Here is a 144,179-nt window from a genome sequence, read left to right as displayed (position 1 = left end):
AGATGGTTAAAGAAAAGGTCATATTCAGAATATTGCAAGGCTGCCAATTCACAGATGCACCTGGCGCATCTTGCTCAGTGTTAGATGCCACTTGGTTCTAATCCTGGTTTTGTTACCAACTCATGGTGTAAAACCCTGGGGGATCTACTTAACCTCTCTATCAGTTACCTGATCCGTGAAACAAAGATGGTATTACAGTTGTTGGCTGCATCCTTGATGGAAGGCCTGCAGAATGGTTCATGCTGGTATATTCTTGGTGGGTTAATCTACCTCTAGAGCTGAACGGTCTCAGGAAGCCTTAAAAATATGAGAGTTTAAGAAATTGGCACGTTACTAACTTTTTCTGTCCTTGGCATTCTGGTTTTCTCTTCTATTGTTGATTTATAACCCACGGACTCTTGAATCTGCCATAACAACTTCATATTATATATCATATGTTGTAATATATATAATAATAAATATTATATTATATACCATGTGTGGATGCACAGCATTTATTACAAAATTGTAAGACAGATTTTATTCAGAGTATGGTTGAATAAATTTATTGTTAACAATTTGGCAATACCAGCACTATTTGGTGACAACCAAGAAACATAAAGTCACTGCCACGTTACCCAACCAAACTCTTCTTGACTTTTTTTTTTTTTAAGATTTTATTTTTAAGTAATCTCTACATCCCCTGTGGGGCTCGAACTCACGACCCCGAGGTCAAGAGTCACATGCTCCACTGAAGGAGGCTGCCAGATGCCCCGACCTCTTTTAATCCTAAAGTGATTTGTATAGTGTAACTAGTTCAATGAATTACTCTCAGGAAAGATGAACCATTCTAATTTTATCCTGAATTCAGTAAAAAAATCTTGAACTATCGTCCTAAAAATTTTGACTTCATCTTGACCAAAGAGTTTGGGACCAAATGTTTTCCCCACCAGAAAGATTTCAAAGGATTTATGTGGGGAAAGAGAACCACATGGGAAATGTTACTGAATAAGTCACCTTGCCACCTGCTCTCAGGCTGCAGTTTCCCAGAGATCCCTAAACCTGACTGTCAGAACTTGACCTAGGGAAACAGGGGCGGCAGGGGATGTTAGAAGACGGCATCACGTACACAGTGCTTAGAGCACGGTGGTGAAAGGCAAAGGGAGGGAAAGATTGCGAGGTTAACTGCCCTAAAGCTTTCAAGGGAAGCTCCAGAAAACTTGGGAATTAGAGAATTGCACTCACTTACGTGGTAAAAGCTTCAAGAGTGGTTGAAACCTTCCTACGGTTATGACCCCCAGTCAGATGATATTTGCCTGGAACCAACTCACTACATTAGAACAGGAAATGTGCACACTAATACAGCACCTGCAAATTTGGGGGGTGCAGGCAGCTAGTGTACACAGGCTGGGACATAGCTGTCTTTCGTGAAAACGGAGGGGTCTTTTTGGCTTTGCCCACTGTATGTGGTAGGGGTCCTTTTGATGATCCACCCCACCGAGGGGAGCAGATAAATCAGAATGTAAGTGTTCACTAAAGAACCCACGTCATTCAAAGGTTAGCCTAAAACAGAACACCCCTGTAATGTGATCAGCATGGAAAAAAGCATGCATCAGCGGAGGAGGGCAGAATGAATAAGATACCCCTGGCTGGCAACCCCGCACAGACTTCCAGGAATAAGCAGGCAGCAGGCTCAGAGATGTCTCCAATATCTGGCACTCCAGCTCTCCCCCCATAGCCCCAGAGATTCTGTGCTTCTCTTTCTTTTTTTCTGTCACTAAAAACTGACTCTTAAAATAACACAAGTTTCTGAAGAGAAAATGAAGATAATCCCTTTCATTAATAGGGACATGAACCTACAGAATGTGAACTCAGCGAAGGATTGGCAAACAAGGGGAAAGAAGAGGGTGTAAGGCCAGCCTGAGCACCCACGGTGGCTTGTCTGTTAGGCTGCTCACCTGGTATTTTTTTTTTTAATTTTATTTTATTATCTTATGTTAGTCACCATACATTACATCATTAGTTTTTGACGTAGTGATCCATGATTCACTGTTTGCATGTAACACCCAGTGCTCCATGCAGTACGTGCCCTCCTTAATACCCATCACTGGGCTCACCCATCCCCCCACCCTCCTCCCCTCCAAAACCCTCCGTTTGTTTCTCAGGGTCCATCATCTCTCATGGTTCGTCTCCCGCTCCGATTTCCCCCCCCTTCATTTTTCCCTTCCTACTATTTTCTTTTTTTTTTTTTAAACATATAATGTATTATTTGTTTCAGAGGTACAGGTCTGTGATTCAACAGTCTTGCACAATTCACAGCACTCACCGTAGCACATACCCTCCCCAATGTCTATCACCCAGTCACCCCATCCCTCCCACCCACCACCACTCCAGCAACACTCCGTTTGTTTCCTGAGATTAAGAATTCTTCATACCAGTGAGATCATACGATACTTGTCTTTCTCTGATTGACTTATTTCGCCTGTAGTTCCATCCATGTCATTGCAAATGGCAAGATTTCGTGTTTTTTCATGGACGCATAATATTCCATTGTGTATATATATATATATACCATATCTTCTTTATCCATTCATCTGTCGATGGACATCTTGGCTCTTTCCACAGTTTGCCTATTGTGGACATTGCTGCTATAAACACTGGGGTGCACATACCCCTTCAGATCCCTACATTTGTATCTTTGTGCTTATATGGTATTTTATCCTTTTATTTATCATTGGTGATTGTGAATGGGTCTATCATTTATTCTGATCTCCTGTTTCATTTTTTAGAACCTCTTTTTTTTTAAAGATTTTATTTATTTATTTGAGAGAGAGAATGAGAGAGAGAGAGCACGAGAGGGAAGAGGGTCAGAGGGAGAAGCAGACTCCCCGCCGATGCGGGACTTGATCCCGAGACTCCAGGATCATGACCTGAGCCGAAGGCAGTCGCTCAACCAACTGAGCCACCCAGGCGCCCTTTTTAGAACCTCTTATGTGTCTTTTGTCCCCTATATTCCTAATAATGGATGTTAAAGTTGACAAGAGTATATATAACAAGTCTGTATCAGTGACAGGGCCCTCACTTTTGGAAGAATGTTTAATCAAAGCAAACTGGATTTGCCCACTAAATTTTAGGTATTACACCTTTACAGCTATAAAAACACTTTTACTTAAAAAAAAAAAAAGAACTTGGGGTGCCTGGCTGGTTCGATCAGTAATGAACACAACTCTTGATCTTGGGGTCATGAGTTCAAGTTCCACACTGGGAATAGAGATTATTTATTTATTTATAAAAACACTTCTTAAGAGTTTCTTTTCTTTTTTTCTTAAGGATTTTATTTATTTATTTGACAGAGAGAGAGAGCGTGAGCACAAGTTGGGGGGGAGGGGCAGAGGGAGAAGCAAGCTCCCTGCACAGCAGGGAGCCCGATGGGAGACTTGAACCCAGGACCCTGGAATCATGACCTGAGCTGAAGGCAGATGCTTAACCAACTGAGCCACCCAGGTGCCCCGGGAATAGAGATTACTTAAAAAAAAAATAAGAAGGAGCTCCTGGGTGGCTCAGTCATTAAGCGTCTGCCTTCGGCTCAGGTCATGATCCCAGGGTCCTGGGATCGAGCCCCGCATCGGGCTCCCGGCTCAGCGGGAAACCTGCTTCTCCCTCTCCCACTCCCCCTGCTTGTGTTCCCTCTCTTGCTGTCTCTCTCTCTGTCAAATAAATAAATAAAATCTTAAAAAAAAAAGATCTTTAGAAAAAATAGAAAATAAATAAAACCAAACTTGAATTTATTTTTTTTAAAGATTTTATTTATTTATTTGAGAGAGAGAGAGAGCACAAGCAGAGGGGAAAGTCAGAGGGAGACGGAGAAGCAAGTTCCCAGCTAAGCAGGGAGCCTGACACGATGCAGGGCTCCATCCCAGGACCCTGAGATCATGACCTGAGCTGAAGGCAGGTGCTTAACTGACTAAGCCACCCAGGCACCCCCAAACTTGAATTTAAAATAGCTTTACTTTGTTATTGCAAACCTGAAATCCTTGAACATCAAATCCCCATCATCCCATTGAAGCTCTTGTTTCTCTTTATATTTTAATTCTCTCTATATTTTTTAGAGATTCTATTTATTTACTTGTCAGAGAGAGAGAGAGCACAAGCAGGGGGAATGCCAGGTAGAGGGAGAACCACTGAGCAAGGAGCCCAATGTGGGACTCAATCCCAGGACCCTGGGATCGTGATGACCTGAGCCGAAGGCAGATGCCTAACCAAGTGACCCACTAATTCTGTATTTTTAAGACCTCCCATGACATTATTATTTTTGTTTTGCATGTTGAAAGTTTATTTAGACTTACATCGCTCTTCTTTCCTTAGGCAGCCTCCGAGCTTTGACATTTGTCCTTACCCCTTGGCACCGTCAAAATCACAGCTCAGTCCTATAGCTGTTACTTTTATTTATTTATTCATGAGAGACAGAGAGAGAGAGAGAGAAGCAGAAGGAGAAGCAGGCTCCCGAGGAGCAGGGAGCCCGATGTGGAACTCGATCCCAGGACCCCGGGATCATGACCTGAGCCGAAGGCAGACTCTTAACCGTCTGAGCCACCCAGGCGCCCCCAGCTGTTACTTTTAAATCAACAAATGCTCTAGGGGCAAAAACAGTTTTGAGCACCGTGCTTACCTTTCTAGATTATTGCCTTACCTTAGATTTTGGCTCAGTAATTCTTTATTATTAACTCATCAATGATTTCAATCTATATTTATCTATCAACCTGCTTTTAAATTGTAGGCAATACAAGAGTTAGCTTGAATTATCTGGCCACCCCTACCAGAAGCAAAGTCAAATAATTTCTTAGCACAGACCTTTACCAATGTGAGATTTTTGGAAATTAAATTTATGTAAGGGAGTTCTCACTCTACAGCTCTGTCTATATACAACTCTCTGTCTATAGGTCCTGTATCTCCCAAATTTTCCTACTGCTAAATCCCCTGCCACCTTCCTCATGATCTCTCCAGCATTCCACACTGCCATCCCACTTCGGATTTGCCTATAGGAATAGTGGAGGTGACAACAAATCATGGTTTTCAGCTGCTTGAAGGTTATGGTCCTTTTTTCTTCTAGAAGGATATAGTGTTTTTGATGAAGACTGGCCAAATAACCATGGACTCAGCACAGAGATAAAAATACAGGCACACAGTAACAGCACATAGGGCTCTTCTCTGTCTCTGATCTCATCTCTTCTGGCAGTGGGCAGGGGAAACTTAGGCTAGCTCACAAACATAGCTACCGGGCAGTGTGTACTATCACTCCTCAACCCCGTCCTCAACGCACTGTGGTTTCCTGGGCTTTAATCTGCACCAAGGCCTTTGAGGCTTTGAAACTACTTCTGCTGATTTTGGTGCTGTTGCCACTGTTACCATGGCTACCGCCAAGATCAAGTGATACCTGGACCAGATTATACTTAAGGAGATTTCCTTCCTGTGCCAACCGGACCAAAGACACCATAACCTTTGAGGCCTATCCATGCCCTTGGTGAAGAATTGATATAGGAGCCAAGGTTGCCCAAGAAGCAGGAAAGCGTCCTTCACCTGCATGTGTCTCACACTCTACGGCACAGATTCCAAAGAAGTTTAGAAATGAAAATCACAATGAGACACTGTGTTCTCCCTACAAGGCTGGCAAGATCAAAATATCTGATAAAATGTCAGAAAGGTGTTACAGACACAGACATCGCAGGTGGAATAGAAATTGATATAAATCTTTGGGGAGAGTAATGTGGTCATATCAGTCACAATTTACAATGCCCATGCCATTTGCACAAATTTATCCCCAGTTTATTCTTTAATTCTTGCAAAATGACGTATGCGCAAGGATAGGCAATGCAGCAGTGTTTCTCAAAGATTGGAAACAGTGGTAGGAGCCTGTACTACATGGCCTTTCCATATTCCCTTGGCTAACCTCTGAGTTCACTGGCAGCCAGAGTGGAAAGTTCTGCTTATACTAACAAAACTTCCCAACTTCCCACCTCGCGCCACCTGCAATGCCCTCAGGAGCAACCTTTAATCACAGAGAATGAAAGATAGTGCACGTCTCAGTTTGCTTGGGCTGTCCTAACAAAATACCACAAACTGTGTGGCTTAAAAAACAGACATTTTAGAGACAGGGGAGTCTATTTAAAAACAAACAAAAAAATTCAACCCCTCCCCCCCCAAAAAAACAAATGGATTTTCCCACAGTTGTGGACACTGGAAGTTCAAGATCAATTTAGTTTCTGGTGAGCGAGCGCTCTCTTTCTGACTTGCAGACGGCTGTCTTGTCACTATTCCTCAGCAAGTACACATAGAGGGAGAGGGAGAAGGAGAGAGAGAGAGACAGAGACAGAGACGGGGGGAGGGGTCTCCTCTTAGAAGGACACTAATCCTATCAGAGCAGGGCCCCGCCCTTATGACTTCATTTAACCTTAATTATTTCCATAAGAGCCCCATATCCAGATAGAGCCACACTTGGGGTTGGGGCTTCAACATGTGAATTTGCGGGGGATATGGGCAATAGGAACATTTAGTCCATAACAGTGCATAAAACCCCCAGGTCCCTCGGAGTGCTGTTTTTGAGGCATGTTTTACACAGTTCCTTAGCAGGTCCCCAGTGGAACTGAACCCAGTTTTGCCCGAAGTTATGACTTGCTTATTAATTTCCTCTTTCACTGAGAAAAAAGCCATCTTTTTTCTCTCCCCTTTCACTGAGCTTCCTGGAGTCACCCCCTAAATAAATGACCTACATTCAAGACTGTGTCTTGTTACCAGACAGAGAACCGGTTCCAAACGCAGGTTGAGCTGCTTGCCGCTCAAAATCAATACTTGAGAAACAAGTCATAGTGGGAAAGGAAAGGAGGCTCTATTCGTGAAGCCAGCAACTTGGGAAGGTGGTAGACTAATATCTAGAAGACCATCTTCCTCATCCAGGTGGAGCCGGAGGGTTTTATAGGGGAAGGCACGGGGAGAGGAGGGGAGCTGCATGCAGGAGAAGCAGGTGTCTGGGCAATTAGTCCTATGTTGACATGGCCCTGAGCAGACTTGCTGGCCTCCGGGGCAGCCGTTTTCAAATGTGGTCAGGCCTTATCTTCTGGGAAAGTCTGTTCCTTCACTCCTCACGGCCAGTGGTTTGCCAATCTCTAAGTTAAGTTAGTTCTGCTACAGATCAAGGGACTTAGGTCAGCAAGCAAGGAGAGCATACGCTTGAGGCAAGTTAACCCTTAGGTTAGGTTGGAGTGCTGTCAGTCTCAGGATCTGTGTTTGGGAGAACTCAAACTCAGACAATGTTTCAGATAACCAGTGATTTGAACCTAGTTATGCCCAGAGCCACTCAGGGCCGCAGATGGTCCTGCATTCCCAGTACTGTGATGAGAGTTCTTATTTTTGTTCCTAGCTGTGCCAGTTCATACCGTAGACTGGAGTGGAGAGACTCTAGAAATAAGTCAGCCCTGGAAAGGAAGTGAGGCAGGGATGAGGAGGACAGTCGGATCTGCGGGAACCAGGAGCCCATTCTGGAAGAGGAAATACCATATCCACCAGGCATATCAGAGACAATAGGCAGGACGCCAGTCTCCCTGAAATAGGGAACGTTCCCAAAGACAAGTTGAACCCAATTACTAAGAAGCTTCTGAAGCCAGGCAGGGTTTGGAATTTCAAAATATGTTCTCCCTGGCAAATTGTTGTTGGAAAACTAGTGTTAGAGAATTGCAACCTAGGGCGTTCTAATTTTTATCATCATATTTTGTTTGTTTTTTGTTTTTGTTTTGTTTTGTTTTGTTTTGTTTTAAGTTGGCTCCATGTCCAGCGTGGAGCCAACGCAGGGTCTGAACTCATGACCCTGAGATCAAAACCTGAGCTGAGAGCAAAAGTCGGATGCTTAATCAACTGAGCCACCCAGGTGCCCCATGATTTTTATCATCATTGATGAATTGTGCCTATTCTTCAATTTTATATGAATGAAATAACTTGGTGTGTCACCATTTTGTGTGTGGCTTCTTTTGCTCAGTATGGTGCTTGTAAGTTTCATCCACGTAGTTGAGTGTATACTGACCATATGTTATGTAGCCTACTAAAAGCGATACAAAATTGATGACAGAGGCAAACCTGGCAAATTTTGTTCCTTTCATCTTTCATACCAAAAAAAAGAAATATAAGTAATCCAAGTAGGATATGCCATATGAGGAAATATTATGATTTTCCACATCATTTTTTAATTATTTTAACATTTTCAGAAATTCACATTTCTATGGGAAAGGAGTACAGTCAGGGATCCCCAAATCCCCCCAAATCCCTCACCAGTTGATCTGATCTCTCACTCAGGGAAAGAGAGAATTCCTGTGCCGGTAACTCCACAAAGACTTTTAAAAAAAAATCTGTTTCTTTATATGTTACCTCCAAGTTTCAATTTCTCAGATTCTTCTCACCTCTTATAATCATGGATAACTGTCTATATTTATACTATCACCTTTGAAAAATTCTCATGGTGTGTACGTATCTGGCCCCCTGGGATGAGAGGTCATTCAGTATTACCTATTGGTTAAATCTGCTTCTGGCTTCTATCCTGTCAATCAACCTTGCCATTTAGATATTTCTGTCATTCAGATATAAAGAAACACCACAGAAATTAAAAACCTTCTGTACAGTAAAAGAAACCATCAACAAAATGAAAAGGCAACCTACCCGATGGGAGAAAATATTTGCAAATCAAAATAGATAAAGAACTCATACAGCTCAATAACAAAAAACCCAAACAATCTGATTAACAAATGGACAGAGGATCTGAATAGACATTTTTCCAAAGAAAACAGACAGATTGCTAACAGGTACATGAAAAGGAAGCCAGGGGAAACATGGAAATCTAAATCTTTAAGACTATATTTAAGCTAGGGAAAGGCCTACACATGATTTCAGTATTATATAAGTGCTTCTGCTTTACAGGAGACATCCTAGTTTAAACACACATTCATAAGTTTTATATATATTTTGTATATTTCTGTACATTTATGTATTATTCATAAATATATAATATATACCTTATATATATACACACATACATATTATGGTTTATTTTTCAAGGTGGGCTTTAGAATTTAAAGATCAGCCTCGATTCCTGTCTGCTACTTTCTCTTTGGGCAAGTTCCTCACCCTCTTCGCCTTCGTTTTCTCGTCTGTAAAATGGGAGAACCACCACTTGTCTTTCAGAGTTGCTGGATTAAAAGAAGTAATTACTCTTAAGGTTCCTGGGGCAGATGGCACTTTTCAAAGATGGCACTGTCTTACTTACTTCTCTGCAGTGGGACCTCACCCCTCCCTCATCAAGAGGTTCAGTCCAGTTAACTTCCCTGGGAATGGGGGGGTGGGGGTGGGGATTGCGGCAGCTTCAGCCAATGGCACCTAAGAGTGGGGATGCTCTTTGGCTTCTGAGGCTGGTTCATAAAAGGCTAAGCAGTTTCTGCGTTGTTCATTGGAAAAAACACTCTTGGAGCCTTGGGCTACCATGTCAGAATTCTGACAATGCCACGGCTGCCATGGGTAGCACATAGCGAGGCCACACGTAAGCCCTCGGGCTGGCAATCCCCGTCTTTGAGTCAGCCTGGCCCAGAAGTCAGCCAGGTGAGTGAATGAACTCCAGATGATTCCGAACCAGCTGTCCAGTCACACCGGCCTTCAATTTTCCCAGCTGAGACTCCAGACGTCAGAGAGCAGAGACAAATCCCTCCCATTCTACCTGAAATCCTGATCCATAGTACCTGCAAGCAGAATAAAATGCTTGTTTTAAACGGCTAAAATTGGAGATATTTTTTATGTAGCAATAGTAATTGCTAAAGCAAGATATGACACATAACTATAGAAATTCATTCTTTTCTTCTTTCCTTTCTCAGATAACTTATTAGGATGCAAGAGAAAGCATCTGATAATGTTGGGAATCTATAAGGACAACAAATTGGAAAGTAACCATCGTAAATATTACATCATATATATGCTGCAGACAGAAGCAGAGGTGCAGGGGCCAGACGGAGAGTTATTCCTGACAAAGCTGCAGCACATTTCACGTCAGCAGGCAGTGGCCCAGAATTCAGAGCTGGACAAAGCTGACCCAGGAAAATGTGGGTCAATATGTCACAATTCAGCAGGGAACTGGTCTCTGGTACTTGCCGGCCTCAGTAGCGTGACACACTTGGGTAAAGGGAAAGACTTCGTTTTGGTTAATCCTGGGACATAGAGTGTTGAGATGCAAGGGTGGGTAGTAAGGAAAGGGAGGATGGGCTATAAGATTCAACTCAAGATGAAGTGACACCATGGACTATTCACTATCCAAAGGAGCATGGCACACTCAGCTTGCTTAGGGTGGTTGTTGGTGTTCAAGATGATCAAAACCAAGGGGTGAGACCAGGCACATGTCTTTATAGATGGTGAGTCTTCCCTGAAATAAAGCATATGGCTGCCTTGCAACTCCCAGTGTATTTCCCAGAAGGAAACTGATGTCACGTGCAAATGGGGTAATTGAGGAGAGTTTCACAGACTATTCAGGAAGATGTGGATGGTTAAGGGAAACCAAAGTGGATGGTGCAGTGCAGTGAGACTAGGCAGAGTGGGGAGCCACCCCTAGGCCTAAAGGGTCAGCAGGCAGTTGCAGTTATAGTTAAAGAGTGTGGCAACCTCTTGGCAGAAGCTCTGGCTTTCAGCAGAAGAATGTAGCCAATCCACAGCAACCAGCATGGAGGCTCCAGGACAGTGAGTTTTCCAGCCTTACTCTCCCTCTACCATTACTCTGCTTGGCTGAATCCAAAGGGAAACCAGAGGAAGGCGCCCACTGAAGCAGTCCACAAGGACTTCTAGCAGCCTTCTAGGGCACAGGACAGAAAGGAGAAAGGTAGAGATTGGACTCGGAGGGGCAAAATGTAAGATACCCAGTATATCATGTGGTCTGCACATCCACTTCAGAGTAACACTCCTAGGCTGGAACAGAAGGAGGACAGTGAGGACCCCGGAGAAGAGGTGGCTGGTAAGGGCTAAGCATGGGCTTCCAGTCCTGGCTCTGAACCCTCTCCCCACTTCCCTTCCCCCACCAGGAACCACGTCATCAGATGGAAACCAGGGTTAATCAACTGGGACCATGCAGACAAGACTGGGACATCCACAGCCCAGTAGATTCCCAATATACTAGGCAATGGCAACACAGTTTCACACCCTAACCATTCATGCAAGGTCTCTTAAACTCAGCACTATTGACATTTGGGGCCAGATAATTATTTGTAGGGGGCTATCATGTGCACAGTAGGATATTTAGCAGCACCTCTGGCCTCACCCCTCAAGATGCTAGCAGCAACACTCTATCCAGTTGTGACAACCAAAAGTGTCTCCAGACCTTTCCAATTGTCCTCTAGGGACAGAATCATCTTTGGGTAAGAACCACTGCTTTCATCCATTCAAGAAATATTGAAGGAGATATTCATCATGTGGCAGACATCATGCCTCTCTTCCCGGGGCAGGGGAGACACTGCGTGCCAGTGAGATGTGGTCCTTGCTTTCTCAAACTTCATAGTCTAGTGAGGGAGGCCAACATTAAATGCACAGTTACACAAATAACTCACTTTTGGGGGAAAGTTATATTTAATAGAAAATCTGAATGACCTTTTCAAGCCGGTGCCAGTTCTAGAATAAAACCCATAGACATGGAAATACTAGACTGGAGGGGGAGTTATTTTTATTGACCTTTAAGTTTTTTTAAAGTTTAGTTTTTCTTATCCCTTGAATCTTCGAATACCACACACCTTGAAGCTGAAATTTAAATAACATCTGTTAAAATCCAAAAGTTGTTGTGGTAGGTTAAAATGGCTACAATTTCTTTGCCACTCTTTTCTCTTTTTTAAGATTTTATTTTTAAGCCATCGCTACACCCAATGTGGGACTCAAACTTATAACCCCGAGACCAAGAGTTGCATGCTCTACTGATCAAGAGTCACCCCTCTTCACCTCTCTTATCACCAAGAAGTCAGAATCTAATTTCCTCTCCTGGAAACTGGAATGACTTTTGCCTGGCTTGACCAATAGAATACAGTGGAAGTGATGCTGTGTAGCTTCCAAAGCCTTGGTCACAAGGAAATTTAATCTCTGAGAACATGCATGCTCAGGGAGCCCTGGGCCACCATGCAAGTAGTCCAGCTATCCTGTTAGAAAGGGAGAAACTGTGGCCAAGCTGTGGACAGGGTGGAGATAAGGCCAGGTAGAGATGTCTGAGATGCCTGTCGTGTAAGGTAGAAGCCATTTTGGATGTTCTAACTAACAGAACCTTTAGCCTTCAAGTGACTATAGCCATCTGACTATAGCCACGTGAGACTCCTCAAATGAAATCAACAGAAGAACCACCCAGCTGATCACAGTTAACCAACAGATCCATGAGAGGTGATAAAATCATTGTTGTTTTCAGCTGCTAATTTGGGGACGGTTTGTTACATAGTAGTAGATAACCAGGACAGTCCTTAAGGTGCTACTGAACATATGACGGAAATAATCATCAAGGGGCATCTGGTTGGCTCAGTTGGTAGAGCATGCAACACTTGATCTAGGGATTGTGAGTTTCAAGGCCCACATTGGGCGTAGAGCCTATTAAAATAGTAGAAATAATCATTGATCGGTTTATTGCATAAATAACAGTTGTGTATGCAAATGGATAGGGTATATCAATTAGGATTCTTTTGGGAGTTAGTAATAGAAACCCAAGTCTAACTGCTTAGGGAAAAGGTGGAAAGTTTTGGCTCATGAAACTCAAGGAAAAGTTAACTCATCCAAATGCAGGAGTATCAGGAACGATGTTTAAGTACTTAAAGCCACCAAGGAATCTTCTTACCATCCCTCATTTCTACTTCTTCTTTACGCTGGCTTTATTCCCACCCACTGTGGACTAGCATTGACTTCCTAGTAAGAAACACAGCTATGAACAAATTCCCAGTTTCACATCTCATAAATGCTACTATTGGAAAGAGACTACTTTTCTCATATGTGCTCTTTGAAAAATCCCAGGGATGAAATCCAATTGGCCAGACTTGGGTCAGTCATCATTTCTGAGCTAATCAACCGTGGCTGAGTGAGGAAAGGGAAGGAGGAAGGGAGAACCACGTAAGAAAGAGCAGGTTCACACATAGCCGTGTGGGTAGGTAAGGATGGGTGTCAGTTAACTTTTGTTATACTATAAACCACCTCCAAACAGCAATCATTTTAGTTGCTCACAATTTTGCTGGTCAAATTGGCATTTTGTTTGCTTGGGTCTGCTGAGCTAGGGCCGGATGGTCTAAGATGGCCTCACTCGATTGTCTGGAGGTTGGTGAGGCTATTTGCTTTGGGGGTGGTGGTATGAACAATGTTGGGCACTTGGTTTGAGATCAGCTGGGGTGACAGGATGAACTGGCCATATGTCATTCATCATTTAACAGGCTAAGCTGGGCTTGTTCACATGATGGCATAAGAGCCCCCAGCAACAAGTTAAGCCCCAACACAATGTATTTTTCAAGCCTCTGTTTGCATCCCATTTGCAAACATCTTAACGGACAAAGCATGTTACATAGCCAAGCCCAGATTCAAGTCACCCAAAAACCTCCATCTCTCTCTCTCTTTTTAAAGATTTTATTTTTAAGCAATCTCTACACCCAACATGGGGCTTAAACTTGTAACCATGAGATCAAGAGTTGCATGCTCTACTTACTGAGCCAGACAGTGCCCCCAAGCCCCCCAAAACCCTCTATCCCTTGATGGGAGAAATTGCAATATATTGAGGCCTTTTCTTCCCTGAATCTATGTGTGTGTGTGTGTGTGTGTGTGTGTGTGTGTGTGTGTGTGTGTAGAGGGAGGAGGGTGGTGAGAATGAGGTGAAGGTGGAGTTTTTCAGTGGAAGTCCTGTAGACGAGGCAATTAATGTTGATAATATACATCAACTGAATTTGCCCTATAATTACCTTGAACCTCCCACTTGGCCTTCACAATGGATGCACAACCACAAAGTTGGTGACATGTAAACTTATGAATAGAGATATGATGGAATGATATAAGTGACCAATTAAGCCCTCCCAGTTTGCCTCAGATGTTTGTGAGAAGTTAGCCATTTCCTGCCCTCTGCATATTTCTGGTATGAACATTGTCCCCGGTTTTGTTTCAGAAGCCTTGGCAGCTTCTGAAAACAGACTGTGTCACTGGAAAATGTTGTGCAAACCAGATCCTGCTGTCTGCTAGTCATAAACATGTCCTTTCCAAGAATGGACTCTCCAGAACAATATGTCCTAATGCTCTTTGGGTCAAAATTAACTACCAAAGATTAGAATTTTGGCTTCTGACTATCAATTAGTGCATAGGTGAGTCTAGAACAAAAACCAATGCATCAACAATTTGGCCTCTTAGAATTTTTGTTGTGGAGGGGATTTTTTGGTTTTGTTTTTATTAATATTATTATTATTATTATTATGTTATGTTAATCATCATCATTAGTTTTTGATGTAGTGTTCCATGATTCACTGTTTGTGCATAACACCCGGTGCTCCACGCAGAACGTGCCCTCTTTAATACCCATCACCAGGCTAACCCATCCCCCCACCCCCCTCCCCTCTAGAACCCTCAGTTTGTTTCTCAGAGTCCATCGTCTCTCATGGTTCGTCTCCCCCTCCGATTTCCTCCCCTTCATTTTTCCCTTCCTACTATCTTCTTCTTCTTCTTTTTTTAACATGTAATGTATTATTTGTTTCAGAGGTACAGGTCTGTGATTCATCAGTCTTACACAATTCACAGTGCTCACCATAGCACATACCCTCTCCAATGTCTAGCACCCAGCCCCCCCATCCCTCCCACCCCTCACCACTCCAGCAACCCTCAGTTTTGTTTTGTTTTATATAAAGATTTTATTTATTTATTTGAGAGAGCAAGCACAAGCAGGCGGAGGGGCAGAGGAAGAGGGAGAAACAGACTTACTGCTGAGCAGGGAGCCTGACGTGGGCCTCCATCCCAGGACCCCGGGATCATGACCTGAGCCGAAGCAGACACCTACCAACTGAGCCACCTAAGACCCCCTTGTTTTTTTTTTTTTTTTTTTTTTCTTTTTAAATAAAGAGGGATACAAACTCTCAGTAGCATCATTGTGTGATGGCTAAGAGTGTGGACTCTGGAGCCAGAAATCAGAATTCAAATCCTGACTTTCCCACTCACTGTGACCTTGGGCAAGTTACTCAGCCTATGTGTGCCTCAGTTTCCTTGTCTTTAAAATGGGGTATAATACTATTATCTACCCCTAATAATTGTTACAAGGGCTGAATGGGTGGATAATTCTGAAGATCTGATCCCTGCTTGGAGTAGAACCAATGAGACACAATCTGAGACATTCTTAGAGAAGTCAGTGTGTTATGAGGATGCTTATTCGTGTCCCTGGTCATCATCAAAAATGCCATAACCTTTTTTCTTGTTGAAAAACAACAGCAGCAGCAGCTCAGGGAGGGGAGGACAGTCGAATAGTACTGAGACTACTTGCAAATTGCATTTGCAGTATAAAGCTCAGGGAAGGAGTCGGTCAGTGTCAATACTGAGGTTGAGAGAATGTCAGAGGGTTTCCATCAGCCATGCTTTCTTGGTCGCCTCTTTCCATAAGTTGTGTTTTTAAGTGAAGTCAAGTGTTAACAAACTCTTAGGAAAATCACTGTCTCTATTCATCAATCCACATATGCAAGCCAGTCTTGGCATTCTTGAGCTATCCATCAAAAAAAGCAGTGACATTCAGAAGAATAGCTGATGTTAAAAAGAATAAGTACCTGGTGTAATTATTCAAGAGGCATTACATAAGCCAATTCTCTACTTCCCATTCTTTAGAAGAATTTCAAAGAACACAAGATAAGTTTAAATAACTATACAGAGGAATAAGCAAATTCTTTGTTGTCAGCGCTGGAGCACTTAATTAAATAACATGGGTTTTATTTTTAGGTTGATTAAAATAAAACATGTGTATGCCCCACCCCAAATGCCCATCTCAACCATCATTTCATCTTATCATCCCTCCTGTCCACAGAGCCAACACAAATATTTGCTGAATGAAATAATGAATAGCTTCCTCCTTATAGCTGATCTCATAAAACACTAGGAAACAATTACTCTCTGAACTCTGAGTCGACAGATATTTTTGAAGGGTGGGCAGATATTTGAGGGGGATTTAACCTAGCAAAATAGAACCGAGAAAGGCTCCATATGAATAGATCTAGGATCGTTAATACTCTTTTTTATTATTATTATGTTATGTTAATCACCATACATTACATCATTAGTTTTTGATGTAGTGTTCCATGATTCATTGTTTGCGTATAAAACCCAGTGTCCTATGCAGAATGAGCCCTCTTTAATACCCATCACCAGGCTAACCCATCTCCCATCCCCCTCCCCTCTAGAACCCTCAGTTTGTTTCTCAGAGTCCATAGTCTCTCATGGTTCGTCTCCCCCTCCGATTTGCCCCCCTTCATTCTTCTTCTTCTTCTTTTTTTTAACATATAGTGTATTATTTGTTTCAGAGGTACAGGTCTGTGATTCATCAGTCTTACCCAATTCACAGCGCTCACCATAGCACATACCTTTCCCGATGTCCATCACCCAGCCACCCCATCCCTCCCACCCCCACCACTCCAGCAACCCTCAGTTTGTTTCCTGAGATTAAGAATTCCCCATATCAGTGAGATCATATGAAACTTGTCTTTCTCTGATTGACTTATTTCACTCAGCATAATACCCTCCAGTTCCATCCATGTCATTGCAAATGGCAAGATCTCATTCCTTTTGATGGCTGCATAATATTCCATTTTATATATATATAATATATATATATCACATCTTATATATATATACATCACGTCTTCTTATATATATATCATATATATATCCATCTTATATATATATCCATCATATATAAATATATATATATCACATCTTCTTTAGCCATTCATCTGTCGATGGACATCTTGGCTCTTTCCACAGTTTGGCTATTGTGGACATTGCTGCTATAAACATCGGGGTACACATACCCCTTCAGATCCCTACATTTGTATTTTTGGGGTAAATACCCAGTAGAGCAATTGCTGGATCATATGGTAGCTCTATTTTCAACTTTTGGGGGAACCTCCATACTGTTTTCCAGAGTGACTGCACCAGCTTGCATTCCCACCAACAGTGTAGGAGGGTTCCCCTTTCTCTGCATCCCCGCCAACATCTGTTGTTTCCTGACTTGTTAATTTTAGCCATTCTGACTGGTGTGAGGTGGTATCTCATTGAGGTTTTGATTTGGATTTCCCTGATGCCGAGCGATGTTGAGCACTTTTTCATGTGTCTGTTGGCCATTTGGATGTCTTCTTTGGAAAAATGTCTGTTCATGTCTTCTGCCCATTTCTTGATTGGATTATTTGTTCTTTGGGTGTTGAGTTTGATAAGTTCTTTATAGATTTTGGATACGAGCCCTTTATCTGATATGTCATTTGCAAATACCTTCTCCCATTCTGTCGGTTGTCTTTTGGTTTTGTGGACTGTTTCTTTTGCTGTGCAAAAGCTTTTTATCTTGAGGTCCCAATAGTTCATTTTTGCCCTTGCTTCCCTTGCCTTTGGTGATGTTTCTAGGAAGAAGTTTCTGCAGCTGAGGTTGAAGAGTTTGCTGCCTGTGTTCTCCTTTAGGATTTGGATGGACTCCTGTCTCACATTTAGGTCTTTCAACCATTTTGAGTCTCTTTTTGTGTGTGGTGTAAGGAAATGGTCCAGTTTCATTCTTCTGCATGTGGATGAAGGATCGTTAATATTCTAAGAATGGGGAAACCACAAAGAACTGAAAAATTGTGGGTTTTTTTCTTTTCTTTCTTTCTTTCTTTCTTCTTCTTTCTTTCTCTTTTTTTAAATTTACTTCAGAGAGGGAGAGAAGAGAGCAAGCATGAGTGGGGGAAGGGGGAAAGGGAGAAGCAGACTCTTCGTTGAGCCAAGAGCCTGATGTGGGGCTCGATCCAAGGATGCTGAACCGACTGAGCCACCCAGGTGGATTTTTTTTTTCTTGATTGGGTATCATCGTTTGCAACTTCACACTCAACCTTTGTCACCTGGTTCTGCCCCTCTCCCCTTAATCTTGTGCTACCCCCACCCCTCAAAAAAGGGGTTTCCTTTTTGCTTTGTTGCCCCATTGACCATATTTTATAAAAATGAATTTTAAGGAAAAGATGCAGTCTATCCTTTTCAGTGGGATTTGTTTCTGGCTTCTGTGAGGTTTCATGAAATCTCTAGAGCACTGAGCTTTGACCACACAAATAGTTTGGAAAAGATGAATTGCATCAGAGGAAGAAGGAAAGGCCAGCTCTGGATTAGATTAATGGGGTTGACACATTTGTTATTCTTAAGAAACAAGTTGAGGAAAAATGGTAAGATTCAAGCATCTTGTCAAGTTTATAGTGTTTGCTGGCAAGAATGCCTGTGTCCTTCAATGTTTATATCAACCCAAATATTCTAGTTACTCTCACTGTGACATAGGCCGTGCCAAGCTTAGCGTAAAACAACTACTATTTTATTATGATTATGGATCCCATGGGTCAAAAGGGCACAGTGAAGATATCTTGTCTCTGCTCCTTGACATGTGGAACCTCATTTGGGAAAACTCAAACAGCAGGGAGTGACTTGAGAGCTTGAGGCTGACATCATCTGAGGGTCTGCTCGCTCACCCGTCTGGCAGTCCTTGCTGGCTGTTAGCTGAGAATTCAGCTGGGCTGTTGGCTGGAATGCCAACACTTGGCCTCTCCATGTCTCTGCTTGAGCTGGGTTCTTTTTTTTTTAAGATTTTATTTATTTATTTGAGAGAGAATGAGAGTGAGAGAGAGCATAAGTGAGGGGAAGGGCAGAGGGGGAAGCGGACTCCCTGCCAAGCAGGGAGCCTGATGTGGGGCTCAATACCGGGACTCTGGGATCATGACTTGAGCCGAAAGCAGACACTTAACCCGACTGAGCCACCCAAGTGCCTCCTTGAGCTGGGTTCTAAGAGTGAGCATCCCAAGACAACGTGAGTGAAGCTGTGCTATCTTTTATGATCAAGCCTTGGAAGTTACACATAGTTTCAATTCCACCATAGTCATAAACCCACCCAGATGTAAGGGGAGGGAATATAGGCTATGTCTTTCCATGTCGGTTCCATTGAGTGTCAGTTGAGAAGAGAGGGAAGGGAGATACTGTGGCCATCTTTAGAAAATACAAGGTGCCACACTGGGCGTAAAATATATTTTAATTTTTCTTATATGGTAGTGTGGCGGATAAAAGTATCTCTAGCCCTTGAATCCATTTGCTTAGTTTGAACAAAGTTAATTAGTATCTTTTTCTCTGTAGACTGGTAAGGGGGAAAAAATAACACAGACCAAGATAGAGAAAGTGGGAATAATTGGTAAGTATACATACTTTGATAATAATGAGGCCTCCTTGAGACCTGAGAATATACTAAAACTAAACAAGGAGGGTTAGAATGAGTGGGAGAAGATGCTTGATCAGATCAACAGCAGCCTCTGGGAGAAGCTGGGAAAAAACCAAACTTGGTAAAGTCAAGTATCAGTGAAGCAAGAAATCTCTCTGGAGAATCAGCTCCAAACTAACAAATGAATCCTTGGGTTTATTGCAGTGCTTATGCCTAACATCCTTTCTTCCCTCCCAGAACCAAATGTTGTGTTTAGAAGACTCAAAGCAAACTCTTTGCAGCTAGACCAAAGAGGTTTCTCTGCCACAATTCTCCATCTTTTTCTTCTCTTGCTTTCTCTGGCACCCAACATTTACCCCAAGTTCAGTCTCAACTCCAAAAAGGCACATACTTCGGTGAATTGCTGGGAGAGAGTACTCTTCCACTCCATTGCAGTTCCATATTATACATTTCTGCTGGTAGACTTGAGATTCTCCCTTGAGCACTAGGAGGTTCTTGCCATCACCTAAAAATGTGTAGAGTGATAGAGGTCATCCTTCTTAATTAGGTTGGGGTATTTATAAATTGTGGTACCAAGGGAATGACCCTGTTAGCGGTAGTAGGCAGAATTATGGCCCCCCAAAGATAGCTATGTCCTTATCCCTGAGACCTCTGAGTATGTTACCTCACATGGCAAAAGGGACTTTGCAGAGGTGATTAAGTGAAAGATCTAGAGATGGAGAGATTATCCTGGATTATCTGGGTGGACTGATGTAATCACAAGGGTCCTTTATAAGAGTGAGGCAGGAGGTTCAGAATCTGAGATGTGATGATGGATGAAGAGGTCAGAGAGAGAGAGAGAGAGAGACAAAGAAAGTCAAAGATGCTAAACTGCCTGCTTTGAAGTTGTAGGAAGGGGCCACAAACCAAGGAATGCAGGCAGCCTCTTGAAGCTAAAAAAGGCAAGGAAATGTATTCTTCCCTAGAGCCTCCAGAAGGAATCCAATTCTGTTGATCCATGTTGGACTTCTGACATCCAAAACTTTAAGATAATAAATATGTTTGTTTTAAACTACCAAGTTTTTGGTAATTTCTTATAGCAGTAGGAGGAAACTAATACAAACCACTTATTTTTCTAGTGGTTTGTTTCAGAAACGACATGAGGCTTTTGGTGAAAGCTGCTTGGGATAGAAATGTTTCTATAAATCTGTATGGATTGACTTTGAATCAGTATGAAAGGAGTTTAAATGAAGCCTTTTACAGTAACTTCCGGAAGCTACACATGATGATATAGAGAAGAGCAAAATCTGATATCACCGTTCTAAAAACAACTAACTTTCATCTTGCTTAGGATATAACTACTCATATGGAGCATAACATAAACATATTGTATTTGATACTTGCACTGGTTAAGTTTGTTAAAACAGGACTGGATCCTATTTATGTAAATGAAAATATGCTTAAAATTTGTCCAGAAAATTATTGACACTCCTGGCTCTAGGTTGTATGAAACAGTGATAAATGTCAAGTGTCAACAGATATCCAAATCTGACAAGTAATACTATGAAATTAGACATGGCTAAATGCTACAATTACCTATGGCTAAAGAATGGAATCATTTATTTCTTCATATTTGTGGTGGGGTATATAAATAAAACGATTCTCTGGAGAACTGTCCAAATCATGTCTCCATTTGCCCCTCCAGATTTACTTGGTTCCCTTCTCTACCCTGCTCTGTGCCCCAGAAGGCTGGCCTAATATGGGCCAATTCAATAGGCTCCCTGGGCTTCTTTGACTTCTGGCTTGAGACTTTGGCAGAGATTTCCAGCAGGTGGCCAAAAGGATTAAGAAGGCGAAGGTGGGAGTATATCTTTTTCCAACATCCTCCTAAATAAACTAGTACTCAAATTCTTGATTCAGGGTCTGCTTCTGGGGGATCTGATCTAAGACAGCATGATATCTGGGGACTAGTCCCTTCTTCAGGATGGACCCCTGCAATCTTGCTTATACTTCCCACAGCTGGCTGGACCCAAGCTGCACCCATCAGATTCTTTTTCCCTGGAATCTTGTACTAGAACAGAGAAGATATTGGTCGGTGTCTGCAGGAGGCTGGGGCTCTCATATGTAAACTCAGGAGCTTTGCAAGGGTACCAAAGAGTAAGAGAAGCACAGAAAAGCCAGTCTGCAGGACAGGGCCGGGGGGTGGGGGTGCAAGGAGGCAGGGTAGACAGAAAGAGAGAGAGAGAGAGAGAAGAGGAGAATGGCTCAGAGAATCAGAGAAGATTTGGTTCCAGGTTCCCTCCTTGTTCCAGGTTCCCTCCTTTCCTGATGTCCTCCTACACCCAGCTCCTGCTCCACGAAGTATGCCAATATTGGTGCAATATAGGCATAAATTCTCCATTGCCTCTCAAAGTAGCTCAAAGTAACTTCTATAACGTATCATCAAAGAACCAATTAACCCAGCAAATCTTCTTAAAATTACACTCACACTCTCAGTGAGTCAGAAAGTTCTGCTCCACTACATTCCCTGTGAGAATTTCCTTCTGGAAGGCTTGAGAGCACAACGATTGTTAACCTCCCCACAGGTGAATGAACAAGTCTTCAACTACCCTCCAGCATTCACAAAAGCTGGCCTAAAGACCTGGTTGGCACATACAGCCAAGTGTTTGTGGTCCAAGACAACCCAGAATGGAGCAATTTATTCCCTAATTACCTAACTGGACCAGTGTGAGCTCACCAAGCCGCCCAGATTTAGAGATAGGTGGTAGTAGGAGGAAATCAGAGAAAGTCAAATATGCTGGAGCAAGAACAGACTGTGACACCAGATTTGCAAGCTCCCCAGCTCCTACTTGCTGCCTGCCAGGGTTCTGAATCCTCAGCCTCCTGAGGCTCACTCAAATGTGTGCATCTCATAGGCAGTTGCCCATATGATGCTATTGCTGGGGAGCAGCAGTGCCCTGACCAAAAGTATCCTCTTTCTACCAGCCTGCCGAAATTAATAAATTCTCACTATTGAGTTGTTCTTTGGGTTAAGATATTGCTTCCAGAATGTCACTGCTAATGCACAGATGTACTATAAAAGTACAGAAAAAAGACGGGAAACATTGTCATTACCTGGCTGTTCAGGGTAGGGTGACAGCAGAAAGATTTTCTTTTTTTAATGCTTTTTGGTGATCAGAGAGAGATACCAGAAAGGGATTGGAGAAGGCAGCATTAAAAGACCCTAAACTCTGTTGGAATTAGATTCATTTGTTGAGCAAATATCTATTGAGTGGCTATGCTAGGCATTGGGGATACAAAAAGCAGACTCTTGTTTTTATGAAACATAGAGATTAAGGGAAAAGATGGATGGGGATCAAATCATCCCTCCAAGGTGGTGGTTCTCAAGTAGGGGGCAGCTGAGAATTTCTGGAGACATTTTTTATCACCACTGGAGGAGTAGCTCTAGGCATCTATTGAGTAGAGGCCAGGGATGCTGCCAAACATCCTATAATGCACAGAACAACTTCTCCACAGTAAAGAATTATGTGGCCCAAGATGTCAATAGAGCCCTGATTGATAAACCCTGTACCAAGACAGTGATTCTCAGAGTATGGTCCCTGACAGACAGAATTAGTGGCATCTGGGAACTCATTGGGGATGCAAATTCTTAAGCCCTACCCTAATCCTGATGAATCAGAAACTCTGGTGGGAGAAGCCAGTGTTCTGTGTTTTAACAAGTCCTCCAGGGGACTTTGATGCACACTAGTGTTTGAGAACCACTGAATGAATTAAGGAATGAAGGAATCTCTCATTACACGTCAAGGCAAATACTCTGAAGGAAAAGAACTCTGTACCAATGCTACTCAAAAAGTGGTTTATCCACTATTGGTAGCATCATCATAGGAGAGCTTGTTAGGAATACAAATTCCTGGGTCCCACCCTAGACCTGCTGAATCATGGAGACATGTGTAGGGGCTTGATCGAGAAAATCACTGGGGACCATTCTAAGTAATTAAGACTACATGAGGGGAAATTGGAAATCTCTTGACTCTCAGTGAGTCAAGTTGTGGCAATAAGCAGGATTAGGCTGGAGAAATGACCAGAGGGAAACCAGATGGAAGGTTGTTGAGGTAGCTCCACAGGTGTGTGAACTAAGACAGAGGCAGCAGAGATAGAATAAAGGAAGTACATGTGGGAAAACCTCAGAAGGAAGAGCATACAGGATGTGATGACTGACTGGATTAGCGGATGAAGGTGTGCCACGGATTCTTTTGATTGGAAGTAACAACAAAATCCCAGGGGTGCCTGGGTGGCTCAGTCGGTTAAACATCTGCCTTCAGCTCAGGTCATGATCCCAGGGTCCTGGGACAAACAAATAAATAAAATCTTTTAAAACAAATCCCAATTTAAAGAGGCTTGAACAAAGAGGACTTTATTTTTCCCCATAGCAAGAAGTCTTAGATGGAGGCAACTGCTGTTTTTGTTTCATGATTCAATAATAGCAAGGCTGGTGTCTCTGATTCTCTTGGCCTCTTCTTAATACTTGTCACCTCATGGTCACACGGTAGCTGCTGCAGCTCCAGATGTCTTGTTTGTGTTCAGGGACAGAAGGAGCAAATAAGAAAGACGGGGTCTGTTCCTTTCTTACTTGTTTATTTATTTATTATTTATTTTTTAAGACTTTATTTGTGAGAGAGAGAGAGCACAAGCAGGGGAAGGTGCACGCAGAAGGAGAAGCAGAGCAGAGAGCCCGATTCGGGACTTGATCCCAGGACCCTGGGATCATGACCTTAGCTGAAGGCAGACGCCTAACCGACTAAGCCAGACAGGCATCCCTACTTATTATTTTTAAAAGTAGGCTCCATGCCCAACATAGAGCCTAACATGGGGCTTGAACTCACAACCCTGAGATCAAGACCTGAGCTGAGATCAAAAGTTGGATGTTTAACCCACTGAACCACCGAGGCGCCATGGGGTCTGTTTCTTTCAATAAAAAAAGCAAAAGTTTTTGTAAAATCACTCACAGACTTCTACATATAGGCCAGAACTGCATCACATGACCACCTATTGCTACAAAGTAGTGTGACAAAGTGTTTATCATTGGTATCTCCATGGTAGAGAAAGAGGTTGGGAATTGGTGTTAAGCCCTCCAATCTACAGCATCTGCAAGGAAGGAAGGAGTAAACTAGATTTACTCCAGCTTGAGTGAATACGGGAACACTGGCACTATTCCCTAGGATAGGAAAGCCATGGGAAAAAACAAGTTTGAAATGGGAAGAACATTATGGTAGATTGTCTACTGCAATAATTTCATCCACTGTTGTATATATAACCCTTTGCTATGAGACGCTGCTTCTATCATCAAGAAGTAGAATTTATTTCCCTGCTCTTTGGACTATTGCTTGGCTGTGTGACTGGCTTTGGCGAACAGGGCATTAGTGAAGGTAACACGAGCAGAGCCCTAAAAAGCACTTGCACAGGGAGGCTTGCTCTCTTTCAGCCAGAATTGGAACACTGAGGCAACTATGTGGTTGCATAAGCCTGCTGAACTCTATACAGGAGAACTGAAGTGCTCCAGCCAGGAACCAGCACCAATCACCAGATGAGTGAGTGAGCTCATTTTAGACCATTGAGGCTCAGATGAATTACCAGATGATCGCAGCTGCATGAGTGAACTCTGGTGAGATCAGTAGAACTGCCCAGCTGAGTCCGGCCCAAAATGCTCCTCACAGAAATATAAGCAAATCAGTATTCTGGGGGAAACGTCCCAGGAGCTACCTGAACTTTTTGATCTGAAGCTGGAGATAGAGACGTGGGAGTTATCAAGCCCATCGGGAGCACGTATTCAAAGTGGTAAAAAGGGATGAGGTCGCCTTGGGGCAATCTCAGGAGCACCAGCGAGAGGTGGAGAGTAAAATGGAAAAGAAATGGGCATAGAACTCATAGAGGCCATAAGAGGAATTTCCAGAAGAAGAAAAGTATCAACAGTGCCATGTGCCAAGGAAGTGTTGGGAAAGATGAAAACTGAATAGAGAACATTGGATTTGGCAATGAGTAGGTCATCAGAGATCTTGACCAGAGCAGTTTCAGGAGACTGTAGGGGCCAGGGGTCATGTTGCAAGAGGATTAGAATGGGTTGAAGAATAAGTGGCAGGTGGGAAGTAGACTGTTTTTCCTGGGAGTTTGGGCTGTGTAGGCAAATAGAGAAAAGGGAGATAGCTTGATGAAAACACACAGGCAAGGGAGGCCTGAACCTTCCTTTTGTCTTTCAAGATAGGGGAGGCTTGAAAATGTTTAGAAAAGGCTGGGACAGGGAAGATATTAAGAAAAGCCATAATATCCACTGGGGCTTGTTTCCTGAGAGGCAAGATTTATCTTAATCAGGAGAAAGGTGCCACAAAACAAAGAATGAAAGAAAACAAACACAAAACTAGAGGGAAGGTAGGCATTGTGGGGGTGAATGAGAGAGATAAGGTTGTAGGTTTGGGGATGGGAAAATGAGTTACCCATGCTTGATAGCATGCATTTCCTCTGGGTGGTCAGAGATCCAAGAGCCAGGAAGACAGTGGCTGTAGAAGAGTGGAGAAGCTTTGGAGCAGCCTCTATGGGTGTGGAGGAGGGAGCTGCCCAGGCACCAGTGCAGGATTCACTGGGATGCTGAGATCCACCTGAGGCTTGATGATCACTCATCTGGCCACTCCCTGTGCAAACTGAGTAGCACTTGGCAGTCTGTGTGTAGGAACTAGAAATGTGAATACTGGCTCAATCCATGGATTTCCTCCTAACTTTGTTCCCTGCAACACAAACTCTTCTTTTAGTTCTTCTGATTATTAAGTTTTACTGGGCACGTGGCTTTCTTGATCAAAGATTACATTTCTGGGCCACCTGGCTGGCTCAGTCAGGAGTGCAACTCATGATCTTGGGACTGTGAGTTTGACCCACATTGGGTGTGGAGATTATTTAAAAATAAAATCTTAAAAAAAAAAAAAAGATTGTATTTCCAAGCTTCCCTTGCAGTTAGATGTGGCCATGTGACTAAATACTGGCCAATGGGATAAGAGTGTCAGTAAGGGTCTTTAAAGTACTGGGCATGGCCATCTTTCTCTCTTCCTGTTTCTCCCCAGCTGGAATGCAGAACAGTCACTTGAACCTGAGCAACTATTTTGGGTTATGAGGGAGAAGCCACATATTTAAATGACAAAGCGACAAGGTAGAAGGGAACTTGGTCCCAAAATATCATGGAGCCCATATATCAGTGCTGGACCAGCTACCGTTGAATATCATTTACATGAAGAAAAATATTCTACTATGTTTAAATTAATTTTCTGTTTTATATAAGTGAAGCTAATTCTAAACGTCCATATTCACTGCTCTCTTGGAGACCCTCATCTACACTGATAGTCTGTCAATTCCGGATGCCTATGTATTCCTCAACTCCCGGTTTAAGCTTCCTCTAAAGTCTTCCTAAACACCTACCTCATGGTTTGACCTGACATCAGCCCCGCTTATTCAAAACTCTGGCCAAAGGCTTATCATATTTGGGGCATTTCAGCTTATATTTTACTTCTGATTAAGTGGAAATACCCTCAATTGTTCCTCAACTATTTTTTAGTATTGCATTATTTTCACTGTGCTATTAAAAATCATGCCATCAATTAAGGAGGGCACGTGATGTAATGAGCTCTGGGTGTAACATGCAACTGATGAATAACTGAACTCTACATCTGAAACTAATGATACACTATTTGTTAATTAACTGAATTTAAATAATATAAGATAATAAAAGAGGTTCAGGCCTCCCTTGCTGTGTGTTTTCATCAAGCTCTCTCCCTCTTCTCTCTCTATTTGCCTACACAGCCAAAAAAAAAAAAAAGGATAATAAAAAAGAGAAAAAAATCATGCCATCATATGTTACACATTTATTAATTCATTTATTCAACTGTGATCACTTTCTGAAGTGATGGACACCATGGAGAAACAAAAATCAGTAAGACATAGGGTATCCCATCAAGAATTTGACAATCTAGGGGAAGAGAAGAATATGAGAGCAACTAACATAATGAAAATAGAAGTGAGGCAACCATATTTAGCATGTTTTGGGGAAGTATGAAATATTTAAACTCTTTTCCTGAATTTGCCACTGCAGTTTATAAGACTGGCATTAGAACTAGAGTTTCCTGATCCTCAGTATTCTGGTCATAATATCAGACTCCACCCTAAGCCATCAACCCACGTTTCATAAAAACATCTTGAAAAACAAAATCTTACTTATCTAAAAGTTTCAAAAAAGAAAACAAGGACTGTGAAAGAAGTAGGAGCTGATTTAAGTTTATTCATTTGTTTACCATTGTCAGGATGAGAGGTAGACGTTGGGGTAATAATGAAACAAATGGCTGATAGGGTCTTGTCCTCATAGATATTAAAAATACACCTCCCATGTAAACATCAAACGCTAACTGTGATGAAAACATTTCCAAGGGGAGATACATGGTACCCAGAGAGGAAATAATGGCAGCGTTGGTCCTTGTTAGGAAGACTATGGCAGGGGCTGGGCTGAAGAGGTGAGGTGGAGATGAAGCCTAGCAAAGGGAAGGAGGAGATGGGAGACGTAAGCAGGTGCCAGACCACAGAGGCTCCTGTAGACCGCATTACAACTTTGGCTTATTAGAAGAGCAACAGGAAGCAAGTGAAGTGATTTGATTTCAAACAGTTCTTTCTGGCTGCCAAGGGAAGAGTGACACGTAGGGGTGAGGAAAGAGTAGGAAGCAGGGAGACCAGTTTGGTGGCCACAGCAGGAATGCAGCTGTGAGTTGAGAATAGCGTGGATGAGGGTGTGTTGTGGGGAAAAATAGACTGATAGGAGGAGTCTTCTGGAGGACTTAGCAATGGTTTGGGTCCGGGATGTAGGGAAGAGATGGCAAGGAGGACAGTTGGGTTTTTGGGTTTTGTCACCGTGAATGATGATCTTATTCAGTGAGATGGGAAGAAGACAAACCAGATTTGGGGAAGAGGGTAACATGAAATGGGTCTTTCTTGAGTCCGGTTTTGAACATGCGGATTTTATGATGCCTTTGAAATACCCAAGTGTAAATGTCATCTAGAATCACTTAGAAGCAGGAACTGGGTGGGAGAGAGGGGTGAGTTACCTTGGCTTGGTTCGAACTGAAACTGCAGGCTGGGAGGCAGGGATGAGACCGCCTGGTGGTGTGTGTGGGGGGGCGGGGGGAGTGAGCGGGAGAACCACCAGGGCTGGGTGGCCAGGTAGAACTGCAGGAACCCACACAGGAAGTGGGGCCAGACTGGCTAAGGAAGAAGGAGGAAAAGCAGGAGATGGTGGAGACTTGCAGGCCGATCAGGACAGCATTTCGAGGAGTGTTCGACAATGTCAAAAGCTGCTGAGGTCCAAAATCTGCCAGTGGAATCCAGTGCCATGGTGATGACTCAAGCTCAAAATGTTTTGATGGAATGACAAGGGTAAAAACCAGATTGGAGGGACGCCTGAGTGGCTCAGTCAGTTAAGTGTCTGCCTTCGGCTCAGGTCATGATCCCGGGATCTTGGGATCCAGCCCCCCATCAGTCTCCTTGCTCAGCGGAGAATCTGCTTCTCCCTCTGCCTGCCGCTCCCTGCTTGTGTGCTCTCTCTCCCTCTCTCTCTGACAAATAAATAAATAAAATCTTAAAAAAAAGAAAAAACCAGACTAGAAGGAATTAAGGAGTGAATGGAGGTAAGGAAATGGAGGCAGAGTATAGATAACCTTTTTGAAAAGTTGTGAAGGGGAGGAGAGAACTAGGGCAAAAGCTAGAGAAGGATGTAGGAGTGAGGGATTTTTTTTTTTCTCTTTTTGGTAGATTCATAAATAGAAAGAGCAAATAGAAAATCCGTAAGTTGACTTAAATACAGAAATTTGGACCATAATAAGGTGACCTCACAAATCAATAGAGCTAAGACTTTTTTACTAAGTGGTGTTGGGATGCCTAAACAGCCATTTGGTAATTATAAAATTGGATCCATACCTCACATCATATACAAGAGTAAATTCCAAATGGTTTGGATATAAATGTAAAAACGAAACCATACAATTCTAGAAGAAAACATGCATGAATTCCTTGATATCTTAAGGGTGGGGCAAGGTTTTGTTTTTGGTGTGTTTTTTTGGTAATCTCTATACCCAATGTGGGGCATGAACTACAACCCCGAGATCCAGAATTCCATGTTCCTCTGACTGAGCCAGCCAGATGCCCCTTTGTATGTCTGTATGTCTGTATTTATGTAGTTAGTAAGGGAAAAGTATTTTTAACGCAAAATCCAGATGCAATAAAAGAAAAAATTGATAAATATTATCATTTAGAAACCTTTGCATGCCAAAAAAACACAATAAGGAAGCAAACAAAACAAAACAAAACAAAAAAACCACATCAGAAACAAAGTTAAAAGACAAAGGACAACCTCGGAGGAAACATTCGCAGCATGCATTATATATATTATGTGTGTTACAGGTAAAGGAATGGCCATATAGATATCAATACAGATACAAAGAACCAGTGGAGAGGGAGCAATTGGTTAGAGAAGGGAGGGGGAGGGACGAGGAGGGAAGGGAAGGAGCTGAGAAGATCAATAGTTTGAGTGTCGAGCGAACAGGCCAGGACAGAAGACAAAAAGGGACCATCAGCAACTTCTGTGTCAAATGGACAGAAAGAGGGTCTGGATGGGGTCGGATGTTTAATAGCATTAGGAAGCAAGTGAGCAGCCTGGAGGGAAAGGAAAGAAATTGAAAATAATCATGGTGGAGGGAAGGAACCTGCACTGACCAGAGAAATACCCAGAAAGACCAGAGCCTGCTGAGTGAGTGCAGTTGGTGAGGGTGAACTTACAAAGGAGCCCTTGTGCCCCATGAGGGACTTTTCCCTGGCAGTCCTTGAGAGCGGAGTTATTTGACTCTTTATTGTCTTCTGGGGGAAAAGAGTTCCTCCTAACTCGACTTTATCATCCTGGGAACTTTTTTCCTCCAGATCCAGGAGGAGGGAGGAAATGAAGGCATGGTCAGCAAGAAGCAATTGAATTTATATGAAAAATATTATGAACCAACTCATTCAGTTTGTCAAGTAACACAGGTGAGCAATGTCAGACATGCAGAGAGGCAGAGAATTTCCAAAGGTTCGGAGAGAAACATTACGGACAGCTGCTAGGAGAGGGCTAGCGGTTAAGTTTATCTTATCACCTTCATTCAGAGCTTGTTCTCATGGCATTTTGTTCCGCGGTTGAATGAATAAGCCCTTGCTCAGAGCTCAAAGTCCAAACGCTTCCTAATGGTGTTAATCTTTGAGATGGTTCTCTGAAGGTGTTGGTACAGGGGGTGTGTCTGTCTCTTGACAGATTGTAGAGGCAGCAGACTTGTCAACATTTGCAATTTGCTAGTTCCTTCTTCCTTGCCTGCTGCTTCCCCCCTCCCCCCAGTTCCATTCAGTCTTCAGATTAAATACACAATAATAGTTTTCTGTTCTGAAAACCTCTTCACAGTCAGGGCTGGTAGGAATGACCCTTAGTTTTGTGTTGCTGGTGCTCAGGGGATGGTAGATTCTGTGCTAAGAGAAAGAATGTGAATGGAGTAGTTCCTTTTGCAGAGGGGACAAGGTATTCCTGTTTAGGACCTTGAGAGCCTTAATCAGAGCAGAATATGGACTCATTCTCCATGGAAAGAATTAGAAAATCTATGATGACAGTATCATTTAAAAGCAAAAACAAAAATAAAAAAAGCCAATCTTCTGGGGTTCAGGGGTCCAACTTGGAAAGATACGTTCGCATCTAGGCACTGCCAGAACCCAGCTCTGTGTGTCTATGGGGCCTCAAAGCAGGAGAGAGATAATGCCAGTGAGTCACCAAGTTTGGCTATTTGCTGGAAAACTGCTGTTCCCAGGTAGGGAGGGAGGTGACTTTGCAGGAAACCCAGCCAAAGTTTGAGGTATTTGTGTGGTTGGAAAGTACATGACCAGACTGACCTTATTTATGTGGGACATACTGACCTGGGAAAGACTAGAGCTCTTGGAGTCCTAGGGCTGGTTCAAAGCTGGGAACGGTAACTTTGATTCCTTTTAGAATAATCAAATTCCTTGCAGTTTATTTTAACATCTTTTTGTGTCTCTCTCCTGGGCAGGACCCTCCCACCTCCTGACGTGAGTACTGATGGACCTTCTAAGCATTACATCCAGTGACCCAACTTTGAACTTGGGCAGTGGAAAGCTGATGTGAAGATATTTTCATTCTGCAGGAGGACGCTAACCATTCAAAGGAATGAATTTCTAATGGTGGAACTTCAAGTACCTAGTGTGACCAAAGATGTTTTGGGACAGGATGTTCTAACCTGTGCTCTTCAAATGATTGACTAGGTAGCCTCTCCTACTTTGCCATCTTGAGAGGTTGGCTCTGCCCTTTGGAACTTCAGAAACATCTGGCTCATTGTCTTTCTCGAAGGTGAGTGGATTTCGGTTCACTCCAAGGACCTACTGATAATGGATATTTAGAACTTGATATTATCAGTAGAAAACAGTAAGTCAGTGCTTTTCTCATCACTTTGATAGCAAAGGGGAAGCATGTTTTCACACGCTGCCTTCAGGTACGGAGAGGAGGTGGATTTTATTACCTCCTCTTTATAGAAAAGGAACATGAGGAACCCCAGGAGCTGAAACTGCTGACTCTTGGAGTGTCCCCAGACATGATGTGAGCACTCTGCCTTTCTCACGAGTCTGTCTGGCTATCCACAACAAAGGATGTAGCCAATTTAAGATAATAAGCCCAAGGAAGGGGGATGTCTTCCTATTTTCATTTTCTACATCAATCAGTTTGGAGCATCTGAGCTTTGTAATTACACATTTCTCCTTGTCTCTGCTCGTTTGCTAGTGATGTTTCCCTCTCTTGGCCTTTAAATGAGCTGGTTTAGCAACAAGGCACACTGACATGGGGTTTTTATAGCACACAACAGGGATATTTCTAAAGCACACAAAGGGTTTAGGTCACAGATATCTGGCAGAAGGTCGTGTCTGCTCTATTTTAATAATGTTTTTAAAGAAAATAACTTATGAGTTCAGTGTGCTCTGGGTCATTTTTTTAAATTAAAATTTAAATCCTTTTTTAAATCATAAATTATTTTTAAATTATGTTCGGAAGCTAGGAACAGTACCACTGATTCCTTTAAGGATAATCATATTCTTTGCAGTTTATATATTTTAATAATACTTAGTCTTAGCCAGCCATTTACGAGCTCTGTCACAGGTTACTTGCATTCTCTGTGTCTCTGTTTCCTTTTTTTTTTTTTAAGATTTTATTTATTTATTTGACAGAGAGAGACAGCGAGAGAGGGAACACGAGCAGGGGGTGTGGGAGAGGGAGAAGCAGGCTTCCCACCGAGCAGGGAGCCCGATGCGGGGCTCGATCCCAGGACCCTGGGATAATGACCTGGGCAGAAGGCAGACGCTTAATGACTGAGTCACCCAGGTGCCCCTGTGTCTCTGTTTGCTCATCTGTGAAACAGACATAAAAATAGTACCTCACTCACAGCTTTGTTCTGAAGATTACATGAACACATTTGTGTCATTAATGCCCTTAGGACAGTCTAGAGCGCTCTATCAAACTTAGCTATCATTAGCATATTATAACTGTTTGAATTACAAAAGTAATATGTACTTGTTGTAAAAAAAAAAAAAATCCGAACAATGTAGAGGTTTATAAAGTAAAAAATGATAGTGTCTACTCTTCACCCAGTCCTACTTTTTAGAGATAGCCACTGTATATTGACTGCAATTTTTCTATGCACATTCATGCAACCACCTTAGAACTTTCCTTGCCCCATCTAACAACTGATCATGGACATCCTCCCCAAGCAGGTCCCCTGGAGCCCCCTCTTTACACAAGATGGGCATTAGCTCCTCGTCTGATTTGTCTGTGGCTCCAGAATGTGTTTAAGGCAGCTTTTCACGTTTCTGTGCAGTCAAATCCTTGCTCTTTTCCTTATGCCTCCTGGGGTATGTACAATGCTTAGGAAGACCTTCTCTGGGACCAGCACTTAGAAATACACTTCCCAGGACTGGAAAACAAAGACTTGCACAGTTTAAGAGAACTTTTGGAACATACATTAAACTTTGTGATTCATAGTGTGAGTGTATTTTACTTTTTACTGGAGAGGTTCAAAGACTGAAATGCTTTTAGGTGTTGAGGGGAAATGCTACCTTCAGCTAAAGACAAGAAATGCAGGAGCGAAGACACCCCACAATCTGCACAAGCCTCTTCATGGCACCCATAGGCTTTTTATAGGTCACGGTGTGGGGGGTAGAAGTCCATGATTTGGTGTTCGATGAAGTTGAACCTGCGCTTTAACCAGAACGAGTGTAAGAAGCTGGCTTTACCTTCAATGACCTCATTTCAGAAGGTCATTGTCAAAGATTATGAGAGCAAAATTGTGTGGAGACTCAAAATTACCAACAAAGCCAGCTGAAGCCAGTAGTTCTTGGCATGTTCCATCAAGTCCTCTGCATACTTGCTCACATCTGGGCATTGAGACACTATCTTTGAGAACATCACTCAAAGGTATTTGCCAAAAAGACAAGTGGATATTTAAAAAGAAAAAAATTGAGTGATTGCTATATCTTTGACAGTGAGGTATTTCTGTAAACATCTTACTACTCATGCTTTTTCCTACTCTTTCTTTTTTCTCAGTAGACGCATGCTGTGTCTATACAAAGTCAGCACAACTAGATAATTAAATAATCTTTTATATTTGACTTACAGAGTGCCAAATAATTGGATCAATTAAAAAAAGAAGGCCTATTTTGAGGCCTTATTGATACTAATATATATATTCAACAAACATGTATTTAATGTCCACTATGTCAAGATAATGTCGTTAGGAGTTGTAAGATTTTTGAAGATAAAATGATAGTCTCTACTCATAATCTAGTTATTTATATTCTTTAACATTTTCTAGATCTTTCAGGGAATAATTTAGAAGAACACCAAGCAATTAGGAGCAGAATGTTTTATATATTTTATATTTTATATTATATATGTATAAAATATTACATATTTTATATTTTATGGTAAGGACAATTCAATGCAAAGTCATGTTAATCAGTATGCTCCTCAGACATATTATTTTTAAAGGCACTGTGTAGCAGTCAGCCACCAGGGTGGCCTCTGATGATCCTTGCCTTTGGCATAGTCTTCAAACCCTTGTATAGTCTTCTCCCGCAATGAATCAAGCCCTAACTGACCGAAAGAAAACAACGGAGGGGATAGCGTGTGACTTGGCAGGCTAGGTCTTTAAAGATATGGCAGCTTCCATCTTGGTCTCATGGATTGCTTACTCTAGGGGAAGGACTGGAATTCGGGCTAATGGGCAAAACCCAGCCTGCTGATTGTTTTGTATGCCTGTGAACTAAGATTGGTTTTCCTATTTAAAAAAAAAAATTTTTTTTTAAAGAAGAATATGTGACAGAAACTGGAGGTGGCCCACAGGCTTAAAATATTGACTATCTGGTCCTTTACAGAAAGAGTTTGCTGTCCCTGCTCTGAGCAATGCAGCACCTTGCTGTAAGGACACGTATATGGAGTGTCCTGGGCCTCAGACGGTCCTATGGAAAGGCCAATATGGAGAGGAGCTGAGGCCTCCCACCCAGAGTCAACACAAGCTTGCTAGTCATGAGGGAACCTGCAGGAAAGTAGAGTCTTCAACTCCAGTTAAGCCTTCAGAAGATTGCAGCCTTACCTGCCATCAGCCTGTGTCCTCATGAGAGACGCTGAGCCAGAACCATCCAGCTAAAACAATAGCTGAAGCACAGCCATAGGAGATAATAAATGACAATTGTTTTTTGAAACCTCAAAGGTTTGGGGTAATTTATTATGCAGCCATCATAATTGGCAGGTTACATATTGTTTAAAGTCCCCAAGTAAAATGCTCATTCACTTCCTTCAATAATTCTTGGAGGTGGGCAGAACATAAACACATAAAAATCTTCATCACCATATTGTATCTGATGATTTCTAAGCTTCCAGTAACTACTAAGACCTCAGACATCACATCCCAATAAATGTATAAGAATCAAATCATTTTGGGGCACCTGGCTGGTTCAGTTGGCTGAGTGTCTGCCTCTTGATTTCGGCTCAGGTCGTGATCTCAGGGTCTTGGGATCAAGCCCCACATCAGGCTCTGTGCTCAGCGGGGAGTCTGCTCGAGGATTTTCTCTCTCTCCCTCTCCCTCTGCCCATCCCCCCATGTGCTCTCTTTCAAATAAATAAATCTTTAAAAAAAAAGAATTAAATTATTTCTTTAGTGTTCATAAGCATCATCAATCATCAATTTTTAAATCTAATTTTTAAGCCTCTGCAAGCTGCATTTGTTTTCTGCTGACATAATACTTTCATTATACCTGGCATTCTTCAAATCATTAATTTGGGAGGAAAGTGAATTTAGAATTGCTGGCCATCAGTCTGTCAATTACTCCATCAATCAGTTTTTTTTTTTTTAAGTAGTCCTGGAAGGCAATCATTGTTCCCTTTGTACAGATAAGAAAATTAAGGCTCACAGAGAGTAAGTGACTACAACCACACAATTGGTTAATGAGAGAGCTAAGACTGAAGCCCAGCCTCCTGACTCTAAGCTAAGGGCACATGTTTCTTCACCTCTGAATGTAGATAGTCCAGAGTGGCTCTGGATTATAGCTCAGATGTGTCTGTCCCTATCATGAAATGATATGTCATTTGTTCAGCCACATGCAGAAGAATGAAACTGGACCATTTCCTTACACCACACACAAAAATAGACTCAAAATGGTTGAAAGACCTAAATGTGAGACAGGAGTCCATCCAAATCCTAAAGGAGAACACAGGCAGCAAACTCTTTGACCTCAGCCGCAGCAACTTCTTCCTAGAAACATCACCAAAGGCAAGGGAAGCAAGGGCAAAAATGAACTATTGGGACCTCATCAAGATAAAAAGCTTTTGCACAGCAAAAGAAACAGTCCACAAAACCAAAAGACAACCGACAGAATGGGAGAAGATATTTGCAAATGACATATCAGATAAAGGGCTCATATCCAAAATCTATAAAGAACTTATCAAACTCAACACCCAAAGAACAAATAATCCAATCAAGAAATGGGCAGAAGACATGAACAGACATTTTTCCAAAGAAGACATCCAAATGGCCAACAGACACATGAAAAAGTGCTCAACATCGCTCGGCATCAGGGAAATCCAAATCAAAACCTCCATGAGATACCACCTCACAGCAGTCAGAATGGCTAAAATTAACAAGTCAGGAAACGACAGATGTTGGCAGGGATGTGGAGAAAGGGGAACCCTCCTACACTGTTGGTGGGAATGCAAGCTGGTGCAGCCACTCTGGAAAACAGTATGGAGGTTCCCCCAAAAATTGAAAATAGAATTACCATATGATCCAGCAATTGCTCTACTGGGTATTTACCCCAAAGATACAAATGTAGGGATCCGAAGGGGTATGTGCACCCCAATGTTTATAGCAGCAATGTCCACAATAGCCAAACTGTGGAAAGAGCCAAGATGTCCATCGACAGATGAATGGCTAAAGAAGATGTGGTATATATATACAATGGAATATTATGCAGCCATCAAAAAGAATGAGATCTTGCCATTTGCAATGATGTGGTTGGAACTGGAGGGTGTTATGTGGAGTGAAGTAAGTCAATCAGAGAAAGACAAGTATCATATGACCTCACTGATATGAGGAATTCTTTAATCTCAGGAAACAAACTGAAGGTTGCTGGAGTGGGGGTGGGGTGGGAGGGATGGGGTGGCTGGGTGATGGACATTGGGGAGGGTATGTGCTAGGGTGAGTGCTGTGAATTGTGCAAGACTGTTGAATCACAGATCTGTACCTCTGAAACAAATAATGCATATATGTTAAGAAAAAAAAAAAGAAGATAGCAGGAGGGGAAGAATGAAGGCGGGGAAATCGGAGGGGGAGACGAACCATGAGAGACGATGGACTCTGAAAAACAAACAGGGTTCTAGAGGGGAGGGGGGTGAGGGGATGGGTTAGCCTGGTGATGGGTATTAAAGAGGGCACATTCTGCATGGAGCACTGGGTGTTATGCACAAACAATGAATCATGGAACACTACATTACAAACATAACATAACATAACAATAAAAAATTTAAAGAAAAAAATAATTTGAGCAAAGTGTCAAGAACACTTGAGTCAGGGCGCCTGGGTGGCTCAGTTGGTTAAGCGACTGCCTTCGGCTCAGGTCATGATCCTGGAGTCCTGGGATCAAGTCCCGCATCGGACTCCCTGCTCAGCGGGGAGTCTGCTTCTCCCTCTGACCCTCTTCCCTCTCGTGCTTTCTATCTCTCATTCTCTCTCTCAAATAAATAAATAAAATCTTTAAAAAAAAAAAAAAGAACACTTGAGTCAGTCAGTGATGAATCCAGAGCTGGGGTGTGACCTGTAGGCTGGGCTCTATAGGTGACCATGTAGACATAAATGAGCTCGGAGGTCGAGGGTGAGGGTGGGAGGAGCAGGCAGATGCAGTGAGAATACGGAAGTGGAAGTGAGAGAGCTGGAAGGAGCCACCCCAAGGCCTGACAGTCTTCCAGTTTCTCCAAGAACATGCCTGACATCCTTGTAACCACATAATAAACCCCCGTTTACCTCAAAAAAAAAAAAAATGATATGTCATTTGTTAAGCCCTCACTGGTGTGGGGTGCCAAGAAATGGATGTTTTGTCCTAGTGTCATGGAATGTCCATCCACAACTACCACTGTGCTAGTACTGACCTTAGAAATTAAGGTCCAAGTTTATGTTCATTATAAATATACACTGTCCAAGTGCTGGGTATCCACTGGCAAATAAAATGCACACCTTCACTTTTGTGGATCTTCCAGCCTAGTCTGGGACCTTATAGTCTATCTGGTATTTTTTTTTTCTTGGTTACCAACTTATTGCTTAATTACGGTTTTTTAATATTGTATGAATGAAAAGCAGTAAGATGCCTTGAGACTCATCAGTTACTTAACCCTTGAACTTCGGTAAGGTTTTCTTTCTTTTTTTTTTAAAGCTAAATCCCCAGACGGGTGAGTAATTAGATCAAGGTTCAGAATGACAAAGACCGATAAAGTAACTGCAAACAACATCATCCCACTTTGAAAGCGCTATTTTGGTCTTTCACCTAAAGTGACTTCTTTCTGCTGAAAGAGATTTGGCAGCAGCTAGCCTAGCGGATGGCAGAAAAATCAACCATGAACTATAAAGGTTTCATAAGATTGTGACATGGCCCCATTTTTACAGCCATTACATAATCAATGGCAAAACAGCAGGGGAACAAAAGTAATTTATACCTGACTTTTGGAATGCAATAAAATTTCTATTTTGCTGTTTCTAGATTTAAAGTCCCTATTTTGTTTTGATGATGACTTCAATTAGTTTTCATCTCTTATGCACTAACCAATTGAAAGTGGTAAGAAAGGATGGTCAGAGGCATGCTATGTGGCAAAGAAAAGTCACTTGAGACTTCAGAAATTTGCTCCAGGAAGTCCATGAGAAAGATGAAACCTCTCATGGAAAGGCCACAGAAGAGTACATAAGTAGTTTATAAGCAAACAAACTTGTTTTTCAAGGAAAGGGTGACAATGACAAAAGTTTTCAAGGTTTGTTTCACTGATTAACAGGTCAGGAAGAAGTTATTTTTTTTTTTAAAGATTTTATTTATTTATTTATTTGAGAGAGAGAACACGTGTGAGGGCAAGCAGGAAGAGGGGCAGAGGGAGAGGGAGAGAGAGACTCTCAAGCAGACTCCCACACCCCCATAGCCCCCCCCAGCACAGAGTCTCATTCCAGCTCAATCCCATGACCCTGCGATCATGACCTGAGCTGAAATCAAGAGCCAGCCGCTTAACCTACTGAGCCACACAGGGGCCCAAAGAAGTTGTGCTTTTGAGACTTCTTGGATGGGTTGAGTTGGATGGCAGTGGGGGATGGGGGACACTGGGAAGAGACTTATCCATTCATGCATATAAAAATGCTGGCTCTGTCGGAAGAGCATGCAACTCCTGGTCTCTGGGTTGTGAGTACAAACCCCACATTGGGAGTAGAGATTACATAATTAAATAAACCTTTTAAAAACTAAAAAAAAAATTTTTTTTAAATGCTTTCTGAGCACTTACTTTTGTATGAGTAAATGGGCTGGGTTCTGGACTACAAATAAGTATGAGATAGACACGGTCCTTGTCCTCAAAGCAGTTACAGTTAGTGGGAGGAACACAAAGGGCAAAGGAAGTTAATCAGGGTAAATGGAGGAATGCAGGGATTCCTGGAAGGGACAACTACCTCGCATTTGAAAAGTCAGAGGTTTCCTGGAAGAATTCCTTAAAGCTGACATCTGAAGGATGAGAAAGACCAAAGAAGAGTGTCCCTAAGGAAGGGAATCGTATAGGTAATAAGCTCAGAGGCGAAAGAGAGCAAGCATGGTGTGTTTAAGGAAAAGAAAATAACATATAGGGGGAGGGTTGGGGACAGAGATGAGAAATAAGGCATAGGGGTCCTCTAAGTCTAGTTAAGAAGTTTGAGATTTAGCCTGAGGGTCAGGAGGGGTATATTCAATCTTCATTAAAAAACAAAACAAAACAAAACAACTGGCTGCCAGAGAGTTGAAAGCTGTTGTCACCCAGGTGGCAGCTAATGGTTAGCTGTACCTAGAAAGTTGCTGTGAGGATGGAGAGAATGAAGAAATAGTCAAGAGATCTTAAAGAGAATCAGCAGGGGAGGATTTGATTATGGATGGATACAGGACAAGCTGACAAAGGGGTAGAAAATGTCTCTGGCTTTGGCAACTAAATAGTCCAGCTCAACTGAGACAGGAGACACTGGGGTAGGAGTAGTTTGATCGAGAGGTGGGGGAAGGTTGAGTTAAAGGTGGCTGGAGGATACGTTGATTTGACTCACAGGAGACTAAGCTTAGCTGTTTGGGAATCATCTGCCTAAATGGGAGAAGAGAAGGTTCAAGACAGAATCCTGAGAAAGGCCCACAATGAAGAGAAAGAAATGCTTGTAAAGGAGATTTAGATGGAGTTTTTGAGAGAAGAAAGAAAAATCAGAAGAAGGTAGTATCGGGGAAACCCAGGGACAAGTTTTCCAGGGGGAGGGAGTGGTCAACAGTGTTCAATGCCATTGAAAACTAGGTAGAAGCTTCAGACAAACTCCAAATGAGGGACATTCTACAAAATAACTGACATTTAAAAATGTCAACACCAAGAAATACAAAGATTGAGAAATGGAGATTAAAGGAGACAAAAAGAAAAACAAACCATGAAAACTGAGAATGCGATGCATGATCTGGGATTGTCTTTTGCTGTATCTGCTATCATTTTTAATATTTACATAATAATCCAGATAATTAAGTTCATTCAATTATATTTGAGTTAGTCATTTTTTTTTAAAGATTTTTATTTATTTATTTGAGAGAGAGAGAATGAGAGAGAGCACGAGAGGGAAGAGGGTCAGAGGGAGCAGCAGACTCCCTGCGGAGCAGGGAGCCCGAGGTGGGACTCAATCCCGGGACTCCAGGATCATGACCTGAGCAGAAGGCAGTCGCTCAACCAACTGAGCCACCCAGGCGCCCTTTTTATGAAACAAACAGGAAAGTAATTTAGTATTATTCCAGGCTTTGTCACAATCTATGTTACTTTATTTTTTTTATTTTTTTAAGATTTTTAAAATTTATTTGACAGAGAGAGAGAGAGAGCACACAAGCAGGGGGAGCAGTAGAGGGAGAGGGTGAAGCAGGCTTCCCGCTGAGCAGGGAGCCCGATGAGGGACTCTATTTCAGGACCCTGGGATCACAACCCCAGCGGAAGGCACGTGCTTAACTATCTGAGCCACCCAGGTGCCCCTCTATGTTACTTTATTTTTTTTTCCTATGTTACTTTAGAAGAACGTTTTTGTGGGATTCGTTACACCAAAAAAAGGTGAAAAGTGAATCTATACACTTTGATTACCAACGCTGGAAGAGAAAATGAAATTTACAGTTGCTGTTTTAAGTTTGTCTGAATATGTTTTCACTTCTGATTTTATCTTTAAATTTGCCTTCAAATTTGGCATATGGTTGACCAAACCTCAGCTAGCACTATTTAAAATATTCATCGCAAGTGACGGACTCCCTAATTTATGGGGTTCTATCCTAAGATAGGCATCTGTAGGAGGATGTGAATGTAAAGGACTCTTTCAAGAAGATGGCGAAATGGGGCAATAACCTTCAGTCTCCTTTCTGTGGTCCTGCAATTCCGGTACTTGTATACGGCTAAGTTGCATGCAACACACTAAAATATTTTCATTGTCTTTGATAATTTCTCTCTACTCTTTATGTTTTTTAAAACGTAGACATTTAAATTTTTTTAATTTAAATGTTTTCTCCTGTTCCCTTTCGCGTCCACCAAGAGCATTTATCAATAAGCCTTTGGGAATTGCCCAAACTGTCAAGTGCGCAAAACTTCACGGGCTGGGAGAATGCCCTCAGTCAAGATGGCTGCTGCTACATTCCATTGCCCTTGCTTGCCCTCAGCAAAGGTGGCTCCAGTGACTTCCTTCAAACCGGCTTTTCCCAGAACAAATATGGCGCCTCCGCTTCCGGATTTCGGTGAGCGGCTCTTGCGGGTCGGTAAGTGTAATGGGGACCTTGCAATTTTTCTCAATTAGTTGTCTCCGTGGACTGAGGAGTGACCTGGAATTAGGAGTAGGTAGGGGGTCTGGGCAACGCATCAGATCATTCTCTCATAATTGGGAAATTATGGCGGCTTCTCCTGGCACACTTCCAGTTTCCCCCTGTCCCACCCCCTCCTTCTCCCCAACAACACATGGCCTCCGCAGCTACCCCGTTGGGGAAATCCCCTAAATTTGCAGGCAGTGTGACCGGATGCTCTTCCGTTCCTCTTCTCCTTTTTAAAAAAAACAGCTTTTTATTTTTATATAATTATTTAGTTTAACGACTGAGCCACCCAGGCGCCCCTAAAGATTTTACTTATTTATTTGACAGAGAGAGACACAGCGAGAGAGGGAACACAAGCAGGGGGAGTGGGAGAGGGAGAAGCAGGCTTCCCGCCGAGCAGGGAGCCCGATGTGGGGCTCCATCCCAGGATCCTGGGATCATGACCTGAGCTGAAGGCAGCCGCTTAACGACTGAGTATAATTATTTATTTTGAAAAACAGCTTTTTAAAGATATAATTCACAGTACATAAAATTCACCTGTTTAAAATGTAAAATTCACTGGCTTTTCATATATTCCCAGGATTGTGCTGCCATCGCCACAATCTAATTTTAGAACATTTTCATCACCCTAAAGAAATACCTTGTACCCATTAGCGGTCTCCATTCACCATGACCTTTCAGTCTTCGACTAATAGTAGTCTACTGTCTATAGATTCGCCAGTTTGGAATTCGATATAAACTGAGGCATATTTAAAATTCTAAGTTAATTCGGGCAAGAAGCGATTCGAATTGGGCAGTATCCAATGCCGCAGTTAGTAAGGAGTTCTGAGGAGCTGAACAAAATGAAAGACTTATAGGCAGAAGGGAGCAGGAACAAGGAAGTAATACTAGGCCAAGAAAGCAGGCTGGTTATTGCAACGTTATATCTCTTTAGGGGATGGCAAGGATCTACCTGGCAGATTATCTAACTAGTGCTGATCAGGCGATTCCTGATTGGTTGTGGAGTTTAGCACAAGTGACACCATTTTGGATCTGTTGTCTTGTGTTTTTAACACTAGCTTCTTATCACTAAGTATAATATTTTCAAAGTTTGTCCTTGTGGAATGTATTAGAATTTAATTTTTTTATAAAGCTGAAAAATATTCCATGTGTGCATAGACCACATTTTATTCATCCATTCATTAGTTGATGGACATTTGGATTGTTTCCACTTATTGTTTATTATGGATAAAACTACTGTGAACATCTGTGTAAAGTTTGTGTGGACATGTATTTTTATTTCTCTTGAGCATACGCCTAGGAGTGGAATTTCCAGGTTAAAGTGTAACCCTGTTTAACCTTTTGAATAACTACCGAACTGTTTCCCAAAGGGCCAGTGACTTTTTATGTGGATATCCAGTTGTCTCAGTGTTGAAAAGATTGTCCCTTCTCCCGTGAAGTTGTTTTGGCACCCTGTGGAAAATCAATTGACCATAACTGTAAGGTTTTACTTCTGGACTCTGAGTTCTATTCCATTGATGTGTATGTCCATTCTTATGCCAGTACTACACAGTCTGGATTATTGTGGCTTTTTAGTAAGTTTTGAAATAAAAAAGTATGAATCCTCCAACTTTGTTCTTTTTCAAGATTGTTTTGGCTATTCTGGGTCCCTTGCATTTCTGTATGAATTTTTTAAACACTTTTGTCAATGTCTGCAAAAAGAAAAAAAAAAAAGCCAACTGAGATGCAGCTAAGAATTACATTGCTCTGTAGATCGATTTGAGCCATATTGCTATCTCAAAATATTGTCTTCCAATCCATGAATATAGGATGTCTTTCCGTTTGTTTAGATTTTTAATTTCTTTCAACATTTTTTTAAAGATTTCATTTTTTAAGTAATCTCTATACCCAGTTTGGGACTCAAATTTATAACTGCAAGATCAAAAGTCATATGCTCTTCCGGCTGAACCAGCCAGGCACCCCTCTTTCAACATTTTTTTTTTTTTTTTTTTAGTTTTCATTGTACATGCTTACACATTTTTATTAATTATATTCCTAAGTATTGTATTCTTTTTGATGCTATTGTAAATGGAATTATATTCTTATTTTTAGGATTGTTTATTGCTAGTATATGTAAATATTTACACAATATTTGACACATCTTTATTGCTAGGGTAAAATCATTTGCATATACTTTTACTATATTGATCTTGTATCCAGCAATCTTGTTTAACTTGTTTAGTGGTTCTACTGGTTGTTTTTTTTTAAGATTTTATTTATTCATTTCAGACACAGAGATACAGAGAGGGAGAGGGAGCATGAGCAGGGGGAGAGAGGCAGAGGGAGAGGGAGAAGCGGGCTCCACGCTGAGCCAGGAGCCTGATGTGGGGCTCAATCCCAGGACCCTGGGATCATGACCTGAGCCGAAGGCAGGCGCTTAACCATGTGAGCCACCCAGGCACCCCGGTTCTGCTAGTTTTTAAAGAGGATTCCTTGGGATTTTCTATAGTTTCACTTCCCTCCTTTATGAAAATCTTTATGGAAGACTTTTATTCCATTTTCTTGCCTAATTGTGCAGCTAAAACGGAAGTGATCAGAACAGACATCATTACCTTGTTCCTGATGTTAGGGGGAAAACATTTAGTCTTTTACCATGAAGTATAATGCTAGCTTTGCATTTTTTTGAAAAAAATTTATCAGATTGAGGAAGTTCCTTTATATTTCTAGTTTGTTGAGTATTTTGATCATGAGTGTTTGACTTTGTCAAATGTTCTGTGTGTCTGTGTATGCTGTGGTTTTTGTCCTTTATTCTGCTATAGTATATTACATTGATTTTCAGATGTTAAAACAACTTGGAATTCCTAGAATAAGTTCCACTTATCATGGAGTATAATCCTTTTTATATTTTGCTGGGTTTGGTTTGCTTGTTTTCTGGCAAGGATTTTTGTGTTTGTATTCATAATATCAGTCTCTAGTTTTTTGTGATGTCTTTCTCTTGTTTTGGTGTCAGGCTAATACTGGACTTAGAGTAAATTGGGACATGTTCCCTCCTCTTCCATTTTTTAGGTGTTATCTAGGTGAGGGAAGGACAAGTGCAGTAGGAGGAGGTAGGGCTTATTGGAGAACCTGAAGGAAAGCCATTATGCTTGAAGCCTGGAAAGCAGTGAAGGTTGGAGGATTTGGCTAGAGAGAAAGTTCTAGGTGGTGATTAACGTCTCACAGGAGGAAAGAAGAGAGAGCCTTGGGCTAAGCATGGAGGAAGTCCAGTTGGGATTGGAAGATGAGCCACAGAGCAGGCAGGAAAGAACAAAGGCAAAGAGATGGGAGGGCAATCAGGAGAGTGGCTCCCTGAAAAGCAAACAAAGGATGGCAGAGTTTCCAGAAGTTATATGCTGAAGTGATTGAGTTGGTGGAGATGAGGAAATGAGCCAATTTAGACTCTTGAGAAGTTTGTGGAAGGGAGAAGAGACTGGCTGTGGGGAGGGCAGGTGTCAAAGATTTCCTTTTCACTTTTCTTTCTTTCTTGACAACTTTTAACGTTGATATGATTTTTAAAAAATAATGTATATATTTTTTATTTAAATTCGATTAATTACCATATAATGTATTATTAGTTTCGGAGGTAGAGTTCAGTGATACATCAGTCTTATATCAGTGCTCGTTACATCATGTGCCCTTCTCAATGTCTATCACCCAGTTACCCCATTCCCCAACTCCCTCCCCTCCAGCAGCCCTCAGTTTGTTTCCTATGATTAAGAGTCTCTTATGGTTTGTCTCTCTCTCTCTGATTTCTTTTTTTATTTTTTCCTCCCTTCCCTATGGGCCTGTTTTGTTTCTTAAATTCCACATATGAGTAGGATCATATGATAATTGTGTCTCTCTGATTGACTTATTTCACGTAGCATCCTACCCTTTAGTTCCATTCATGTCGTTGCAAATGGTAAGATTTCATTCCTTTTGATGGCTGAATAATATTCCATTGTATATATATACACCACATCTTCTTTATCCATTTATCTGTTGATGGACGTCTGGGCTCTTTCCATAGTTTGGCTATTGTGGACATTGCTGCTATGAACATTGGGGTGCAGGTGCCCCTTTGGATCACTGCATTTGTATCTTTGGGGTAAATCCCGAGTAGTGCAATTGCCGGGTCATAGGGTAGCTCTATTTTCAACTTTTTGAGGAACCTCCGTACTGTTTTCCAGAGTGGCTGTATGAGCTTGCATTCCCATCATAATGCTGATATGATTTTATACCTTCAAAAAATTGCAAGACTAGTACAAAGAACTACCAAATAACATTTTCCAGATTCACCAATTGTCTATTGTCTACACTTGCCCCATCCATTTACTTTATCATTCTCTCTCATACACACACACACACTTAGAACTATTTGAGAGTGTGTTGCACACATTATGTCCCCCTACCGATGAATATTTTTTTTAAAGATTTTTATTTATTTATTTGAGAGAGAATGAGAGATAGAGAGCATGAGAGGGAAGAGGGTCAGAGGGAGAAGCAGACTCCCTGCTGAGCAGGAAGCCCGATGTGGGACTCGATCCCGGGACTCCAGGATCATGACCTGAGCCGAAGGCAGTCGCTTAACCAACTGAGCCACCCAGGCGCCCCCCTACCGATGAATATTTGAGTGGCATTCCCAAAGAACAAGGACATTCTCTTACATACTAGGTTTTGTTGAAAATGGGTTTGGGCATATTGAAATATCCAAGTGAAGGTCCAGTGGAACAGAAGTGGGAGAAGGGGTTGTCATCACTGAAGGCTTGTTAAAGGGTCCAGAGCGTGGGATTTAAGGTGCAGGTGGAGGGGTTGGACTTTGCCACAGGAGGGACGGCTCTCTGTTGTGAAGAGAGGTGAAGCAGTGGACAGATGTGGGAATCTTTGTTCTGTTTGATAAGGGAGTGGAGGAAGTTCCTCTCTGCTGGATTCTGTTTCCTTTATCAATTAGGATGGGAACAGATCTACTGAAAAGAGCAGGAAGTTGTGTGAGAAATGGGAAGGGTCTGAGTTGAAGAAGATTGGAGAAAATGCGAGAGTCAAGGAGAGGGGAAGAGCGAGTTATGAGATAAACATCTCAAGCTTCCTGTGGCCAGACAGCCCATTTCAGGCTGATGCTCATTCATGTAGGGTGAGCCAGCTTGTCCTGGTTGGTGACTCGCGTTTAGCACTGGAGAGTGGGTAGATAAGTTGAGTTCATCTAGGCTGGAGTTTTGCCAAAGGAGTATGATAAAAGGACAGAATGGTTAGGGAAGGGAAGTTTAGGGTACTAAGAAGATAATGGACTGTAGAATATACTGGATAAGGGTGAAAGAAATAAGATGGCTACTGAATGGGAAATAGAAGGGTAAATGGATGGGAGGTAGGCTGGGAAGATAGGAGCCTGTAAATTGTTTTTTAATTATTACTATTTCACTTATTGGAGCTAGACATTATTGAACATGCATTCTGTACTGAGTGTTTTACGTGCATTAATTTCATGTAATTCCTATAACAACCCTATGACGTAAGCATAGTCGTCAAGCCATTTTTTGAAATAAATATTTCTTTCTTTCTCTCTGTCTTTCTCTCTCTCTTTCTTTCTTTCTCTCTCTCTCTTTCTTTCTTTCTTTCTTTCTTTCTTTCTTTCTTTCTTTCTTTCTTTCTTTCTTTCTTTCTGCTTTCGAGGGCACATGGGTGTGTATGAGTGGGGCGGGGGGACAGAGGAAAGGGAGAGAGAGAATCTTAAGCAGACTCCACACCCAGCACAGAGCCCCACACGGGGCTCGATCTCAACACCCTGAGATCACAACCTGAGCTGAAACCAAGAATCAGACATTTAACCGACTGAGCCACCCAGGCGCCCCAGGCCCGTTGTTATAGATGAGGAAACTGAGATGCTCAAGGTGACACAGCTAAAAAGTGACAGCAGGGGTTCAAACCCAAGTCTCTCACTCTAGAGACCCTGCGCCTCTCTGGACCTTTCGGCAGAGCTTCCCAGCTGTGTTCCCTGCTTCACTTGTACCCTCCTCCCACTCATGCTTCATTTGGCGAACGGGCGTGAGCATGTGGAAATGCCAATTGATCTTATACCCTAACTCAGAAGCTTTCATTACATTTAAATGGAAATATGTATACAAAGATGAACTGACAGATGAATAGAGAGTTGGATAGGTGGCCAGTTTTGTGATAAGGAAAATTGCAGTAAAATGTTGATTGTGAACTCTAGACAGTAGCTATAGGGGTATTCATTCGATAATTTATTCCACTTTTCTTCACTTTTGAAAATTTTCATGTAAAATGTTGGGAGGGAAGAGCCTTGATTGAAAAAAGAAGTGAAGTTAAACAGCCTTTTGTATGGGGACCCTGGCTGACTTGGATTCGTAGGTCTGTAAGAATCCGTAGTCGTAGAAGATGACTGTCTTTGCTCGGCAAGCAGGTTTCGATGTACAGAGAGACTTCCTGTGTCTCTGCCTCTCCAGTATTGGGAAAGAATGCTCAAATTGTGTAACTAAAGTACTTTTTAGAGAGGAAAATAAGCTCTTCTGGAGAAGGAAGTGGAACCACCTATTTAAAGTTTTAGGGCAAAGATAACCATTGCGGGGACTCCTGGGTGGCTCAGTCAGTTAAGCATCTGCCTTCAGCTCAGGTCATGGTCCCAGGGTCCTGGGTTCGAGCCCCGCATCGGGCTCCCTGCTCAGCGGGGAGTCTGCTTCTCCCTCTGCCCCTCCCCCCTGCTTTTGCGCTCTCTCTCTTTCTCTCTCAAATAGATAAATAAAATATTTTAAAAAAATATAATCATCACATTCTACTTGTGGTTGCAGACGATAGAAAGGGTCTCATCTGTCCCTCGTACGTGCTTTCTTCTGTGCAAACTCAGAGTTCCAGATGTTTTGCCGTCACAGGTTCTGACTTTGTAAGAAACAGGATTGTGCCTTTCAGTAGGCTTTCTTTTTTCTCTTTTTGTTCGAATGCCCAGTTTGGAATGTATTTGACATTTAATACAAGTGATTCTAAAAGAAAAGGTAGATGTCACATCAGTTGTGCTGTTTGTTTTCAAGAAGGAGTCCTTTAGTTTGTGTCACTGATGACACTCTTGCTTGCTGGGTGATTTCAAGGCTCCCTTTCAGGCAGGCGGGATATACAGCTGTCCTTCACTGGCCTGTTTTTTTTTTCCCTTCCAGGAGCTTCCAGAGCAGTGTTTGGTAACATGAGGGGCGAAGGAGGAGACACAGATGCCTGTGGCAGAGGTGTTTGCTAAAACTTCAGGCTTGGTTGGCTAATATAATGTGTGAAAGACAGAATGTTCTTGCTTCTTTGGGAACCTTGATCCCTTTGCTTCTTGCAGAAGCAGTCAGCTGCTATCTTGGCTCACTCTCTGCCTGAGCGGATGTCCACAACAGCATGTGACCAGGTGTCCTCAAACAAGAAGAGTCTTGCCAGGCCTCTCTGTTGATTTGTTTTTGTACACCCCTATCTTTGCCTGATCAGGTGGTACTTTGCGCTGTGCAGACGCAGGAGGCTGGGAGGCCTTGGAGCTGGGTTCATCCTAGATTGGTACTTTCTAGATGAGTTTCTTTGGGCAAATTACTCTGCTTCTCTCTGTGTCTGACTCTCTGGCTGTAAATGAGGGAAGTAGCAGGATTACCTGCCTCCTAGGGCTGTTGTCCATAAAGCTCTTAGCACAAGGCTTGGCATCCAACCAACACTGGATAAATGTCTCTTATTATTATGCTTATTCTGAAATTGCTTGTTTCATTCAAACATATATCTTTGAGATCTTTCAAGTTCCAACCGTCATTTTAACAGCTGCACCGTATTCCACAATTTGGAATATGGCCTCCTTCCAAAGCTATTCCTCCTTCAGTCTTCTCTAACGCAGTCCATAAAACCACCCCATGTTGACTCTCAGTTTCTCTTTAACGTCGTTATCCATTCAGTTATTAAGTTCTACTCTCATTTTAGTTCCTAAATATGTCACTTAATCTGTCCCCTGCTCTTGATTGCCCTGCCCTTGGTCACATGCTCCTCTTCTCTCACCACGACCATGACAGGTGAAGGAATTCCTGTTGCTTCTGAGATTGCCTGCCACTGGGCTGAAGCCCTGCAAGGGCATCTCCTATCCAGCTGCCACATCTGCGGATCTGACCGCCTAGCTCCTCTGCGTGGCATGTGGCGGCCCACGGCAGTCACAGTGTGTGGTGTTTGGCTACAATATGATTTGTTGATGACAGCAGTTATGAGTCAGAGACTTGCAGAGGGAGGATACCTTATTTTATTTTTTAAGTGTTGGTTTTTTTTAGAGATTTTATTTATTTTTGTGCACGAGCTTGTGAGAGAGACAGAAAGAGAGAGAGAGAGAGCAAGCACGAGCAGGTGTGGGAGGGGCAGAGGGAGAAGCAGACTCCCCGCTGAGCAGGGAGCCCGATGCAGGACTCGATCCCGGGACCCTGGGATCATGACCCAAGCCGAAGGCAGATGCTTAACTGACTGAGCCACCCAGGTGCCTTTATTTCATTTTTTTAGGAACACCGAATTTTTAACAAGGAATGTCCAAATGATGAACCCAGTAAGTCACCTTTGTGGTCTCTAGAGCTCAGCTGGAGAGTTTGTGTTTCCACGTTGCTGACAGCTGCCGGGCCTTGCTGTCCTTCCTAGCGCTGTTGTAGGAACAGGAGAGAGCCCCATGGTCATGCAGCTGAAACCACAGGGCTTGTCCCTCCCCAGTTACTCATGAGTGACTATTCTTTGAGTCTCACTTTAAACTCCCGACACCCATGCCATTGCGGTTGCCCAGGCTGGTTCTACTGGTGTTTATGCTGTCCGCTGGCCATAGTCTGGCCTGCCCCTTGCTTGGGGATAACCTCATCCAGAAAGCTTACTCTCCCTTTCTGGGTTCTTCTCTGTCTTGTCCTTGTGTTTACATGGTATCTCTCTGTGTTTGGATTGTCCCAAGCTGTGAGCAACTTGAAGGAAGGGTCTATTACATACACCTTTGTATACCCAGGGCCTGGCATGTGAAATAATTGAGTGAATGTGTCTTTGAGTAAGCCACAGATAAAAATACAAATCATCTATAATCTCACTGTTCAGAAACTAAACCACTGAATTAATTACCATTAAAGTTAATTTGGAATATACCCTTCCAGATACTTTTTTTTAACTATAGAACTGTAGATTCCTCACTCATACACACACACACACGCACACACACACACACACACACACACACACAGACACGGTGGCACGCTGACACCCCACACATGATATTGTATTTTATAGAAATCTTTTTTCACGTAATATATCATGAACAGTTTTTTTTTTTTAAGATTTTATTTATTTGAGAGAGAGAGAGCATGAGAGGAGGGAGGGTCAGAGGGAGAAGCAGACTCCCCGCTGAGCAGGGAGCCCGATGCGGGGCTCAATCATGGGACCCCAGGATCGTGACCTGAGCTAAAGGTAGTCACTTAACCAACTGAGCCACCCAGGTGCCCTCATGAACAGTTTCTTGTCTCATTAAATATTCTTGTAGCCCTTGGATTATGGTGCTACATGGTGTTTCATCCTTATCAGACACGCAGCTTATTCTCCAGCTGAAATTATTTTATTTTTTTAAAGATTTGTTATTTTGTTTTATTTTATTTTTTAAAAGATTTTTTAATTTATTTATTTGACAGAGAGAGACACAGAGAGAGAGGGAACACAAGCAGGTGGAGTGGGAGAGGGAGAAATAGGCTCTCTGCTGAGCAGGCAGCCCGATGTGGGGCTCGATCTCAGGATCCTGGGATCATGACCTGAGCCGCAGGCAGACGCTTAATGACTGAGCCACCCAGGCGCCCCTTATTTGTTATTTTAGAGAGAGAGAGCATGAGCAGGAAGGGCAGAGGGAGAGGGCGAGAGAGTCTCCAGCAGACGCCACACTGAACAAAGAGCCTGTCGTGGGGCTCAATCTCATGACCCTGAGATCACCCCCTGAGCTGAAACCAAGAGTCAGATGCTTAACCGACTGAGCCACACAGGTGCCCCTCCAGCTGAAATTATTAATGGTTTCTTTTTTTTTTAAGATTTTATTTATTTATTTATTTGAGAGTGAGAGAAACAGCATGGGGGGGGAGGGTCAGAGGGAGAAGCAGGGGGAGGGTCAGAGGGAGAAGCAGGCTCCCTGCTAAGCCAGGACACCGTTGCAGGACTCGATCCCAGGACTCCGCATCACTACCTGAGCTGAAGGCAGTCGCCCAACAAACTAGAGCCACCCAGGTGCCCTATTAATGGTTTCTTTGTGTGCTGAGAGTGTCTCTTTCTCCTGATGAAGAAACATGGTAAACAAATACTGGGTCTAAAGTAAGGACAAGGAAGACGGTTACTAACGGGAACATGAAGTATTCTGGGACTTTCGCCCTTCAAGCTGTGGCGGAAATGGAGACTCCTCTTCTGCAGTGCCTTTTGTATTGAATTGTTTTTCCCATGGCAGGACTATGGCGACCCAGGAAGCCGCTCCAGACGGCCAGTCAGAGGAGAGCAGTGCTTTGGACTTGCCACCAGTTGATGACATAAGAGATTATGTGCTGCAGAGACCCCACCAGGAGGCCGACAGCGAGGTGTTTAGTTCTGTGGAAACCCTTTCTCTTCCTTCCTCTTCTGATGTGGATTCAGGTAAGAAGCAGAGTTCAAAACAAGCTAACATTGACACACACACACACACACACACACACACACACACACACACACACACACACACACACACACACACACACACACTCTCACACACTCTACATACGGGTATGTGTTTGTTTCTTTCCCTTCCCGTAGCGCCTCTCTGAGGAATGGCCCATTGTCTGGAGTAGAAAACATCTTATCTAAGCACTGTGGGGAGAGACTTCAAAGGACAAGCTCCCTGGTGTAACCATGACAGGGAGCTGTTTCCTGGAGACCTTTTTTGTCTCAGTCCCTTTCTGATCTCCGTCCAGCTGCATTCAGAGGCTCAACGGGGAGAGGGTGGAAGTGTTTTTTGTTTTGTTCTTTGAAAACTTCATAAAGTGGCAATGTGGGCCTGTTTTATGTTATAGGTGATAGTAACAGGGATTTTAGTGTTCCTTGTATGAAGTATGCTCTGCATTTGGGGAACAACTTTTCTACGAGTTTCCCTGGCAGAATTGCCAAAAAGTCTGTTACTTAAGCTTACTGATGATTCCTTGACATAGTTAGTGACCATCTCTGGTTGCAAAGCCCTTGTCTTCCCCATTCGTTGCTCAGTCCAGACCCGGAGGTCCACGGACATGGACTCAGAGCTCTGCCACTTACTAGCTGTGGGACTTGGGGGGACATTTCTTAACAGTTTTGAGCTCTGTGTACTTGACATCATCACTTAGACTTCTGTTAGACTTCTTAAATTTGATACATCCTAAACCAGATTGCTAATTCCTCTCCCCCCTCCCCAGTTCCTTCCCCCTCATTTACAGACACCTGTTCTTTGAGGCTTTCTCATCCCAGAAAAGCACTTTTATCCATCTGTTCACTTAGGCCCAAACCTAGGAGTCCTTCTCAACCTCTCTCATGTTCGGTCCCTCACTGTCAGCTCCACCGAATAAATCTAGAATCTAAAGAGTTTTGCCATCTCCACGGCCACCACCCTGGTGTGAGCCACTGTTGTCTGCTTCTGGATTATTGTTAGGTCTCCTAACCACCTCTTTCCATACCTGCCCTTGTCCTCCTACAGTTTCTTCTCAACACAGCCACCAGAAGATCCTTTTAAAATACAAATCAGATCATGTTAGTCCTTGGCGCAAAGCTCCCATGGCTTCTCATCTGTCTCAGAGCAAAAGCCCACGTCCTTAGCTGGCGCCCATGCCCTCTGGGCCCTGGACCTGCCGCCTCTCTAACCATCTCCTTGCCCTCTCCGGGCTGGGCCTACGCCACACCAAGTGTGTGTCGCCCTTCACGGAGGCCCACCCTTGCCTCCCATATCTAAGAGCCAGCCCCCCTCCCTCCTGCTGAGGTTCTTCTGTCATCCCCTACCCCGGCTTTATTCTTCTCCATAGCAGCAGGGCCATTGGGCACCCTAGGTAGGACTGTTAATTTCTTTGTCTCCCTGCGTTGGAATATAAACTCCAGGATAGCACGTACTCAATAAGTACTTGTACGAGGAAGGAATGAGTAAATGTTAACTGCCATTATTATTTCATTAAGAGATATACCTGTATAGATTTGGGGCTGAACTTGATCCTAACATAAAACTCTGTTCTCCTCTCTACTCCCCACATGTGTAGCTTAAGGCTGGTTATGAGTGACTTTGGAACGTTCCATGTATAAGGAATGGGAGTCACAAGCGGCACTGAATTAGGTGAAGCCTGAATTTAGCCCCATAGCATGATCAGTGTTGGAGGGAGGAGATTGTCAGATTGCCTCTGGCTTCCAGAAGAAAAGTCAAATTGTATAACTGCTGGAGACATGGCCAAACTGTCAGCCATCAATGTATGCAAAGGAAGTTATCAACTCATGTGCAGTGGTATGAATCCTGTGCCATTTCTGTCAAGATAGAACACAAGAGGCTTATAATGGGCACCCCACACCCGGGTGAGTCACTCTGGGCCTGTGCCCTTTGGGGTCTCAACTCTCATTTCTCTCCTTCCTGCTTGGGCCTCCGCCCCATCCCTGGGTGCTGGAGGTCTTCACACGTCACCCATCAAAGCCTCCCAAAAAACAATTTGAAACTTAGACTGAAAGACGAATGACTAACCGTAGCTTCAAGTGTTGGCTTTTCCAGGAAGCTCTTTGTTTAAGAGGACCTAGCCCTAAAAGAATGGTTTAATTTCAGGAATCAAGGACAGGTAGAAGAGAGATTTGGAGGCTCTTTCTGATGTTCCTAAAATGCAGTCCTAAACTCTGGGGGAAGTCGCTGTCCTAACTGCCCAGCCTCATTTACTCTGGGCTGATCATCTTCCATCTCCAGTTTCTCAAAACTGTCCAGGGTCTTGAGTTTTGATCTTCTGTTTATAAGTAGGATCCACTCTCCTTCCTTTCACTGTGTTCATGAGTAGGTGTACTTACAGGTTCCCTCCCCCGTAGCCCTCCAGCAGATTTTGCCCACATTTTAATCTAGTTCTCATAACTCTGGATCTGTTGTTTACTCAGAGACACATTGGTCTCTCTTGGTGCTCTGATGGCTACTGTTCGTTCTATTTCAGATTCTTAACATATCCCACTCCCTGGCCAACCTGCATTCTTGGTTTGCTTGTATGCTGTTGTGTGTTGTTAGGAAGTTGATCTTCTAGAGGTTGTGAATACAGTCAGAGGTTTCCAGCTGACAGTCACCATTGGGCTGTGCCCACCCTCGTACTCGCTCACTGTTGGCTGCACTCAGGTAGCTTGTGTTTGGCTCACCATATGGTTGACTATCTCAAGAACTGGTTGAGTATGGTAGGTTGCTTATAGCGGAACAGAGGTCTGAGGGTGAAGCCAGGATCTGGCTTCTCTGGCTGCTGGGTGAAATAGGAGCCAGGAGCTGACCTTTAAGATTCAGTCATGGGCGGGCACCTGGTGGCTCAGTCGGTTATGCATCTGCCTTCGGCTCAGGTCATGATCCCGGAGTCCCAGAGTCGAGTGCTGTGTCAGGCTCTCTGCTCAGCGGGGAGTCTGCTTCTCCCTCTGCCCCTCCCCCTGCTCTCGCTCTTTCTCTCTCTCGCTCTCTCTCAAAAATAAATAAATAATCTTAAAAAAAAAAGATTCAGGGCGCCTGGGTGGCTCAGTTGGTTAAGCAACTGCCTTCGGCTCGGGTCATGATCCTCGAGTCCCGGGATCGAGTCCCGCATCGGTCTCCCTGCTCAGCAGGGAGTCTGCTTCTCCCTCTGACCCTCCCCCCTCTCATGTGCTCTCTCTCTCTCATTCTCTCTCTCAAATAAATAAATAAAATCTTAAAAAAAAAAAGATTCAGTCAAATTAGCCCAATTGTCAAAACCTACGGTCGAAATTCAGACACACAGTTAGCAAGGGGGTGGGACCCACCGTGGTGGTATAGAATAGCCCACTGGTAGCCCAGCACAGCCCTGCAAGGGGTAACACCGCGAGAGTACCCAGAAATCCCGGCAGGTGGCAGTCCGTGTGCAGATGGCCTATCAGTGAGTGGCGAGGTCCCAACTTCAAGGTTGGAGTCAGCATCACAGTTGTAAACCCTGGAAGAGTAGCAGGCAAGGGACGAGTGGGCTCACTTTTAGGAGATGGCAGGGACCACTGAAGAGGCCAGGTTGTAAGGAAAGGCACCCAAGCTGAAGCCTCACTTTTGTAGAGGATCCCCCATTTCACCGTGCAGCTGGCCTCTGGCTTTCACCATCACTCACCTGCTCTTCCCAGTGAGGCTTTTTGAAGGGCTTGCCTGTCTTCCATTCTACTTCTTCTTACAGTTGTTCCTCATTCCTGGGCACATGTCCTCCACCCCCGCTACGCGCTAGGACTAGGCCTGCCCTTGCTCCCGTGCCAGTGATCTTCCCCAGGAGCTAAACCTTATGGATTTTCTTTTTTTTAAAGATTTATTTATTTATTTGAGGGGCGCCTGGGTGGCTTAGTCATTGGGTGTCTGCCTTGGGCTCAGGTCGTGGTTCCAGGGTCCTGGGATCGAGCCCCGCATCGGGCTCCCTGCTCTGCAGGGAGCCTGCTTCTCCCTCTCCCACTCCCCCTGCTGTGTTCCCTCTCTCGCTGTCTCTCTGTCAAATAAATAAAAGATTTATTTATTTATTTGCGAGAGCGCATGTGCGTGCACATAAGCATGCATATGTGAGTGGGGGGAGGGGCAGAGGGAGAGAATCTCAAGCAGACTCGCCATTGAGCGTGGAGCCCAACGAGGGGCTCAGTCTGACGATCCTGAGATCACGACCTGAGCCGAAATCAAGAGTCGGATGCTTATCCTAGCGAGCTACCCAGGTGCCCCCCTAATGGATACTTCCCTGTCCTTATCTTGTATGCTCAACTACCATATCACTGTTCATGCCCTGGAGGAGGATATTAGTAGCAAGGGACATGAGACTTAAGAGCACTTTCTAGGAAACTCAATGAGTTGATAAGAATCTGAGAGTATTAGTCAGAAAAACCTGAAAGCCTTGGTCATTTCAGTCTGGGTACCCAAAGGCAGGCGAGACTGTCTGTCCACATGAACACAGCTCATCTGTCTTGAACTGGTGGTGGCTTGGGCGAGGGTTGTCTGACCACTCCTTATGAAGTGATGATAGAACAAACAACTTGTCCCCTAAGCCAGGCACAGGAGCATGAAACTCCCTCCCTCTGCCCTTCTTGGTGAGATCCGGCAAAAGACCACACTTGCCAAAAAGGTCTTCCTGAAACTGCACTTCTGTCACATTCCTCTGTTTAAATCCCTTGTAGATGTGTGTAATCTCATGTCCCGGGCGTTTGTTCAAAATATTTAACGACAATTCAGCAGGATTGCAATATTTTAATAACTAGCAAGGCCCCAGGCAACGTACAGGTGCGTGCCACAGGCCCCTGCCAGTGGGTGTCTAACTACCCATTAACATGGACCTGCCACTCCTGTTGGGCTGGTTTTTATGCAGAGTCAGGCCTTAATGCCTCAGCTGCATTGTTCTGGTCCTTGAAATGTGTTCCTTCCTCCCTGGTCAACTCCAGGCCGCTCCAGAGACTGCCGAACTGAGTCCAGTTGAGCCTGTCAGTTAATCTCCAATACACACTTATTGATGGGCTTGGACGCCCTGCCTCTTAAATAGTTGTTCTCTTTCTCTTTTGTTACTGGGCTTGAGAACAGCATAGAGTAGGCAGAATGGAAGTGCCAAGGGAGGTGGTCAGTGGTCTTGGATAAACCCCTCAAAAGCAGTCACCAAGGTTTCCTGGAGGTGAAGTCCTGTGTGTACTACTCTCACTTGAGAAAGTCTGCCTAGTTCATGTTTCTGATCTCATCAGGGCCCTCTGAAACCTTTGTTCTGGAGAGCGCCCCAGACACATTCTCATCAGGACAAAGAGCTCCTCTGAAGTTTTTGCTTACACATTGCAGTATGGAGGTGGGAAATCTTTCTTTTTGAGCCCTTTCCTCAAACTTTAACTTCGAAGAGCATCTGTTGAGAAATTGGCTGATATAGCAAACTGAACATTAAACACAGTAAGTCTTTGATGATTAAAAGCCCTAGCTGACAGCCCAAGCTCTGTGTCTAAAGTTAAATAGCGGTTTAATGTCCCCTTATTTTGCTTTTGGAATCTGTCAACATCCCAATCTTCAGAGGCCGTTTTGTAACCTGTATATTTAGGCATTTCATCCAAGGAATTTGCTATTTAAGAGTAGATAAATATAAGGGGTGCCTGCGTGGCCCATTCAGTTAAGTGTCTGCCTTCAGCTCAGGTCATGATCCCAGGGTCCTGGGATCAAGTCTCGCATCGGTCTCCTTGCTCAGGCGGGGAGCCTGACTCTCCCTCTGCCTGCCACTCCCCCTGCTTGTACTCTCTCGCTCTCTCTCTCTGACAAATACACAAATAAAATCTTAAAAAAAAAAAAAGAGTAGATAACTATATCTTTTTTCCTTTCAGTGAATCACCTGAGGTCACAGAGCAACCTGGCAACTCCTATTTCCTCGGTGACCTCTATATAGACTATTCTAACTGTGACTTTTCCACCCCTTTTCTAAAAATAGAAGAATATAGTTCTCTATTTTAGGCTACTAAATTGTAGATAATGTTAAATAGTCATTAGAAATACTAGTATAGGAGGAGAATTATTTTCAAAGGCCATTTGCTGACTGCGGCATCTCTCACTGCTCCTCTCTTTTGAGTTTCAAAGGCACCTGCTGTGGGAGAAGAGACTTGTTTACTTTTGTGTACTGTGCCTACACTTAGAGAGTTTTAAAAAGAAATCCCAACTGATTTGAAAGATGGGCTGTGTTCCTGTCGAGAGCCTCACCTACAGGCATTTATCTCTGAAGTTCAGGTGTACAGAGTCTGGCCTGATAGCTCTCTCTCAAGGCTACTGCAAGTGAGCATTCACTCATGACTTGTCATTCAGCTGTGTCTTTTTTTTTTTAAGATTTTATTTATTTGTTTGAGAGAGAGAGAGAGAGAGCATGAGCAGGGGTGGCGGGGGGGCGGGGCAGAGGGAGAGGAAGAAGCAGACTCCCCGCTGAGCAGGGAGCCTGATGCAGGGCTCGATCCCAGGACCCTGAGATCATGACCTGAGCCGAAGGCAGATGCTTAACCGACTGAGCCACCCAGGCGCCCCGTGTCTTCTTAAAGTATGAGAAAACCACTTGATTGAAAAAAATCAAATGTACCCCATCGTAAGTACCATTCACTGTGATGTGTTTGTAGGACAGAGGAGACTATATGCAGTTGAGAAGAGATTAATAGTTTATCATTTATTGTACACGTACCTTCCAGGCGCTGTGCTGTGCATTTTCTGTGCACCATTCCTTCTGATTCTTATATCCGCCCCTGAGAAATAAGTACTATTGTGATCTCCATGTTACCCAGGAGGAAATAGTCTTTGAGAGGTTACATATTGATATGTTACTCAAAGAGTAGTGGAAAGCCAAGACTCAAATCTGGGTCAGGCTGACTTCAAAGGCAGAACTTTAAAGAAATGCAAACATTCAGGCATGAGTAAGTGCTAAGTAGTAAGTCTTAAATATTTCTCCTCCTAAGTGTTTCTCCTTCAGTCTCTGCTGGCTTCTTTCTGCTAACCCTGCTAACCCTGAATATATCTCTAGTATCAGCACTGTCCCGGGGGTGACCAGGACTGTGGTTCATTTTGACCAGGGTCCTGTGCAGGGCTCCCTGAGCTCGCCTTTCAACGTCTCACCTTCCCATTGTTGAAGAAGCTCTAACCACCTGCAGACTAATTGGAGAGAAGGCATTGCCTTCTCAGTTAAATTTCTCAACACCAAGTAGGATCCAACTGCTTATGTTAAAACCAAGGGAAGAGGGGCGCCTACGTGGCTCAGTTGGTTAAATGTCTGCCTTTGGCTCAGGTCCTGATCCCAGGGTCCTGGGATCCTGCCCCACATCGGGCTCCCTGCTCAGCAGGGAGCCTGCTTCTCCCTCTCCCTCTGCCACTCCCCCTGCTACAGCTCGCACTCTCTCTCTCTCAAATAATTAAATAAAATCTTTAAAAACCAAGGGAAGAAAACGAGTCTTCTCAGTCTGTTTGCTGGAATGAATACAACCCTTGATAACTTTTCTGTCCAGAGGAAATTTTCTCATCTGGCCCAGGAACTATTCTTAAACTTGGCTCTCTGCCCTTTGAAGTTATAAATCATGCTGTTTGCTGAGTGGCTGCCCTTTATTTACCTCCAGGCTCCCTGGAGGTTTTCCTAGAGCTGGGTTTTGCTAACGTGCTTGAAGTGACAAAAACCCAGCTTATTGGAACATACTTTTTAAGGGTAAGTGCTTTATCCATTCCTGGGTCGCCCATGCTTCATCTTTCAGGATTCTCATTTTGTTCTCTGCCTGTCTCATCACACGGTGCCTGCAGTTGTTGCCTTTTAAACCCAGACCCTGACATGTGAGCAGAGAATAAGGGTATATAGTACCTGGCGCATAGTAGGTGCTCAGTAAAAGCTTGTTGAATGAATCAATGGAAAGCATAGATATGTGAAATTTGGTAAGGTATAAAAATAGATATAAAGTATTACAGTCCCTTGATCGCCAGATTAGAGCTTTGTCATCAAATTTAAGCTGTGAGTGATCGTATGTGTGTACTCTAGGATGAAAAAGCTTCTAAGTGAAATAGTGTATACTCTTACCTAATCCCTGCAGATTTGCTTAACGCTCATTTGGAAAGTCTTCGGACTAGCCCATCCCGGCCTCTCGAAAGCCCTCAGCTTTTTCTCTTGAGAACACAGCAGAGAAATGAACATCTGTGAGGAGATAGAATGCTTCTGAGAGCAGAAAATTATCACTCCCATTTCTCTACGGTGAAGAAAGTATGTTCCAAGCAGAATTGTTTCCTTAATTTATTTTTCCAGCAAATATTTCTCTAATTATAGTGCATGAGACTCTGGCTTTAAGGAATAGCCCTAATGACTGCTTTTTATTTATTTTAGTTTAATTTTTTTGAAGGTTTCACATGTACTTTATTTCTTCAGTCGTGCCTTACTTTAATGGGTGCACAGTGCTTTTACTTGAAATCAATTATGAGTTGGTTTTGAAACAATTCAGTATTACAACTGGCTGGGATAATTACTGATCTCTCCATTCCTTTGGGGTGACTCTGCCAACGGGGGACAGGTTCCATTCAATTCCATTCTATTCCAGTTTGTGTTGCTGTGTATGCTCACACAGCAACACAGAAAGCGGCCCCACTGGCTGATACAGCATTACCATATTTGTCACGGATATCAGGTGTCCGTTTCTGGTGGCTCTGCTTTGCCATTGTTTGACGAATCCTTTGAACTTGGAGATGGCTTAGTGCTGGGGGTTTTTTGGCCATGGGAACATCAAAGCTGCAGACAGAACAGTGGCAACGCCAGCTGCTGGTTTGTTACAACTTCATGCCAAGTTTGCTTGCAAAGCACCCTCTAAGGACTGCTTTTTAAAACTATCTTTTTTTTCTTTATCAGTTTATTTATTTAAGTAATCTCGACACCCAACGTTGGGCTTGAACTCACGACCCCAAGACCAAGATCCACATGCTCTTCCAGGCGCCCCGAGAAAACTCTCATTACATTTCATAGCATTATGAATTTTTTCCTGCTCACAAAATAAGGCAATTGAGTGGAAAATTTAAATAAGTTCTAAAAACAAACAAGCCAAGAGTTTTCGCCCCATTTCTTCACAATGTACTCAGTCAATAGATCCAGAATTTTCTTCTATAAATAACTCCTGGAAAATATTAGGGCATGTTGGGCACAAGATAAGCAAAAAGATAAGGCAGTTACCCATGGGCCCATGCCATTTTAGAAGTCAAGTTTGAGGGAGAATGGGTTAAATTAATATTGCATGTTTTTAGCCCATAAAACTGGCCCTGGGTCTAGAACCTGGAGATGGCGCCTGGCAATTGCTTGCTATGGGGCAGTGTTTGAGTCTGCTGCCCTCTAGTGACTACTTTTTGCATATTCCTGAGCCTTACCAAGAACAAGAATTTAAGTGTACCAGATGTGCTAAGCCTTTATAATTCATTGTTTGCAGAGTTTTTGTGCCTACTAGAAATAAAACCTCCAAGTTATTAGAGATTACTTTACTCAGTTGGAATCTGAGAAGCTAACTTGTCCTAAGGCCACCAATGTTAAATCTAGTTACTGTACATGCGTTGTACGATTGGAGGACACCTTTTCATTTATCTTGCTTGACTGATAGCAGGCTAGAATACAAACATTAGAAAATGATATCTGATTTTTCTTCGTGCCTTTGCCAAGAAAAGTTGTGCTTTTCTGCAAAGATAAGACCAAAGGATTTAGATTTGCCTTATTTGATGAAATTATAGTAGCATTAAAGGGTAATGAGAGGGCGCCTGGGTGGCTCAGTTGGTTAAGCGACTGCCTTCGGCTCAGGTCATGATCCTGGAGTCCTGGGATCGAGTCCCACATCGGGCTCCCTGCTCAGCAGGGAGTCTGCTTCTCCCTCTGACCCTCTTCCCTCTCGTGCTCTCTATCTCTCATTCTCTCTCTCTCAAATAAATAAATAAAATCTTTAAAAAAAATAAAAATAAAAAAATAAAGGGTAATGAGATTTTAAAAATCTTTTGGGATTTCTAATCTGACAAGATGGCATACCCATTACTTCCGGCTAAATACAACTATAAACCATAGAAGCGTGGGAGGCAGTCGAAGAATATCAAGCAATGGTAAGAAGATGAATTGGTTCTGGGCCCCACGACTGAAGGAACCACACAGAGGCAGGGTGACTTCTGTCCTTCCCCGCCCAACAGAAGGTGACCAGAACTTGGTGCCTTTCAGCCTGCCACCTAGCAACAAGAAGGGGCCCAGGTAGGTTCGTTTCTCCCCAGGACTGCCACATCACCAGGAGAGCCTAGCACCCACCAAAAGGGAATCTGTAGAAAAACCCATAATAATCAGAGGCCAGAGGAAGCACTCTCCTCCATTAGGCCAGAGACTCCACTCCTCTGCTAAGCCAGTCCCAGGTAATGATGGGGCACAAGCAAGGGGATTCTGCCAACACAGTAAGTGACTGTGAAGAAGTCACTGAGAAGCCCCTTTGTCCCCATGGGCCCGAGACTCCCCTTGCTCCCTACCCTGTTACATTCACTGGGGCAGCTGGGGAGCAGCTGGGAGCGTTGGAAAAGGGGAATTCTAGTACAACAAGCAGCCCACCCGGAAAGCCTACTTTTAGAGGGGCCTGAGATCCACCCCGCACTGAAAGACTGGGCTGGGCTAGTCCCTGGGGCAGTACCTGCGGGCGCCTATGGGAGCCCCCACCACACCCAATGAAAAGGCTCTGAAAATTAACCTGTCATTAGAACCACAGCCCATGAAAGTAGGCCGTGAGCTGTGTGCTAAACCTAAACAGGATGGCTGTATGCTTCAATAAAGGATTTAAGTAGGACCAAGATCACTCATCCTACCAAGAAACAGAAATCATAGCTTGAATGAGTCAAGTCACAGACACCAACACTGAGACGAAGCTGACATTGGAATGAGCTGCTACGGCTTCTAAAGCAATTACCGTAAAAGCACCTCCACAACTGTTTACAAATTCTGTTGAAACAGATGACAAACTAGAAAAGCTCAGCGAAGAAATCCAAGTTATAAAGAAAGCAAATGGAAATGATTGACATGAAATCTACAATAGCCAAAAAATTGATAAATTGGGGAAGAAAGAAAAAGAAGAAGCTAGCAGGAGGGGAAGAATGAAGGGGAGTAAGTCAGAGGGGGAGACGAACCAGGAGAGACGATGGACTCTGAGAAACGAACTGAGGGTTCTAGAGGGGAGGGGGTGGGGGGATGGGTTAGCCCGGTGATGGGTATTAAGGAGGGCACGTTCTGCATGGAGCACTGGGTGTTATGCACAAACAATGAATCATGGAACACTACATCAAAAACGAATGATGTAATGTACGGTGATTCACATAACAATAAAAAAATTTTAAAAAATTGATAAATTGGGCCTCATGCAAATTGAAAACTTTTGCTCTCTGAAAGCCCACATAAAGTGGATTAAAAGACAAGGTACATACCAGGAAAAAATATTTGCAAATCTGTTATCTGACAAAGGACTAGTGCCTGCAGTATATAAAGAACTGTCAAAACTCAACTGTAGAAAAGTAAACCATTCAAATAGAAAATGGGCAAAAGACACGGGGAGACATGTCTCCGAAGAGGATATTCAGATAAGCCATCAGAAAAACAAATTACACTAATAATGATAACTGTAGAAATGGCTAGGATAAAAGTTGACACCACCAAATACTGGTAAAGGGTCAGGGAAGCTGGACCACTCACACACTGCTGGTGGGAACGTAAAATGGCACAGCTGCTCTGGAAAAGAGTTTGGCAGTTTCTTCTACAACTAAACTGGCAATTAGCTTATGACCCAGTGATTGCTGAGCGAAACGAAAACTTACATTTAAGCAAAAACCTATACATGAATGTTCGTAGCAGGTTTGTTTATAACAGCGAAGAACTAGAACAGCACAGATATCCTTCATCAGGAGACGGTTAAGCAAGCTGTGGTGTGTCCGTACCAGGGAGTACCACTCAGCAGTTAAGGGTAATGAACTATCCAGACACACAACGACATGGGTGAATTTCCCAGGGAATTCAGCTGCTGGCGGGGGGAGCAAATTTCAAAAGTTTACATATTGTGTTTCACTTACATAATGTTTCTGAAGGGACACAATTTTTAGAAATTGGAGAACAGACTGGTGGATGTCAGGAGTTTGGGGTTGGGCAGAAGGGCAACACGTGGGATCCTTGTGATGGAAATAGTTTGTATGTTGACTGTGGTTGTGGATGGGTGAACCCAGACATGTGATCAGATTGTAGAGACACACATAAATGAATACAGGGAAAACTGGAGAAATCCAGATTTATCCTTGCCAGTATTCCACAGTTTGAAGTACACTGGGGGAAAGTGGATAAAGGTTCACAAGATTTGTCTGCTTTGGTCCAAAGCACTGCATGCAAGTCTTAATGAACCCAGTAAAACTTTCAACTAAAAAATCTGTAGGGCATCAAAAAGATCCTGGCCCTTTTTCTTTTCTTTTTTTATATTTTCAAGTGTATTTATTTTTTTAGTAATCTCTACACCCAGCATGGGGCTCGAACTCATGACCCTGAGATCAAGAGTCATATGCTTCTCCGACTGAGCCAGTCAGGCGCCCCAGGCCCTTTTTCTTTTAAGTGCTTATGAGATCACCTTTTCCTTTGCTTCCTTGTGTTTCTCTGAAATATTTTTTTCTCTGAAACAACTTTAAAGATCATTGTACAAATAAACAGTTCCCTATCTTTGATCATTTTCATTGTTTGTAAGGCTTTGCTGTAAAGGGCTGTGTTCAACATCCTGATTAAGCCCTTGTATTTATCTTAAATTATTCTTCAAGCTAAACTTCTATAAGAAAAATTGCTCTATCACATTAAAACTTTTTTGGCACATATTACTAGTTTGTCCTCCAGAAAAGGGATGAAAATCATTTTTTCCAAGACTCTTCTCAACACTAATATTGTAATTTTTTGAAACCTCTGCTAATTATATTATAGGGAAAAAAGATTTCAGTGTAAAGAAATATTGTGTTTTCTTGGACATTTTCTTTTCTATGGATTGCCTTTTTTCTATTGGAATTGTAACCTTACTAATTCATAAGAGTACTTTATACATCAAGAATACTAAATCTTTAGCATTTTTTACAATAATTTTTCCCAGTTTTGTCTTTTAATTTTTATACACTCTGATTGAAATTTGTTTTCTCTAAAATGACCAAAGTAGGGCACCTGGGTGGCTCAGTTGGTTAAGTGACTGCCTTCGGCTCAGGTCATGATCCCAGACTCTTGGGATCAAGTCCCGCATCATCGGGCTTCCTGCTCAGCGGGGAGTCTGCTTCTCCCCCTGACCCTCTCCCCTCTCGTGCTCTCTCTCTCTCGCTCGCAAATAAATAAGTAAAATTTAAAAAAAAATGACCAAAGTAATGTTTGCTTTAAAAAAAAGTAAAACACATAGATCAAAAGGAAGCAAAAAGAGAACATTCTCTATTCTCACCCTCCCTTTCTCCTTCCTAGTGGTAACCAATAGTACTGTGTATATTTTTAGGGGGGTGTACTATAAATATATCTTATCTCCATGGTGTAAACTGTGTATGTAAATGTATGTATTTTAGTACAGTTGATTATGCGTAGCTTTTAACCTGTCAAAAGTTCAGGAAAGAAAACAGAAGTAAAACCAATGAACCCGGGGGTGCCTAGGTGGCTCAATCATTAAGCGTCTGCCTTCAGCTCAGGTCATGATCCCAGGATCCTGGGATCGAGCCCCGCATCTGGCTCCTTGCTCAGCGGGGAGCCTGCTTCTCCCTCTCCCACTCCCCCTGCTTGTGTTCCTTCTCTCTCAGTGTCTCTCTGTCAAATAAATAAATAAAATCTTAAAAAAACAAACAAACAGTGAATCCCTGAAGTAGTAATTAGTAAAAGTTTATCCTACACACACTAAAAAGCCAGTTTGCAAACTGGGAGTGCTCCAACTGAAACATGGAACAAGGCTCAGAGGTATATTTTTACAAAGCGGCTGGACTAGTCCTTGGGTAATTGGTTACAATGTTAGAATTTTCTTAAAGGTAAAGGAATTGATGAGTGGTTACCGCCTATCAATTTGGGGGAACAATTTAAGTTTTGCTTATGATTTTCAGAGGCATAAGCAAGAAGTGACCCAGGTCAACTTAACCTCTCTTATCTTGCAAAATAAACTAAATTAAGCTTTGCTTGTATGATTAACTGGTTGTGTCTGCTCAGGGAACTTTCAAGTCTGGGCTCTGTGTTTGATTTTAGCGAGCCAGAAATCTCTAACAAAAACATACTGTTCTGCAACTTGCCTTTTAAAATTCCCCATTCTATCACAACCATCCTTTAGATGTTAATATCTCCGCCAGTTTAAGGTGTTCTGGAGTACAAATACACAATCGTCTTTTTAACTTTCCCCCTATTAGTGGTCCTTAGTTCGTCTCCCAGTTTTGGCTGCTATAAGGAAATGTGTTGTTTTTTTGTTGTACAGAGATTTTAGATTCTTATATAGTTAGTGTTATCAATCAATGTTTCTGCTTTGGTGCAATATTTAGAAATTCATTATAACGCCTGAGATTATATGAATAGGTATCTCCTGGCAATTTTACAGTTTTAATTTTTTTTTTCTACTTTGAAATGTGTATCTTGGTGTAAGGTGTGAGGCAGAGTGATAGCTTTATTATTTTCCCAAAGGGAGCCAATTGTCTTAGTGTTATTTATTTGCTTATTTTTAATAAAGATTTTATTTATTTGACAGAGAGCATGCGCAAGAGCACAATTGGGGGAAAAGGGAGAAGCAGGCTCCCCGTTGAGCAGGGAGCCAGATGTGGGGCTTGATCCCAGGACCCCAGAATCATGACCTGAGCAAAGGCAGACTCTTAACCAACTGAGCCAGCCGGGCGCCCCTATTTATTTATCTACCTATTTATTTTAAAGATTTATTTATTTGAGAGCAAGAAAGAGTGTGAGGAGAAGGGCAGAGGGAGAGAATCTGAAACAGACTGCCCACCTAGCAGGGAACCCCACGCCAGGCTTGATTCCAGGACCCATGAGATTGGGACCTGAGCCAAAACCAAGAGTCAGAAGCTCAACCGACTGAGCCACCCAGGTGCCCCTCAATGCTATTGATTTAATTCTATCATTTCCCTCTGGTTTTAAGTGTTGCCCTCACTTAAAAAAAAAAAAAAATCACATCTACATTCTTATTTTTGGCTTTAGAGCCAGACTAGTTTGGGTTTGACCTTGATTCTGACCTTGGGCGAGTTGCTACACTTCGCCTTGTTCAATTTCCTCGTCTGTGGAATGAAAATGATGATATTGCGTGCTTCCTAGGTTGTCATGATGATTGAGTGAGGCACCGAGCTTAGAACACTTGGTAAAGGCAAGCGGTCATTACCACTGCTGCGGTGGCAGCTGGTAGTGCTCCCGCAGGTGTTTCTAGACTTCTGGTTACCTGCTGAACTCCTTTCAGGAAGAGACTAAAACTTCTCATCCTTCGTGTTGCTCAGTACTGGGCAAAAAAGTGATTTGTACCGGCACAGAGCCTTTCCAGGGAAGTTATTCTAATACCGACTCAAAGTATCCATAGAATTACTTCCTAGCATTTGCTGTTAGTATAAATGTTTTCTCCCAGCTTTGGGTATAATTTTAAGCAAATAATCTAATCCTATTCTCATATAATCTCTTCATTGCAAATGTGTATGTCAGCAGATGCCTTCTCATTTGCAAAGTGCTTTGATTTGTATTTGAAGATACCTTCCATGCAGTCTCCACAAATCACCTTATGGTGAAGGATCCTAATTAACTTGAGGTGGTTTTAAGCAAAGCCACATTTGGGAGAATGTATTCTATGGTGGGTTTTTTGTTTTGTTTTTTACGATTTTTTTTTTAAAGATTTTATTTATTTATTTGACAGAGAGAGAGCCAGCGAGAGAGGGAACACAAGCAGGGGGAGTGGGAGAGGGAGAAGCAGGCTTCCTGCTAAGCAGGGAGCCCGATGCGGGCCTCGATCCCAGGACCCTGGGATCATGGCCTGGGCCTAAGGCAGATGCTTAACAACTGAGCCACCCGGGAGCCCCTTGGAGGGAATATTTTTATAACTGTTTACTACTAGACCTCAAGAATTTTTTTTTTTGTGAGTACTTTCAGAATTACCTGTAGAGTTTTTAAATTATTTTTTTAAATTGCCCTGTTGGCCATAGTTATTATTAATGTTATTAATATATTATTAATGAAGTATAGAGAAATAGTCATAATAAGAAACAGGCAATTGCTCAATTATGATTTAAGGTGATGCCAGTGGAATTTTTCCTTTTATGCTACAACTGAGAAGTGCCCTACAGTTTCCCACTGCTTTATCTCTGCCTATAAATTCTCAGCTAATTCCCTAAATTTGAATCTGAATTACTTTGTGAAGATGAGAAGATCCTTGGTCTTTGTGGCCAAGTCTGTGGCTAATTGTGCCTTCTTCCTTCAAAGAATGAGTTGATTGAAATACGTTGTCTCTCAAATAGGTACCTCATGAATATGGATTATGTGGTGACTTCCTACAGCTTCAAGACAATAGCAACCTGAGCAAAAATAGGAATTAGCAAGTTTCAGAAATTGGGAAAAACAAATTAGGAATTATCTACATAATACTGTTAAGGAGAATTTTTTTTTAAAAGATTTTATTTATTTATTTGAGAGAGCGAGAGAGCGAGCAGGAGGAGTAGCAGAGGGAGAGGGACAAGCAGACTCTGTGCTGAGTGCAGAGCCCCACTTGGGGCTCAATCCCATGACCCTGAGATCATGACCTGAGCCGAAATCAAGAGTTGGACTCTTAACCGCCTGAGCCACCCATAAGTGAGAATTTTTTTTTATGCATTCAGGTGAATTTTGTGGGGTCAGCATGAATCAATAATATCAGATAATCCTACTTATTTTATACAGTGAACACAGTTGTCTAACATTTCCACACATTCATATTGCTGTCTATTTAATACTTTTTATTCGTCCAGTAAGCACTGAATAAGTGCATGCTCTGTATTGAATGCTGTGCTTGCTGTTGGCGATCCAGCTACCTTACTGAATGGTTGAAAGGAAATGTCTTTCCTACTGTTAAGAGTGTTGCCACAACACTTGTCCCTAGCTGCAGCCTTTATGTCTGTCTAGATAGAATCTTCCTACTTCCGATCGATTTCCTGATTTCATCTACTGACGAGGGGCCATGGCATTCACCCATGTGGCAGACAGTAAACACGTGCAGGGTGTCAGGGCATGGGAGGTGAGCTGAAGGATACTTGGTCTCCGCCACTAGCCGATTGTAAACCCACATACCACTTTCCAAATAGTAACTCAACCTTCAGCAGGCATGGGAAGTTGAAGTTGTTCATAACTAGTCAGGAAACTAAGAAGGATATTGAATGTCTTTCAGCGTATTAAGAAACATAAAAAAGAATGAAATCCTGCCATTTGCAACGACATGGATGGAGCTAGGGAGAAGTATGCTAAGCAAACTAAGTCAGTTCGAGAAAGACACATACCCCATGATTTCACTCATGTGTGGAATTTAAGAAACAAAACAAACGAACAAAGAAAAGAAAGAGGGAAACAAACAGATTCTTAATTATAGAGAACAGAGTTACCAGAAGGGAAGGGACAGTGGGGAGGGGTGAAACAGGTTGGGGGGATTAAGAGTACAGTTATCATGATGAGCACTGAGTAATGGATAGACTGCTGAACAGTATATTGTACACCTGAAACTAATACAGCATTGTACATTAGTTATACTGGAATTTAAAAAAGAAAGAACTGGGAAGAAAAAAACAGAGCTCTGGATTCTATTTTTTGCTCAAAGCAATAAGAGGAAGCTTTCTTGCATTGAACAATGTGATGTGATTTATAAAAAACCTTAAACTACCTTTTCTCATGAAAGAAGGAAGTAGAAAAGAAGAGAGGGAAGGAGAGAGTATAGAGGGAAAGAGGGAAAGATAAGTATGCTTATTTTTCAAGGCCCTTTCGAGGACAAAGGACAATGTGTGTAAAGTACCCAGCACTGTGTTCACACACACTAGGTGCACTAGTAATAGGATCCTCCGCGATGATGATCATGTAAAATTGTATGTTTCAGGAATAGTATTTGACTGAAGGCACATCTACACTTATTTAAGAAGTCACATTAAAATGACTTTGCTACTCATGAACATACAATGACCTGATTTCACTGTCCTCTCTGGAATTACACCCTCCTGGCCATGCAATCCTAGACTCTGCCATTGTTATAGACCTCTCTGCTCACTATCTCCTGTCCGATTGCTTGGACTCCATGCATGTCACATATGTACATTTGCCCCTTCTGGTCCCTGTCACCAACAGGGACCTGAGGTTGTGTTTGGGTTATCTTTTGCAGCCTAACTCCTCTAAAATGTAGTGATTTGAAACAACAATCATTTTATTTTCTCTCACAGTTTTTTGGGTTGACTTGATTCAGCTGGGTGGTGCTTATGCTCCCTGGGATGTTGGCTGGAGCTGCAGTCCCCAGGGAGCTTGAATTGTCTGAAATGAAGTTCAAGATCTTATTCACATCGCTGACAGTTGATGCTAATCATCAGCCAGAAGCTCAGCAGGGCTGTCCACTGGAACACCTACATGGGACCTCTTTGTGCCCACATGACTCGGGCTTCTAACAGCATGGCGGCTGAGTTCCTAAAGGGAGAGTTCCTAGAGGGAGAATCCCAAGAGTGAGCCTTCCAAGAGAAGAGAAGCAGAAACTGTTAGTCTTCTTAAAGGCTTGCCTCACTTATGTTGTATTCTGTAGGTCAAAGCAGTCACAGACCAGCTCAGATTCAAGGGGGTGAAGGAATTGACTCCACTCTTGATGCAGGAATGGCATATGCATACAGGGAGAAAAGTTAATGAGTGGCCATTTTACTGTAGGGTAAATACTACCTTCCTTTAAATTTGTCTTAACTGAGTCTAACTCTTTTAAAAGGACACTCACAGGCTCGAGGTTCATGCCCTGGAAGTAATACTGGAAAAGGTGGTAAGATATCATTGGCCCAACCATTGGAACCCAGACTGATTTGTCTTGGATCCAGTTGGGTGGCACTGGGACAACACTTGTTTTGGTATATAAACGTGACACTAACTAATCTTTTATGAAAGAAAATTGACATCCAATTCTGTGGGAGAAGGTTTAGGTCTATGTGTGATGATAGCTAGTGCAGTGATTCTCCACTGAAGACGATTTGTTCTCCAGGGGGTGTTTGGCAATGCCTAGTGGCGTTTTTGGTCATCACAACTGGGGTGCAGGCCAGTGCTACTGGTACCTGGTGAATAGAAGCCAGATTGTAGTAGGCATCCTGCATAGGACAGCCATCTCTCACAACAAAGAATTTTCTGGCCCCAGATGTCAATAGTCCTGAGGCCGAGAAACCCTGAATTGGAGCAAAGAGGCTTCCTAGACTGCCTTGTTCGTTCATATAGAGTGCATTGCTTTTTATACCCTAAGACATCATTTGTGCCTTTCATCTTACAAAGAAATTTTTTATCTATATATTTCCAGATTCAAATTGTGAGATTCTCTAAGGGTTCTCAAAGTCTGCAACTTTTTTTTTCTTAGGTTATTTATTTAATTTTTTTTGTAATCTCTACACCCAACATGGGGCTTGAACTCATAATGCCAAGATCAAGAGTTGCGTGCTTCTTCAACTGAGCCAGCCAGGTGCCCCCTGCAACTTCTGTTGACTTTTGTATTTAAATAATTTATATATAGAGACTTGATCAAGGTGGCTGGTAATCCATACATTCCACCTTCTTTCTTTCATCTCCAACTTCAAGAAATGACAAGAAAAAACTGTGTCTGTGTCCTCATTTTCCCTTGCAACTTCCTAGACCCACCTACCATGGCGTGCTTTCCTTACCCTCTCAGCTTTGTGAGAGACCGACCCTGATCATCCAGCTTTCCCGTCGATGAGCTCTGTCTGCATTGGGTCTCTGGAGACACAGAGGTTAGGAGTGTGTTCTGGAGTCAGATCGCCTGGGTCCGAATCTGCCACCCACTCACTCTATGACTTTGAGCAAGTTACTTAAATATTCTGGGCCTCCTTTGCAAAATTTGAATACTAGTGCTACGTCATAAGGCACTGTGGTGAGTAGTGAATGAGGAGGTGAATGAGGGACAGCTCTTGAATGGTGCCTGGCCCTTTCTAATACCTGATCCGTGGTATGGATCATCATCGTTGCTCTCAACGCCACTTTCCTCCAAGCTCAGTCCCATCAGCTCCCAGGACTTCTCCCGGGAGGAGTCCCCATCTCTCTGTCCCACTTTTGATGAGCTGGACGGTGGTCTTTTTTTGGATTGGTGTGTTTTGTTTTGAGTCAATTTCCCAATACCCCAGAGCCGCAGGATATTTGTAGGGCTGGCTTAGTGTCAGCTTATTTCTAGCTTTTAACCCACATTGCTTCAAAAAGCATTATGTGGCTTTGTGCCCTGGTTTCCTTCTCTGTGAAATAGAAATAATGCCTTTTTCTTACCTTTTCCCAGGGGTTTCGGTTTACTTTCTTCCTTGTTTTTCTTCTTCGGCTCTACCTTTATTTCATGCCAACCTGTCAACTTTTGTGTGTCCTTAAAGCCACCTTCAGTCCTTGATGGGAAAAGGTACAGGTATAAATAAATAAAGAAGCACATAAATAAAATAAGGAGTAGTTATGAAAGCGCTGGAAGAAGGTGAAAGCATCAAACACACACAAGGCATTTTTAGCCGGAAAGCGTTATCCGTGGCGGAGATTGGAAAAATCCACTTTGTCATTTCGTCAGTCGAACTTAGAAATGTTCAAATCATTGTCAACTTGACTTCATGTGATATTTACAGAAAAGAGAATATAAGAAAAATGTGGAGGAGATACATTTGCTTCGGTCCTTTGAAGATCGAAGTTCTGAAATAGGCAGGAGAGCTAAGAATATGCTTTTTAAAACATGTGGCCGCAAGTTCTTAAAGGGAAAAATTAACATAGAGATGACAATAAATCTTGCACTGTCAGGAAGTGTTCACTGCAAAGGTCACACAAGAAAATGATTACAAATGAGCGAAATGTCTCCTCTAAATAGTAATCATGATCCCTGACATTTATTGAGTGTTTACTTGGCCTTATCCCAGTAAGCAAGGGGAGAGAGACTATTTTTATCTGCGTTGACAGTTGAGAAAACTGCTACGCGGTTAGGTTATTTCACCGAGACCGTGGTGGAACTAAGCAGCTGATCTCCAGAGCTTGGTCAGCGATCACCACATACCGTATTGCTCCCCAGCTAACCAGGTGCTTCCTTCAAGCCACGGCCTTATAATGCAGCAGGGCTTCTGGAGGTTACTTCCAATGGTCATACAGTAAAATTCTCTGTCATGCATGCTACAGGCCAGGGCCAGTGCCAAAACAAAGTGAAATGGGTTACATTTTGCTCTGGCTCCCATCTGGCCTGATGACCAGCCCTGGCTGTCCCTTCTCACTGTCCTGGGCTTATTCCTGCCCTCAGCCCATACCCAGTCAGCCCCCAACACTTGCAACTCAAGAGGGGCTGTATTTTAATACAACATTCTTGAAGGCTTGAAGACATTTGTGCTTTACCTTGGTTTGATTGCAGATCCCTTTGAGAATCTGATAGAAAGAGTAAAAAGTTTTCCCCAGGGGAGGGGAGAATGGGCTTCAAATGTGGCCTATGGTTTCAGGGGAACCCCTAGAACCCTCGGCCTTGGATTTAACATTTAAAGGAAAAAAACAAGAATAATAAGGGTAGGTGGTGGTGGGCTTGCTATTGGTGTGTTGGGAGCCTATCTCAATCGAAAGATCCTATGCTGGATTAATAAAATTAACGAGAGGGATGCCTGGGTGGCTCAGTCGGTTAAATGTCTCACTCTTGATTTTGGCTCAGGTCATGATCTCAGGGTTCTGGGATCGAGCCCTACATCGGGCTCTGCACTCAACGGGAAATCTGCTTGAGATTCTCTCGTCTCCCTTTGCCCCCCATCTCTCAAATAAATAAAAGAATCTTTAAGAAATAAATTTAAAAAATAAAATTAATGTGAAACATTAGCATAGAGCAAGAAAAAAAATAACTCGTTTATGCTGTCTCCTTTAGTGTTTTTTATGTAACATTTCCTGCAGGCTAGTTTTGTTTGCTCAGGGTCTGTAATCTTTCTCTATCTTAGAGCTGATCTGTGGCTGCACAAGAACATCTCAAGCACAGCCTGGGGCACCTGGGTGGCTCAGTCGGTTGGGCGCCCGACTCTTGGGTTCTGCTCAGATAATGATCTCAGGGTCGTGGGATCGAGCCTCGGGCTCTGTGCTCAGCGCGGAGCCTGCGTAAGATTCTCTTCTCCCTCTGCGCCCCCTGCCATGCTCTCTCTCTAAAATAAATAAATAAAATATTTTTAAAGAAAGAACATGTCAATCATGGCCTCACACAAGGTGTACCCCAAGAATTTCATGGCAGAAGTTATTGTGGTGCAGGTGTCCATCCATCTGCCATCCCTGTCACCCAGTCATATGTCCACTGCACTTGACACTCTGTGCCTGGCACAGGGACACATGCTGGTGCTCCTAGTGGGAATTTGCGTGAAGAAGCAGGATTTTTTTTTTAAAGATTTTATTTATTTATTTGAGAGAGAAAGAATGAGACAGAGAGAGCATGAGACAGGGGAGGGTCAGAGGGAGAAGCAGACTCCCCGCCGAGCGGGGCGTCCGATGTTGGACTCGATCCTAGGATTCCAGGATCATGACCTGAACCGGAGGCAGTCGCTTAACCAACTGAGCCACCCAGGTGCCCAAGAAGCAGGATTTTATTCAGTTTTGCACAAGATGTTTCCTGCTGACTTTTGGAAAACGAGGTGTTCAAAGGCAGAAGGAGAACAACAAACAACCCAAGAGATTGTACATATTCAAAGACTCCTTGGCAGTTGGTTTGCAGGAAAGAAGACTATGCACAGGTGCTGGGATAAAGCCCAGGCCCCGCGCAGGGTATCTGGGTGGAGTCCAGGCCGCAGGAACCCAGGCGAGGCTCCACTGATTATCAGCTGAGAGAAAAGCAACATCTTACAGCACGAACCCTGAATGCCCTTTTTCCCTCTAAGGAGACAGTATTGTCCCAACGTAGGCAAGCTGCACCTTAATGCCTGACTTTTGGTCTATGGGTCATGAAGCTGCAGGGATAGGATGCTGTTTCCCCTTCTTACTCTTTTTTATCAATCAGTGTCCCAAACCCCCTTTTGGATTCTTTAAGAAATTAGGCTTTTCTATAGCAGTACATTGTATCACTTTCTTTCTTTCTTTTTTTTTTTAATTTTTATTTTTCATTGTTATGTTAATCACCATATATTACATCATTAGTTTTTGATGAAGTGTTCCATGATTCATTGTTTGTGCATAACACCCAGTGCTCCACGCAGAACGTGCCCTCTTTAATACCCATCACCAGGCTAACCCATCCCCCCACCCCCCTCCCCTCTAGAACCCTCTGTTTTTCAGAGTCCATCGTCTCTCATGGTTCGTCTCCCCCTCTGACTTACTACCCCTCATTCTTCCCCTCCTGCTATTTTCTTCTTTTTCTTTTTTCTTAACATATGTTGCATTATTTGTCGCAGAAGTACAGATCTGCGACTCAACAGTCTTGCACAATTCACAGCGCTCACCATAGCACATACCCTCCCCACTGTCTATCACCCAGCCACCCCATCCCTCCCACCCCCCACCACTCCAGCAACACTCCGTTTGTTTCCTGAGATTAAGAATTCCTCATATCAGTGTATCACTTTCTTTTTTATGTAATGTCTTTTTATTTTTTTTTTAAGATTTTATTTATTTACTAGAGAGAAAGAGAGAGAGAGCGTGCATACAAGCTGGGGGAGGGGCAGAAGGGGAGGGAGAAGCAGGCTCCCTGCCGAGCAGGAAGCTGGATGTGGGGCTCGATCCCAGGACTCCAGAATCATGACCGGAGCCGAAGGCAGATGTTTAACCACCTGAGCCACTCAGGTGCCCCCATGTAATATCTCTTTAGAAACTGAGATATGATTAACATATAGCATTCTATTAGTTTCAGATGTACAACATAATCAGTATATGTATATATTACAAAATGATCACCACAAGAAGTCTAGTTAACAGCCATTCAGTTCCTTAAAAAAGAGTAAAAGGTACAATAAAAAAAATTTAAAAAAAAAGAGTAAAAAGTAGATTATATGGGACAGACAACAAAACAGGAATATAAGTACTTGAACTCTGCTAAATTTGTGATCAGACACAGATGGGCCTAGCGTGGTAGGACTGATGGCTGGGCCTGGTGACCTCAGTTTCTCTGTTGAATTTGGAGAAAGTACAGCCTTTGGGGTTTGAAGGGCTTTAACACTTTTTACTTGGTGTCCTTAGGTGTGTTAAAGAACTTCCCCGAGCCTCAGTTTTTTCATCTGTTTTATGGGGATAATAATACCTACCCAATGGAGTTGGGCACACAAAGGTGTCACAGATGACAGCCCCACCCCACAGTTTAAACTCTTCGGGCATCAGGCTCAATGATCCGTAATGAATGCACTTATGGATTGTATCTTCTTCCTCCCCACTGAACATGAGAACATTTGCCTGTCTCTTTTTCTGCCATTCATATGTCCCATCCTTTGTGATGGTTAAGAAGCACGAATCATTTCCTGTATTAGTGTGAGGAAGCAGATTCTCTGTAATAGATGCTGGGGTCCATTTCCACTCCTACCAGTCGGGCATGCAGTTTTGATAAGCAGCTTCCCAGGTGCTGAAGGAATTAGGTTTAGGCTGAAAAGAAACCAAACAGTAACCTCGACAGAAGGGACACAGAGGCCCGTGGTGTTGTTGCAGGGACTGCTGAGGTTCCTGGCATCTGCTTGTGGCCGTGGACAGGGAGATTCAGCATCTCCATGTCACTGCAGAATGATGGGAGAGTTGGTTTTCCTAGCCACCTGGCCTGCCCATGATCTGCTGCTCGGACAGGGTCCCAGCATTCCTTATTACATTCCGTGTTTGTGATTTGGTGTGCCCAGGGGATTTGAACTGAGGGGCCTGGGGTGGGGGAAGGTGCAGAGTGGTGATTGTCATGGTTGCCACACCTTGTTTCTTTCTGTTGCAAGACTTGCTTTTGGTGTCTGAGAGTAAGTGGTCTTATAACCATTACCTGTAATCTTCTGCCTTGAATTCTTGTTTTGCTTGTGGACACACTGGGTTAGGAATCAATGGGCTTGCAGCAGTGTGCCAGGACAGCGCCCCCTGCTTTCAGCTAGAGCCCCACAGCTCCGTGCCTCTCCTCAGCCAGCCTTGTCTCAAGTCCCTCTCCTGTGGGGAGCCGAGGGCAGCTCTTGGCCACATTTGATTGTGCTTGAATTGTGACTCAAAATTGGCACAGGCACAGTGATATCATTGGTTTTAAAAAAAGATTAAAATCCAGAAATATAATAGAAACTCCTAACTTCCGAAAATATTTCTGAAAATAATATCCATTTCTCTCTCTCTCTCTCTCTATATATAAAACACTGCATTATTCAAAGCCGTTTCATAAGTTAGAGTCCTATTTCTGTGGAATGTTCCCAGTTTGGCAAGTCAAATGCCCTAGAATTATTTTAACATTGCTGGAAAAGAGGCACCCCTTAGACTTCCCTTTTGAGGATGTAACCTTTCTTTGTCAGGCTTCAGGACTCATGCTCCCTAGATGCCATTAGGGAATAAAGAGAATAAATCCAAACCATATCTTTCTTCTTGTCTTTGGGGGGAGGTCTCCACCCTGGTATACGTATGATAGTTATGATACTTGTGATGAAGGCAACAGTCATCCTTTTAAAAGAAGAGTCTGGGAAAATAAGTAGTATAGAAGGCACAAAATGAAATGTACAAGTCTGGTGTCTCCTCAGTGCTTCTTCCTAGAGGTAATTGTAAATACCTTTTGTGTATCTTTTTTTTTTTCAAATATTTTATTTATTTATTTGAGAGAGAGAATGAGATAGAGAGAGCATGAGAGGGGGGAAGGTCAGAGGGAGAAGCAGACTCCCTGCTCAGCAGGGAGCCCGATGTGGGACTCGATCCTGGCACTCCAGGATCATGACCTGAGCTGAAAGCAGTCGCTTAACCAACTGAGCCACCCAGGCACCCCCTTTTGTGTATCTTTCCAGATATTTTCTGTGCAATATTTCTAAGCATAAATATCTCTATAGCTAGCCATACACATATGTACATATATTGCACACACAGCATACATATCTCTTCTTTAGAAATACCAATGGGATTTTATTGGACATACCATTTTCTATCTTACCCTTTTCACTTAATGCTGTATCAGGGCATCTTGCCATGTTAGTACATGCAGATCTCATATTTTTAATGGCTACATAGTATTCCGTTGTGTGGTTTGACCATAATTTATTTTAACGTGATATCTGTTGATGGATGCTGAGGTTGTTCCCACTATTTTCCTCTCACAAATAATCTTGTAGTGGACTTTCTCATATCTATTTTACCCAGTGCATTTGGTGAATGCCTGTTCTCATTAGTCGAATCATATCTTAAGAACTATATTACTGGGGGCGCCTGGGTGGCTCAGTCTTAGTTAAGCGTCTGCCTTTGGCTCAGGTCATGATCCCACGGTCCTGGGATGGAGCCCCGCATCGGGCTCCCTCCTCGGCAGGAAGCCTGCTCTCCCTCTCCCACTCCTGCTGCTTGTGTTCCTGGTCTCTCTGTCTCTGTCAAATAAATAAATAAAATCTTTTTAAAAAATGCAATAAAATGAAGAAGCAGTTACCATTAATTTATATGGAAAAATTTTTGAACCTTCCCAGATTCCAAAAATAACCTCTTTTAAGCTTTCCTCACACCTTAGGACACACCTTGTTAACAGATGCATGGAATAAATTGAGATAAAACACAGAGGCCCACAGACACAGTTCAAAGTTACGGTGGCTTGATGCAGAGATGCTGAGTGTAGGTCCCAGGAAGGAGCTTGGCAGGGCTGCTCTCACTTCTCAGGTGCAAGCTGCCTCTGTAAGGGTTTGCTGCATAACAACCAGTGGATGCTATTTTAATATTTTAACTGGCTGAGCCACCCAGGTGCCCCTAGCAGAGAATATTTAAAATGAAGCCTTCAGGGCACCTGGGTGGCTCAGTTGGTTAAGCGACTGCCTTCGGCTCAGGTCATGATCCTGGAGTCCCAGGATCGAGTCCCGCATCGGGCTCCCTACTCAGCAGGGAGTCTGCTTCTCCCTCTGACCCTCTTCCCTCTCGTGCTGTCTGTCTCTCATTCTCTCTTTCTCAAATAAATAAATAAAATCTTTAAAAAAAAATGAAGCCTTCAATAGTCACAAAAGATCTCCTTAAAAACGTACAAAAAACATATTTACAGATAGTGGAAGTGTTACAGAAGCCAGTTTAGTGAGGTTAATCTTATTATTTGCTAGGAATTATTTCATGGTAAAATATTTGTTTTCGAACACCAAATTAATACACCACAGGAATTAAGGGGGTGGCACTTTTTAACGAGTTGCCATAGCGGCCGATAAAGAGCTGTGGTACATATATCATGAGAACGTACTTCCAGAGGTGGAACTAAAACAGAATAATTTCTCATACGAGGAGGTGAGAAATGTTGGGGGTGGATTTTTCTTTCTAAAACTGTGTTCATAAGTGATTACAATGACAGCTTTTAAAAAGTCATTACAGGGGCGCCTGGGTGGCTCAGTCATTAAGCATCTGCCTTCAGCTCAGGATGTGATCCCAGGGTCCTGGGATCGAGCCCCTCATCAGGCTCCCTGCTCCGCGGGAAGCCTGCTTCTCCCTCTCCCTCTCCCCCTGCTTGTGTTCCCTCTCTCGCTGTGTCTCTCTGTCAAATAAATAAAAAATTAAAAAAAAAAGTCATAGAACCGGATGCATGCCTAATAGAAGGGGTCGGAATGTTCATGTTTGCACAAGAATGGACAACCCACTTCAATGAATTTAATGAATACTAACCCAATTTAATGAATGCTAACTGTTTAGAGTTCATCTAAATGGCATGAACAGATACGAGTCTCCTTAAGTAGATCCTTAGATTTAGATTGATTCGCTCTGAGTTCGCAGTTAAATCCCTCTTTCCCTTTATAGGCACATCCATGCAGTCAGGTGTCTGATTAGCAGCGTCCATGGAGGAAAGGCTGTTGGTCTTGCGTGAGGTGGGTCTCCAGTCCCCCACCTCAGCTTGCTCCTGGGTGGAGTGCCATTCCACCACCAAGAATGACTCAGTGCAGTTGGCCCTCGGCATCTAGCTACAGCCCCGGACAGCTTTTCTTCTAACTACCACTATCTCATGATAACTGCATCCATCCTCCCTCGTTTGTGTTGATAATTCAACTATTTACTCTGCACCGGTGTTTCTCAACCAGGGGCAATTTTGCCCTCCTCACCCTAGGGACATTTGTCAAAGTTTGAATACATTTTTGATGCCCTTTCTCTTCCTCCTTCTCCCCTTCTCCCTCCTCTCCTTCTTTCTTGGGGGCCAACATAGATGGGCCCACTTCCTGTTTTGCCAAGGAAAGACCTTAAAAACAGCCTATACCACTGACTCCACAAATCTACTCTCATTTCGTAAAAGAAAGGCTATTTTAATATACAAAATGGAAAGAGGACCTAATTCCCAAATAAAGATCAGCCTTCTGTGGTTGCTAGTTTTCTCAGTTGGCCATGGACTGGTGAGAATTTCATCATGGCCTACCATGAGTCTAGAGGCCAGTACCTGGGACGCTTCGATGGACATAGTGCATAAAGCACTCCTTCCGCTGCCCTGGTGCTTAAGAGGCAACTGGAAAATGGTAGTAGGATGATTAATAAACGACTGCTTAGAGATGATGCTGCCTGAAATGTAAGAGTCCTTCCTTCCATTTCTAAAAATTCTGGTATCTTTGAACAAGTGAATGGGTGACCTCTTATAAGACAGCAAGGCCATTCTTTTCTGTGGATTACATTTCCTTTGGTGGAGAGATTTTCGTAAAGTTTGTGGATGATATTTTTAGTAGATTATAAGCTTCAAGCTCAGTGACATTGTCTGCCTCTCTGCCTTTCAGGGTAAATGGTTACCTTGATGAGAGGCAAGGTTGCCGTATGCATCACACTGAGTACTTTTTGGTTTTCTCCCTACTGTATTGGGTTGTTTGCCTGAACTCCTGATGACTGGATTCTTTAAAATGTAGTGGATGTTGTTTGTTCATCCATTCAAGAAATGATTATTGAGCATCTACTATGTGCCAAGCCCTGTGCTTGACACTGGGGAGACACAGTGAATGAAATAGGTGAAGACCTTGCCTTCAAGGAGCTTTAATTCTAGTTTACTGCGGTCATGGCTAGAGGGGGTACAGAAGGGGTACAGAGACAACAAAACAAGAAAATAATGTATCAGCTGGTGCTATGGAAAAGGGAATGCAATATAAGAGATGGGGGTATGATTTAAACATCATGGCCAGGAAAGGCCTCTCTGAGAGGTGACACGTGAATAGAGTCTAGAAGAATTTTAGTATTAATGGAGTAAATAGATTTTTCTTTTGCTTGTAAACTTAATCATGTGATAAAGAGCTTCTGTACTTTCCTATGGACAGGAGAAAATGCAAATATTATAAAAGAGCAGCAGGAGGAAGAATCATGTATTTACAGCACTATTTCATTAGATGATAAAGGCAAAGAGAAACAAACAAAAAGAACTGAGTTAAAGTGGTTGTTTTGTATATCAAGAAATGAGCCAGCTTTTCTCAAGACACCTATTACTGCCTCTCTTCCATGGCATCCTGAGTATTGATCCAGAAAGCATCTGTAAAGGTGTTAAATATTTATAAACACTGGAAAAAGTAAATCTCATCTGTGAAATTTTATGGGACCCAAGAATCTTAAAGAAAAGTACTGAGCACTCCGTGGTGGTTTATTTAGGAATATCTGTATTTTTTGTGTTAAATGTTCCTGAATTTAAAATGCTTCTGAGCTCAGCCCTATGGAATGAATTCTTTAACATAATTCCAAAGTCAAAAAAAGATTAATGAGTTGTCTACTTTTAGCTAAATGTTTAACTTTTGAGACTGAAATCGATAACCATCTTTTTAAATAGAGTCTGCATTTCCAAGATTACATTTTTAATGGCACGCACCGCCAGGGGACTGGAAACAGACATCAAGAACTAGCTCTAGGGACGCCTGGATGGCTTAGTCAGTTAAGCATCTGCCGGTCTGCTCAGGTCATGATCTCAGGGTCCTGGGATTGGTCCCGCATCGGGCTCCCTGCTCAGCAGGGAGCCTGCTTCTCCTTCTGTTCCTCCCTCTCCCCCTACTTGTGCTTTCTCTCTCTCTCTCTGACAAATAAATAAATAAAATCTTAAAAAAAAAAAAAGAACTAGCTCAAATGAATTATATGATGACAGATAGGAGCTACACTTGTGGTGAGCATAGCATAAGGTAGAGAGTTGTGGAATCACTATGTTGTATACCTGAAACTCACGTAACATTGTGTGTCAACTGTACTTCAAAAAAAAAAAAAAAAGAATTAGCTCCAACATTCTTTTTTACCACTCGCACTCCTTGGGGTTTTCTGTGATTCTGGAATCCATTCATCTCTGAGAGCGAGTGGGCCTGGTGGGGCATCGGGCTGCCTTCTCTGTGGTGTGACTGTACTAAATGAGCCTCTTCAGCCTTGGTTCTCAGCCTTAGCTGCACATTGGTATCACCTGGAGGGGGCTTTAATGATATTCATACCTGGGATCTACCTCTAGAAGCTCTGATTGAATGGGTAAGGAGAGCAGCCTGGGGATCAGAATTTTTTAAAAGCTCCTTGGGTGGTTCTAATATGCAGCCAAGCTTAAAAACCACTGCCTTAGGGCAGTGCTTTTCAAAAGGAAATGTGTGTATCAGTCCCGGAGGGAGCTGGAGAAAGTGCAGATTCTAACTCTGTAGAGTATGCCCTGTAAAGACTGGTGATAGCTCAGTAAGACAGTGGTTGGCAGACTAAGGCCTGTGGACCAAATCTGACCCAAGGCCTGATTTTGTACAGCTTTCTGGCCCTTTACAGAAAAAGTTTGCCAACGCCTGCTCTAGAAGGACTCTTTATAAAGCCCCCTGTAACCATTGAAAATCCTTCTTAGTATTATCCCGCTTTATGGGATCCATGGGCTGCTTTTCTTCCTGTACGGAATTTGTTTTTATATAACAGTAATGGCATAACTGGTAGATTACTTGCTAGTGGACTTGATCCTTTCAAGGCTTGTTTCTAAGCTTGTTAGGGAGATTTTAGGGCAGCCTTTACTCTGTAGCTAGTTTAGGTTCCTACCAAGGTGTGACCTTTCTGGGTCTCTCCTGAATACCCCAGCTGTTCAACAAGGGCGCTCCACTCCGGCTGTCAGAACGTGTGTGCCTCCCAGCCCTGTGCGGCTTCTGAGAGGTGTCCAGCTCCCAGCTCCCCTGGCTTTGCCTGACCTTATGGACTTCGGTCTTAAATATGCACAGGTTAGTATTCAGTGCAACTCTAAAGAATAAACTCTATGCTGATTTCTGGAGTTTTCTCTGTATGCAACTCCCTCCTCTGCAGGACTTGGCTTCCTAAATTTCAGGTACCTCAAATTCCAGTCTCTGTGCCCTGCTTGGATTCTCCCTCCTGGCACTGTGGGCCAGAAGCTGCCACCAGGTAGAAAGCGGGGGCAGTCGTAGGCACATCTTACTTGTTCCCCCTCTCTCTCCTAAACGTCCTGTGTTCAGTGTCTGGAAGCAGTGGTTTTTTGCAGCTTTCTCGCTGTTCACAGCAGAAGGGCAGGTTTGGCGCCATCTACTCTGTCCTTGCTGGAGGCTATTTACTTGGATCTTTTTTTCTTCGAATTTTTTCCTGTTGTAAGTAAAGGCAGGGGTCCTGTCACCATTTTATAGGTTAGATGACACAAAGTTGCCAAGAGTGAGTTAAGAGGCTTGAAATCACATACTGAGCTGGTAGGATGGCAGGATCCTGGATCACGTGACCCGACCCTGCCTCACGAAACTAGATCCCACCTGCAGACCCAAGCACACCGGCGGGTGTAACTGGCAGAGACAAAAGCAGTAGAAAAAAGAAGAGAAGAAAGGGTAAAACAGGACGGTGTAGAAGGTTGGGGGGAGGTTGAAAGCTCTTTACCTGTGTATCAGGAGAGACACAGAGACCCTAAGAATTGCGTCAGATATTACTCCCTGTCACCCATGATAATGTAGAGATAATACCCGCCATGACTCCACCCTGACTACTGTGCTGAGAGCTTTCAAGTATATTGTCTCATTTAATCTTCATTTTCTACCTAAAGAAGACACTGTTACCCCTATTTTACAGAGTAGGAAGTGGGGGCTCAGAAAGGCAAACTTATCAGCCCAGAGACACAGCTGATACTCTAGCAAAGCTGAGATCTGAACCCAGATCCAAAGACTCCAAAGCTAATGCTCTTCCTCAGAGGTCGCCTTTCCCTGACTTGTTGACTTACCTGATCTTTTTCCCCCTTCCACCTCATTCCACTCCTTTAAGAGTACATTTATTTCCCCTGACTTTATTTAAACTAATACATGCTAATTGGAGGAGATGTTGAAAATACAGAATATTAGAAGGAAACAAAATCATGTCTACTCTTACCCTTATACATTATTTCCAGTCCCAGACTTTGCTTATGAACTGTGATGCTCACCTGTGTAACTGCTTTGCCCTCAGCAGATAAAGTACCCAGTGAATGCTTATCGCTTTCAGGTACCACAGGAGCTACGTAGAATATTTAAAACATCACGTAACTTGCTAAGAAAGTCACAACTTTGTGTTTCTATATAAAGAACACTGGATTCCAGTGGATTCACCAGGAGGGCTTGATAATCTTTTTTTAAGTGCTTCAGGTGTGTATCTGCTGTGTTGTTTCATGGTCCCTACAGCTCTTGGCTCTGTGCTATACCCATAGCCACTCAACGGTATCCTTTGATTGATTGATCGATTGATTGATAGGCCTTCAGAGATGGAGAGTAAATTCAGATATTGAGTGAGTGCCTATCGTGTGCCAGGCACTGCGTTAGTTCCTGGGAATAAAGTGTGAGCTAGATACGGTCTCTTTGATCTTGAAACTTACCCTCTAGCGATAGAAAATCCAAGAAATCAGCCTCTGAAATGTTCAGATTAGAAGACATTCTCCCACAGTGGTATTTTTACTAGGCAAGCTTGGAATCGTTTGTCATGGGTAGGCTTAAAAAAGAAGAGCTGTGAAAGACCAGGCTAAGTTCATAAAATCAAGAAGGGAAACTGTTACTTGAGGCTGACATTCAGTGATCGCTTAGCCAGCTGCCATACTATCTCACAGGGGAAGGGTTTTATTTATGTCTCTTTTGGTCTTGTCTTCTTTTCATCTCCAGGTTTGATGTATAAGCTTTAGCTGGGGCCTTTGATTTACAGTGTTCTAGAGAAAGAGACCGGGGATGACAAAGCCAGCCAGGCGTACCTAAAAGCCCTTGTGTTGTCCTAGATCCGGAGCGGGCTGAGAGCCACATGGAGGAGTTCAGCAGGTGCTCAGGGAGAGCCTGCTGGGAAGGCAGCTCCCCTAAAGCCTCGTGAAATAAAGAGCTTTCTAGTTCTTCTCTGAAATATACAATTTGCTTGGATATTGGATGTTTTACAGCAATTTGCAGTCCTTTGAAGAATCTTTTACTATTTGAGTTCAGTCAGCTGAGAAAATTTTTTTAAAAATTTGGATCCATCAATTATATGTATTAAATAAAGGGCTTTAAAAATTATGTGAAAGTCTGTGACCAGGATGCCTGGGTGGCTCAGTCAGTTAAGTGTCTGCCTTCGGCTCAGGTCATGGTCCCAGGATGCTAGAATCGAGCCCTGCATCGGGCTCCCTGCTCAGTGGGAAGCCTGCTTCTCCTTCTGCCTGCCGCTCCCCCTGCTTGTGCTCTAGCTCTCTGACAAATAAATAAATAAAATCTTTAAAAAAAAGAAAGTCTGTGACCAACATTTTTTAACCTCTAAAATATAGTTTAGTAAAACTTGAGTTGTTATAACAGGCTGGATATTGAGGGATAGGGAGTTAGTTTTTAGGAGTAATAAATTACCCCAAAACTCAGTGGCTTAAAACAACAAACATTAATTATCTCAGTTTCTGGAGACAGAAGTCTGGGGGTGGCTCAGCTGGAGGGTTCTGGTTCATGGTCTCTCACAAGGTTGCAATCAAGCTACAGCCTCAACTGGAGCCAGAGAATCTGCTTCCCAGAAGATTCACTCATGTGACTCGTTTAGTTCTCCACATGGGCCTCTCCACAGGGCTGCTGAGTGTCCTCAAGACAGGGTGGTTGACTTCTGCCCGAGTGAGGAGAGAGAGTTGGAGAGCTAGGGGGTTCAAAACAGAAGCCACAGTGCCTTTCATAACCTAATCTTAGAAGTGACAGACATCACTTCTGCCTGTTCTCTGGTCACACAGACCAGCCGTGCTACAGCCCGGAAGGAGACTACACAGGAGTGTGAACATCAGGAGAGGGGGATTTCTGGGGGCCATCATGGAGGCTGGCTACCACATGGGCTATTGGCCATGCAAAATTTCATTTAAAAGTCTATGATGTTGGCTCAGGGGCACTGATATTTATTGCTTCCATTGTTTATCTTGAGAGATATAAAAGTGAAAACCCGGAGCTGTGGGGCTGTGTGTGTGTGTGTGTGTGTGTGTGTGTGTGTGTGTGTCCTTAAGTCTCAGCAATGAGGCCAATTGTGTAATTCCTTGTCATATCACAGGGCCAGAGAGCCGACACCCGAGAGGCAGGGTTTGCTTGCCAAGAGTCTTGAGTGTGGCTGAAAAATCTCAACCCGAATAAGACCAGTGATCCAGGACAAAGGAAAAGCCCCATCTGTTTTGTTCATTGACGGGGGCACTGACCAGGCTTAAGTTGTGGGAAATCTGAAGAGGGAACCTTTTTTCAGTGGACCATTCTGGGAACCCTTGCTCTAAGCCATGGTCTGCACTCCTTCTAGTTCTCATTTTCCAAAAAGGGCCGTAAAGGGATCCAGTGCCATCTTGCTCGTGGAGCCCCTCCCTTATTCTCCCCCATAGCAGACCTGGGGTCTGGTCTCGAGCAAGTCACATGCTTGCTCTGGACGGTAAATTCCTTAACAGTAACAGAGCTGTTGGACCAGAAGGAAAGGTAATGAGTACAACACCTCCTGGCTAAGTTGTGCTGCAACTGGCATTGTTCCATTGAAGAATTACCTGCGCATTAAAAAACGTGAAAGCTACTGGTTCCCAAATGGCGTTTTATTTCAACCCTCCAGTGAGTCAGTCCTGTGGCATGCAAGTGAAGGTACCTGACAATAGCGGTTTCTCCAGTAACAGGTAGTCAGAGGGAATTACCAGAGTCTCCTAGACATAGTGAGCAGTGTGCAAGCGATCCGCCTCTTTTGCATCCATGCTGCTTTTCCCAAAGGCTTATGGTTGTTATGAGGATAGTAGGTTTTCATTGTAAATATAGAAAAGCTTAAAGAAGAAAGCTTAGGAAGAAGAACCTCTGGAAGAAAAAGGGTGGAAAAAAGTTGGGATGGTGCTCAAATATATCTAATGATTTGTTGTCTTATAACTTCACATTTGTTAACTCTGGTTGGAGGGTACATGGAGGTTTGCTGTAGTCACTTTTGTATGTTTCCTACCTATTTTAATATTTCAGATATTTTTGATATGATTTTTAAAATTTAAATTCAGTTAATCAACACATAATGTATTATTGGTTTCAGAGGTACAGGTCTGTGATTCATCAGTTTTTTTTTTTTTTTTAAGATTTTATTTATTTATTTGACAGAGAGAGACACACCGAGAGGGGGAACACAAGCAGGGGGAGTGGGAGAGGGAGAAGCAGGCTTCCCGCGGAGCAGGGAGCCCGATGCGGGGCTCGATCCCAGGACCCTGCGATCATGACCTGAGCCGAAGGCAGATGCCCAACGACTGAGCCACCCAGGCGCCCCTGTGATTCATCAGTCTTATATAATACCCAGTGCTCATTACATCACATGCCCTCCCCAGTGTCCATCACCCAGTTACCCCATCCCCCCACCCCCCTCCCCTCCAGCAACCCTCAATTTGTTTCCTGAGATTAAAAGTCTCTTATGGTTTGTCTCCCTTTCTGGTTTCATCTTGTTTCCTTTTTCCCTCTCTTCTTCTATGATCTCTGCCTCTATGTTTCTTAAATTCCACGTATCAGTGAGATCATATGATAATTGTCTTTTTCTGATTGACTTATTTCGCTTAGCATAATACCCTCTAGTTCCATCCATGTCGCTGCAAATGGCAAGATTTCATTTTTTGATGGCTGCATAATATTCAGTTGTGCATACACACACACACACACACATACCACATCTTCTTTATCCATTCATCCATTGATGGGCATCTGGGCTCTTTCCATAGTTTGGCTATTGTGGACTATTTCGTATATTTTTAAGAAGCAGCACTGAGAACACAGTCTCCTTTTTAAAACCAGGAGGTAATCATTAATCATTGTTCCCATTTTTGTGATTTACTTGTAGCTTTTTATTGTGAACCAAAGAAGGATCCTACTCTGTATAATTGCGCATGCACCTTTTTCCCCTCTGTAGAATAGGGCCCTAGAAGCGGAATTGCTGCATCGAAGGACATGCACATCTCCAAATTTGTTAGATAACTACTGATAACATTAAAAAAGGCTGTGCCAAAAGTACCCCACATCCTGGCCAACACAGGTAAAAAAACAACTCATTTGCGTTTCAGTTAATTATTAGTAAGGTTGGGCATCATCCTATAGAATTTTATTAGACATCTTTATTTATTCTCCTGTAAATGGCCTGTCTGTATCGTTGGACCTTTTTTTATTGGGTTATTCGCTTTTCTAAAGAATTATACCCTCTGGGGTGCCTGGGTGGCTCAGTCGCTAAGCGTCTGCCTTTGGCTCAGGTCATGATCCCAGGGTCCTGGGATCGAGCCCCGCATCGGGCTCCCTGCTCAGCGGGAGGCCTGCTTCTCCCTCTTCCACTCCCCCTGCTTGTGTTCCCTCTCTCTCTGTCTCTGTCAAATAAATAAATAAAATCTTAAAAAAAACAACAGAATTATACCCTCTACCCAGATTCTCCCATTGTAAACATTTTGCCACATTTGCTTCATCATTCTCTGTATATTATTATTTTCTCTTAATCATTTGAGAGTAAGTATAGACATGATGCTCCATTACCCATAAATACTTTAGTGCAGTGTATATTTCCTAAAAAACAGGGATGCTTTCTTATATAAGTACAGTGCAATTATCAAAATTGGGAAAATGAACATTTATATAGAACTATTATCTAAGCTACAGACCCAATTTTATTTTTGCCAACTGTCTCAATTTTCTGTAAACATTATACTGTGAGCCTTTTAAAAATAGCATTTAAATTCAAAAATATCTTTTTTTTTTTTTAAGTAAGCATGATGCCCAACACAGGGATTGAACTCATGACCCTGAGATCAAGACCTGAGCTGAGATCAAGAGTTGGATGCTTAACTGACTGAGCCACGCAGGCGCCCCCAAAATATCATTTTTAATGGCTGAAAAACATTCCATTATACAGCCATGCCATAATTTATTAACCCTGCTTTGCTATCACTAATATTTTTACTCTTATAGATAATGACACTATGAACTTATATAAATGTCCCATGTGTTTTGTGTTGGACACTGCTGACACGCACACTGGAACTGGCAACTCTTGAGAAGATGCATGTTTAGGATGTGTATTGAGGGGCACCTGGCTCAACTGTTTTTTTGTTTTAAAGATTTTACTTATTTATTTGACAGAGAGAGAAAGCAAGAGAGCACAAGCAGGGGGAGCAGCAGAGAGAGGGAGAAGCAGTCTCCCTGCTGAGCTGGGAGCCCGACTCAGGGCTCGATCCCAGGACCCTGGGATCATGACCTGAGCTGAAGGCAGACACTTAACCGACTGAGCCACTCAGGCGCCCCCAGAACTTTTTTATCTTCCCAAACTGAAACTCTGTACCCATCAGACACTAACTCCCCACTCCCCCGCCGCATCCCGGCAACCACCATTCTATTTTCTGTCTTTATGGGTGAATGCAATGTTTTCATATTATTGGCCATTCACATTTCTTTACCTATCAATTCTTTGTAAATGTCCTCAGCCTGTATTTCCTATTGGGGCATTAGTGTTTTTCTCATGGAGTGGGAAGAGTTTACTAGGAAAATTGAGAGTGAATGGATCAAGGATTTTAAGGTTTTTTAAGGGTTGTTAAAAGATTGGTGGGTTTTCTCTGCCTGGTCTTGATTCCTGAGAGATTTGCCTGCATTTGACCCTCCTGGCTGCGAAGCCTGGGTTTCCCAACTCTTTTCTCTCCTTGGAAATGGGCCTGGTATTTTTTTTTTTACAGCTTTATTGAAGAATAATTGACAAATAAAATTGTATGTATTTAAAGTGTACAACATGATTTGATTATATATGGTGAAATAATTACCAAGATCAAAATAATTAACGTCCATCACACATTAACTGTGTGTGTGCACACATGGTGAGAAGGCTTAAGGTCAAAAAATGTCTCAGGCTTAGGGTGCTTACACAGCTAAAGAGCCAAGACAGTAAACAACAAAACTAATAAATCAACAACATTAATTTAATGTTACGCATTATTTTGTTTTGCTGAAACTAAGTCACAGCTCACAACATGAATATGACCCTGTAGTGACAATATGTAAATAAATAATTTTTGAAAAAAGAGAAAGCGAGAAGGGAAGAAAAAGAGGTGGCTCAGCAGCCCTTGGGTTGGGAGCTGGGCTGCCCAGTGAGCTTTGGCGCCCCACTGGTCCAGCCTGAGGCTGCTTGTTGCCGGGGGTCTAGAGGAAACCGAGTTGTTTCTACCTCTTCTAAGGATCACCCTCTAAGCCCCAAACCTTGCTTTTGCTTCTTATTTTACTGGGAAATTCAAACAACAGAAAAAGAACTTTCTCACTGCTTGCTGCCTGCCCCTGTCCCCAGAGGCCTCCATCTGTTAGAGTGGGTATGTTATCTCTGCTCCTATTTAAAGCCGGTCCCTCCTAAGGTATGCTGTCCCGCCTCCTCTCCCGGTCACGGTCACATACCTCACACTTCCACACCTCACACTTCCGCTTATCTCCTCTCTCCTGCATTATTGATTTTCCCCTCTCGGCTGGCTTATCTTAGCCACCTAAAACAGGCTGTAATATCCCTCATCTTAAAAAAAGAGAAGTCCTCCCTTGACCCCATATTGCTCTTCGGCTCCTACCTCACGTTTCTGTTCCTGTTTATAGCAAAGGGCTGTGAAAGATGTGTCTAATTTGTCTCTACTCACTCTCTCCATTCTTCCCTTCCCAGTTTCTCTCCAACCCACCCCAGCCAGGCCTGTGCCTCTCCTCCCACCCACCCCTCCACTCACCCCCACCTCCCCTGCCCCACATACAGTCCACCACTGGGCTTCTGGATTAGCCCTGTGGCCACACTTGGCAGCTAAGGAGGCTGGCAAATGTAGCCTAGCTGTGTGCTCAGAGAAGGGGAAATCAGACTGGGGGGACAGGTAGAGCGAGGTGAAGGGGAAAAGGAGAACTATTTCAGAGTGACTCCTTGCAGTAGAATGGAGCGGGACGGGAATGGACCTCTCCTCCATGTGAACCTTAACTGAAGAATTTTAAGAGCCACGGGGTGGGGGGGGGGGGCGGGGGGGAGGCGTCTGGGTGGCTCAGTCGAGCAGAGCATCTGCCTTCGGCTCAGGTCATGATCCCAGGATCCAGGGATGGAGCAGGGAGCCTGCTTCTGCCTCTTTCTGCTGCTCCCCCTGCATGCGCTCTCTGTCAAATAAGTAAAATCTTAAAACAAAAAACAAAAAACCCAGGCGGCTCTGAACAGCATAGCCCCGCCCACAGGAGCAGGGCTTTGCTCTGTATAGTCGGATCCCCAGGGAACAGACCAGAAGTGGTGCTCTCAGCAACAGGCTTCCCAATCTTGACTTTAGAAGATGAAGCTTGCTTTTTGTTTTTCATGTAAAGAATTGGATTCTTTGTGATGTCCATAAACATTGCTATTCTTTTTTTTTTAAGATTTTATTTATTTATTCATGAGAGACAGAGAAGAGAGGGAGGCAGAGGGAGAAGCAGACTGCCCGCTGAGCAGGGACCATGACTTGAGCCTAAAGCAGATGCCCAACCATCTGAGCCACCCAGGCACCCAAACGTTGTTATCCTATATTTCTGTCTAGGAAGGCAATTTTCTATATCATTTTTTTTCTGTTTTTTATAAACAGCTTGAATTCTATCACATGAAAGAGCTGCAAGTATCCATTTGTTCACCAAGCAGAACACCAGATATTTTGCTTTACAACTTGTGCTGAAGATAGTGGTACACCTGGTTCATTTGGGGTCACGAAGGTTGCATGTTTAAGGGGAAAATGTGTCCAGTATCCAGGAGCAATTTTTTGATGAACTCTCCAGTTCTCTGCAATGTGGACTGAAGCTTGCGTCCTTCCAATTTTATTTGAAGATTCTAAAATTTAGATTGTCTTTTCCAAACCCTAACGTTCAGATGGCATTTTTCAAACCTAAAATTGGGGATTCATTCCTGTGGCCTGTATCTTGATCTTCACGGTCATCAGAGGCCTTAGCTTCCTTTCCAAAGCCACTGGGTGGCTTAGCGTCATGTAAACGGGGGAGTAAGTCTCCCTTGTGGGGTCTTTGAGGATGATTCCAACATAGCCACAGAAATTATGGAGAGGCTATGAATTGAGAGGATCTATTATACTCACAGGGCCTAGAGGAGGGAGGCCACCTGGGAGGAGCACCCAGGGACCAAGCAGGTGGGGAGCCGAGAGTATGCACCCATGGGCAAGTGCCTTTTTGGCGATCAGGGTGGGCTAGTCAAGCAAAGACGGGAGGAGATTTTATTGGTGTGTTTGAGTGTCACTCAGTCACAGTCGAGGGTGGGGGGTGGGGGTGGGGTGCCAAGAAGAGGAACTGTAGCAGGGACCAGCCTTATCGAGCTGGTGGGTATCTCGCTGCCAGGGCGGATGCTCACAGCCTGTGTGTGGGGATGTTGAGGCATCAGAAAAATGGGAAGTTTCAAAAACTGGCAGTATACTTAGCTAAGCCACATCCCTTCCAAAGTACTTCATCAAATCTCTCCTTCTGCTCTACCCAAAAGAGAGGGTGCACTCCTTTAAAACAAATGAGCAGGGGCGCCTGGGTGGCTCAGTCGGTTAAGCATCTGCCTTCAGCTCAGGTCGTGATCCCGCGGTCCTGGGATGGAGCCCCACGTCGGGCTCCCTGCTTAGCAGGAAGCCTGCTTCTCCCTTTCCCTCTGCAGCTCCCCCCTGCTTGTGCTCTCTGTCAAATAAATAAATAAAATCTTTTAAAAATAAAAATAAATAAGTAAAACAAATGAGCAGTCTGAACCTGAAAGGATAAATATTTTCAGTAGTGTCAGCTTTTCTTGGCTCCTGTTGTATGAATGTATGGAGTATCACTGATGAACGAGTGTCATCTGCCTGCTACCCCCCACTGCCCCCCCCCCCCCCGCACGGAAAAGCTGAGCGTCCACATAATCACAGCCACCAGCCCCGGATGTTAAGTGAAGGACTGTAGAAATGGACCATTTTGTGCAGCCCTGTCTTTACTGTGTGTGAGACCCAGCAAGAGGATGTTCTGCAAGAACAGAGGAAGGCAGAGGCCGGTTAACACAGTCGTAGCTATTACTGAACCCAGGCCCCCGGCCGACATTTGTACGAGCTTGTTACTGGATTCGTCATTACAGCCTCGGCTGGGCTGGCATGCTTGGCAGCCCACGATGCAAATGAAAAATAGATGAGTCTGACTCGGGGAGCATGTCCTCTCCTCCCTTTCTCCTGAAGGAAAGGAAAGCGATTGCCGTGGAAGCTATTTCTGATATTAATAGGAACAGGATGGCCTGGCTCTGTTGGCCAAAGGAAGGCAGCCTGAGTTAAGATGGTGAGGTGCCATTTAGAACAAGTAAGGGGAGGAACGCGCTATCGTTCCCTGTCCCTGGTGCCCCTCGTTTTCCCGAGCACTGTTGTTTTCACGATCTTATCTGCTGAAGAGACCTTACACAAACATCACTGATTGATATTTCCCTTATGGTGTCAGGTTTCGTCTCAAGAACTGGTTATTACGCACCTGCGCACGTGGGAAGCATGGTTTGCATTTTCTGGACCTTGAGGGGCTGTGATTTAAGCACCATCAGAGGGAGCCCTGGGCTTTTCTTTATTGTCAGTGGGTGTGAACTTGGCAGCAGGTTATTGTCCTGTGCTGTTCAAGGTTCTCTTTTGTTGGTATGTGCTCAAGCCATTCATGATTTTCAGATGGCAACAAAATGTAATTAAACTCTCTATGATCGAAGCTCCTACAGGAAGAATTATTTAGCTTTATCAATTCTCTGTGACCATAACCCTCCTTTTCCCATACTGAAATAATTATTTATGTATGTTTTTTGGTAATGTGAGGTTTCTTAGGATCATAGTTGTGGTTTATAACATAAATGACTATAATTTATTTGGATATGGTCTTTTTGTTTCCCTGAGGATTTCTGCCATTCAGATACCTGTACAGGATTCTGCACTGTCACCGAGGCAGGGTTTGTGGAGGGTAGCAAGACTTTCTTCAAGTAGCTTTACTTCAGCAATCTGCTCAGATGGCTGTCCCAAGAATGTCACCACCAGTGCCTTGCTCCTGCAAGATCTTGAATTCTGAAGTCCCTTTCTTTGCCCCAGCCAGAGTGGTCATTCTAGCACAGAGGCTGAGAACATTATTTTGGTACTAGACCTCCCTGGGTTTGAATCTAAGCTTCCCCACTTACTGGCTTAGGACCTTGAGCAACTCCCTAGGCCTCTCTGTGCCTCCGTTTCCTGATCCGTCAATGGGATGCTTCAGGAGAAAGCTATAGGAGGTCAGTGAGTTATGTTCAAGCCCGTGGAATAGTGCCTGGCACACAGTAGGCTTCCCATAAGTGCTGTAGTCTGTGGCTAGTCTGTCACCCCACCGCTCCCATCATCCCTCTTCCCTGCCATCATGACCTCCCATCCCCTAGCCCCCCCACCCCCGCCACCCCCTGCCGTCTCCCACGGGCATCTCTGTGTCTGCATTGGTCTCTTAGGCCTTCACCAGCAGCCCCTCCCTGAAATCCTTGCTGCATGACCGTTTCAGTTCAGGTCCTGGTGGGCTACAGATGACACTGTCCGACCAGGTAATTTGAGGAAAGCTTAATAAAGAGACTATGTACAAAGGTGTGAGCAGGTGAGGGAAGCACAAGGGGAAGCACAGTACCCAGGCCTAGAAACCCAGAGAGAGCACGCTCACAGGAGCTATGTTGAGAGGGCTGCCTGACCAGAGCCATGAGCTGGGTGGAGGGATGCAGCCAGCCCATGGCAACCACCCTGGAAGAGAGCCAGGGAAGTAAGGAAGATGACCTTACCTTTCTCCCTCTTTGCATCTCCTGCTGAGCCCCCCCACCCTGCCCCCGGTTCCTAGCTCCAAGATGGAGAGCAAAGGCACCCATCCATCAATGCAGTCCTTGCGTCAGCCTCCCAGGGTAGAGCAGGGTGGAGCCGGGTGGAGAGTGGGTCTAGACCGGACGGTAGGGGGCAAGATATCTGCATTGTGCCCTGAGGACCCCTGGTCTGCAGGGCCCGCTCAGTTTGGGGTATGACCCCATATCCGGCTCCATGCACAGTGGGGAGTCTGCTTGAGGATTCTCTCTCTCTGGCCCTCCGCCGACTCGTGCTCTCCCTGTCTCTCAAATAAATAAATCTTTAAAAAAATTAATGGCATGGAAATGACTAGTGGAAAGACAATAAATACCACTCTCCTGGCTAAAGATGGCATTCGTTATGAATAATGGATTCAGCATATTTAACAGTGGCAAACCCTAGCACATGCTGTACATAACCAAGTCACTCTCTGGCCCCCTGTCCCCGCATCCAGATTTAGTTGCTTTCATATTCTCTTGGGGGGGGAACCCTAGATGTCACTTTTTAGAATTTATCTATGTACTCGTTTATTCCTTGTTTTACCTGCTCTTGTAGATCTTTAGCTCCATAAGGACAGGGACCGGATCTGTGTTGTTCATCATGGAATCTCCAAACCTTAGAACAGAATATGGGACACCATAGATCCTTCACACATATTTGTTGAGTGAATGAACGTGCTGGTCACAACAGTCCGTAACCTGTCACAACCTCAGGAGTCCAGCAGAACGGGGATTCCAGGTGCCATGGAAGGACCCAGGAAGTTCCTTCCCATGCCCTTCAGCTCATTCCTTTCTGCTGTAAGGGGTCATTTTCTTGTGACCCTCCCTCTCCACCACTGCAGCAGCCGCCCTCTCCGCTTATATGCGTACAGGTCTTGTACCAAGAACAAATTGCCTCTTCTTTCAATCTTCATAGGGAATATAATATTGGGAGAATTATTTTTTCTGAAATGACTCTGTTTCTCATTTCTCTCTCCTGATTGTGTTTGTTTGTAGTTTATTAACCTGATGGTGCCCAGCAAAATATATTGGAATGTTATTTGGACCAGTTCACACCTATTCAGCAATCCTGAAAGTGTGTCATGGGGCATTATCGGGTCTTATAATGGAAAATTGGCATCATTTTATGTTATTCCCTACTGAGATAGTCTGACCAGGTTTTATTGTGAATGAATGACTTCAGGGAGTTCTTTTTAAAGGTCACAAATGATGTTTAATATCCTCAAAAATTATTACTTTTTGGGAAGAGGAAGTAGCAACACCAGCTGGAAGCCTTCATTAATTGAAGCTCTATCACCACTCAGTAATCTTTTTATCTGCCGTTTTTCTGGCATTTAATATTCTAAAAAAAAAAAAACAAAACAGTTCTGGGGAGGAAATTAAACTTGAGGGTTGAGATAGATAACAGGACTCTTATAAAGCTTATACTGGAGATGTTAGAAAAAGATCCTGATCTAAAAAAAAAAAAAAAGGCAAAAAAATGATTAGAGGGACTACGTAGGATTGTCTAAAGTGAAAGCCTGAAAAAATTGGACAGATGTACTTCACAGACTTGGAGAATATTTGCTCTGGGGCCATGTTGTTACAGGCTTTTCCTGATGCACCTGTTGTAAACTAATTGCCTCTTTCTGCCTGATAACCGAAGTTTAAGTTAAGGGTTTTGTGATAGAGGCAATTAAAAGCTCAACACTGTTATATTTTTCATTAATTTACCAGTGAGTGGTTGGGTTTATATGAATAATTGATTCATTTTGAAGATAATTATAATTCTAAGTTGTGTTTTACTAGACGGCTTGTCCTTGGTAATATAATTTGCCTTTAACTACAATATAATTTGTTCTGCCCTTCTGGTTATCAGACTTTTCTTTAGGGAAAAAAATAAGCATAGGCAATATCTATGAAAATAATATTTTTAAGGTAGATGAAAATAGAATGGTTTGGGAGCTCTCAGTCTTGGATGACAGAAGGTCAGATTTACATCAGGCCTGGTACAGGACATCCTAGTTAGAGCCAGGAACAGGCAAAAGCAGAGATGGGCCCTTAATTCTCAGATAAACTACTACGTCTATTTGCAGTTATCTCCAGAAGCCGAAGCTTCTCTGCTCCCAGATAACATACCCAACAGACATGCATTCTTACGTTCATGGAAAAACATTCATGGAAATAGTCATAGCAGCACTAATTATAACAGTCATAACTAGAAACTACCTACATGTCCATCATCTGTGGAATGGGTAAGTAAGTGGTGTGTGTTCCTACGTGGAAAATGAACAAACTGCTACTTTGTATAACAACGTGAATGAGTCTCACAAATAGAAGGTTGAGAGGAAGAAATCAGATACCAAAAAGTACCTACTGTATAATTCCGTCTGTATGCAGTATAAAACAGATAAAGCAATTTAGGTGTTAGAAGTCAAAATGACAGTAACCCTTGGAAGGGTAGTACCTGGAAAGGGACGCAAGAAGGGCTTCTGGGCTTCTGGTGCTGTTCTGTTTCTTGACCTTGGTGCTTGTTCTCCTGGGTATGTTCAGTTTGTGAAAATTAATAGAGCCATTATTTAGGCACTTTAAATATGATATTATAATTTAATAAAAAGTTGCAGGGGCAGTTGGGTGGCTCAGCTGGTTAAACGTTGGACTGTTGATCTCAGCTCAGGTCTTGATCTCAGGGTTGTGAGTTCAAGCCCTGCGTCTGGCTCCACGCCAGGCGTGGAACCTACTTAAAAAAAAAAGTTACAAATATATCAATTTGAAAAACGGACATTGCTATAATTTTTGAGTTGACTCATTAGAAGGCAGAAGTTTACAGTGACACTTTGACAAAGGTTCAAGGGTCCGTGAGTACTGTACTGCTTTGTCTTAAGGCAGAACCATATTATCTTCGAGATGAAACCACCGGGACACTTCAGCCTAGCCGTGATTTTTATGTGTGGAGAACCATGGGAGCTTATCCAAACCCCCATTTCCTTTCGGGGCCAGCTCTAGTTTCCCAGTTCCTTTCCGACCTCTCTTCTCTTATGAGCTCCAATTACAGCCATCACCAAAGAAACCCGGTTAGCAGTTAATAGTGCTCTAGGTGTTTTATTTCTTTTGATTCTTTCTTGACTCTGACTTTGTCCAAGTCAACAGCTCCACCTTTCAATTCTCCATCCAAGGTCAGGCATTTGTGGACATTTGATAAATATTTGACAAATGACCATTGCTCTTGAAGAAGCAGGTAGATGAACAGAGGCTCTGCTGAGGCAGGGCGAGCATTTGCTTTTAAGCGGTAATAGTTGTATTGCTGCTAATTGTCTCAATTTGATTTCTCCAATCCCTTTGACATCTTTCTCTCTCTTTAAAATTTTCTTGTTTACGTGTTTATTGTAGATGATTGGGGATTATGAAAACGCACACAGAAGTAAAGGAGAAACACCCATAATCCTTCCACTCAGAGGAAAAACTCTTTTACTATTTTGCTGTGTTTTTTTCTTGTTTTTGCTATAATGCCATTGCTTTCATGGTCCCTGCCCTCCACTCCGTTTCTTTTACTTCTGAAGAGTAATGGGAATGAGTCAAGCAAAGAAACTGCTCGCATTTTTTAAATTAAAAAATTTTGTTTTTACTGCTCCACATTTTTAAAGGGTTCTCGGATAGGATAGAAACCGTGCACTTCAGTTACGGCCTCCATTTTCCTGACTCTCCATATGCTAACGTGTGAATTAGTTTAAGAGCTGGGCTTTCATGCCTTGCTACAGAATAGTATCACATTAAGATGTAAGTCAGGCTTCTCTGATCCCCTGCTTCAAGATTTTAGATTAGCTTCGCTGGTGCATACATTATACTCCAAAGCACGAAAAAACTTAGAGTTCTTCCAGGATAGAACTATTCTGTTTCCTCATATTACTGTCAGCTTTTAAATTTCTTAGACTTCAATATCTTTCAGACCCTGTAAATCCCATGAATCCTAATTCTCTGCCTGAGAATCGGAGCAGAAGAGTTGCCTCTCTAGGTAGAGATTTCTGGGCTTTTGTCCTAGGCTGCGCTGTTCTTTCTGTTTCTGGAACCACAGGGTGATCCCCTTCCCTCTCCCAGCGCTGTGTCTTCCTCGTCATGCCCCGGAGCTCCCCATCCGTCACCTGGAGCGCCTGTGGGCACATGCTATGCAGTGTGTGCACTCTCCTTTTTCCTCCTGAAATACACTCCTGTGCTTCTCTCCTTAACTTTCTTCCGTTTTTCTCCTCTAGACTCCTCGAGCTTTGTCCTTGGTTCTCTTTAGAAGAAGTATTTAAATGATACTCATTTAAATGAGATTAGTCATTGGTAAGAAGAAAAATCCCTCCCATAACACTGAGACTGTTTCTCTTTTTTTTTTTTAAGATTTTATTTATTTATTTGAGAGAGAATGAGAGATAGAGAGCACGAGAGGGAAGAGGGTCAGAGGGAGAAGCAGACTCCCCGCCGAGCAGGGAGCCCGATGCGGGACTCGATCCCGGGACTCCAGGATCATGACCTGAGCCGAAGGCAGTCGCCCAACCAACCGAGCCACCTGGGCGCCCCTGAGACTGTTTCTCTTGACCTTTAAGAAACCTTAACAAGCCCATTGTTTTGTTTGTTCAGCTCCGCTCTGGTTGGGGCCCATGTGACATTTGCATTATCCCTAAGCCTGTAAATCATTGTCCTGAACAGAAGCCATCTAAAGTGAGACCCCTGCTGTACGGTGTGTGTGTGCAACAAATAGAGACAGAGAGAGAATAATTTTAGAAAATCTAGTTACCAAAATAGTTACAGAAAAGGGAAAAGAAATATATATCATTTGGATTTGCACCTTTATCATTTTCCTTCTTGACTAACTCTTGGCCTACGTCAGTTACCTGAAGGGGCCCTATAATCCGCATGTAAGATGCACCTGCTGTCCTTGGCATTGAGGAGACAAGACTTCACGTGTGTTTACATTGGATTCCCTTCAACTTGGTGACCCCTGGAATGCAGATGCATGCTGAGGGCAAATTTGTAGATGTGATGGGACGCCTGGGTGGCTCAGTCGTTAAGCGTCTGCCTTTGGCTCAGGTCATGATCCCGGGGCCCTGGGATTGAGTCCCACATCAGGCTCTGCTCAGTTGAGGAGCCTGCTTCTCCCTCTCCCTCTGCTGCTCCCCCTGCTTGCGCGCTCTCTCTCTCTCTCTGACAAATAAATAAAAATCTTTTAAAAAAATTTATAGATGTGATGTTTATGTTATGATGCTCAGTGCTTGGGAAAGCAAATGGGCAACTCCCCCTCATGTCTGAGCCTGCTCCTGAGGGCTGCCCGCCAGGAGGGAGGTGTACGTATGGTGGAGACTTTCTCCCTCTGGGCGAGTGGTTCTTCTAGCTTGGGAGTCCTTTTCTTCAAACATGACCTTCCAAAGTTAAAAAAGAAATTTTCTGGGGGCGACAGAAAAATTACCAGTGTATAACTTTCATGCAGAGGAAGAACTAGGGACAGGACCATTTCTATGACGATACAGGAAAAAAAAACGTGTTACAAACTTATCCAGGGAGGTTGCATTTCTAATTGGACTAATTCTTTGAGTAAAATAGCTTTCTTGGATTTTTGGTTTGCTTGAGTTTGTTTTTTTTTTTTTTTTGCTTTCTTATTTTTAAATTAAAAGTGATCTATAGTCATTATGAAAAAAAATCTACCGAGTATAGATGGATGAGAAGAATAACAATAACGAGAACAACAGTCAGCATTTTTCGAGCACAGATGCTTCCCCGTCGTGCTTCGTGTCATCCCCTCTAGTTCTGTGGGTGAGGTACTGTTATAAAGCTGGTTAATGTTTTTAACCCTGCCATCTTGAACTTAGTGGAAAACCAAGTCCCCGTTTTTGTGAAACACCTGCTCCCCCTGTCAGGATGCAGGTGGTGTTCTGCAGACACAGTTCGGAAAAGTAGGGGTTCAGCAGTCTCACTAGCGAGGGCCAGGACTGGGACCAGACACAGCTGCCTCCCTCTACCACCGGGGGCTTTCAGATTCTTCCTGCTAGTTGTGTCAGTGGTGATTTGGGATCGTCCTTCCACCTTCAAACCAAGAGCAATATATTAATTCATTTTTTTCTGATTTGCTAAAACCAGTTACCTCCGCCCTGGTGTCCCACTAAAGGTGGGACAGGGACCCTATCTCTAGGAAGTCACAATCGGATAAGAAACTGGCCATGCACGAGCTTTCAGTAATAGGAGAGAAGAGACGCTGAATGCCATGTACTGAGCACTGTGGGCCCTGGGCGGGGGGGGGGGGGGGGGGGGGGGGCCTGGCCAGCTGCCCCTGGGCAACCGGGGAGGCTTCGTAGAGGCGGGGCTCAGGCACAGGGCCCCCAGGAGCCGTGGAGTCTCCAGGGGGAGCAGGCCAGCGAGAGGACAGTCAAGACCATATTTGGCCGCATGCAGGGTGCCCAGTGAGGGGCACAGATGGTGTTTAAAGTCAGCTCTGAGTCACTCTTTGAAATTACCGAAATTCAAGGAGAAGGATTTGGAAGCCCTCCAGCCAGCTCTGTGACCTTCTAGTATCTCAATAATCATTTGGTGTCTAGCTCAGAAATGGGAGTTCTCTGTAAAATTGGGTCGTTCAGGAAAAGTGGCCGACTGATTTCAAGAGAAGAGAAGAGTTCTTGTGCCTTCTTAGCCTGTGAACCACTGGGCTAACTCTCATTCTCCTAAAGGGCGTTTTACTGGCGAGTTGCCCTGCTGTCCAGCTTTGACCCAGGTGCCGGTGCTGTGGGTTCTCAATTCGTGCCCCATCTCCACAAAGGACTGGATAAAGGTTACATAAAACTCCCGACGCAGGGCCAGAAGATCCTTGGCTTCTCCATGTGAACGTGCTTGAGATGGAAACTATATTTTCTGTCAAATGATTTTCTTGTTGCCTTGGCAACTGGTTAGGTTTTTTTTTTTTTTAAGCTTTTGATTTTTCTCAACAACGCGAGCTGCTTCCTTTGATTTAGCTCCGATGCGTGTACAGATTTCTATCTTATTCAGAGGGTCTCTAGTGTAACTGTTCATGAGGTATGGATTTTTTATTTTGCACCATCTTCACAAGGTTGAACGGTGATAAATACTTTCACATAACTGGTAGCCTGCCTGATTAAACCAAAGGCAAGTCAGAGTGCTTTTTTTGTTTTTATAAGGTATCACTAAATATTTTAATGTTACGCTTTTTAATGTCTCTGACAAGGTCTGGGTGGAAAAAATTTTTTTAAATATTTTTATTTATTTAAGTAAGGTCTATATCCAACGTGGACTTGAACTCACGACCCCGGAGATCAAGAGTCACACGCCCTACTTATTGAACCAGCCAGGTGCCCCATGGGAAATTGTTCTCATATGTTATAAATGCACACTGTTCCTTTCTGCCTCCTCCTTCTCACTGGGCTCTGGCCACAGAGGCCTCCTGGCTGGTTCTTAGCCTTATTAACCTGTCCCCATCTCAGGGACTCGGCATTCGCTATGTCCTCTGTCTGGACCCCACCACTCAGATATTTGCATTGCTTCCTCCTTCCCTCATTGCATTTATGGCTCTGGTTAAGTGCCACCTCCTCCAAGAGGGCTTTCTGGACCTTCCTGTCTAAAATAGCATCTTCGGGCGCCTGGGTGGCTCAGTTGGTTAAGCGACTGCCCTCGGCTCAGGTCATGATCCTGGAGTCCCGGGATCGAGTCCCACATCGGGCTCCCTGCTCGGCGGGGAATCTGCTTCTCCCTCTGACCCTCTTCCCTCTCGTGCTCTCTATCTCTCATTCTCTCTCTCTCAAATAAATAAATAAAATCTTTAAAAAAAAAAAATAAAACAGCATCTTCATCCATCACTCTGGCCAGTTTGGAGATGAGAGGATCCGTCTCTGGAAAGCCTGAATGAATTATCAGTCCCCCTATATGAAGCCCACCAATCTATAAGCTGTACCCGGGGCAAGGACTTCAAAATCCCTTTTTAATGCTGCACCCTTAAATGATGAACACACAGCCAAAAATCACCAGATATTTTCAGGGATCCTCCATCACAACATACAGAGACCAAGACTAATAAGAAATAAAGGAATAAAGCCTTCCTTCTGGGCACATGTCTGGTAGCATTTGATGTGCATTTGATTAATATAAGATTTAGTCCAGCACGTGGCCGATGTTATTGGCTGGCAGGTCCATTTGTTTAACCAAATCCATTTTCACTTGCACACAGAGTAATTAACTCTGACTCACTTTGCTGGAAGTCATGCTGAAGACATTTATCATTTCCTTCTACACCATGGAGACTATTGGGACTATGGCTTGGAGTTGTTGAGGCTGTATGCTCATCAAAAATGGAGTAGATGCATGTGATACTAAATGGAACTTTTTAATTACTGTAGATTTAATGACATCCGTCCACCATGCACTTAATCCTCAGCAAATATTTACCCTTCCCAAACTGGCAGGTTTGCAGTTTATAACGTGTCATGTCAAATGTAGCATTTCTCTTTCCCCTGCCCCTAGAAGGATCTCTTTTCAAAATTATAGTCTTTTAAAAAGAGCTAATCTACTCCCCTTTGTGAGGAACTTTCAACATTTCCATCCTATGATTTGGAACTGACTCCTCTCAACCTTAGTCTGTATTTATTGATCTATTTATTTTAGATACAGTTTAATATTTTTATTCTGTTATCTGGGTCATTCACATAGAGAGATGGGGGGGAATGGATGGAGAGATGGGTGGATGGATGGATGGATGGTTGGGTGGATGGAGATAGATGGACAGACCGAACTGTACTAAAGATGTGTGGAAATACAGTTTCAGATAACACAGGATACATCACAAGCTTTAGTCACATGGTTTCCAGTTCCTAAGAGCTATGTAACAGCTTTCTTTTTTTTTTTTTTTTTTTTAAAGATTTTATTTATTTATTTGAGAGAGAGAGAGAATGAGAGATAGAAAGCATGAGAGGGAAGAGGGTCAGAGGGAGAAGCAGACTCCCTGCTGAGCAGGAAGCCCGATGCGGGACTCGATCCCGGGACTCCAGGATCATGACCTGAGCCGAAGGCAGTCGCTTAACCAACTGAGCCACCCAGGCGCCCTGTAACAGCTTTCTAAGCAGAAGCTAAATAACCATCATTCTATTACATCCAACATAGTTTCCGAAGCTTTTTGAGGAAAATGGAATTAGTTAGATGTTCCATTAGAAAGTCCTAAAATAACTTCAGGATACTTGTAAATGTTCTTTTAATTTGTACCATGGAACTAGTGTGAGGAGCTAGAGTTGGAGGTAGTTGTTGAAGCCTGGGTGTGGATGTCTTCGGTCACTGTTTGGTGATAGAACATTTTCGACAACCCTCCTCACCAACACTTTGAGAACACTTTCCAAGCCAAACATTAAGTGGTCAAGTAAATTAATATATTTTTGAATTATGAAGATGAGAAACTGTGAGACTTAAAATTCTAGAGGTGATGTCAGAATTAATGAGTACAGTAGCTATGAGCATGAAAGTGTGTATGTCAAGACCTGGAGACCTCACACCCATTAGCTTGCTTGTGCTCCGTTTGATTATTCTCTTATATGCCTTTGTAGTGTTTAGGGCCATACTTCCTGAGGTTGAATCCTGCCCTGGCCACTTCCTAGCTGTGTGTCTTCGACCAAGTTTCATAATCTCTGTGCCTCAAGTTCTTTATCTATGAGTCTATCAACGAGCTCACTCAATGCCTATTCCAACATCCTCCTCTTACAGAGGATGGAAGTTCCCATTTTCAGAATCTCTCATAGCTAGTGTTCTGGATGTGAGTTAGATCTGCTAATCGAATGCATTCCCATAAACATCTGGATTCAGACCTAGATTATGTGGGAAGAGAGATGGGGCATGGGACATTCCTTTTTAGCTGGGGTCGATAATGGCAGAGGCAGCATGGTCTGGAACCAGCAACTGATGGCTTCCTGATTCAACAGGCAGCTTCCTGATTGGGAAGCTTCCAGATTGTAGCAGAAGCTGTGTTGACTTGAAGCAGCATCTGTAGCAGCAGCTTCCTAATTGTTTAGGTTTCAAATAATGAAGAGCCGGCAGCCCCTTTGGCTGATTTGAGGAGTAATTCCTAAAGGCTTAGCCTAGAGTCTGTTTCTGCAACGGCAGTGTGTACTGTGGTTTACATCTAAGTATCTCTCTTCTTGAAGTAGCCAAAGTTATGTTGGCTGCGCCTAAAGATCAAGAACAGTCCACTTAGCTTGTAGATTTGTTGATAGAGTTAATGAGATAAAGCATTTACAGTGCTTAGAACATCTGGCATGCTTTTTCTTTTTAAAAATATGCTTAGGGCCTTTTCTGGACCTAGTCAATGGTACACCTACGACCACGAATAACACAGGTATTTATTAGTTTGTTGGTTCATTCACTCACTCATTCATTCATTCATTCATTGAAATAAATATTTGCTGAATGTTTATTCTAACCAAGAGATGTTCCAGCTGCCCTAGGGTACTGGTTACAACCTATGTGAACATTAGAACCAACATTAGAATCTTTTTTTAAAACCTTAATTTCTATGCCACATCTAGGACTTACTGAAGACAGGGAGTGTGTGTGTGTGTGTGTGTGTGTGTGTGTGTGTGTGTGTGTGCGCACGTGTGTAGATATTTTCTTTCTTTTTTTTTTTTTTAAGAGAGAGAGAGTATGTGCCTGCATACCTGGGAAAGCAGGGAGGGGCAGAGAGAGGGGGAAAGAGAGAATTCCAAGCAGGCTTCATGCTGGGCGTGGAGCCCAACGTGAGAGCAATCCCAGGATCCCAAGATCACGACCTGAGCCAAAATCAAGAGTTGGACACCCAACCTCCTGAGCCACCAAGGCACCCCTGTAGATAATTTCTTTTTTTTTATTTTGATTTTTTTGTTTTACTTTTATTTTTTTATTGATATGTTAATCACCATACATTACATCATTAGTTTTTGATGTAGTGTTCCATGACTCATTGTTTGTGCATAACACCCAGTGCTCCATGCAGAATGTGCCCTCTTTAATACCCATCACCAGGCTAACCGATCCCCCACCCCCCTCCCCTCTAGAACCCTCAGTTTGTTTCTCAGAGTCCATCGTCTCTCATGGTTCGTCTCCCCCTCCGACTTACTCCCCTTCATTCTTCCCCTCCTGCTATCTTCTTCTTTTTTTTTTTTAACATATATTGCATTATTTGTTTCAGAAGTACAGATCTGTGATTCAACAGTCGTGTACAATTCACAGCGCTCACCATAGCACATACCCTCCCCAATGTCTATCACCCAGCCACCCCATCCCTCCCACCCCCACCACTCCAGCAACCTTCAGTTTGTTTCCTGAGATTAAGAATTCCTCATATCAGTGAGGTCATAGGATACATGTCTTTCTCTGATTGACTTATTTCACTCAGCATAACACCCTCCAGTTCTATCCACATCATTGCAAATGGCAAGATCTCCTTCCTTTTGATGGCTGCATAATATTCCATTGTGTATATATACCACATCTTCTTTATCCATTCATCTGTCGATGGACATCTTGGCTCTTTCCACAGTTTGGCTATTGTGGACATTGCTGCTATAAACATCGGGGTGCACATACCCCTTCGGATCCCTACATTTGTATCTTTGTGGTAAATACCCAGTAGTTCAATCGCTGGATCATATGGTAGGAGAGCTGGTCCATATTAATGAATTAAACAGATTCACATCACCAAAGAAATAGAAAACATGAATATTCTCTGTGGCTCATTTCTTTGCCTTCAGGCAAAATCTCCATAAATTGACCTAGGTGATATGAATGTTGTCCATTTTGAGTGTTCTTAAAGAATGAACTTTGAGTAGGGGGGCAGTCTGGCTATGACATATATTACTCTGTTGATCTGGCCAGGGAAGATAGTGGTCCTAGGTTGGCAGTTCTTGTCTGTTAGAACTTGAAGGTATTATTCCACAGCCTTCTTTTCTTTTTTTTTCTTTTTTCTTTAAGATTTTATTTATTGATTTGACAAGAGGGAGAGGCAGAAGCAGGCTCCCCGCTGAGCAAGGAGCCCAATGCAGGGCTTAATCCCAGGACCCTGGGATCATGACCTGAGCCAAAGGCAGACGCTTAACCAACTGAGCCACCCAGGCGCCCCTATTCCACCGCCTTCTTGCTTCTATTGTTGCTGTCCAGACATCAAACATCAACTGAATTGTCATTCATTTATGGGGAATCTGTCTTTTCTTACTGGGTGGTTTAAGAATTTTTATTTTTGCCTTTGATAATCTATAGTCTTATCTTATGCTTAGCAATAGGGGTTCTTTTTATTTATCCTGCTTGCAAAACATGGTGATCACTAAATTTGAGAATTCATGCTTTTATCAGTTCTAGGAAATTTCTACCCGTTAACTCATTGTGCATTGCCTTTTCCCCATTCCCTCTATTATGTCTTTCTGAAATTCCAATTAGATGCATGTGGGACCATTTCACTTTGACTTACATATCTCTTCATTTTTTTTGTTTTCTCCATCCCCTTGTCTCTCTGTGCTAAATTCTGACTAGTATCTTCAAATCTGATTCCTATTCTCTAATTCTCTTTCCAGTGGTGTTTAGTCTTCTGTTTGACCCATCTATAGAGGCATAAATACCTATTATCATAATTTTCCATTTTTCTAAGTTATTTTTGTTTCTTTTTCTAGTTTACCAATTTATTTTTTGTAGTCTCTTGTTCCGAACTCAAACTATTTCTTAATTTATTTCTTTAACATATTAAACATACTTATTTTATATTCTGTGACCGTTAACTAATATCTAAAGTTTCTGTGAGATTCATTCTGGGACTGGCTCCATTGCCTCGTTTCAGTGTGTATTTTGTGAGTATTGTTTTTATTGTGAGCTCCCGTTCAGTGGAATTTTATATGCAGGTTTTCTTTTGACATTTGAATGAAGGTACATTTCTCTAAAGAGGATTTGCATTTGCTTTCTCTAAACAAATAAGGGCACATTATTTTGGAACCATACTGAAATAAATTCCTGGCTGGGGGTTTTCAGACCACAAAAACAGTCTCACTTAGTTCAGGCCACAAACACATATGAGATCAGGCTCATAGTTAAAGCTCCAGAGGGATGTTTCTTTTTTCTTCTCTCTACCCAGGGCCAAAGCCAAGACAAGTTTTCTTATGGGGACCCTTTGCAAGGAATTTTTTTTTCTAGTTCATCTTCAGGGTGTAACTTCAGGGCTCTCAGCTTCATGCAGTGACCTCCTTTCAAGCCCCCATCTTGCCTCGATGCTAGACTGTGTGTCCTGAAACCTGAGTGCCATTAAAGTTGATTTGCCAGATCAAGACACCAGCTCAGGGTTCATTTACCTCTTGGAATGCCCACTGTGATTTTGCTTTTGGTCTCTGACGATTGCCCTTCCTTTACTCCTGCTCAGTCATGCATTTTAAAAGATTTAAAAAAAAAATTTACCTGGAATTTTTAGATATTTGGTAACAAGAAGGATTTTCATAATATCTTGCCCATCACATTTTTTTTTTTTATCGAAAATATATAACTATCTCAGCCATCCTACTAGAGGTGTCCTTGTAAAGCTGGAAATTCAATTCCATATTTGCCCTCACTACTAGCCCTTAGTAATCGATGCTGTAAACATTTTCAACACAAATACATCCTAACCCCCTCATGTCTCATATTTTCTGCCACTCAGTCAACCCCAGCTTTTATTTCTCTGCTGTCTCTAAGGCCTTTTCTGCATTGGTTGTATTATGTTACACTGTTTTTAAATGTTTATGGCTTTCCCCCAGTTTCTGAGCTCTGTATATTTTCTGATGTTATTTGCTCCAGAAAAGAAGGCTCATAGCTTTGCCCTTCTTCAGATTCAACTGTGAATGGGGGGGAGGGCAGGGGGAGAGTGAAGGATTCACTCCTATGACTCTTCGCAGTGTATTTCTCAGTCTTATCTTGCCTTTTAAAATCTAACTCAGCACTACAGTTCTGACTCCACCAGCAGTCAGTCTGTGAACATAGATCTTTTCTGCCTAATTTTCTGATCTCTTAAAAAAAGAGATTTTGTTTGTTTGTTTGTTTGATGCAGTCTGTTTCTCCTTCTTCAGTGTGTTTACTAACCTCAGCTTTTCCCTGAAGGTCTTCGCTTGATTCATAGTTTCCATCAACTACAAAACCACTACCACCATTAGTATTCTGCAGATCGAGTGATTTCAGTCCCACCCACACTCTCTGGTGCTGGTCCCCGCCTTGGGGAGATGTGTCAGGGGACAGCTGGAGGGCCCCACCAGCCTGGGCTTCTGTGTTTGACACTCCCACACACTGAGGAACCTGCTGTTCCCACCCACAGTGGGATCCTGTGTGCTTTGCAGAGCATGCACTTGGGACCTCTCCGGAGTCAGTCCTAACCGTGAGATGGGTGATGTTTACTCTGATGCGGGATGGGGCATCAGCTGTTGGAAAAGGTGATGTTTCTTCCAGTCAGGAATGAACACTTTGTTCTCCTGGATTTTCCCTGTGATATGTGTCTATCGCGGCATGTAGATACACAAGAGCATTTACATTTCACTCTTAATTTAAATCTCGGGTGTTAAATGACAAATGCCTTAATATTTATATGTAACATCACTGCTGCTGGGGCTGCTCTTGTCACTATAATAATAATGACAGAGTAGCTTTTACTTCCTGTGAACTGTGTGCTAGGCTCTATGCTAATAAAGCATTTAATTCTTACAACTGTCCTAGGAGGTACGGATCATTAATATTATCATTCTCATTTTACGGAGGAGGACATGAAGAGTCAGAGATGTCAAATAACTTGCCCAAGGTCACACAGCCAGGAAGTAGACACGTTGGCGCTCAAACTCGAGCCTTCTAAACCCAGTCCATGCTAGAAAGCATCTCACCTATCAGGACAGAAATTCAGATTTCTGATCTGTGACTGTGAGCTGTTTTAGAGAAGCTAGAACTTAAAATTCACATTCGTTCTGCCCTTCAAAGTAACAAATCTGAAAGTACATAATACCATGCTGCCTGCCACGTGCAGAATTGGTTTTGGAATTCCTTTGTAAGAACTAGTGTGTGAAACGTAAGAAAAGCAATTTCTTGACTAGGAAAGATGGCGCAGGAATAGGGGACCCTATTTCAACTGGTCCCCGGAATTGAGCTGGATATCTACCAGACCACTCTGAGCACCCACAAAACCAGCCTGAGATGTAAGAAGATCTGGATCTCTACAAACAGAATATCGCAGGCGGTTGGTTTTGAGGTACAAAGCGGGGAGCCGTGATTCCGAGGGCAGATATCAGAGGATAAACGGCGGCGGGACGGAGCCTGGCCGTGGGGATCCTACACCGCCGGTGAGTGACAGCTTCGCACGCTGGGGACCAGGCACAGACTCGCAGACTGGTAGCGGCAGGGGAAAGGACTTTAGGGCAGCCCCCGGGGCGGAAACCCAGAGCAGTGGGGTCGCACCTGCAATCTGGGGTAGCTGGTGGTTTTAGAAGCACAAGGGGCAGAGATGTGCCCCGACCCGGAGGCAGGACTGGGGGCGCTGCGGAGGGGCACACAACCCAGGACGCTGCAGTTTATAGCAGCAGGACAGAAACAGAGACGGTGTGGCCTGGAGAGCTCACTGAAAAACAGACTGCAATCTCTCTGCTCTGAGGCAGAGGGTTGGAAACGGTCTTTTCTGCTCTGACTCGCGGAAGAGACACGGAAAGCCACCAGGGAAAGCTGCCAGAGAACAAAAGCCCCCAAAACTGATTCCCGCTGAGCCCATCCCCCGCCACAGGGGGGCAGGGCAATTCTGCCCAAACAGGGTTGCCTGAGTAACAGCGCGGCAGGCCCCTCCCCCAGAAGACAGGCTGGGAAAATAAGAGGCCAGCAGCCCTAAGGTCCCAAAAAAACAAGTGCATCTTGCTTGGGTTCTGGTCAATAATTTGGACCCTATACATTCCCTCAAACACCCCTCAACAGAATGACTAGGAGGAGGAGCCCCCAAAATAGGAAAGACTCAGAGATTATGATTTATGCAGCAGATTTACAAATAGATGCAGATATAACCAAGATGTCGGAGATGGATTTCAGGCTAGCAATTGTGAAGACAATGGCTAGAATGGAGAAATCAATTAATAGCAGCATAGAGTCTCTAAGGGCAGAAATGAAAGCTGAATTGGCAGAACTTAAAAATGCTATCAATGAGATCCAATCCAATCTAGATAATCTAACAGCTAGGGTAACTGAGGCAGAAGAACGAATAAGCGACCTGGAAACAATATAATAGATAAAAAGGGAAAAGAGGAGGCCAGGGAAAAACAACTCAGAATCCATGAAAGTAGAATCAGAGAAATAAGTGACACACACCATGAAGCATTCCAATGTCAGAATAATTGGAATCCCGGAGGGAATGGAGAGAGAGAGAGAGGACTAGAAAATGTATTTGAGCAAATTGTAGCTGAGAACTTCCCTAATCTGGGGAATGAAACAAACATTCACGTCCTAGAGGCAGAGAGGACCCCTCCCAAGATCAAGGAGAACCGACCAACGGCCCAGCATGTAATAGTAAAACTTGCAAATCTTAGAACCAAGAAAACCATCTTAAGGGCAGTTAGGGGCAAGACATTCCTTAGGTACAGAGGGAGGAACATCAGAATAACGTCACACCTATCCACAGAGACCTGGCAAGCCAGAAAGGCCTGGCAAGACATATTCAGGCTACTAAACGAGAAGAACATGCAGCCAAGAATACTTTATCCGGCAAGGCTTTCATTTAGAATAGATGGAGAGATGCAGAGCTTCCACGACCGGCAGAAACTGAAAGAATATGTGACCACTAAGCTGGCCCTGCAAGAAATATTAAGGGGGGTTCTATAAAAGGAGAAAGACCCCAAGAGTGATATACAACAGAAATTTAGAGGGACAATCTATAAAAACAACGTCTTCACAGGCAACATGATGACAAGTAATTCATATCTTTCAGTAATCACTCTCAACGTGAATGGCCTAAATGCTCCCATAAAATAGCACAGGGTTGCAGATTGGATAAAAAGACAGGACCCATCCATATGCTGCCTACAAGAGACTCATTTTGAACCTAAAGATACATCCAGACTGAAAGTGAAGGGATGGAGATCCATCTTCCATGCCAGTGGACCTCAAAAGAAGGCTGGGGTAGCAATTCTTATATCAGACAAATTAGATTTTAAACTAAAGTCTGTAATTAGAGACACAGAAGGACACTATATCATTCTTAAAGGGTCTATCCAACAAGAAGATCTAACAGTTGTAAATATCTATGCCCCCAACATGGGAGCAGCCATCTACATAAGCCAACTGTTAACCAAAATAAAGAGTCATATTGATAACAATATGTTAATTGTAGGAGACCTCAATACTCCACTCTCAGCAATGGACAGATCATCTAAGCAGAAAATCAACAAGGAAACAAGAGCTTTGAATGATACACTGGATCTCAGATGGACCTCATAGATATTTACAGAACATTCCACCCTAAAACAACAGAATACTCATTCTTCTCGACCGCACATGGAACTTTCTCCAGAATAGACCACATACTGGGTCACAAATCAGGTCTCAACCAATACCAAAAGACTGAGATTATTCCCTGCATATTCTCAGACCACAATGCTTTAAAACTGGAACTCAATCACAAGAAAAAAATTGGCAGAAATTCAAACACTTGGAAACCAAAGACCATTCTGCTCAAGAATGTTTGGGTCAACGAGGAAATCAAAGAAGAACTTAAACAATTCATGGAAATCAATGAGAACGAAAACACATCAGTCCAAAACCTATGGGATACTGCAAAGGCGGTCCTAAGGGGGAAATACATAGCCATCCAAGCCTCACTCAAAAAAATAGAAAAATCCCGAATTCACCAACTAACTCTACACCTTAAAGAACTAGAGAAAAAGCAACAAACGATGCTTAAGCCACACATTAGAAGAGAAATAATTAAAATTAAAGCAGAGATCAATGAATTAGAAACCAGAAACACAGTAGATCAGATCAGTGAAACTAGAAATTGGTTCTTTGAAAGAATTAATAAGATCGATAAACCACTGGCCAGACTTATCCAAAAGAAAAGAGAAAGGACCCAAAGTAATAAAATTATGAATGAAAGGGGAGAGATCACGACTAACACCAAGGAAATAGAAACAATTATTAGAAATTATTATCAACAACTATATGCCAATAAACTGAGCAATCTGGATGAAATGGAGGCCTTCCTGGAAACCTATAAGCTGCCGAGACTGAAACAGGAAGAAACTGACCACCTGAATAGGCCAATAACCAGTGACGAGATTGAAGCAGTGATCAAAAACCTCCCAAAAAACAAGAGTCCAGGGCCTGATGGATTCCCTGGGGAATTCTACCAAACATTCAAAGAAGAAATGATACCTATTCTACTGAAGCTGTTTCAAAAAATAGAAACAGAAGGAAAACTTCCAAACTCATTCTGTGAGGCCAGCATTACCTTAATCCCCAAACCAGGCAAAGACCCCATCAAAAAGGAGAATTTCAGACCGATATCCCTGATGAATATGGATTCCAAAATCCTCAACAAAATCCTAGCTAGTAGGATCCAACAATACATTAAATGGATCATCCACCATGACCAAGTGAGATTTATCCCCGGGAGGCAAGGGTGGTTCAACATTCTCAAATCAATCAATGTGATAGAACACATTAATAAGAGGAGGGAAAAGAACCATAAGGTCCTCTCAATTGATGCAGAAAAAGCATTTGACAAAATACAACATCCTTTCCTGATTAAAACTCTTCAGAGTATAGGGATAGAGGGAACATTCCTCAAGTTCATAAAATCCATCCATGAAAAACCCACAGCGAATATCATCCTCAATGGGGAAAAGCTGAAAGCCTTTCCCTTAAGATCAGGAACATGTCAAGGATGCCCACTCTCACCACTATTGTTCAACATAGTACTAGAAGTCCTAGCAACAGCAATCAGACAACAAAAAGAAATAAAAGGTATTCAAACTGGCAAAGAAGAAGTCAAACTCTCTTTTCGCAGACAACATGATACTTTATGTGGAAAACCCAAAAGACTCCACCCCCAAATTACTAGAACTCATACAGCAATTCAGTAATGTGGCAGGATACAAAATCAATGCACAGAAATCAGTTGCTTTCTTATACACAAACAATGCAACTGTAGAAAGAGAAATTAGAGAAACAATTCCATTTACAATAGCACCAAAAACCATCAGATACCTTGGAATAAACCTAACCAAAGAGGTAAAGGACCTATACTCTAGGAACTACAGAACACTCATGAAAGAAATTGAAGAAGACACAAAAAGATGGACAAATATTCCATGCTCATGGATCGGAATAATAAACATTGTTAAGATGTCTATGCTACCCAGAGCAATCTATACCTTCAACGCCATCCCAATCAAAATTCCAATGACATTTTTCAAAGTGCTGGAACAAACAATCCTAAAATTTGTATGGAATCAGAAAAGACCCTGAATCGCCAAGGAAATGTTGAAAAAGAAAAACAAAGCTGGGGGCATCACGTTGCCCGATTTCAAGCTATATTACAAAGCTGTGATCACCAAGACAGCATGGTACTGGCACAAAAACAGACATATAGACCAATGGAACAGAATAGAGAACCCAGATATGGACCCTCAACTCTATGGTCAAATAATCTTTGACAAAGCAGGAAAAAACAGGCAATGGAAAAAAGACAGTCTCTTCAATAAATGGTGCTGGGAAAATTGGACAGCCACATGCAGAAGAATGAAACTTGACCATTCTCTAACACGATTCACAAAGATAAACTCAAAGTGGATGAAAGACCTCAACGTGAGACAGGAATCCATCAAAATCCTAGAGAACATAGGCAGTAACCTCTTTGACATCGCCCACAGCAACTTCTTTCAAGATACATCTCCAAAAGCTAGTGAAACAAAAGCAAAAATGAACTTTTGGGACTTCATCAAGATAAAAAGCTTCTGCACAGCAAAGGAAACAGTCAATAAAACAAAGAGGCAACCCACAGAATGGGAGAAGATATTTGCAAATGACATTACAGATAAAGGGCTAGTATCCAAGATCTATAAAGAACTTCTCAAACTCAACACCCAAAAAACAAATAAATGTCCGCAATAGCCAAACTGTGGAAAGAGCCGAGATGCCCTTCAAAAGATGAATGGATAAAGAAGACGTGGTCCATATATACAATGGAATATTACTCAGCCATCAGAAAGGATGAATACCCAACTTTTACACCAACATGGATGGGACTGGAGGAGATTATGCTAAGTGAAATAAGTCAAGCAGAGAAAGTCAATTACCATATGGTTTCACTTATTTGTGGAACATAAGGAATATCATGGAGGACATTAGGAGAAGGAAGGGAAAAAGAAGGGGGGGAATCGGAGGGAGAGATGAACCATGAGAGACTATGGACCCTGAGAAACAAACAGGGTTTTAGAGGGGAGGAGGGGATGGGGAATGGGTGAGCCCGGTATTAAGGAGGGCACGTACTGCACGGAGCACTGGGTGTTATACGAAAACAATGGATCGTGGATCACTGCATCAAAAACTAATGATGTATTGTATGGTGACTAACATGACATAATAAAATTAAAAAAAAAAGAAAAAGCAATTTCTTTTTGGAGATGAACCTTGCTTTTTACCTCTTTGCATGTTACCCTGCTTGATCACCTACATTATTTATCAGCTTTTACTCTTAATGCCTTTTGACAGTTTCCAAGAAGATAATTCTGTCCTCCAAGGATGGAGATTTGCCACCAATGAGGGCATCCAGAAGCTTCCAGGGGAAGTGGAGACACTTCCTGAGAGGCTCCAGCATGTTCTCAGTGATGTCAGCGTTTTGAAAATAAGAGCTTGGCCTCCCAAGGGTGATTACTCTGAAGGGGGGGCGCTCAGCTATACCTTTGCCCTCTGGTGTGTTTGTTTACAGTTCAACCTGTTACTTCACAGATATACCTAATGTTGATTTGAGGTGGAGTGAAGTCTGTTTACATAAATATGCATGTAACAAAAATACTATTGTGTATAGGAAAGCATCAAACATTCCTTGTCCGTCAGTCTCAGCAAGTTTGCTGATGTCAACACTGGAACTGGCTCTGTTTTGGTAAGAGTTCTGTTCTGTTCCTCTTTATCTCTTAAAATTAGGAAATATTGACTTGTGGATTTGGACAGATGGTGAGTAGGCCCCCGTTCCTCTTCAAGAAAAAAGAATCAGTTTTCTGCTTCCCCAGCAAAGGGAGATGAACCCTCTGCTAAATATGTCTCCAGCAACACTTCAAGCATCATTTTTAAAGTGCTTTTTTTTTTCTTACAGCGAAGGTTAAGGTTAGTTTCAAGCCTTATCTTAATTAGCTGCTCACATTGAACTTAATTCTGCTTAAGTAAACAATTGTATTCAAAAATAGCAACGTTGCCATAGCAACCTAGATCAGAATCATTTGATTTTCTTTTCTGCCCCTGATTGTGCCTTACTATCTAGGCCATGGTATGAAACAAATCTGCTGAAACATCCTATGTAAAATGAGATTTAAAAAAAGCATTTAGCTGGGGGGAAAAACATTTTTAAATGATTGCTTTAAGTGTTGCAGGGAAGCTCCTAATTCCCAATGGCTCCTGAAGGAGATTCTGTCTCAGGTTCCCTGGTCTGACAGCCTTCGCTCTTGTCCCCTTTTGGGGCTCCAGGTCCAGAAGTGCCCAAGAGCCGTGCCCCAGAACCTGGACCAGGTCAGGGGATCCAAGTTCTTGTTCCAGCTCCCAGATTCTGTTCCTGAAAATGGGAGAGCTGAACCAGATAATCCCCCAAGGCTTTTCTAGCTGCAAAAGGTCAGGTTCTGATCCTTTAATTTGGTTATTACTTAACAACATGCAAAACGAAGCTGTTTTAAATCAAGCCTCAGGCTAAGCCTTAATCTCCTACCAAAGAAGAGAATTGTTAAGCATTTTTAGGATCGGGGCCTGTGATTCCTAAACTCGTATTACCTGAATCATGGAGGGAGAACGCCCCTGCCTGGCTCATCAAGGCCAGTGTGGTCCTAATTATGGCAAAGGTTAGCCACATGAAGATCATTTTAATGAAGAAAATTAATAAGCAGATTAGCCTTGTCCGTGGTCTAGTCACCATGAAGTGATTCTGGAGACTTGGTCTTCGTCTCAATTCTCTTGTCGGGAAAAAGAGACTTAGTGAGCCGGCTGTTGGCCCTGCCCCTGGATCCGGCTTGGTGCGTGACTTTTTTACTAAATGGAGTAGAGACACAGTATCACTTTTTGGAAGTGATAAACTGACACCGTGAAAGTTGTCTTACTTGAGAAGGTTTGCCATTAAAACAAAAACAAACCTGGAGGTCTTTTGTCCAGCCTCTGGGATAATCAAGTCATGAGATCAAGTGGAGAAAAGTCAAATATACTGTTTTCTCTGTAATTCATTTTGTATGCCATTAAAAAGAAGATAGAAAAGAGACAAAGCCCAGTAGAAAAAGGGTGAAGAAGATGAATTTTTCACAGTATAGGAGACCCAAGACCCGCTGAGCGTCTGGACAGCAGCTCGGCCACTTTGAGTGAGGAGGGAATGTGACCCCCAAGTGAGGAGCCTGGATTGGATACGCCCGCCCAACAGTAGCAGAGTTTGGCAAAGCTGTGGAGAAACAGGGAAACCCAGATCCTGGTGGTGGGAGTGCCATAGCCACTCTGGAGAGTGATTTGGCAGGTTCTGGTGACATTGAAAACGCATGTTCCTTTCAACTCAGCAGTTCTACGTTTGGATGTAGAGCAAGTACACAGGAAGCAGGTACCGGGGGCTCACTGTGATAGGGAAAAATTAGACACAACCCACATGGCCATCGCAAGAGAATGAAATGGATGAAAAATAATGCAGGATGTTCTTATATTAGAATACTCTCAAGCAGATTCATATATAATATCGACAACGGCGGGAAGGAAAAAATCATAAAGTGTAGTGAAAAAAAGCAAAACTTTGTATATGGAAAATAAAATTAACACATCACACAAAGCAACACGGTATTGCTTAGGGATACATAATATACGTAAGGTATAGAAACGGACCGGAAAGGGCACAGGGCGGGCTCCATAGATAGAGCATGTGACTCTTGTTCTCGGGGTTGTGACTTCGAGCCCCACGTTGGGTGTAGAGATTACTTAAAAATAAAATCTTTAAAAACAAATAATTTAAAAAAAGACATAAATAAAAATGGCCTAGAAGGAATGAATCTCTATGTGGAAGTGGTCAACTTTAATTAAAATATTTACTTCTTTTTTTTGTTTTGATTTTAATGCCAGTGTAGTGAACATACAGTGTTATATTAGTTTCGGGTGTACTATAGAGTGATTCAACACGACCCGGTGTTCATCACAAGTGCACTGCTTCATCCCCATCACCTGTTTCACCCATCACTAAAATGTTTACTTTTTTAAGATTTTTTTTTTAGATTTATTTATTTGTCAGAGAGAGAGAGCATGAGCAGGGGGAGTGGCAGAGGGAGAAGCAGGCTCCCCGCGGAGCAGGGAGCCCCATGCAGGACTGGATCCCAGGACCCTGGGATCATGACCTGAGCCGAAGGCAGACGCTTAACGACTGAGCCACCCAGGCTTCCCAATGCTTCCTTCTTTACTAAGAAAAAAGACTTGAAGCAAATATGACAATATGGTAGTTGTCAATGTGAAGTGGTGTGAACTTGCATATCCTAGTTCTCTGTAATTTTCAGAATATTTTAGTTTCTTAAGAAAATATAAAATGCCAAGGTGCAAGTAAGATAGCTTACCAATCAGACGGCAGAGATGAGCCTTATTAATTGCCCCGGGCACTTAATTTTAGGGCTCTTCACCGATCACACATATTTTTGGCTTTTTCCAGCATTCATTTTTGTTCTCGGCAGTTGCCTTTTAGAGGACCCTAGCTTCTGCCCTTTGCATCTGTTCACCATTAGGAGGAAGGGTGACAGCATATGCCACCTCCCCTCTGGGTGATTCATCAGGATTAGCTCTCAGATGTAAACAAGTACAGACTCAGACTGCAGTTTCAAAAGCACCTGACCAGACCACCCATCCTTTGAAGTGTTAATTTGGATTAAATATCTTGAGATCCACACTCTGCCCCCGCCCCTTTGTGAGTCTGCGGGTTTTGTCCTTTAAAGGAACAGTTGCAAATTCTAAAATGTACAAGCTGCAGATGCTATCAGGCAAAAGGAGGCGTAAGCCTATTGATTTTTTTGGTCATTAATTTTATGTTATTAAAGAGACAGAGAATAAGGTACCTTAGAACTCCAATGCCGGTGTTATTGTACTGAGCTGGAAAGTCACGTGAGACCAGAAAGCGGAATCAGAGTGAGTTACCGATGGGGTATAGTGAATTGAGGCCCTTTACTTGCAGGGCAGAAACCAAACAGTTCTTGGACAGCCAAGGGGTAGGAGAAAAGACTGCTGTGAAAACAAAGGGGAAGGAAAGGGAGATTGTCTTGGAGGACAGTAGAATAGAAAGTTTAGGGGAAAAAAGTGTGTAGACACCTTATTATTTAACCCACAGACTGGGATGATCTCTGGCATCAAAACTCAGCCCCCCGGGACATAAGATGTATGGCAGGAACTTATATGTGATGGCTGTATCATGATACGTGTATACATGTAATGAATCGTGTGCCCCAGGGCCCTTTTGAGAGTGAACGAGTGTGCTATTAATAATTAATTGAGACAACAGGCATCAATGGGGGTTGTCCTGAGCAAACCTCCCAGGCGCCTTACTGTTCACCCTAGTAATCATGCACCTTTACATCTTTATTTGAAAATGAAATTCATCAAGTGAAACAGACCATCAAAAAGTTGTCAATGTAGGGGCGCCTGGGTGGCTCAGTTGGTTAAGCGACTGCCTTCGGCTCAGGTCATGATCCTGGAGTCCCGGGATCGAGTCCCATGTCGGGCTCCCTGCTCGGCGGGGAGTCTGCTTCTCCCTCTGACCCTCTTCCCTCTCGTGCTCTCTATCTCTCATTCTCTCTCTCAAATAAATAAATAAAAATCTTTAAAAAAAAAAAAGTTGTCAATGTATCTGTCTTGTGCTAGCACTGCTTTAGGCCCTGGGGTACAGCAGGTATCCAGGGAAACAAATGCCATAAGCTGGGGAAGACAGACAATAAATCATACATTATTAGATGCTACTATGTTTATATAGAAATACAAGGCAGAGAAGGGATAGAGGGACAGTCAGGGCCTAGAGGAGTGAGGGAAAGGTCATTTTAAATAATGTGCTCAGGGAAGGCACACATGGGGAGGATCTGTGGCTTCAAGGCTGCACAGAGCCAAAAGAAATCAAAGACTTAATAAAAGAAGAGAATTATCAGGATTTAAGGAAAGAAGGAATTGTGGCTCATACAGAATGATTGGTCACCAATACTCTCTGCCTCCCCCTACAGAAGAATTTTTCACCCTCATCCTCTTAAAATCAGGCTTGGCCATATGAATTGACATTGGCCAGTGATTTGTGAACAGACGTGACAGGGCTTTCCCAGTCACTGCCTGCTCCCCTGGGCTCTTTTCCCTCTGCCACCGTCACTAAGCAATGTTGAGGTGGTAGCTGCCCCGTTGGTCTGGGTTCCCGGGTAAAGGGCAAGCATGACACAGATCTACCGGTATGAGACGGGGCTGTAAGTAGTGAGAAATGATCCTTTGTTGTTTAAGCCCCTGAGAATTGGCACTTGCTTGTTACGTAACATAACCCAGCCCATCCTGACTGATACAGGAGCCCTCACTGAGAAGATGACATCTGAACCGAGACCTGAGGACATGAAAGAACCAACCATGCAGAAATGTGGAGAAAACGTGTTCCACACAGAGGAACAGCAGCTGCAGAGGTTCTGAAAAGGGAGCCAGATTTCTCAAGGCAATGATGCAGAGGTGTTGCTCCACTCAGATTTTCACGCAGCGTGTGGGGCTGGAGGTATAGGACTTAATCTTGTTCACCTAGTGATGCTGTTCCCTCCTCTTTTCCTCTGCAGGTTATGGAGTGGAGTGGCAAGGGTGAGAGGAACAGAAGAGGGTAGGAAGGAGCAAAAGATCTGGGCAGGGAGATGCGGCCTGCAGAGTGGGGCTCCAGATCCTTGGGCAGTAGCCCTTAATATATTAAAAACAATAGTGTCACCCATGTAGAGAGCCTGTGGGGCCTCGGAAGTCTGACTGCTCTCATAAAGGAGAGGCGTCAGTGCATCCAAATTGTGTTAATCTGTGACCACTGATGACCAGGATATGCCCCCTCCCCACTCACCTTGTTCTTCTCACACCCACGACTTGGAGCCACACAGAACCCAAGGAGCCTCCAACAGATGAACCAAAGCAGTGGGGCCACACATAGGAGTGTGCCATGCACCCCCCTGAGAAAGGGGGCAGCCGTTCCCTTTGAGTAACATAAAAGGAGACTGTATGAGCCACAATTCCTTCTTTTCTTAAATCCTGATAAGTCTCTTCTTTTATTAAGTCTTTGATGTCTTTCGGCTCTGTGCAGCCTTGAAACCACAGATCCTCCCAATTAGCAGTTGCGAGTAAAACAAAGTCTGAACAAATAAGGTGGAGTGGGCGGCTATTGAGGCTGATGCATGAGGGAGACAGAATTCTAAATATCAAATCCATTTAGGAAAAACGTGTTAAAGTTGAAAACTAAAATGTTTCACAGAGATAAAATCCTGCTGCGTACTTATCAACCACAGACGTAGCCATGGAAGATTCTCTAGAAGAAACCCCCATTAAACATCTGGGTTTCTACCGGCTAATGGCGCCTCACAGAATGCAACCATTAATCTCAAATCCTCCATGCTAATTGATTGCCTGGCATTACTGAACAAACTATCATCTATAACTCCAAAAGATGTAAAAATACTTTTAGGTTTGTAAGAGTCCCAAACATCTGTATGTTAGCCGTTTTCTCTCCGGTTGAAGGAAAATTTAACAAACGGATGCTCTGGTAGATAGGTGACCTTGAAACAATGCATGCAAAACCATGGCCATACCCAGCACCATCCTCCCTTTCTTCTTGTCAATTCCTAAAGAAATTCTATTCATGTTGGAAGCAAATTGCGATAAAAAGGGAAATTCCAGGGGTGCCTGGGTGGCTCAGTCATTAAGCGTCTGCCTTCGGCTCAGATCATGATCCCAGGGTCCTGGGATCCCCGCGTCGGGCTCCCTGCTTGGTGGGGAGCCTGCTTCTCCCTCTCCCACTCCCCCCTGCTTGTGTTCCCTCCCTCGCTGTGTCTCTCTCTGTCAAATAAATAAATAAAATCTTAAAAAAAAAAAGGAAAATTCCATTCAATTTAGATAATGCCAAAATCATTGGGACTGGGGCCCTTGCTGAGAAAAATAAAATGGTCTCAAGGTCTGAAAAGGGAGGAATGCATGGTACAAATGGGTACCAGCAAGAAAGGCGCTGTGCAGGGATCAACCGCAAAGGTGCCTGGGAGCAAGGCAAAGCAATATATTACAACACAGTGGGATTCAGCATTCATTTCCTACTCTTTCCAGAATCCATCCTTTGAGCCACTGTTCCTTTCAAGGGGTAAGAGGCATTATTGGCATTTTGGGGAGGATGATTCTGTGTTGGATGGGATTGATCTGTGCCTTATAGGATTTTTACATCCTTGACCCTACTCACTAAATACAAGTAGCATTTTCCAATCACTGACACACAAACATCCCCAGACTCTCCCTAGAGTAGACGTTACTGTCCCAAGTTGAGAGACCTACAGATCTGGGCTATGTAAATATAAGAATAAGGTGCAGTTTGAACTTAGCTGTGAGGATGCAGGAACTGAGTTATCCAAGATCGCCATGCTGTCCATATGTAGGCGCATCAGGAAAAGAAAAGCAATTAACTCTATTTGCTGGCAAAGAAATCCCAGATATCCGAAAGGCTGCCAACAGCCACATGATTAGAGAGATAGCTTTGTTGTTGGTAGTAAAGCAAGTTTTAAAAGGAAGTCAACGACTGAGGACTGAGGACGGTGTTCAAAAGAACTGATGTAGTAAATAACTCAACCCATGTTGTCATTGTTCTTCTGGAAAGGGGAAGGAGGGTTTCTTTGAAAATGAGTTGCAATCTGCTTGATATTTACATGAAAAACGGAGGAGACAAGCCCAGTTTTTAGGCCATGGGGTTCAAATCAGTTATTGACCAGTTCCTTAACAAGTACATGCTGTGCTACTGGGAGGGTTCTGGGTCAATGGCTGCCTCAGGTAGCAGTTTGAGGAACTCCCCAGCTTTCTCAGTGTCACTGCTGAGGGTCTTCCTTCTCTTCCACTCTCCCCATTGACCCTTCTCAGCCCCTGTCTTCCTGCCTTATGTTCCCAGGACCAGATCATCTTTGGGGAAGAAGGTGGGAAGGGACAGCTCATCCTGCCATTGTGGGACCCCTTGCCCGCTCCCCTCTCCCCTTGGCTCTGTAATAGCCACTACCATTTATTAGATAAGGACTGTTTGCCAAGCCCTGGGCTAAGGCTTTTGTTTGTTTGTTTGTTTGTGTTAATATTAAAGTAGGCTACCAAATGAAGTTTTAACAATTATTCCTCCAAAGGTTTGTTTTCATTATTTTTCTTGAGAGAATCCCAAACTCATAGAAAACTTGCAAGTACAATACAAAGAACTTTTTTTTTCCCCACGAATTATTTGAGAGTAAGTTGCCGGCCTGATGCCCACCACCCCTGATTTTCCTATGAACAAGGACATTCTCTTCCATAACCCAGTGAAACTCTCAAAATCAGGAAGTTTAGCGGGGTACATTATTACCATCTAATCCTCAGCTCCCATTCAGTCGATCCTGGGAATGTTCTTTATAGTAAAAAGATCCAGGTGAAAATCATGTGCTGTGTTTAGTTGTCATGTCTTTCTGGTGCCCTTCAGTGTGGAACAGCCTTGCTCACTCTTCTGTGGATTCTCATGACCTTGGCACGTCTGAAGAGTATAGGCCAGTCCTTTTGCTGAATGTCCCTCAATTTGGTTTTGTCTGCCACTTCCTCCTAATTGGGTTCAGGTCCTGCTTTGGCAGGACTATCAGAGAAGTGGCTCAGGGTCTTCCTGTTGCATCTGGTCACGTGGCAACAGGATTTCGATTGGTCCCTCACTTAGGTCACTCGATTGAGGTGATATGTGCCAGTTATTCTTTTTCCATTTGTGACTAATAAGTATTTTAGGGGGAAGTACTCTGAGACTGCAACTATCCTGTTCCTCGGCAAACTTTCAATTATTTTATGGATTCATGGTTTTCTGTTTTAATAAATGGTCTGTCATCTGTTACTATCATTTTATTTTGATGCTCAAGTTGTTCCAGATGTGGCCAGGTGATCCCTTTTGAGCTGGCCTCTACTCCCCCTTGACAAGCCCGCATCAGTATTTGACCATTCTAGAACAATAAAATACCAGTCTCATGGTGTACTTTCCTGTAACCACCCTGGAATCAGCCATTCTTCAAGGTGGCTAAGTGCTTTGTTGTTGGGCTTCTTATATGGTGGGCCAGTGAATGTCTGTCCATGTGTGGGCCTACGTGTGTCTCATACCACATGTGTCCATATCCTTGGATGCTTTGGCTTATCTACTTCTCTGTTCCTTGTCTTACCGCGGAAGTCCTCAAACATTTACTGAAACTCTTGTAGATGAGAAAGCCAAAGCTCAGCAAGGTAGTATGCTGTCTAGCTGGGAGCGAAACTAGAGGCAAAACCCCAAATCCCTTCTCCTTTTCTAAAACCATCCACTGTATCACACAATTTTCTTCATCATTAGCAGTGCAAATATTTTTATGATAGCTACTAATTGAGTTAGTGGGGGTGAGAGGCGTGTATGTGGAACTCAAGCTAGTAATTTAGTAAAGCTTCTATCAGAGCAGAAAAAGAAAATATAATATTTTGATTTAAAGTATAAAGTTATAAAGAATAAAACTGGTTGGTGCATAAGGAATTCTGCAAGTTATATGTGTGGGATCTTTCCTAGAACACATTGAGAGGAAAGTCCTTTGTTACAGAAGAGTTGAGAGATTCCCGTGTTAAGAATTAGGGTTCCCAGGGAGGTATAGAAAGTGAGATCAGGGACTAGGGTTTGGCTCCAATTCTGGCTTCGTATTGTCTATTATTAAGTCACTTAGTTTATTTGTTACTCTTTTAAAAACACAAAGGTGGTAATTTTAATTGAGAGACAAAGAGTCTATAGGATTACTGTAGGGAATAGAGAAAGACAATATCTGAACTGTGTAAATGCCCAGCACTGTCTACATTAGGGGTCTTAACTGCATTTGTATTATTAGTTTCGGGGGTAGAATCTAGTGATTCATCACTTGCATTTAACACCCAGTGCTCTCCTTACATCACGTGCCCTCCTTAATGCCCATCACCCAGTTACCTCATCTCCCCACCCACCTCCCCTCCGGCAACCCTCAGTTTGTTCCCTATAGTTAAGAGTCTCCAATATATGCTTTGTAAATTAATGCTTAAATAATAAGATCTAGTATCAGGCATCTAATAACTGTGGTAATTTAGTCTCCTTGGGTCGCCATAACAAAATACCATAGACTGGGTGGCCTAAACAACAGAAATTTATTTTCTCAGAGTTCTAGAGACCGGAAGTCTGAGATCACAGTGCCGGTATGGCTGGGTTCTGGGAAGGGCTTCCTGGCTTCGAGAAGGCCACCTTCTCATTGTGCCCTCTCATGGTCCTCCCTCAGTCCCTGCACGTGGACAGAGAGAGAAAGAGAGATCTCGTCCTCTTTTTATAAAGCCACCACTCCTATCAGATTTGGCTTCCACCCTTACAATTTCATTTAACCCTAATAACCTCCTAAAAGCCCCATCTCCAAATACAGTCACATTAGGGATTAGGGCTTCAACATATGAATTTTGGAGGGCCACACCTCAGTCCATAGCATAGTGATAGGCATAAATGATATTTAAAAACATCTTCTGCAAAGTCATAGGTACTGCTGCTAATAGGTTTGTTGCCTACATTTATTATGGAAGGAAATGCTTAATTTCTGGTAGAGGTTAGTGAAAATAAAGATACGATTTTTTCCCCATCCAAATTCACAGCTACCCTGAACCTCTATGCAAAGACCATAGATGAAGAACTCCTGAAACATGCAAATAAGATGTTCTTGTTTTGAGCAAACAAGTGGCATAACCCCAGGATGGTGGGAATCAATTCTGGAATCAGCTAATCCTGCCCATTACCAGTCACCCGAAAGCAGTAGGTGTGGTGAATTGAAGAGACATCATCTGCTTTTGGCTTTTTTGAATATGTGTTCGAGTATTGGAATGTGTTCTCTCTTGCAGACACCAGTCACCTAAATACTGAACAAAATGATTCCTGGACCTCTGAGAACTTCTGGCTTGACCCTGGTGTGAAGGGCCAGACGGAGACCAAGGCAGAGGATGATGGGCTTCGGAAATCCCTGGATAGATTCTATGAAATGTTTGGCCATCCCCAGCCAGCCGCTAGAAATCCACTCTCCACATCGGTCTGCCAGTGCCTGTCTCAGAAAATCAACGAACTGAAGGGCCAGGAGAACCAAAAGTACGCCCTTCGCAGTTTTCAGATGGCCCAGGTCATCTTCAACCGGGACGGCTGCTCCGTCTTACAGAGGCATTCCAAGGACACCCACTTCTACCCACAGGGAGAAGGAGGTGTGTCTCTGGATGATGAAAAGCCCACCCCGGGACTTTCAAAAGACATCATTCGTTTCCTTTTGCAGCAGAATGTGATGAAAGACCTCTAAGTAGCCCCCGGTGGTAGGAACAGGCAGTGTGGAGGATGGCCCTGTGGCTCACACTGTCAGGGCCCCACCCACATCCCTTCGGGCCTCTCTGGCCAGCCCTGTGGGTCCAGCCCCCTGTGAGCTGATACCTGAGCCAGGTCAGCCCACATGGAGAGCCAGCCGTGTTTGTGGGCCTGATAGCCGCTGTGTCCACACTACCTCCCACCCCACCCCACCCTACCACTCCCTTTGACTTAAGGCCAGCAACTGACTGGTTGGGAAATCCAAAAGCACAGCTTCCTTGTCCCAAGGAAGGAAAGACATGTTCTGAGGCATAATTACCTCTCCAGAACTCCCCTCTGGCTCAGGCCAAGACTGAACCTTCCCGCGAAATCACACCTTGCTCAGCTTCTTCTGTCTCCCTCTCCTCCTTCTCCCCGTTCACCTACTGGTGTCTCCTGGGAGCCTTTCCTTAATAAAGCTCTTGTACCTGAATCCTTGACTCAAAGTCTGCTTCTGGGAGAACCCAACCTAAGAGAACAGGCTTTTTCATTAGATGAGTCTTTTGAAGGATTTAAAGCTCTGTGCCGAATCAAGTATAAGAATCCTACCAAGTAGTAAAACTGTGACCATGTGGTTGAGAATGTATTTCCCAAAATAATATAAAGATTTAAATACAGTTTAAGATGCATCACATATTAATCATACCCTTGCCTCTCCAAAGCCAGAATTCCCTGTTTTATAATACTAACAGGGCGTGGAAGGAACATTTGGACCCTCCAAAATAAGAGCTAAGATTCGCAAATTAAAAAAAAAAAAAAAAAAAAGAAAGAAAGAAAGGTTCTTTGTCTCCACCAGATTGCCAGTGTGAAAGGTGTGAAGAAAACAAATGTGCACCACCTACCAAAGTCTGTGTAAGCTCCATCAGGCCACGCCAGGCTGATGAGGTACGGCCTTGGCCGTCTGTGGAGGAAGAGAAAAAGGAATCCTTTGCCCAAGTGGATTCCTCCCTGTCATTGTTGCCTTCTGCCTGCCTGGTACCAGCACCCTCTGCACCCTCGGAACAGTTGGCCCCTCACCCCTGTCCTGTCCTTGCTTCGTGGTTTTAAATAGCTGGCCCGGGCTTGCGCCGGCAGGTGCTCTACTCCACGGCCGTGTCCTGAACCCCCGTTCGAGACTCAGGGGGTAGAATGACATCACCTGGCACCAAGCTCTCTGAAACTGTCACTGGAGGCCTCCTGCTAATCCCTGCCTTGACAGCCCTTCCCATACATGACATTGATGGAAGGAAGTCCATTTTTCTTTTGGGGGAAACCGAGAAGCTGGCAACCCTGTGCAGTTAGAGTCTGAGAAACTGGAGGTGAAATTTGATTGGCCTAATACTCCAGAAGCTTGCCAGAAAGCAGATTTTGCAAACAGATCGGCTTCCAAGTGTCCATGAAGAATGAGGGAGCCCTCTCAGGCAGGTCTCTTAGGAACGCTCGGCTGGAGAGAGGAGACTTCTAAAGGTCACCAATTCCATACTGAGGCTTCCAGTTCTGAGACAATCAGAGGTAAGAAACAGTGTTTCACACTGAAGTGCAGAAACACCACTGGAAGGAGACCCAAATGGTAGGAAATAGGAAAGGAGTAGGTCTTTCAGAGATACTTGAGGAAACAAGACTCCAGGTTTTTCTCTGACAAGCAATCATGTGACTCTCTCCCCAGGGGCTTCTCCTATTCAACTGGCCCCCAAATAATCGGGAAACCGGTGGGACTCATCATGGAACATGTGCAGGTTGAATTTTAAGGTCCGGTAGTTCTATTGTTTTTTAGTGTGGAGCCAGTTAATGGATGACTCTGAAGAATGCTGTGGTTTTTAGTATTATTCAGTCACTGAAAGAAATATTGGAGATTAGTTTCCATGGCCACTAACAGGAGGAGACTGGATTATTTTCTACTGTTCGTAAAGAACAGAAGATGGAAGCTACTTCTGTTTGGCAGAGAGATTCTAGTATCAGTGATTTTGTAACCTTTTTTATTCTGGGTGCTGAGGGTGCTCAGCAAGAGGCAGACTCTGAGACCAAAGAATTTAGAAGTCTAAAAGCCAGAATCACCTTAGGGTTAAAAAAAAAAGAAGAAGAAGAAGAAAAAAAAGAAAAAAAAGTGTGCCGTGTGTTTGCTTATATCTGAGTAAGTGCTTGTGACAGATCAGTACAATTTGATTCCCTGCAATCTCGCTCTCTAATTTGATTTTCATGAGGTTCAGATGGCATTTTCCATTTATCTCTGTTTACCTTTAATAAAGACTAAGAGATAAGGATATTAAGGCTCTGGCCTTTGGCATTATTGTCCGTTTCTGCCCTACAGATCACTTCACCAACGTCTTATCATCCCGTGAACATTCTGACTGGCCTGTGATATCCTCTGTGGCCTTTTCCAGCAGTCTCCATGAGGGTGGATTTGCTTGCAGGAACATCACAACTCTGAAGAAGAGAAATTGTTACCAGTGTTTTACGTTTGTATGGCGGCTACTCACTTCATTAGTCATTGCTTTGCATGACCTATGTGAGTACATGCCACAGATCTTAGTACTAGCCATTAGCACAAAACAATACGGAGATACTTTTAAAATTTTTCATTGAATTACACCTATCACACAGAAAAGTTTTTCTAAGTGAACCTCTTGCTGATTTTCACAAACTGAACCCATCTGTGCACCCAGCATCCAGCTTAAGTGACAGAGATCACCAGCCAACCTAGGTGGCTCCCTTCTGAGTGAGGATTTTCATCTGGAGATGAGATGGGTTTGCTCAGACCCTTTGTTTCTCAAGCTGCTGACAGTATACTGTAGGCACCACATGGAAAAACAATGTTTATTTTCATTGTTATCTCTTCGGTGTAATATGTTAGAAAAATATATAACTACTGCATCCAATCTGTGCTTTTACAGATAGCATGTAGGATAAGCCTAATATAAATATTTAAAATTTAAAAGTGAACCGAATTAGGGGGTCTGGGTGTCTCAGTCGGTTAAGCATCTGACTCCTGATTTCAGCTCAGGTCTTGATCTCAGGGCGGTAATATCGAGCCCTGTGTTGGGCTCTGTGTTCAGCAGAGTCTGCTTGAGATTCTCTATCCCTCTCCCTCTTCCCCTACCTGCCCCCTTGCACGCTCTCTAAATAAATAATCTTTTTTTTAAAAAGTGAATTGAATTAGCGAAAAAGTTAACAGTGCAGACAACATATAGATATGTCAAAAATTACACAGGCTGGTATACCAGAAAATGACTGAAATCTGGAAGACAATGGGATAGATAATCTATCTGACCTGATAGTTCCACCATCTCTCTCCTGGAACACTGCAAGAAACTTCTATCAGGTCAAGCCACATCTTCCTTTGCCTGTCTTTGCCCTGCAGCCATGTCGCAAATCCTTTTAAAAAGCAAAACACAGTCAGCAAATTAAAGAGAAGGGACTAGCCTTGTCAAATATGAAAACATTTTTAACTCTACAGTAACTCAAGCAGCGACAAAAGTAGACAAATCCAAGAAAAAGAGTTTGGCCTATAGATATAAATGCACATGTAAATTGAGAATTTGATGAAGGTAGCATTTCAAATTTGTAAGGAGAAGGTGGAATTTTTAGCAGATGGTTTTAGAGTAACTGGCTCCCCAACGGGGGGAGAAGAGTATTCTTCACCTCACTCTTGATATCAAAATGAATTTTAGATGGATTAAAAATAAAAAGTAAAAAGATAAAATCATAAAAAAACTAGAATAAAAAGTGAACAATGTAGATACATTCATGTGTGCTAGTCGTGCCAGCCGGCCTGGTGTCTCCCAGGTCTCCATGCAATGGCAGATGGTGATCTAGGGCATCCCCCTGTATCTGCCCAATGATATCCATGTAGGCATCGCACGCAGGGATCCAGTGGGAGCTTAAGCAAAACCAGAACAAAGTAGACCAAAACAGCATTGCAAGGGCTCAGAAAACGGTCACTGAAACTATAGACTACAAAAGTAAACCTTAAGAAAAAAATCCAAAGCCCAAACAGGGTGGCTGCCTACTAAAATAGAAGATTTATATAAGATTAAGAGTCTCCTAACATAATTTGCAAAATGCCCAGGATACAGTAAAAAAAAAAATCACTTGTCATACCAAGAACCAGGAAAATCACAATGTGAGTGAGAAAAGATAGTCAACTGACACCAATAGTGAGATGAATCAGATGTTGGAACTATCTGGCAGAAATTTTAAAGCAGTTACCATAAAATGGTTTCAGCAAGTAATTATGAAATCCCTTGAAACATATGAAGAAATATAAAACCTCATCAAAGAAATGGAAGTTACAAAAAAGAACCAAGTGTAAATTATAGAACTGAAAAGCAGAGCTACCAAAATTAAAAAAGAAAAAAAAACCCTCATTGGATGGGTTCAGTGGTAGAGTGGAGATGACAGAAGATGGAATCGCTTAATTGAGAACAGTTCAATCAAATGTACTCGATCTGACAAACAAGAGAACAGGGAGTGGGGGAAGAAAAGGAATCTGTGGCACAGTAACAAAAGATATTGACATTGATATCATCAGAATCCCAGGAGACAAGAAAGATTGTGGGGCTTAACAAATATTCAAAGAAATAATGGCTGAAAACTTCCATTTGGTGAAAAAACCTACAGACTCAAGAGCTAATATGAATCTGAACTAGGATAAATCTAAAGAAATCCTCATCAAAACACAGCATAATTAAACTTCTGGAAACTAAAGAAAAAATCTTAAGAGCAACCAGAGAGAAATGATGCATGTCTTAGTTATAGGCAAACACCAATTCGAAAGACAGCAGATTTCTCTTTTGAAATCATGGAGGCCAGAAGAAAGTGGCACAACAATTTTCAAGGGTAGAAAGAAAGAAAGAAAGAAAGAAACAAACAAACAAACAAACAAACTTGCAACTGTGTCTTCCCCAAGCTCATCCTGTAGTTCTAATGTCCCATGGGACATTCTACTCAGATGTGTTCTTGTCACCATAAACAAAATGTATAAAAAGTCAAGTGCACCCTCTTTCCCACAGGCTAATAATACTCCCATTTGATATATGTAATCCATCAATGGCATTAACATTTGCTAAGTCACTCAGGCTTGAAAATATTTGGATTCATCATGACTTCTGCTTCTAAACATTCCACTATAGCATGCCAGTGGTCCTTAAGAGCTGAGATCTGGGAGGCCCTGCCTGGGTATGAATCTTGACTCTATCATTTATTGGCATATGCCCCTGGGCATGTTATTTGCTCTTACTGTGCCTCAGTTTCCTCATCTGTAAAAGAGAAGTAACCATCGTACCTAGTTCAGGATGGTCAAATGAGTTCATATTTGTATGGTGTTTAGAATAGCACCTGGCAGTTAGTGTTGGTTTTTTTGGAGGTTTTTTTCTGGGGAGGGAAGGTTGCTTAAAAATTGAAATTCTTACATCTGCTTCTTCTTTCTCTTCCTCCTGCCATTACCTGCTCTGAGCTTTTATCTCCTCAAGGCCCTCCTTAAGGTTCCTACTTCCAGCCATTCCCACACACTGTTGCTACCATGTTGGTCATCCTAAATCTAGTCAGTACTAGATCCCATTCTACCATTTCCCTCACCTGCCAGAAACTTCCCAAGCTCCTTAACACCAACAGGGTGAAGCACAAACCCAGACCCATGCTCTTCTAATCTGTGTTCTTCCCTCTTCTGTCCTCAAACCTTATGCCTGAGCTCCATGGCCTCCAAAACATCCCATCCCTTCTCTACCCAACCTCTCATTTATGCTCTAATCTTACAAAGGAGAACCTTCCTGTAGCTATGAACATGTGTACATCTTCTTTCCCCAAAGAGACGGAAAGTTCCTAAAGGCTAGGGAGCTTATCTTAGGCCAGGCACAGACCAGTCCTGGGTAAAAACCGATTATGACATGAGCTCGTTCTGTGGGGTCCCATCTTCTGTTCAGCCTCCCGGTAGAGGGAGTTTGACAACTCTTTCTCTTTTCTGCAACTGAAACCATATAATTGCAAACCAGGAGTAAGGGATGGGGGAAAGTAGGAGGTGGCTTTGGCTCTCCTGGGAAACATCATGGCAGAAGGAAGAGTCCGACTGGGGCCGGCAGAGGCACAATGCTGCCATTAACAAGCGGGATGTCTAGTGAGGCTCATCTAACTCCTCCAGGCCTCATTTCCATCTGCAGAATGAGGACATCAGCAAAGCTCCAAGTCCCTCTCAGGCTCAAACATTCTGTAACAAATCTCCATGAGGGTGGATTCAGGAAATTGATTTTCAGATTGATTGAGCAGTGTGGCGTTACCGCATGGAGAATTAAACTACTGTTCAGAGCAATTCATTTCCTGAGTTTAGCCTACCGGCCAGTGTTCATTAAGCACCATTTACTCTGCGGTACCCTCTGTTGAGTCCTGTGGAGACACAGAAGTGGTATCTCACAGGAAACCTTGGCCTCAAGGAGTTTATTATAGAATCAGAATTTATTATATAATAAAAGCTCACCAAGCTCATGACACAGCAAATTACTTTGTTTGTTTACCCACGACTTCTGTAAAATAAAGTTTTACCTGAACCCTAATCCCTGTGTGAACTATGTATTATTCTGTGTGTCATTTCTATAGTAGTTTATGTGAAACACACACCTATTATAAATATGCTATATATGTCGATTTAAACCTATGAAATGAACTGAAAATGTACCTATTTAAAATATTTCCCTTGACAGACTAGATTTCTTTTTAACTTTTTAGTAAACCAAATGATGGAGATTTTCAACCTTTCACAAATGTAGAGAGCACTGTGCTCTGTGCATCACCTAGCTTCAACAGCCACCAGCCTTCTGCCATTCTTTTTCATTAATCCCCCCTGCCCCCAGCCTTTCTGTGTGTGTGCTAAAGCGTTGCTTCTTCAGCTGTCAACAGTGAAGGGCATTTCTGTCTAATGTCCATTCCGTCCTGGCCCACTCCAGCACACAGCTCGTGCTCACAGCACATGCAACTCACCGTGCAAGTTCAACAACACCCAGACTGGGCTCTTCCCTGGCCAATGAGACACTAATCCCTGCTTGGGTGCCACGACAATGCAAAGTGTCATAACAGTTTCTAAACCCTTACTGTTAATATCAGCACTTATCACAGACCAACAGCACACAATTTGTAAACAGGCATTGATCCACAGGCCATACTTTGAGGAGTATGATGCTAGAGTGTTTTTTTTTTTTTAATGTTAAAAAAAGAGTATTAGAGTATTCTGAATTTTATTATATATTACTTTTACCAGTAACATTTATACTTTAATATATGTTTTTATGTTTCTAATTAGTATCCTTTCATTACATCTTTTTGTTGTTGTTCTTTAAATTTTTTATTGTTATGTTAATCACCATACATTACAACATTAGTTTTTCATGTACTGTTCCATGATTCATTGTTTATGCATAACACCCAGTGCTCCATGCAGAACGGGCCCTCTTTAATACCCATCACCAGGCTAACCCATCCCCCCACCCCCCTCCCCTCTAGAACCCTCAGTTTGTTTTTCAGAGTCCATCGTCTCTCATGGTTCATCTCCCCCTCTGATTTACCCCCCTTCATTCTTCCCCTCCTGCCATCTTCCCCTTCTTTCTTTTTTTTTCTTAACACATATTGCATTATTTGTTTCAGAGGTACAGATCTGTGATTCAACAGTCTTACACAATTCACAGCGCTTACCATGATGCTAGCGTATTTTATTTTATTATTTTAAAAAATATTTTATTTATTTATTTGTCAGAGAAAGAGCGCAAGCACAAGCAGGGGGAGAGGCAGAGGCAGAGGGAGAAGCAGGCTCCCTGCTGAGCAAGGAGCAGGATCTGGGACTCCATCCAGGACCCTGGGATCATGACCTGAGCCAAAGGCAGACGCTTAACTGACTGAGCCACCCAGGGGTCCCAATGCTAGAGTATTTTAAAACAAATCCACGACATTATTTTATTTCACTTGTGAACGGAGCATCTATCGCTAATGGATAAGGACTCAACAGAACAAAACAAAACAAAGCACCACCTGACCATGAATACCTGAAGATAATCATCCATAATTCCTTAATGTTATCTGATACTCAGTCCATGTTCAGTTTTTCCCAATTTTCTCAAAAATGCCTTCTTAGAGTTGTTTTATTTGAATCAGGATTTAAACAAGGATCTACCATTGCATTTGTATCTCTTAAACCTCTTTCAATCTGCACTAGCTGCTCCCCTGTAAAAACTGGAATTACTCTCCAAATAAATTGGTTTATCATTAAACTGCAAAAGTTTTCCTGACTCATCATGTTTCCAGTGGGTTTTTCCAGCATCTGTTATAGTGTGAACATGGGAAGCGCTTCAAAGTGAGTGATCTCTACTCTCCCCCTAAAAATCCATGATCTCTGCATGTTATGACCACATTTCCCACTCCCCAGACTTGTTATTGTGGCTACACAATTATTTAGATTACTGCATACATAAAAGTGCCAGTCACTCTCACTGTCTGATCTCTGATTTTCTTTGTCTCCAGTGGGACGACTCATGTAGCAGACACTTATGGACACTATTAAATGAACCATGCATATTCTTGGCCTTGACATGCCCAAAGCAGTGTTTACCAGGTACATTCCCCCCTTTGGGGAATCTATGCACACGTATAGTGGCTTGAGACACTCTTTGATTATTTGATTTGGACCAAATCTATCTGTGGGCTTCACACAATGACATCTTTTTCCAGACACCCTTTCTCTATCACTAAGGATGCAGAAACTCAAGTAGCTTTGGGTCTTCACCGGCCAATACTTCATGTAGAATCATAGACTTTGAACAGTAATTTACATACTTACATAACAGTAAGGGAAACTTAGCAATTATGCAATCAAGCGCTCTGCAGGGAGGGAGATAAAGACCCCTTTGTCTAGTTATCTAGATGACCCCCTCCCCGACAAGAACCCAGGTGTCCAACCTCCAGGGTGACTCTGTAAACTGGGGGATGTCACTTTCTGTGCCAGTCAGAGTTCTGCACTGCACACAACCAAAGTGGACTCTAGCTGACTTTAGGAGAGGGTGAATGGGTGCCAAATGGAATTGACCAGAAGTCTGGATAATCAGGTTTTTGAAAACAGGCAGGATCCGAAGGAGGCTGGGCAGCAGGAACGCAGCTGAGGTCATGCTACAGGGATAGTCTGGTTGGAATGTTCCTAACTCCAGCCCTACTGGACTCTGGCTGTTGAATACCACTGCAGCTAGGGCCAGGAGCCTAGGTGCCACTGCTGCATTAAATTCTAAGCTGTCCCTGCATCTAAATAAAGTCCTGCGTGGGAACATCTGATTTGCTGAGGCTAGATCATGTGGCTGTCCTCTAGCAGCCGGGGGTCAGGGAAAGGGCCATCTGGTTTGGCTCCCTTCCAGAGTAGGGGGGTGAATCCTGCGTCTCACCATTTCCCACATCACAGAGAAAAGGGAATTAGGATGCTAAGCATTCCCCATAACAGCAAATGACCTGCCCATCTCTCCACTTGAACTTCTGTTAGCGTATAGACATAGACAACAGTAGTTGTTGACATATAGTTGTATATATTGATATACATTGATATTGATATATATTGTTGATATATAGTTGATATATAGTTGAAATAAAGTTGAAACTTTATTTCAACAAAATATGGAGGTATTTCCCAACCCCAAAAATGGATTACATCAACAGAATAGCACTTTTTTTTTTTTAAAGATTTATGTATTTATTTTAGGGGGTGGGCAGAGCACGAGCAGGGGGAGGGGCAGAGGGAGAGGGAGAGAGAGAATCCCCAAGCTGACCCCCCCACCCTCCCCACCGCTGAGCGCAGATCCTGATGGCAGGGCTCAGTCCCAGGACTTTGAGATCATGACCTGAGCTGAAATCAAGAGTTGGCCACTCAACCGACTGAGCCACCCAGGCGCCCCTAAACAGCACCCCTTAAGCACCGAGTTTACAAAGGCTTTAAGAGCTAACAGTTTCTTTTGTGTCTTGGTGTTTCAGTGATTGTCTCCTGGCCTAATCTCTGGGGGAAAACCAAAGATCAATCTGTCCCCTTGACTTTCACTCAGATGCTCAGTGTAAGCACAGAGTCTTCCAGGCCCATTAAAACCTCTGCTCCAAGGGTTCCATTAGTGACTGGACTCGCTCTTGAAAGTATTCCATGCTGCTATGGATCAGGCTGGGGCAGAGATGAACGGGGCCATAGGAGATTTGTTGCCATGGCCAGGATTCTGCCTCTCTTCCCTCATTGTATTTCTGATGGCTCTCAAATTCCATAATGGGAGGAGGTGGTGTGTGTGGTTAAGTAATGTGAAGCCAGGGCTGACACCGTGACAGCTGTTCCCAAAGGCACAGAATTTCTCTGTTACTAGGAAAAGATGCCCTTGAGTTTCCTGGGCTGAGGTAAGAGAATTTGGCAGGCCCAGTCTTCTCTGCGTTCTGATTGCCTTCACGGATTTACAAGATGGAAAATAATGAGCCAGAGGGACCTTCAGAGCATTTGTTCACTGCCTGTGTGGCTTAGTTTAGGTTGCCTCAGAAACAGACTCTGGGGCACAAATTCAAGTGCAAGTAGTGTATTTGAGTGGGAGAGCAGGGAGCTGAGATGGGAGAAAAGGAGACCAATAGGAGGTGCATCATTAAGCAAGTTGCTCCTGTGGGCAACTGGAGCTCAATCCCCCTTCAGAACTCGGGGCACCAGGGCAGAACGTAAGCCTCAGAGTTATCCTGCACGAGGAGTGAGAGAGCGAAGGCATGTGAGCACCAGCTCCCATCAGTCTTTTGTCAAAGGCCACACCCAGGGAGGCACTCATACTCCAGCACGTCTGGCCTGCTGTGTGTATGGGCAGAGGGGACCCCAGGCACCGCACAGAGCCCTCAGGTAAAGAGGCAGATCTGGTGATTGGAAGTCACGTCGGTTATACATGCAATGTCAAGGCCCAAGGAGATACAGGCTGGGCATCTACAGCATCTGCTACTCTGTGTTCTCTCATCCTCCAGACTTGTGGACAAACCTTCTGTTCCCCACCCATCAAAGCCCAGAGGAAACCTTCCCAGAATCAAGTAGGAGGTGCCACCCCCAAACCAAATCTCAGTACAGATTGGTGCAGATTGCTAATTTCACTGTTTACTATTCAGTAGCTCTCCACCCATGTCATAGGATCACCCCACATCTAGTCCTCTTTAGCCTAGCCTGGTAACATGTTGGCAGCTCAGACTGACCACAGCCCTGTAACAACTCAATAAACTTGACAGACTGACACTTCCTTCCATTCAGTAAATGTCTTATTGGATATTTGGAAATGCTGCCATCCACAGCCAACGTACTTTCAGCAGGTTCTTGTCAGCTTTGATGTTTTGGAGAGATTTACAGATTTGCTAAGCATAATGAGTTTTGGGTAGGTAGAGAACTGTGATTCCAAAGAATATAGTATTGCTCATTTTTAGGGGAAGAAGTCAGGTTCCTCAGGACTATGAATAGCATTTGCTTAAACTGTGGGTCAGCCAGCTGTGAGTTGACAACTTGGCAATGTCTGTGAGAAAGGCTAGGACCTCCGTGAAAGCAGAAACATTTCCTCAGTTGCTGTCTGGTGTATGAACATACTACCAAGATTTACTGAAGGGGCACCTGGGTGGCTCAGTCAGTTAAGCATCTGCCTCTTGGTTTCCACTCAGGTCATGATCTCAGGGTCATGGGATCGAGCCCCACGTCAAGCCCCACATCAAGCTGCAGGCTCAGCGTAGAGTCTGCTTGAGAGATTCTCTCTCTCTCCCCCTCTGCTCCTACCCCCGCTCATGCTCACTCTCTCTCTCCCTCTCAAATAAATAAATACATATATCTTAAAAAAAAAAAAAAAGCTTTACTGAATGAGTTGAGAGACCACCTGAGGCTTGTCATATGATCTTGTACTAATGAAGCTATCTATATCTTGAAGTCTAATGTCTTTCTGGTTTTCATCATCGATTTTTTTTCTTTTTTCAATCTGAGTATCAGTCTTTAGTGGAGAATGAGAGACCTCAGAATCAGATGGCTCTCTCAAAAAGGACCTTAATAGATCACAGGACAGTTTCTCTGCCTTCAGGCTATACCACACTTAAAAAAACATTCCTGACAGGATGCTGCTTGCCCAGGGTCTGAAAACTCCCCCAAAGAAGTGGGAGAAATGCCACAGCCTGCCTGTTCTCAGTGTCTCTCCTTAATAAACTCTGGGTTTATCCTTGCTTGAACTTCAGCTTCAAATTTTTAACAAATGTCTTGATCTCCTAAGTTCTACAAAGGTTTATTCTGCAAAACATCCCAGGTGACCTATGACCATCCTAGGCAAGGTGACAATATGTAATTATAGGGAGTCAAAAGTAGTATTTGGGGGAATTTAGTCTTCTAGGGAATCAGTGAAAAACACATGTAGGACTTGCTTTGAAATGCATCAACAAATAAGATGGAGTGATGGATGGACAGATGGATAGACATGAGTTAAACAAGTATATAGTATAGTAAATGTACAGTAAATGCTTTACATATAGTAAAGTAAATGTTAATGGTAGAGTAAATGTTAATGGCAAAGTGGTAGGTATATAGGTCTTATTTGTAAATTTTTATCAAGTCTTCTGTATGTTCGAAAATTTTCATAACAAAAAGTTGGGAAAATATATGCAGGCTATGTTTTGAGTATTTATTTATTTATTTTTAAAGATTTTATTTATTTATTCATGAGAGACAGAGAGAGAGAGAGAGAGAGAGAGAGGCAGAGGGAGAAGCAGGCTCCCAAGGAGCAGGGAGCCCGATGCGGGACTCGATCCCAGGACCCTGGGATCATGACCTGAGCCAAAGGCAGATGCTTAACCATCTGAGCCACCCAGGCGCCCCTGTTTTGAGTATTTAAATGTCTACCCACATACTTTTATTTATAACTTGGAGTTTTAAATAACCACAAACTCTCCTGAAGACAATCTGTTTTCTTAATTGAAAACATACTTGAATATAAAAGATAACTTTATTGCCTCTTAATGGGTAGAACTAATTAAACAATCAATAGATTGTTCATAAGTACCTCCAAATTGCTCTGGGAGCTATCATTATATATAGATATGATTCTCATCTTCAAAAAACTTAAATTCACATTGGGAAAATTCTTTTTATATTGATCTATCTAGATATCTATCTCATATACCTGAACTCTGGTTATACCTAATCTATGTCATCAGCATCATCAACACCAGCATTTTTCTCCCCAGATCATACAACTTACATTTATACCAACAGCATTAGCCATGTCACGTATGTCATCTACACCTATATTCAAAGCGATAGCATTTACATCTCCTCTTACATCATCTCCTCCATCTGTGTTTACATATTCTTTACCAACATCTATGTTTGTATCTGTATTACCTAGAGCTACACTTTCTTGTTCATCATCTGCATCGTCTACATCTATGCTCACATCCACATCAGTGTCTACCTGACATTTACATCTACATTGTCTAAATCGGTGGTTCTCAACCAGGACAACTTTGTACCCCAGGAGACATCTGGCAACATCCAGAAACATTTCTGATTGTCACAACTCCGGGCAGGAAAGGCGTGTCCCTGGAATCTAGTGAGTAGAGGCCAGAGATGCTGCTAACCATCCTACAATGCACAGGACAGCCCCTGAAAATAAAGAATTATTCAGCCCAAAATGTCAATAGTGCTGACATTGAGAAATTCTAGTCTATCATCCACATCAACTACATCCTTGTTTACAGCTATGCCAATCCCATCTACGTTTCTATTGGCAGCTACTCTCTGTACATCTATATTTATATAGATATCAGCTACATCTGCATTTACTTCTGTGTCATGGACAGCCTCATCACAGCATTTACAATATCTACATCAACATCACCTATTTCACCACAGACAACATCCATGTCTATATGATGTACATCTTTTATTTCTGCATCTACCTGTATACCTAATTAGCAGCTCAGAGACTACTCGTTATATCAGAGGTGCTGTTTGGTCCAGAATGAGAATTTTAATTCTCCCCTCCTCTGGCCACATACAAAAATGTGAGTGGAACAGAGGTTGACCATTGTCGATCACACTCCTTAAAGTGTAAGAGGCATGAGCTCTTTGCTAGCTTTGTCCTGGTTTCCAAGGACAGCTTTGCTTCCTGGTAGTGGAAGCCAAAGAGGCTTCCATTTTGAGTTAGACTGAAATGAGAAGTGAAGCATGGGCCTGCTAGATTTCATTCATGCCCTCTCTTTGCTTGCCAGTCCCCCAGGACCAGAGGGCATCTGGCATAGACACCATTGTCTCTAATATGGTGATATAGAATAATTTCTTCTCAAAAGAGCAATCACTGCTGAGAACATGACATGGTTTGATCACATCTGGTTCCACATGAAATGGCCTGGGCTGGAACACATGTAGTTTGTACAGATCCTACTATTTGGCTGAGTGCTTTGGGCCACAGAGTAGTTAAAAGACCTTGGATTCTGGACCAAACAGCACCTCAGGTACCACATTCATTTAAGCCTCCTTAGGCACATAAGCTGACCTGTAAGCCAAGACAAAAGTGAAATGATGTTTCCAGGTGAAATTGAGAACATGGAGATAAGACAAACAAAAGCAAATCCCTGTGGCTTCCATAGACTGTGACTTTTACCAAATAGCTTTGCTTCCCTGTAGAAACCTGTGCCTCCTGGAGACCATTAGTTTTCCTCCAGGAATAAGATGGGCCCTAGGCAAAATTTCAAAACCGACTCTCACTACCCTTTTAAATCCTCATTCATTGTAGTGTTTCTAAATTCTCAAGAAAATATTAATCTTTGGGACTTGGAAGTAAAAAATCAGAAATTCTTTACTTTATTGTGGATTTCTTTTATCAGAAATTCTTTATTGTGGATTTCTCTTTTTTAAGATTTATTTATTTATTTTAGAGAGAGAAAGAGAGAGAGAAAGCGCATGTGCACATGCACAAGTGGAGAAGGGGCAGAGGGAGAGGGAGAGAGAATCTCAAGCAGATTTCACGCTGAGCATGAAGCTCTTCCTGGTCTTTTAGTGGATCCCTTCAACGGATCCCTTCAGACCAATGGTATCTCTCTGCTCATGGTTAAGCTTTAATTCTCACAGAAGAATTGTAATACCTTCTCCTATTTTCCCAATTTCTCAATTTGTCTCAGAATTTGATATCTGGAAAGTATATAAATTGTCTAAGAAACGCTGGGAAGGAATTCCCTCATGGAAACACTCCTCAGCAGCTCCTCAGCGGGTACCACCTCTTGTGCTCTCTGATGGCCCAAAGCCCCTTTTTACTTGGTCCCACTAAACCTGCCCTTTCAAGCTTCACAGATACACACTCCCTGTCAGCAAAACTCCAGTTCTCTCTGGGTTGACTTTAGGCTTCAGGAGGGAAGCAATCTGATTGAAGGATTTCTTCTTGAGATGTGAAGAACTAAATATGACTCCTGTGGGGATTAGAAGCATAATCAAGAAAATGGAAGCATGTGTGCAAGTGTGAGAAAAAGAGTCCAAGGCATTCCTTCCAAGGATCGTAGAAGCAAATGCTTCCAGGGGCCACATAGATGATAAACTGTGGGAACTCAGCTAAATGTTAAGACTACAAAAGTGGTGGAGACTGAGTGTGACCAAACAGGAGAGTGCGAGCCTCGATTAAAACTATTAAAATTCAAGTATTTAAAACAACCAACGAATACAAACCAAACCACCCACTGGGGGCCAGGCTCTGCCAGGTTGGGATCTCTGCATTGAATGCTGCATGGAGCCTAGACTGCTTAGGGTAGGTGCACCCTGCATTTGCAGTCACACCTCAGAAGAAGATTGAGGAAAGTATTTTCCCAAAGGCTAGAATACAGTCTGTGAAATACAGGCATAACCTTTTACTAGGTATGGGCCCAACAGAAACCGATTCCAGTTGCTAGGCCAACTTCAGACCCCAACAGTTAAAATCGAAGATTAAAAGATTCTAACCAACCACAGTTTATTTATTTTTTTATTTTTTAAGATTTTATTTATTTATTTGAGAGATAGAGAGCACGAGAGGGAAGAGGGTCAGAGGGAGAAGCAGACTCCCTGCTGAGCAGGGAGCCGGATGCTGGACTCGATCCCAGGACTCCAGGATCATGACCCAAGCCGAAGGCAGTTGCCCAACCA

General features: G+C 43.1%; 1 protein-coding gene, 1 long non-coding RNA gene and 1 pseudogene across 5 annotated transcripts; 2 read left to right on the top strand and 1 right to left on the bottom strand.

The window, feature by feature from the left end:
* The first annotated feature begins 31,429 nt into the window (after positions 1–31,429).
* Positions 31,430–35,257, top strand: LOC113938671. Its single transcript, XR_003524934.1, has 3 exons — positions 31,430–31,573; positions 31,669–31,871; positions 34,940–35,257. It is a non-coding gene; the product is annotated as an uncharacterized LOC113938671 (long non-coding RNA).
* A 6,759-nt stretch (positions 35,258–42,016) lies between these two features.
* SHLD1 (shieldin complex subunit 1) lies at positions 42,017–131,048 on the top strand. Of its 4 annotated transcripts, XR_003524748.2 has the most exons (4): positions 42,017–42,079; positions 52,575–52,756; positions 127,573–129,547; positions 130,344–131,045. XR_003524748.2 is itself a non-coding variant. In XM_027622764.2 (3 exons), the coding sequence occupies exons 2-3, from the start codon at positions 52,579–52,581 to the stop codon at positions 128,013–128,015; spliced, it is 621 nt and encodes a 206-aa protein (XP_027478565.1). In that variant the 5' UTR covers positions 42,017–42,079; positions 52,575–52,578; the 3' UTR covers positions 128,016–131,047. The 4 variants fall into 4 exon arrangements, 3 of the variants coding, with proteins under 3 accessions (XP_027478565.1, XP_027478567.1, XP_027478566.1); XM_027622764.2 differs by having other exon boundaries at positions 127,573–131,047; XM_027622766.2 differs by having other exon boundaries at positions 42,051–42,075; positions 127,573–131,048.
* On the bottom strand, positions 61,286–96,879 carry LOC113937439 (annotated as a pseudogene).
* Positions 131,049–144,179: the final 13,131 nt, after the last annotated feature.

The sequence above is a fragment of the Zalophus californianus genome, chromosome 8 (genome assembly GCF_009762305.2).
Source record: "Zalophus californianus isolate mZalCal1 chromosome 8, mZalCal1.pri.v2, whole genome shotgun sequence".
Lineage (NCBI taxonomy): Eukaryota > Metazoa > Chordata > Mammalia > Carnivora > Otariidae > Zalophus > Zalophus californianus.
The sequence above is the reverse complement of the archived record's forward strand: the minus strand, read 5'-3'. Positions and strand labels throughout refer to the sequence as shown.

What these genes read in the sequence shown, in the direction of transcription:
- SHLD1 (XM_027622766.2), top strand. Translation starts at nt 52,579, where the DNA reads ATGGCGACCCAGGAAGCCGCTCCAGACGGCCAGTCAGAGGAGAGCAGT. An exon ending in CTCTTCTGATGTGGATTCAG is followed by an intron (nt 52,757 to 127,572) that starts GTAAGAAGCAGA and finishes TCTCTCTTGCAG; the next exon opens with ACACCAGTCACCTAAATACT.